Source organism: Tursiops truncatus, chromosome 11 (assembly GCF_011762595.2).
Source record: "Tursiops truncatus isolate mTurTru1 chromosome 11, mTurTru1.mat.Y, whole genome shotgun sequence".
NCBI classification, from domain to species: domain Eukaryota; kingdom Metazoa; phylum Chordata; class Mammalia; order Artiodactyla; family Delphinidae; genus Tursiops; species Tursiops truncatus.
In genome coordinates this window covers 47,713,187-47,818,694 of record NC_047044.1, presented here as the reverse complement: position 1 = coordinate 47,818,694, position 105,508 = coordinate 47,713,187, and the positions used below count along the sequence as shown (strand labels likewise).

The following is a 105,508-nucleotide window of genomic DNA, read 5'->3' as shown; positions in this document are numbered from 1 at the left end:
TCCAATTTGAATTTCAACTGGTGAAGTTTTGAAATTGAACTAAATGATCTTAAAGTTCAAGTGAAAGAAGAAATAACATTAAGGGACTTCCCTGTCCCTCCAGTGGTAAAGAATCCGCCTTCCAATGCAGCAAATGCGGGTTCGATCCCGGGTCAGGGAGCTAAGCTCCCACATAGCACAGGACTACTGAGCCTGCACACAACTAGAGAAGCCCTGCACACAACTAAGAGCCTGCCTGCCGTGACTGAGACCCAACACAGCCAAAAATAAATAAATATTTTTAAAAAAGAAATAACATTAATTAGTAGAGTAGAACTGAGTCCAGAAGTAGATTCTAGTATATAACATTAATATATGACAAAGTTGTATTTCAGTAAGAAAGAATGTTTCTTAGTAAATGCTGGCACAACTAGCTATCCATTTGAAGAAAATGAAAGTGCAACCCTTATATCGCACAAAAAGCAAATTCCAGATATATTAAATTTTTTTAATTAAATATAAAGTAAAACAAAAAGAAAGAAATCTAAGAGACTGGAAGTGTAGTCTAGAGATAGGGGAGACTTTCTTAGCCAATTTAAGAAACTAAAAAGCTATTTTTTAATTAAAATATTTTATATATTTATGGGACTTCCCTGGTGGTCGGTCCAGTGGTTAAGAATCCGTCTTGTAATGCAGGGGACGCCAGTTCGATCCCTGGTTGGGGAACTAAGATCCCACGTGCCAGGGGGCAACTAAGCCCGCACACCACAACTAGAGAGGAGCCCGTGCACCACAACAAAGAGCCCACGCACCACAACGAAAGATCCTGCATGCCGCAACTAAGACCTGAAGCAGCCAATAAATAAATATACTAAAAATATTTTATATATTTAAATTAAGATAATGAAATTAAAGAATTTATAGATTTAAAATTTGACAAAATATATTACAGAGTTCATGTGGGAAAATATAACAAAATATATAGGGTTAATATCTACAAAATACAAAATGTTCTTAAGAATTGAAACGAAACAATCCAAAAGAAAAATGGGCGAAAGATATTACTAGGCAGTTCCGAGGAGAGCAAATTCAAATGGCCCATAAACATTAAAAAAAAAATGCTGAAACTAACTTGTAGACAGAGAGATGCAAAACAATATACCAAAGAACCCAACACACGGGGAAAATTTGCAAAGAGATAACACTACAAGCCCAGAAGAGAGGTTAGAGGGCAAGAAAGGAGTCATATATTGCTGATGGAAATGTGCCTTGTAGAGCCTTTGGTAAGCAAAAATTTTAATTTGCTATCTGCCATTACCTATTGAAAGTCAAAGTAGGCTTATTTGACCCAGCTATATCCTACTCCTGATAGCTACACCAAAGAAATAAAAGTATATATATATATATATGTACTTTACTGCTACAGTGTAGTAGAAAAACAGAAATAGGGTGAATGACCATCAAAAGAATGATTAAATAAATTATGATGCATTCATAACATAGAATATTACGCAGCCATTAAAAATGAGTTTGAGGGGATTCCCTGGCAGTCCAGTGGTTGACTCGCTGCTCTCACTGCGGAAGGCCAGAATTCAATCCCTGGTCGGGAAACTAAGACCCTACAAGGCAAAAAAAAAGTTTGATATTTGTTTTTTTAATTAATTATTTATTTATTTTTGGCTGCGTTGGGTATTCGTTGCTGCGAGCAGGGGCTACTCTTTGTTGCGGTGCAAGGGCTTCTCATTGCACTGGCTTCTCTTGTTGCAGAGCACGGGCTCTAGGCACACGGGCTTCAGTAGTTGTGGCACACGGGCTCAGTAGTTGTGTCTTACAGGCTCTAGAGCACAGGCTCAGTAGTTGTGGCGCACAGGCTTAGTTGCTCCGTGGTATGTGGGATCTTCCCAGACGAGGGCTCGAACCCGTGTCCCCTGCACTGGCAGGCGATTGTTAACCGCTGTGCCACCAGGGCAGTCCAAGTTTGATTTTTAATGGTTGATTTAGAGGGATTTCTATGAGGTATTTAAAGTGAACAAAGCAAAATACATGGAAGGATTGTGTTACGTTTGTGTGTGTGTGTTACATGAGCCTGGGAAAGGTACTGAAAAATACATTCCAGGTTGTTAACATGGTTTTAGAGGAGGGGAGGGTTGAGGAAGTTAGAGTTAGGGGGATCTGAGTAGATAAGGGAAGAATAGCAAAAATACAGCTGTGGGAAAACAAAACAGGATCACAAAGGCATAGAGAATTCCTCATTGTCAGTGTCAAGTAAATAACAGTTTCTGGAATATAAATTTTAAAAGCTGTATGAATCTTATTGCTATATGTAAAATATGAATATCAACATATGGGGGATAATGTGCTATAACAAAAATAACTGTTCTAGCCGTAGTAATATGGATGACTTTTGAATTATTTCTTTTTCCCTAACATTCTTATGCTATATTTAAGTAAAAAATAATTTTTTAAAAAATTAAGTAATAACTTCATAGCTAAATCAGAAAAAAATAAGTCATCATTCAAAAAGCAAAAGGAGTTTAACTTTCTTCTGTTACCTGAAATTCAATCTTCTTACACAGCTGAAGAACTTCAGTTGATCTTGTGAAGGACAAAGAAGCAGAAGGACTCCCCTAGGATGGCAGGCAGTTTCCTGAAGATTAAACTCAATCTTTTAAAAATTGCAAATAGGAAGCCAGGACAGATTTCTAAGCACAGACGTACCTAATGCCCTTTCGCGGCACAGACTCCAGCGTCCTAACAAGTTTCAAGGGCAGTGTTCAAGACAGACGCAGGTTTTTCTTGGCATTATAGTGCACTGCCAATACTTACATTATATCATTTTATGCTTTTAAATGCTCTTCTATTTATAGAACCTGCATAGTTGGCTCTTATATGTCAATATGTTTGTAGCTCAAAATATCCTCAAAGTATTTACAAACTAAATATACTGCATTTTCAATCATTAAAATAACCCCTTGGGACTTCCCTGGCGGTCCAGTGGTTAAGACTCTGCACTCCCAATGCAGGGGACACAGGTTGGACCCCTGGTTGGGGAACTAAGATTCCGCATGCCGCACAACATGGCCAATAAATAAATAAATAAATGACCTCTTGAAAATTGTGTTGTTGTTAAAGAATAGATTTATAGCATACATTTTCATAGATGATCTAATTAGAAGATATTTACTTATAGAAAAAGATAACTGTACATATATGGGATCCATTCAAGTTTTTAAATTACTTGTTATATTGTTTCTCAAAAGGTTTTCATTTAGATAATGATGTGTTCGTTTTTGCTGTGTTCTTTTAACCCCTCCCTACCCTCTTCCAACTCACTGGGTATGCAGCATCTTTCTGACTGTCAGACACAGAGACCTGGACAATGACCTGCATTTGGTAAAGTGGACTGAAGGCTGAATGCCATTATCTGTGTTCTTAGCACCATAGAAGCCACCGCATGGATTCTTATGCAAACCCTAGAGAAGAGGAAAGACCCTCTGTGATGTGTGAGGTTGAATTTCCTGCCTTCAACCCACCAAACCAGGGAGGATGAGGGCTCAGTCAGAAGTAAGACCATTATAAGAAAAACAATTTTTAATGTGACTTTCCTTAGCCAGTCGAATTTATGGGGTAAGGTTCATGCTAGCTACCTTCTCTTCATATTAAAAGCTAAATAGAGTATAAATCATGCTATTTAGAGAAAAGAGAACAAAGCAATGCTGTCTCAAAGGCCCTAAGAAATCATTCATCAGGAATGCGAGTGCGTATTTGATTTACAGAATTTCTATGCCAAGCAGAGAAGTATGTGAAAACAGCAAAGCAAAATGCAGAAGCTGCAATAATAGTTTCGTTTAGCTGGAGCATGTCCTGTATCAACAGGGATTAACGATTTTAGTTTTTTGATCGCCCCCAAGATCATGTTCACTATTGATGACGCCTAAGATGTCTGTAAAGAGTCACTGCAATTGATTTATTTGTCCAGCAAACTTTTTGTCAGCAAATTCACTACCACCTTAAAAATGTCACTGACTGCTCTATGCTTTCAACACTAGAAGCACAAGCTGCAGTGAAAACTGTATTGAGCTCACCCTTACTGTCAGAATTCTAAGAAGCAATAACATATTTATGATTTCATGTTAAAAATCTCCCAGACATCACTGTTGAAATCACAATTTAGCAATAACAGAGTAACTTGAAATTATGAAGTTTTACATTTCACCATTCTGTTTTCCTCTTCACATTGAACAAAATTTGAAAGGATTAAGAGGAGAAGCTATAACATATAAATTATTCAAGAGTTCTTCCTGTTTTTAAGCTCCACAAGACTGAGATGACAGCTCTTTTGAAGTGGTAGAGAGTACTGTGAGGTATCTATATATGATAGAATATAATATAAATGAAAATAAATTCAGTCTGATTATATAAATGTAGATATTCTTATTAGAATATTTGTTGAGGAATTGAATGCAGTTGTATTGATTGGAAATGACCCACTCATTCAAAAAAATTTGAGCACCTACAAAGTGACAAAAGGTAGAGATGAATAAAACAGATATGGTCTGGGGCTTCCCTGGTGGCGCGGTGGTTGGGAGTCCGCCTGCCGATGCGGGGGGCGCGGGTTCGTTCCCTGGTCCGGGGGGATCCTGCGTGCCGCCGAGCGGCTGGGCCCGCGAGCCATGGCCGCTGGCCCTGCGCGGCCGGAGCCTGTGCTCCACAGCTGGAGAGGCCACAGCAGAGAGAGACCCGCGTAAAAAAAAAAACAAAACAAAAAAAAACAGATATGGTCCCTGCCTTCTTGGAGCTGAACAAAAGAGCAAACACATACTAAATATTTACTATACATGGTGCATTGTAATATTAGTCTATGTTTATTATTATAGACCAAACGCTGTTCTAAGTGATTTGTCTGTGTAAACTCATTTAATCCTCGCGATAAATTTCTCAGGTAAGTACTATCATTTATGTTATACAGAAACAGAGAGGTAGTTTGTTCAAGGCTCCACTGAGTAAGTAGAGGAGCCAGGATTCAACCCAAGGAGTCTGTGTTCTGTGCCACCTCTCAAATTGCTACATAATTATACTCCAATAAAGATGTAAAAATAAAAATTTGCTACATAAATAATATTTAATCACGAGTACAAACTTCTGAGGACAGTACTCTTATCTCAGTTTTGCAGAAGAGGAAACTGAAGTGTAAAGAGGTGAAATAACTCATCAAATATGAATGGACAAGACCCTACCCACCACACTACACTACACTACACTCTCTGCTTTACAGGCAAGATAGACACACAAGGGTCAACTAGGCTCCGTATTTAAACTTTGACCCCATTTGACCTCAAGGGAAAGCATTTTCCTTCAAACCAGATACTAACCCCACCCCACCCCCGGCAAAAAATGTCATATCGGAAAAGACATAATGTACTCAATCAATAGCTTCGTGCTATCACCACCACGACCACATCCTTTCCTAGACTCCTATCAATGTCTCAGGAAGTCCTTCCATTAGCATTTCTCCTATATGTGAGGTTCCGATAACACATCTGAATCTTCGAGGGCACACAAGGTTTACGCTCCACACTTAAATATTTTTTTACTCCCCTGATTCATGAGCTGCTTCTTCTTGAAATTTAACATTTTTTTCTATCTTTTTTGCTCCCTGATCTCTCCGGACCAAACTCATATCTTGCAGATTCCCCCTAAAATCCATTCGAAGCTCTGTTTTCCTTCCCATCACTGATGTATAACTGCTTTACAATATCACTGCTACTTATGCATGAAATGTGTGTCAGCATTTTATTCTGACTACCAAGATCTGATGCATCTTGAGCAGGAAGCCAAATTAAATAAAAAATAATTTTGGATTTATTTTGGTTTATAATTTGGTTTCTATGTTTAAGGCTAAAATATTTCCTTGCACAATAATGTGAAATGTACCTAATGCCACTGAACTGCACACGTGGAAATGGCTAAAATGGTAAATTTTATGTGATATATATGTCATCACAATTTTTTAAAATAAATAAAGAGCTGAAAGAGCTGGTCGACATCAAAAAGGAAAAGAAAAAGAATAAAACATTGCCAATCAAGCCCTGATATCAATTTACGAGATCTAACGGTTTTACCTCATAACAGGTTTTAAGTAAGAATATTTTAAGAAAATAATGGCCAGGGAATTCCCTGGAGGTCCATTGGTTGACTCCACAGGGACTTAAGATCTCACAAGCCACAGCACGACCAAAGGAAAAAAAAAAACGCCAAATTTTATTTGGTGACTATAATGGTGATCTAAAATATTTATGTATTCCAAGTTTGTGATCAATTATGTATATTTGAATAGGTAAGTTTACATGATTTTTTTTTTTTAATCAGCAAATGTCCTTTTCCCCAGTCAATATATCCCAGCTACAAGCACAGTGCCTGGTACATAATTGACACTTGATAATTATTTGTGAATGGTTGAATAAAGGATTCTTCAGGATTATAACCACTGAGCTACTTTATATGGAGAACAAAAGGAGACTTTGCAATTATATTTATATTTATCAATATAAAGTATTAGTTATTTTGAGATCTTTATATAAACAGGGAAAAATGCTTCTGCATCAGAGGTGAAAAATAAGGATTGGAATTAGTTCAATTCAATCTATGTTACTAATGTCTCTTTCTCTATGTCTTAAGTTTGATGTTGCAAAATGAACTGATAATTATTGTAAGAATAAGATAATTTTTGAACATGTATAATATGCCACACATTTAATGCCTGGTACTATTCTAAGGCTTTACACATATTAACTCACTAAATCCTCCTAACAACTTTATGATTTCATACTGTTATTACACCCAAAAAGAATAAACTGAGGCACACACTTGCACCCAAGGTCATGTAGCTGGTATGTGGTGGAGCTAGGATGTAACCCAAGTCAATCCAACTCTCAAGTCTGAGCTTTTGACCACTTTGCTCTATTGCTATTTTTGTATTTAGTCCTCACAATTACCCTAAGAGAATATTTTCATTTATAGAGGTGAGGTTTAGAATAGTTAAATAGCTGATAAACTGCAGAACTGAGATTTAAACCTGGGAAACCTGATTTCCAAGACTGCTCTTAACAGGCCAGGCAATATTGTCTCCTGAGCCAAGCTAGGTCTGAAAACTTACATGTGGTTTTGGTTCAGCCAAAAACTGGTATTTGTATTTAATTCATGATTCATGTTATTTACTATACTTTTGGCTTGTGATTCAATTTAGCTCAAGTCCATGACCTGAAGTAAATTACTTAATCTTACTGTAATTCTACTTCTTTAGATAAAAAGAATATTATGAAATTTTAATAGCATGTTTGTAATGTTTTGAGCTCAAAGAAGAAAACTGCTGTTTTAGAATTCGAACATGTTAAATTTCAGATACTCTGTATCCTCAAAGTGGACATGCCCAGTAAGCAATTGGATGTATGAGTCTGGAATACAAAAGCAAGATATGGGCTAGACCTATAGATTGGGAATCTGGGAGGAAAGAGTTGGTAGTTTAAAGCCTGAAGATACTGCAGAGTTGAAGAAAAGAGAGCTTAGGTCAGAATTCTGCAGAAAATGAATTAACATTTAAGGGAAAGGCAGATTTCAAAAGCCCACATAGGAGACTAGTCAAGAGAAGCCAGAGAAGACTTAAAAAAGTTCATGAGGAAAGTCATGAGACCTAGGACTGTGGCAGAGAAGAGAGTGGTCTGCAGTGTCAAATGCACCCAAGATGATGAGAGATGAAACACAAACTTTTACTGACAAAGAGAGCATTGGTGACCTTGTTTGGAGCAGTTTTCTTTTAGCAGTGAGGGTTGAAGTCAGACTGTGTTAAGTTGCATTGTCAGTGTAAATAGAGACAAAGTTTCCTCCTTCAAAATATTTGGCTAAATTAACAATGTTGCAGATGAAAAATATTTGATATGATTAAAATGTTCATACTGTTAAGTGAAAAAGCGTTTATAAAACAGTGTTATAGTCTGATCCCACTTGTTCCAGTTATCTATTGCTACATAACAAGCCACCCCAAAATGTAGTGGCATAAAACTGAAACAGAAAGGAAGGGGGCAGGGCACATTAAAAGAATGCCTAACCATTGAGGACAAGACATAAACTGGTTAGAACCAACTAGGTCCAAGATGGCAGAAGATTCAACTTCCAGTAGACCTCCAGTCTCATTATACACTCATTGTAATTGTAATACATTAGCATCTAAATGACACACCCACAGATGCCATGACAGTTTCCAGGCCTACCATAAAAGGCCAAAAAGTGGGCCGTGGCTCAGTTCCTGAAAATCCCCGTCCCTTCCCCAAAATAGTTGGAATAATCCTCCCACTTGTTAGCCTATGAAATTACTCAGTCATAAACCAACCACCCCATATTTCGGGGCTCACTCTCGCCTTTTGAGATGGACTGCATTCTGTCTATGGAATGTGTCTCTCTCTAAATAAATCCACTCCTTACCTATCACTTTGTCTCTCACTGAATTCTTTCTGTAACGAGACATAAAGACCCTGAGCTTCATTAAGTCCTGAGACCAGGTGTCGGATTTCAATTAAAAGTGGGTTCAAGGGCTTCCCTGGTGGCGCAGTGGTTGAGAGTCCGCCTGCCGATGCAGGGGACACGAGTTTGTGCCCCGGTCCAGGAGGATCCCACATGCTGCGGAGCGGCTGGGCCCGTGAGTCATGGCCGCTGGGCCTGCGCGTCCGGAGCCTGTGCTCCGCAACGGGAGAGGCCACAACAGTGAGAGGCCCGCATACCGGGAAAAAAAAAAAAAAAAAAAGTGGGTTCAAGTCCCAGTTTGAGTTCTGGCTGGGTTCGACTCCCATCCGAGTTGTGCGGTTTCAGTATGGTGTTTATGCCTACTAGTCGATTGTTTCAAAAGTGAACCCCAGTGCACTTTTTAACAAGTGTTCCGTCTTTGCATATGAACTGAACACTAAGCTAATCCTTTGCCCAAAGTTGCTCTTCACTTTTATTGTGTGCCTTAAGGTCAATCACTTCAAGTACATTACATGAATAAAACGCATTGGAATTCACTTGCCAGGGGACACATGGCAAGAACCTGAAACACTGGCTCATACTTTGAATAAACCTGCCTCTGGCACTGACAAAAACCATTAAGACCACATTTCATTTTCCATAAGAGAAAAGTGTTCTTCTGTACAAGAAAATTAGGATATGGGAAAAATGAGAGAGCACTAGGGTGAGACCCAAGTAGTGATTGGAGGAGGAGAAAATTAACATTTCGATGAGTGCTATGTGCAGTGCACATTTGACATCTCGGTTTTTTAAAAATTTTTTGCGGTACGTGGGCCTCTCACTGTTGTGGCCTCTCTCGTTGCAGCACATAGGCTCCGGACACGCAGGCTCAGCAGCCATGGCTCACGGGCCCAGCCACTCCACGGAATATGGGATCTTCCCGCACCGGGGCACGAACCTGTGTTCCTTGCATCGGTAGACAGACTCTCAACCACTGCGCCAGCAGGGAAGCTCTGACATTTTGTTTTAATCCTCCCAACAACTCTTCGATAAAGGCGTTACCTCTGTTCTACAGATGAGGAATCTGCAGCGCAGGGGTTTCGAGCCTAGATGGAGCCCAAAGCCACGTTTCTTCAAAACCCCACGTCGTCTCAGCAGAAATTAGCTATGAAGAAGCCTTCCTAGAATGACATTTCCCAGGATTAGAGTGGAATGTAAATGCCTAAGGCAAAACTTCGACTGATTCCTTCAGGGCCAGAACATTCTTTTTGCCTATCCTGCACTTTGCAATAGAGGGCAATACCAACATCTTTTATGCTTTTTTAAGACAGGTGATCCTTTTCTCCTTAATAGGGAAAAATACCAAGTAAAGAACAAATAGCTATTATGGAAAACAATTTCAAAAACTGTAGGGGGTTTACACTACAGTTCAAACAAGGTGAGTACAGTAAGAGAGAGACAGGGACCCCCGAGGTGTAGCGCAGAGACTGCACGTCAGAATTCCAGGTCCAGGCTGTTTCTGACAGAGAATACCAGGAAATGACTTCACATTTTTCTAGACTATCAATATACGTCAAGTATCCCAGCAGGATAATCCCGGCGCCTGGACCACGCCCATAAATGCCAGTCAAGCAAAGGGGCGGCCGCACAGCGAGGCGAAACGCTCCTTCCTGCCCCGCCCCCTGCCCCGCCCCGGTCCTGCCCCGCCCCGCCCAGTGACGTCAACCGCCGGCACACCTTTGCGCCTGCGCAGACCGGACAAGCAGCGGCAGGCCGAAGAAGTTGCGCATGCGCCGAATGGGAAGTTGTTCCTTCTCCTCTCCCGCCTCTCGCTTCTTTTTTCTACAGCGACTTAGCGAGGACGTGCTTCCGGGTCAAAGGGTTTGCTTCCGGAGAGCGGGAAGGCTGAAACGCGGTGGTTAAGCTGGGACTGAGTTTGCAAGGTTCTCGGTGGGAGAAGGCTATAGCCATGGACAGGTCAGTTCTGGTGGTGACGGCCGAGCCCGGACACTTGTCCCTCCAGGGTGTTGGAGGAACGAAACAGGTGAAACCCGACTCCCAGAGGAAGCCGACGAGGGCCCGGGTGCTGACCCTAGGACTCCTTTTCCGGGCTGGGGGGACTGCACCTTATGGGAGAAAGGCCGCTTGGGTCGGGAAGGGATACGGCTAATGATAATCTCCTGGTTCCCACGGCGGCTCTGCCATCTACTCACTTTCGCGCAACATTTTTCGCTCCTGGGTTGGGCGAGGTAGGAGGTGGCCCGGCATTCGAGATGCTGCGTGACCTGCCCTAGACCACAGAGCCAGTCAGTGATGGAACAGGGATCTCAGCCCAGACTTTCTGATGACAGGTTCCAGCACCAGATAGTTATTGTGTTCTTTCTATGACCCTGGCACTATGCCAGACATCTGCGTTAAAGATGAGTTATTCAAGGTTCTTGGTCTCGGGGGAATGTGTAGTGGAGGAGACAGCCGAGCAGTACGGAGTGATAAGTATTTTGTACTGCTCTGTGGGAAAAGAAATGGGGAGCAGTGAAGTCTCCCTGTCATGGGAGGTATCAGGAAGACCTCTCAAAGGAGAATACTTTCTAGTTGGTGTTTGAATAGTAGCAGTAGCCTACATTGAGTAACTTAAACGCTTTAAATATATTATTAGCTAATTTAATCTTTCTAACAATCCTGTGAGGATAGCTACTGTGATCCTCTTTTTACACCTAACATTGGGGCTAAAAAAGGTTAAGGAACTTGGTCAGTTAGGAAGCTAACAAATAGAAGAACCAAGTTGCCAACCTGGATCTGTGTGTCTCTAGACTCCAGGAGGCTGTTTGATGAGTAAGTATTCACCAGGTAGACCAAGGGGGCAAATGTAGGCCTCTGTAAAAGAAGCAACATGTACAAAGGTGTAAGGATACGAAAGCGTAGCCGAATGGTCACATGCAGTGTATGTTTGTATGGAGTGATGTTTTGGCTGAATATAAGGCTGGACTGGTAAGCTGGGGTCAGATTGTAAAAACCATGCTAGGAAATTTGGACTTGATTCTGTAGGCCAGAGATAGCTATCTGAAGATTTTCAAGTGGAGGAAATGCATATTAGATTCTTGTCTTAAGATACAGACCTCTTAATTCACACAATTTATTTTCTAGACTTTGGGCAGAGAATGACAAGGGCATTGTGACTACAGTAGTGCTGAGACAGGAGACACCCTTAGTGTAGTCTGGGGAGAAAAAACTTGAAGGATCATTTCTCTCCAATTTACTAGATTTCTTTTTTACTTAGCCTCCCAAGTCACCAGCTTAAATAGTGGTATCCATGGTTTGAAGTATTTTGGAAACTACAGAAGATCCTTTTAAGAGTTCCTGCAGTTTTAGGGACCTCAATCCAAAGAGGAAAGGTTTACCTTCATGAAGCAGTTATCTAAAACAGTGTTATAATATAGATTTAGATTCCACGTGTTAAAATAATTCCATAAGAGAAAATAACAAGTAAGTATTAGAAAGTCATAGAAGTCTTTGTGCAGGTAAAATGTGAGCAGGACTTTGAGGGATACGCAGGATTTGGAGCCATAGGGGCATTGGCAACAAAAATATCAAAGACTTGGCTACTGGGATGATCTGCATCTTGACTGACTTAGGATCCTTTGGTCCAATCATGATGATAAAATTTTTTTGCAAATGCTACATTCTCATTTCATTCACATGAGCTTGATTATGCCATTTTAGGAGTGGCTTTGAAGAGATGGCATCTCCTGTGATCCGGGAGGCAGAGGTGACTCGGACTGCACGAAAACAGAGTGCTCAAAAAAGAGTTTTAAGTATCCTTTGCATTTTAAGCATGATTATAAAAATTGCAACATGTTGGGAATCAGGATTATAGACTTTTCTTTTTATGAGAGATATTAAACACTAGCTATAATAATAAAATGCTGTGGACATTAGTTTTAGGTTTGTTTTTTTTAAACTTCCCAGATGTGTTATTTTGTAAGTATAATGCTGAAATTCAGTGAGATTCATGTTTCCCTGAAAATAAGGATGTTCCATTTTACTGCTAACCATCATACGGTGGTTAGCTTCTGCTGAGATTAGATTTTTTTTATTATTTGAAATCTGACTAACAACTTTTAGTTCAATGTGTAGTAACCTAAGACTGATAACTGAGAATTTGAAGGCGAGAGGGAATTATTTACTCTTTGCATAGAAAATGTGGTAGCCATAAGATACTTTGCCCTTGAAAAATGTATTCACATATTTTGTATAGTGTAAATATGGTTCATTCTATCTTTGCTGGTGTCTTTTCTACATGAAAAACTTTTCTTAACTTTTCCTGTAGTTCGGGCATCCCAAGATGAAATTTTTGCTAATACTACACCAAGAAACCAGGTTATCCCCCGAACTCCCAGTTCATTTAGACAACCTTGTAAGATTTTTTTTTTTTGCTTTTAAAGCATTTAATAATGATAACAATAATAGCAACTAATACCATAATATATATTATATTTTATAAATTATCTCTAATTAAGAACAAATAATAATGATTGCAGTTACTATTTGTTGAACTCTTACCATGTGTAAGTCACTGTTCTTTACATAAATGCATACTAACTATGACATAGGTATTATCTCTATTTTGCCAAGACTGAATGTGAGACTTAGAGAAGTTGATTAACCCAGATAACATAGCTAGGTAAGTATGTAAGTAATGGAACCAAAATTCGAACCATAATCTGCTTACTCCAGGGCCCATGTCCTCTATACTATAGTATGCTTTATAAAATTAGAATTTGGCAAATTCATGGACTCATTCGTGTTCCTTTTTTTATGCTCAGTTGTGCTATAATGAAAGCATCTCTGTTTGCAGTAAAGTTTTTCTTGGTGGGCTCGGTAGTACCAAAAATTCATGTTTAGAAAAATAAGTTGAATCTTCATATGATGGAAATGTTAATATTGAAAGTATTTATTTGGTTAGAATCTAAATAATTGAAAAGTGAAAATTATACTTTATTGTTTGTTTGCTTGTTTTCTTCCATGATCAAGGCTCACGCATTTCGAATTCTTTTTACTAACCTCTTCCTAGTAGTTACTCCAACAAACCGAAGCTTACTAAGGCAGCCAGATGTTTTCTGCATTCTTGGAACTGGAGGGAGGTCTCCTCGGCTTACACAGTCTTCAGGGTTCTTGGGAAATCTGTCTATGGTATGTAGAAAGATGGAGCTGAAATTTTCTTCCTTTTTATTAACGTAAGATATTTAGCTTAAAAGCTTTTAATGAGAATTGAAGTCTTATTTGTCATAAAGTAATTCGGTTATGTTAATTGAAATCAGGTTTTGATTAGAAAGACTTTCAGAAAACTGAGACCCTTAAGCATACTCATGTCATAGGTGGAAGCTGTGGCACCAGCGGCAGTTAGTTGCCTACAAAATGTGTTAATCTGACAGTTTGCTGATCAGAATAAATCAATTCCGATTGGTTGCTATTGGTATAAAAGCTGAGCCCAAGAAGCATAGAAGGGAAGGAAGCCAGGAGTAATCAATGAAGACTGTCATAAGGAAGGAGGACAAAGCATTAAAGGAAAGACGAGAAAATTTTGGGAGAAGTAGATGAGACACTCTTTATGAATCACTATGGTCCAATATTTATAATAGCAAAAGAAATGTCTTATAAACTGTGATACAGAATGACTTGACCTAGGTGCTTAAAATACCCTATAGAAAAAGAAAGAATTGTGTCTAACTGAGAAGAAGAAAATGGAAGACTTTTGTTGGAGTTGTAGACTATTATGGCCCATTTAGTTCCAAAAGATAAAAATGGCTCTTTATTTGGCTCTGTGCTTATTAAAAAGAGGTTTTGCATGTTAAAACTCTCCTTGTCTTAGAAGGTTAAATCCATCTTAGCAATGTTTATTACAGTCTTATGAATTTTTAGAGTGTTAATATCTAACAGTGATCTAGTCATTGAACAGTTTTACTTTGCTTATGAAACTGGTTTATTTTGACAATGTTTATTCTTATTCCTCTTAAAAACATGAGTGAATTGACTGCTTCTGTGTTTAAGCAAAAGAAAATGAGTTTTATTATTTACTGCTTCAGAACTGCAAGATTAATAGTAAAATTGTTACTCTTTTAAAGGCCAGGATAGAGTAAATATGTATTGATTATTACAAAATGTTTGGAAATTACTTTGTAGTCAAAGATATTGTCTTGATTTGTTTTGCCTATTTTATTTTATTTTTGAATATTTATTTATTTTCCTTATTGTTTTGGCTGTTTTGGGTCTTAATTGGGGCACACGGGATTTTTGTTGAGGCATGCAGGATCTTTTCGTTACGGCGTGTGGTCTCTTTGTTACAGCGTGCGGGTTTTCTCTCTCTAGGTGTGGCACACTGGTTTTCTCTCTCTAGTTGTGGTGCGTGGGCTCCAGGGTGCGTGGGCTCTGTAGTTGTGGCGTGCGGGCTGTCTAGTTGAGGTGCGAGAGCTCAGTAGTTGTGGTGCATGGGCTTAGTTGCCCTGTGGCATGTGGGATCTTAGCTCCCTGACCAGGGATTAAACCCACATCCCCTGCATTGGAAGGCAGATTCTTTACCACTGGACCACCAGGGAAGTCCCTGTTTTGCCAATTTTAATATCAGCTGTGAGAAGTGGTCTTAGATAGCCCTGAAGGAAGTACAGTTATTTGCTATGTTGATTTTACCATGTGTCTACCTGCCAAGATTTGGTTATGGACCAAAGTATTTTTCTGAATGCAGGATATCACTGCTGTGTAAGATTTTCAGTTTGATCTTTATAATAATGATGATTAGTATCCAGAAGGGAGTAAACTATCAATCAGTCTTCAGTAGCTGCAGCTAAGCTCTCCTCAGCCCATAGTTACTACCTCACTAATATATAGGGCCTCAGCACCCATCTTTAGCATTTTTCCTTGGGGAGACTGATTTAAAGGTACATTTTTATTGTTGCTCATGCCTAGATTTTAAGTAAATTTAAAAAAGCTTTTTATTACTATTTTTTAATATGTCCAAAAATACAATAGTAGAGTAAGCCTCCATGTATTTATTGCCCACCTTCAACAGTTATCAGCATACGGCTGACCTTGTTTCATCTATACCCACAAGCCTTTCTCCCACATTATAGTTCCCAGATTTCATACCATTTTATCCATAAATACTTCAGTAGGTATCTCTGAAACATAAGGATGCTTTCTTTAACGTAAGTACAATATTGTTAACACATCTAACCCCTCCCTACACACACACAGAGTAATTCCTTTATGATTTCAAATAGCCATTTTATGTGTACTTTTTCCATTACAATACGTATTTCATTAAGTGTTCATACTTCTTCAGTTGTGTCAATTTTTTTTTTTTTTTACGGTACGCGGGCCTCTCACAATTGTGGCCTCTCCTATTGCGGAGCGCAGGCTCCAGACGTGCAGGCTCAGCGGCCACGGCTCCTGGGCCCAGCCGCTCCGTGGCATGTGGGATCCCCCCCGGACCAGGGCACGAACCCGTGTCCCCTGCAACAGCAGGCAGACTCTCAACCACTGCGCCACCAGGGAAGCCCAGTTGTCGGTTTGCTCAAATCAGAATCCAAACAAGCTCAACACATTGCATTTGCTTGGTATGTCTCTTAAGTATTTTAATCTATAAGTTCCTCCATCATTCATTTTTTCTTTACCATTTATTTGTTGTAGAAACTGGATCATTCATCCTGTACTATTTCCCAAAATTAAAAAAATTGATTTGAACTAGTCCTAGAGCAATAGAACTAAAGCTGGTATTAGTTTACTTATTAATATCAGCTTAAATATTACAAAATGGAATCTTTATTGGCTTTTTTTTTAAAGTATGGAGTAGTACAAAGAAGAAAACTAAAAAGCTGGGACTGGGACTTCCCTGGTGGCGTAGTGGTTAAGAATCTGCCCGCCAATACAGGGGACATGGGTTTGATCCCTGGTTCCAGAAGATCCCACATGCTGTGGAGCAACTAAGTCCGTGCACCACAACTACTGAGCGTGTGCTCTAGAGCCCACAACGACTGAGCCCGCGAGCCACAACTACTGAGCCCGCATGCCACAACTACTGAAGGCCGTACGCCTAGAGTCTGTGCTCTGCAACAAGAGAAGCCACCACAATGAGAAGCCCGCACACCGCAACGAAGAGTAGCCCCCGCTCACCGCAACTACAGAAAGCCTGTGTGCAGCAAGGAAGACCCAGCGCAGCCAAAAATAAATAAATAAATAAATTTTAAAAAGAAGGAATATACTGCCTTTTTTAAAAAAAAAAACGCACCAGGACTTCCTTGGCGGTCCAGTGGTAAAGACTCCAAGCTCCCAGCGTAGGGGGTGCAGGTTCAATCCCTGGTTGGGGAACTAAGATCCCACATGCCTCATGGCATGGCCAAAAAAAAAAAGCCATGATTTCCTTAATAAAATGGCCCCATGGCTATCTTTTAAAAGTGAAAAACACATACCTATGGTCTTTAAAAGGTTTTAATAGTATTGAAGTCTTCATTCCCTCAGCAGCAATAACCACATTACTTTTCTGTATCTTCCTTTTATTTTTTCAGGTAACTAATCTGGATGACAGTAATTGGGCCGCTGCATTCTCATCACAGCGTGCAGGGCTCTTCACAAACACAGAGCTCCACAGTGTAACAGAAGATGTAACTCTCAGTGCTGTTATGTTACGGGAGGACGATCCTGGAGAAGCTGGTAAAACTTCGTTTGTAACACAGTAGCTTGTCGTTTTACTAAGATCAAGGAAATTATCTCCTATTCCTGAACATCATTAAAAAATATTTTTGGGGGCTTCCCTGGTGGCGCGGTGGTTGCGAGTCCGCCTGCCAATGCAGGGGACACGGGTTCGTTCCCCGTCCGGGAAGATCCCATATGCCGTGGAATGGCTGGGCCCGTGAGCCATGGCCGCTGAGCCTGCACGTCCGGAGCCTGTGCTCCGCAACGGGAGAAGCCGCGGCAGTGAGAGGCCCGCGTACCGCAAAAAAAAAAAAATTTTTTTTGTTAAGCCAACGAGTTATGGTAATGGCTACGACATTTGATGTAGCTCTAGGAGGTTGAGAACCTCACGTTAGTTCTCAGTTGGAGCGGCATTTTGCCGTTTAATCTTTCAGTATAAGTAGTAGCCTGTTAGGTTATTAGACTAGTCTCTAATATTTTTATTTCCATATTTGTGCTGTTGAAAGAGCTTCTCTTTTTCTTTTGGTTTAATTTTTATCTGACGTTGTTGACATGTTTTATTTGGCCTGGATGCTAGTGTTGTTTCTTCAAACAGTACCGTGACTATTCTAACTTTACGTTGGTTATCACCATTCCCTTTTGGAAAAAAATCTGCTTTTAGTGTCTCTGTACCTGCACATTATGACATAGGTTCTTCTTCATTTTATTATTATAAGCTAACATATATGAGTGCTAGTCAGTATGCTTACCACTGTATGAACACTAACTCCTTTCATGGTCCATTAAATAGATACAGTAACTGTTTCCATTTTCAGGGAAAGGAAACTGCTGCTTAAAAGGATTAAGTGACCTGTTTGAGCTCACCTGGCTAGGAAGTGATGGCACCAGGATTTGAAACTAAGCAATTTGATTCCAGAGCCCCTCTCTCTCTCTCTTTTTTTCCGAATAAATTTATTTATTTATTTATTTATTTATGGCTGTGTTGGGTCTTGGTTGCTGCGCACAGGTTTCTCTGGTCGCGTCGAGCAGGGGCTACTCTTCGTTGCAGTGCGCGGGCTTCTCATTGCGGTAGCTTCTCTTGTCGCGGAGCACGGGCTCGAGGCGTGCAGGCTTCAGTAGTTGCAGCACGCGGGCTCAGTAGTTGTGGCTTGTGGGCTCTAGAGCGCAGGCTCAGTCGTTGTGGCGCACGGGCTTAGTTGCTCTGCAGCATGTGGGATCTTCCGGACCAGGGCTCGAACCTGTGTCCCCTGCATTGGCAGGCATATTCTTAACCACTGCGTCACCAGGGAAGTCCCACAGCCCTTCTCTTAACTCTCTGGTGACCACTGCTTCTTTGTAGTATTTGCCAGTTATAAGTACTCAAATATTGAGTAACTCAAAAGTACTTTGTACTTTAATCTATAAAATATTTCATTTTTAGTGTGAACCATGGCTGAGGCCTTAAATATTATACAGTATTGTAGTAGAGTGTATGTATTTTCCCTGAGTAAAATATGTCATTTTAGTATCTATTGTAACTTTCTCAGCTACTTTGTTATGGTGTACTTAAAATATAATTCAGATGTTTCAAAATCTGGCTCATGGTTTTGTAGTAATGGTTAACAGATTACTGAATAGTACATTTTGGAATCTTTAAAGACTTGTAGGTAACAAAAGACAAAATAACTTGGACTACATCAAAATATGTGTCAAAAGAACAATCAATAGAGTGAAAAGGCAGCCCACAGAGTGGGAGAATATATTTGCAAATCATATATCTCATAAGAGATTAATATTCAGTATGTAGAAAGAACTCCTACAACTCAACAATAACAGAAAACAAACAACTCAGTTGAAAAATGGACAGAGGACTTGAATAGACATTTCTCCAAAGAAGATATAAAACTAGCCAATAGGGCTTCCCTGGTGGCACAGTGGTTACGAATCCGCCTGCCAAGGCAGAGGACATGGGTTCGAGCCCTGGTTGGGGAAGATCCCACATGCTGCGGACCAACTAAGCCCATGTGCCACAACAACTGAGCCTGCACTCTAGAGCCCACAAGCCACAACTGCTGAGCCTGCGTGCCACAACTACGGAAGCCCGCGCGCCTGGAGCCCGTGCTCCGCAACAAGAGAAGCCACCACAATGAGAAACCCGTGCATTGCAAGGAAGAGCAGCCCCCACTCGCCACAGCTAGAGAAAGCCCGCGTGCAACAAGGAAGACCCAACACAGCCAAAAATAAATTAAAAAAAAAAACCTAGCCAATAAGCACATGAAAATTTGCTCAACATCTGTAATGTTGCATTATTAAGTAATAATTTGCGTTAAGGAAATGCAAATCAAAACCACGAGACACCACCTGAACGCATTAGGATGGCTACTGTCAAAAAACCCCACAAAAACAGAAAAACCCCAAACAAACAGAAAATAACAAACGTTGTCAAGGATGTGGAGAAATTGGAGCTCTTGTACATTGTTGGTGGGAATGTAAAATGGTAAACAGTGGTGCTTCCTTAAAAAATTAAAAATAGAGTTACCATATGATTTAGCAATTCTGCCTCTTGGGTATATACCTAAATTCTGCCTTTTGGGTATATACCCAAAAGAAGTGAAAACAGGATTTTAAAGAGCTTTGTGTTCCCTTATTTGTAGCCCCATTATTCATAATGGCTAAAAGGTAGAAGCAACCCAAATGTCCATTGATGGATGAAGGATAAATAAAATGTGGTATATACTTACAGTGGCATATAATTCAGACACATGCTACAACGTGAATGTACTTTGAGGACATTATGCTAAATGAAATAAACCAGTGGCATAGGGACAAATACTGTATGATTCCACATATGTGAGGCACCTAGAGTAGTCAAACTCATAGACATAGAAAGTAGAATAATGGTTGCCAAGGTCTAGGGAAAGGGGAGAATGGGGAGTTATAGTTTTAGGATTTTTTTTTCTTTTTTTTTTTGAGGTGTAATTGACATAACATTCTGTAAGTTTAAGGTATACAACATATTGCTTTGATACACTTGCATATTATTAGTGTTAGCTGATACCTCCATTGTACTTTCACATCACATAATCATAATTTCTGTGGTGAGAACATTTAAGATCTAGTCTCCTAGCAACTTTCAACTAATACAGGTTTATTGATTATAGTCAATGCTGTGCATTAGATTTCCAGAATTTACTCATCTTCTAACTGCAAATTTGTACCCTTTAACCAACATCTCTCAATTCCCCCACTCTCTAGTCCCTGGAAACCACCATTCCACTCTCTGTTTCTATGAGTTTGGCTTTTTTAGATTTCCTCATGAGTGATATAGTACAGTATTTGTCTCTCTCTGTCAGATTTATCTTACTTAATGCCTTCAGGGTCTATCCAGGGTCTGTCCTGTCACAAATAGCAGGATCACTTTCTTTCTCATGGCTGAATAATATTCTGTTGTATATATATACCACTTCTTTATCCATTTATCCGGTGATGGACACTTAGGGTTTTTCCCTGTCTTGGCTGTTATGAATAATGCTGCAGTAAGTGTGGAAGTACAGATACCTTTTTGAAAGCCTGTTTTCATTTCCTTTGAATATATACCCGGAAGTGGTATTGCTGGATCATATGGTAGTTCTATTTTTAATTTTTTGAGGAACCTCCATACTGTTTTCCATAGTGGCTGAACCAGTTTACATTCTCATCAATAGTGCACAAAGGTTCCCTTTTCTCCACATCTTCACCAACACTTGTTATTTCTTGTGTTATTGATGATAGCCATTCTAACAGACGTGAGGTGATATCTCATTGTAGTTTTGATTTGTATTTCCCTGATGATTAGCGATGTTGAGCATCTTTTCAGGTACCTGTTGGCCATTTGTATGTCTTTTGAGGAATGTCTGTTCAGTTCCTCTGCCTATTTTTTTTGCTGTACGCGGGCCTCTCACTGTCGTGGCCTCTCCCGTTGCAGAGCACAGGCCCCGGACGCACAGGCTGAGCCGCCATGGCTCACAGGCCCAGCCGCTCCGCGGCATGTGGGATCTTCCTGGACCGGGGCACGAACCCGTGTCCCCTGCATCGGCAGACGGACTCTCAACCACTGCACCACCAGGGAAGCCCCTCCTCTGCCTATTTTTAAATCGGATTGTTTGTTTTTGAATTTTATGAATTCTTTATATATTTTGGAGATTAACTTCTTATCAGGTATATAGTTTGCAAATATTTTCTCTCATTCCATAGGTTGCCATTTCATTTTGTTGATTGTTTGTTTAGTTGTATAGAGCCTTTTAGTTTGATATAGTCCCACTTGTTGATTTTTTGCTTTCATTGCTTGTGCTTTTGGTATCTTATCCAAAAAGTATTGCCAAGACCAGTGTCAAGGAACTTTTTCCCTACTTTTTTTTTCTAGGAATTTTACAGTTTCAGGTCTTATTTAAGTTTTTAATTCATTTCAAGTTCATTTTTATGAGTGGTGTAAGATAGGGGTCTGAGTTTGTTTTTCTGCATGCGATTATCCAGTTTTTCCAGCACCATTTATTAAAGAAACTATCCTTTCCCCATTCAATATTCTTGGCTCCCTTGTCAAATATTAATTCACTATATATGTAGGAGTTTATTTCTGGACTCTCCATTCTTTTCCATTGGTTTATGTGTCTATTTTAATGCCAGTACTGTTTTGAATGCTATAGCTTTGTAGTGTAGTTTGAAATCAGGAAGTGTGATGCCTCCTGCTTAGTTTTTTTTCAGGATTGCCTTGGCTATCCTGAGTTTAGTTTTGCAAAATGCAGAGTTCTGTGGTCCCATGGTGGTGATGGTAGCACAGCACTGTGTATGTACTTACTGCTACTGAACTGTACGCTTAAAAATGGTTAAAATGGTAAATTTTGTTATGTATATTTTACCACAATTATATATTTTTAAAAATATAGCAGTTTAAAAAAAGGATTTGTAGCTATGTTTTTAAGTTTTTAAAACAAACAGAATTACCTAGAAGTATGTCATTTAACTCTTTCTGTTCCTTTTCTTTTTAATGTGTTCTAGCATCCATGAGTATGTTTTCTGATTTCCTGCAGTCTTTTTTGAAGCACTCTTCAACTACAGTTTTTGACCTTGTGGAAGAGTATGAAAACATTTGTAGTAGTCAGGTAAGTTAATTTCACTGCATTGCTGGTCAGACTTCAGTACTCTTTAAGTTTTTTTTGAACAGCATCAACTTGTGAATTTCTATACTATATTTAAGGAGGATGTCTTGGGGTGTAGTGACAAGTGTGGCATGGTTAGAAGGTCGGCCAGAGCAGCTCTGCTTTTTACACGTTGAGAGTCCATATAATATTTCTTTTAAGGACAAAAGGATTCTGCATCTTTGAAAAAGGAAAACCCAAAATATACAAAGAACTTAAAACTCTACAGTAAGAAAATGAACAATCTAACTGAGAAATGGACAAAACATGTAAACAGACACATCACCAGAGAAGATCTATAGATGGCAAATAAGTATGGGAAAAGATGCTTAACATCATATGTCAACACAACATTATAAATCAACTATACTCCAATATAAAATAAAAATTAAAAAAAACACATCATATATCATTAGGAAATAGCAAATTAAAACAACAAGATGCCACTATACACCTGTTAGAATGAACAAAATCCAAAACACTAACAAAACCAAATGGTGGCAAGGGTGTAGAACAAGAATTCTCATTCATTGCTGGTGGGAATGGAAAATGATACAGCCACTTTGGAAGACAGTGTCTCAGTTTCTTACAAAACTAAACATACTCTTACCATGTAACCTAACATTCATACTCTTTGGTATTTACCCAAAAGAGTTTAAAATATATGTCCACACAAAAGCCTGCACATGGATGTTTATAGCAGCTTTATTCATAATAGCCTAAATATGGAAGCAATCAAGATGTCCTTCAGTAAGTGAATGGGTAAATCAACTGTGGTTCATCCAGACAGTGGAATATTATACAGCCCTTAAAAGTAATGGGCTATCAAGCCATAAAGAGATGAGGATTAACCCGAAATGCATATCACTAAGTGAAAGAAGCCAATATGCAAAGGCTACATATGGTGTGATTGCAACTAGACGATATTCTGGAAAAGGGAAAACTTAGAATAAAAAGATCAGCAGTTGCCAGGGTTCAAAGGGCGGTAAGGATAGAAAGTGGAGCACGTGGTTTTTTATTGGAGTGATATTATTCTGTGTGATATTATTATGAGGGATACATGTCATTATACATTTGTCAAAACCCATAGAATGTACAACACCAAGAGTGAACCCTTGTGTAAACTATGGACTTTCAGTAGTAATGACATGTCAATGTAGCTTCAGTGACTGTAACAAACGTACCACTCTGGTACTGGATATTGATAGTGGGGGGTTAGGTTGTGTGTATTTGGGGGCAGAAAGTAATGGGAACTCGCTGTACTTCCTACTCAGTTTTGCTGTGAACCTAAAACTGCTTAAAAAATTAAGTCTCTTCTAAAGGAAAGGAAAGGACTTCAAGAAACTATTGCATTCAAGAATAATTGGAATAATAGTAATAGCCAATATTTTTTGAGCATTTAATATTAGTTCAATAATCAGTTTATGAATTGTTCCATTATAAAAGCAGTAGCTTCATTAAATAACAAAAACAATAATAATCACCTAGTGAATCACTGGAGTTAGGATTCCAATAGAGAATTTATTAAAGGAATGAGAAATACAGATAATACTTTTATTAAACACTGGCCTTAAGACAGAAGTAACATTATTTTGTGAATACTTTTTAAAGGGTGGGGAAACCTGTTGTTTTGGTAGTGATTCTTCATTTTCTGAATGAGACCAATCCTGTTTCTTAATTGCCCTTGATAAGGAGGTAATATTCATAACCTTTGAGAAAGGTTTCTTTTACCTTGGGTCCTTAAACCTCCTATTAAATAATTTGGTGTGTGTTTCTGTGAAGAACATCCATATCTTTCATTAGACTTCTGCAAAAAGTCCTCAAATGGTTAAGAACTACTGTTTTACAGCAAGGAGGGATTTTGGTTAAGGTTTGGTTAGAAATGACAATGTTTTGGTACCAGTCTTAGGAAAATATTTTTCTTGATTTTTTTATATGGTATAAATTTTTCAGATAAAACTTGAAGATACCTTATTTTTAATTTTCATTGCTGCTCTGTTGGTTCATGTTATGATTTTGTTGGGTGTAGGTTAGATTTAGCTTATCTTCTGGGTTGATGTACAAGGAGAAAAACGCACTCATGGCTGTTATTGTTGAATCTGAACTCTAGAGTCTGTTAAACATATATACTCACATAAACACACCTTACTTCAAATTAAGGCCATTTCTAGTGGGAATGTTATATTACACTCAATTTAAAAAAGACAATAGACAGGAAAAATTTATAATATAAATATGTACATATATAAAATATATATAAATAGTTTTAGCACTATGTACTTGAAGAATACAAAGTTGTGACTCAAAATTATAGAAAACCTTATTACATTTGTATTTTTAATTCAGGTGAATATACTGAGTAAAATAGTGAGCCGAGCAACACCTGGACTTCAAAAGTTTTCAAAAACAGCCAGTATGCTCTGGCTTCTTCAACAGGAGATGGTCACATGGAGGCTGCTGGCTTCTTTGTATAGGTAAAGTTGTGTAGGACTTCAAAGAGAAATAAACTGGCAGATTAACTTGGAAGTTAGAGTAAGATGTGTTTGGAAATAGGTTCTGCCATTTTGTGATACTTATCATCTCTAATGCCTTAGTTGTCAGAAGTGAGTTAACGAGGAAAGGGGAATATTAATCATAAAGCTGGTAGCTACCAAAAATTGGATACGTGTAAAGATTTAAGGAAAGTGCTAAAAATACGGCAATATTTAGAAGAGGATAGATTAAGAAAAAGAACTGACAGATATACTTTATGTAATGTAGAAGTTTGAGAGAAGTTAACCAAATTTTTCTTCTCTCAGATGCTCCTTGGTTTTGGCTCTCATTCTGTTACTTTCTCATCCTAATGAGAAAATCTTGAGAGAAAATTATATTTTTTCATTTGGGCCCTGTGAAAACATTATATTAAAAAGTTAGGTGTATGAATTAGCAGGTAGCCATTAAAGACTTTGCAGTTTGTCTCTTCAGTAAATATAATTTTTGTTCAGATGTCAGTATTAGATTCAGAAGGCATTTACTACTTGATTTTTGCTTTTAAAAGCATGTTGGCTAAGTTAATTGGAAACTCATTTGTTTATAGTGGATGGAATGCAGGTTTCTGCATGTATCTAGCTTAAAAAGGTGATTTCATTTACTCATATGAAATAAGGCTTTTTCATTTTGTGTTATTTTTCCCCAGAGACAGAATACAGTCTGCATTAGAAGATGAAAGTATGTTTGTAATTACTGTAAGTTTTATATTAAATTTTTTCCTTTATAAATGCTTAAAATTCAAATGTTTTTAGTAGTAGAATTTGATTTTTGATCCTCCATCTAGAGTTTCTTCATTTAAAAAATTTTACAAGTAAAGATACAATAATCAAAATTGATTTACATTATAGAGTAAAAGGTTAAAGTTCTCTTTTATCTCTCATACTGTTCAGTCTAACAATTTAGTACATATTCTACCAGACATTTTTCTCTGCATCTTTATACATATATACACATACAATTTTGTGGGGTTTTTTTTTTTTTTTTTTTTTTTTTTTTTTTGGTACGCGGGCCTCTCACTGTTGTGGCCTCTCCTGTTGTGGAGCACAGGCTCCAGACGCGCAGGCTCAGCGGCCATGGCTCACTGGCCCAGCCGCTTCACGGCATGTGGGATCTTCCCAGACCGGGGCACGAACCCGTGTCCCCTGCATCGGCAGGCGGACTCTCAACCACTGCGCCACCAGGGAAGCCCTGTGGGGTTTTTTTTTGAAGATCAAGTTGAGAATGTCATTTTGAAATGTTTAGTTAAACCTTGAGAAGGTCAACCACAGTGTTCTAGAGATGCCTTCCTTCAGACAAAGTATCCTCCAAGACAATGAAGGCTATGCCTCATTATCCTCGAAATCAAACATTGACCTCCTAGGTAATTTGAGGGAGTTGTCCCTCAGGCCATTCAGCAGAAGCCTTTTTTTAATGCAGTCTGGGTGAAATGTTGCAGGATTCAGTGACTTGGGTCCTAGTAAAGGTATTAGTCAAGTTGTTAAATTGTGCAAACTTCTCTGCAGTGCTAGAATATATTTTGTTCTCTCCTAGAGACTCCAAGCAGAGAGAAGATAGAGCCTGAAGGGAATGAGTCCCCCAGCTCTGTCTCAGTCTGTAAATGGTCTTTACATATTTTTCTTTTCCTCCCAGCAGACCCAGGGGAACTCAGCCATGTTGCCCCCCTTCAAAAGTCAGCACTTTCTACAGTTAATGTTTGAACAACACGGGTTTGAACTGTGTGGGTCCACTTAACACACAGATTTTTTTCACTAAATACATGCTGCAGTACTACATGATCTGCAGTTGGTTGAATCCTCAGGTACAGAACCTCGGTTACAGAGGAATGAGCAGTACAGAGAGCTAACTGTAAAGTTACATTTGGATTTTCGACTGTAAGGAGGATCAGTGCCCTAACCCTTGCATTGTTCAAGGGTCAGCCGTATTTCTTTCTTTTAAAGCAAAATAATTTTCAAGCACTGTAACTCCAACCTGTCAAAAGTCAAACCCACTTTTGTCTTTCAGTGGATGGCACCATAGCCAACTTTCCAAGGAACCCGAATGTTCCCTAAGGCAGCACTTCTCAAACTTTACTGTGCACATGAGTCACCTGGGGATCTTGTTAAAATACAGATTGTGATTCAGTAGGTCTGGGAAGGGGCCTAAGATTCTGCATTTTTTTTTTTTTTTTTTTTTTTGAGGTACGCGGGCCTCTCACTGTTGTGGCCTCTCCCGTTGCGGAGCACAGGCTCTAGACATGCAGGCTCAGTGGCCACGGCTCACGGGCCCAGACGCTCCGCGGCATGTGGGATCCTCCCGGACCGGGGCACGAACCCGCGTCCCCTGCATCGGCAGGCGGACTCTCAACCACTGCGCCACCAGGGAAGCCCAGATTCTGCATTTTTAAGAGGCTCGCAGGTGGTGCTGATGCTGTTGGTCTGTAAACCACACTCTGAGTAGCCAGGGTTTAGACCCTGCTCTCTGCCTCATCTCAAAATTTAGTCCATCATCAGATCTTGCTCACTTTAGCTCTTCTGTTCCAACTCTGACCTCTCATCTCTGTTCCTCTTGCCACCACTTAAGCCAAAGCCTTCATCATTTTTTGCAGGAATTATGGCAATAACTTCATCTAGTCTCCCTGCTCTATACATATATGTAGTTTTGGGTGGTGGTGGGGTTGGTTTGGTGTTTTTTTCTTTTTTACTGTATAGTATGATTTCATTTATACCTTATACTGAGAGTTTTTTATTATTCATCAATATTTCTTAGTTTTTTTCATGTCAATTTGTATACGTTTACCTTATTTTTTCATAGTATGCCAAAGTATAAATGTGCCATAATTTTTTTCAGACATTCTGCTGGACATATTTGTTTCCAGTATATTTGCTATAGTTATAATGCAATGAACATTCTTCACACTTACCTACATATTTGAGTATTTCCTATATTTCTGGAAGTGAATTGTTGGGACAAAGTTTGATAGAGTTTGTCATGTTGCCTTCCTAATGAAATGTACTAGTTTACACTCTCACAGTGTGTGAAAATGTTTACTCTGCCATCAATCATTTGATTTTGCCAGTTGGAAGGAAGGTACCTTGTTTTTTTTTTTTTTAATTAATTAATTAATTTTTGGTTGCATTGGGTCTTCGTTGCTGTGTGCAGGCTTTCTCTAGTTGCGATGAGCGGGAGCTACTCTTTGTTGCCGTGCGCGGGCTTCTCATTGCGGTGGCTTCTTTTGTTGTGGAGCACGGGCTCTAGGCGCGCGGGCTTCGGTAGTCATGGCACGTGGGCTCAGTAGTTGTGGCTCGTGGCCTCTAGAGCGCAGGCTCAATAGTTGTGGTGAACAGGCTCACAGGCCTAGCCGCTCCACAGCATGTGGGATCTTCCTAGACCAGGGTTTGAACCCATGTCCCCTGCATTGGAAGGCGGATTCTTAACCACTGCGCTACCAGGGAAGTCCTAAAGTTTTTAAATGTTAATTTCCTAATATGCCCCATGACTGCATCCTACCCTTTATTATGATTTGTTTCATTTTGTTTTGTATTTTATTTTTCCCAAAAACAACGTCTCTGGGGAAATAGAACTTAAAAATTTTAAGCATAACCAAGAATTAAAATATCAAGTAAGAGCAGCTGCACATTGATCTAGCAGTTTGAAACTTATAAAATTTTTTCAAAGGTGAATATACAGATTTGCTATGTTAAAATGGTTGTAGGTGGTTAAATATACTTATTTCAGATTCTCTTACCTTTCTGTTGAAATAATGTTCTTGAGGATCTTCTCTTTCTTTCCACCATTTTTTTTTTATAGGTTCTTAATGCCAGTGAAAAAGCAGTTGTGGAAGCATTATTTCAGAGAGATTCACTTGTCCGACAAAGTCAGGTATGACTAGAATTTTTACATTTTTTTGGTGAAATATGGAGAAAGGTAAATGACATAAAAGAAATGAAGTTTTTTTTTTTTTTTTTTTTGGTACGCGTGCCTCTCACTGTGGTACGCGGGCCTTTTTTTTTTTTTTTTGGTACGTGGTACGCAGTACGCGGTACGCGGGCCTTTCTTGTTGCGGAGCACAGGCTCCGGATGCGCAGGCTCAGTGGCCATGGCTCACGGGCCCAGCCGCTCCGCGGCATGTGGGATCTTCCCGGACCGGGGCATGAACACGCGTCCCCTGCATCGGCAGGCGGACTCTCAACCACTGCACCACCAGGGAAGCCCTGAAGTTTTTTAAGTCAAACTTTTTTCTTAATTTTTTTCTTTTTGATCTTTTAATTTATAATTAAAAAGAATTAAGAACCTTGTTTTTTATTTTCAAATAATAGCCCCACCATTTCCAGGAATAGCCTGTTAAAAACTGTATTATTCCTATAGAAAATACCTTTTGCCATAATATTTATACATCTTTAAAAAGTAAAAACAGTGATAGAAAAAATTGTTACTTGGTATTTTTGAATTAGAAAACTTTTTTTTTTAAATTAATGGTAGTAGTAATACTACTTCAAATAAAATACTTACAGATTTTATAGTTAATACTCTTTTTCCCCTCCTTTCCTAGCTGGTGGTAGATTGGTTGGAGAGCATTGCCAAAGATGAGATTGGAGATTTTTCGGATAATATTGAGTTTTATGCAAAGTCAGTATATTGGTAAGTCACTAAACTTTTATTGTTGAAGTCATTTAATGTTGGTTTTGTTTATTCATCTTTCAACAAATATTTATTCAGTTCTTACTGAACTCAGTCTGTGAGCAAAACAGATAAAAACTCTGCCTTTGTGGAATTTATAATTGTATAGGAGAGTTAGACAGCAAATAGATATATATCCTATTGGGTGCTAAGAGTTTTGAAAGAAAAATAAGAATCAGAGTTGATGGATAGAGGATGGTAATGGGAGTTACTTTAAGTAGAAGAGGTGACCAGGGAAGGCCTCTCTAAGGAAGTAACAGGTAATAAGAGTAAGAGGTTTTTAAGAAATAAAGGAGGCCAGACATGCAAAAATTTGAGGGACAAGTGTTCAGGGCAAGAACAGGAACTACAGAGACTCTAAGAAGGTAAAGTATTTGCACAAGGAGGCCAGTGTGAGCACAGCAAAGAAAAGAATGGTAGGAAATGAGATTGAAGAGAGCCAGCTCATATAGGACTTTTACAGGTAGCCCAGGTAAGGGTTTGGGACTTTATTTTAAATGTGATGGGAAACCTTGAGAATAAAAGAATGACATGGTCTGATTCAAGTTTTCAAACAATCACTTTGCCATATTTTCTTAATAATCATAATTGATTATCAGGAAAACAATTCTCCCATGTTTCTAGCTACTTGTATGTGTTTTTGTTTTTTAATTGCTTTTCCCTGCATCCTTCAGTGCTTCTAAATTATTGTAAGACCTTGAAACCAGAAAGCAAGTACCCCTAGGTTAAAGGGACAGTTTATTTCAAGACTTAAAGAAAAAGTTCAGTTTGCCTTTGAATTCAGTAACATTATATATGTATCAAGTCTATAAATCAATTGTTTTTTTCTCTGCTTAACTAGGAAATTAGTGCTACCAAATTTTTTTTTTTAATCTTAAATCTTGGTTAGTTGTGGTTTTTCTGAGAGAAAGAGAAATTTTCATTTTCAGAAAAAAAATTTTTTAAGTTAATATGTCCTGTTAAGGTTTTTACAAGTTTTTTATGAGTTAGTCTCCTTTTCTTGCCAGTCAATAGAAGAGAATAGAGAATCCTTTTAAAACAGAGCCACACTTCTGTGGTCATTTGGTTTTTAATGAGGCATCAAAGCAATCCAGTGGGGAAAGCAATGTCTTTTGAACAAACCGTGCAGGAAAAAACTGCATATCTATGTGAACAAAGCTTAGCCTTGATACCTCCCTCACACTGTACCCAACAGTTAATTCAAGATGGATCATAATCCCCAATGTATAAGCTAAAACTGTAAAGCTCTTAGAGGAAAACATAAGAGGACATTTTTGTGACTTGGCGAATAAGTGATTGTCACAGAAAGCAGTAATCAGGAGAAAGAGATTGATTTGACTTCATCAAAATTAAAACCTCATTAAAAGACATCATTGAGAAAAGGAATTGGTGGCAATCCGCAGACTGGAAGAAACGTAAAGAACCTGTAGTTCATAAAGAACTACAACTCAGTAGCAAGAAGACAGCCAGATTAAAAAGGACAAAGATTTGAACAGATTCCTCACAAAAGCAGATAGTTGAATGGCCAATAAGGCATGAAAAAATGCTCAACATCATTAGTCATCTGAGCGAAAATGCCCTTTTATATTAACGTTTTGCATGTTTTTTCTGAGTTTGTACTCTCTTTCCTTGACTTGATTTTTTTAAGTAGACCTATTAAAATTCCTCGTTTAAAAAAAAGTTGTACTTATTCTTTCAGGGAAAATACTCTGCATACCTTGAAACAGCGGCAGCTCTCTTCTTACATAGGAAGTGTCCGTCCTCTTGTCACTGAATTGGTAAGTGTTCTTTGAAATGGAAGTTGCCTTCAGAGTTAAGTGATTTTTATTCCTAAAGGCTGAGAATTTTTATTTTCTTGGATCCTTGTTTTAGTTTCCAGAAGGACTGCATATACTGTTTAACTCTAAAAATTACTAAGTTGCGTTTGAATTTGATGGCATATATTTGAACCCATCTGTGGCCTATAGATTGTAAATTGTAAAAGGAAGTATAGAAAGTGTTCTTGATTTGCCAGCATTAAAACAAATTAATTTGATTGTAAATTGTAAAAGGAAGTATAGAAAGTGTTCTTGATTTGCCAGCATTAAAACAAATTAATTTTGACTTTATAGCAAGGTTTGACTCTGCAGCTGTAAGGTGGTGACCTATGAAAGTTCTTTTATATAGAAAGCAGGGGAAAAAAATAAAGCTTTGTGAATTAGCTTGAGGTTAGAAGGGTCATTCTAGGATATGAGTTATAGGAGTAATAGTGGATTTGAAAAGAACGGGAGTCTAATTATTGTAGAAATGAAGGAACAGAACTTTGTGATAGGTGGAGGCATGTGAATTAAATGTTTATAGTGAAAAGTGAGAGAAGTAAGTAACAGTCGAAAAAATAGGTAAAATTCCATTTGGTAACAAAAGTGTGTTTTGATGAAAATTATTTGGAAACTACTGAAAGTTCTTGTAATAAATTGTAGCAAAATTACCCCTGTAGCAAGCAACTAAAAATCATTTACCCTTAACATCTGGAAAGTGGTGATTTCCTTTTGCCAGAAAGAAACTATTTGTTCCAAAATTGAATGATTATATCTGTCTGCAAAATATTTGTGAAACTAGCCAATTGACCTATTATGCCTTCCAGTTTTTGAATTGATAATCATATTACTCAGTAACATTTGGAATAAGAATTACTCCTCTTTTAAAGTTACATTAAAATAGCTTTTAATCTGAAATTCATCATGTAGATCAGGGGTCCCCAACCCCCAGGCTGTGGACTGGTACCGGTCCGCGGCCTGTTAGGAAGCGGGCCACGCAGCAGGAGGTGAGCGGAAGGTGAATGAGCGAAGTTACATCTGCCGCTCCCCGTCGCTCCCCATCTCCCCGTCGCTCCCCATCGCTCCCGTTATCGCCTGAACCATCCCCTTCCCCCCGCCACCCCCCCTGCCGTCTGTGGAAAAATTGTCTTCCACAAAACCGGTCCCTGATGCCAAAAAGGTTGGGGACCGCTGATGTAGATCATGTGTGCTCTTTGCCACAAAAATGAGGACACTATGTTATCCCCAGTGTTTTCTTTTTATTCTTGAAAGGTAGTTGGTAGGAATAACTGAGGGTGGAGGTATTTATTAGAAATCTGTTTTAAAATTTCTTTTGTTGGGTGTTGGTGTGCTTTGTATAGCATTAGTCCCATACTGGGCTCTCTTCTCGTATGTTCTCAGAAAGAACCAGCTAAGCACCTTCTAGTCACAGAGTGCATTGTGATTCCTGCAGTTTCTCCTCTGCTCACTCTCCATCTAGGCCTAATTCTGTTTAGGATTAACTGGGCCATGTAGTTGCTACAACAGGGTAAAGCTCAAGTCAGCTTGAATTATGAGTAGAATTTCTAGAGCTGCTGGGCTGGACTAGGGCTGTTTCCAGCTTGCCTGACTGAAGTATGCACCTTTGTGGACCAACAGAGTCTGTTTTGAATGGGCAACAGACAGCTATGTGGCTATCTGGGACACTTGTGACACTTTGTTCCCTTTGTTACTTAAGTAAATTCAGTGAATTTATTTCAGTATGTAATTCAGGAGACATTTATCATCTCTTGATGTTTACATTGTATGTGCATATAAAGAATTTATAGTTGATGATTTAATTAATTAATTAATTTTTGTAGGACCCTGATGCTCCCATAAGACAGAAGATGCCCCTTGATGATCTGGATAGAGAAGATGAAGTCAGATTACTTAAATATCTTTTCACTCTGATTCGTGCTGGAATGACAGAAGAGGTAAATGATGTATATACCCTGCTTGTCCAATATCAAAAAGTCACAGACTGTAAGTTGGAAAGGATCTTTGTGACCACTGAGTATGCCTCCTCAATGCAGTAATCTTTTTCACAGTATTTCTGGATCTAACTCCTGTTCCAACATTTCTGGTAATAAAGAACACATTGCTTCAGAAAGCAGTGCACTTCAGTTTGCACAACTCTGGTAGAAAATCCTTTGTAAGAAGTCAAACTTTGCCTTCCCATTAGTGTACTGCATACCCTAGGCATAGCCCCATTATTTCTAGTTTGGATTTTTTTTTTTAACAAATTCAATGAAGACTTTTTTTTTTTTTTTTAGTAAATTTATTTATGGCTGCGTTGGGTCTTCATTGCCGCACATGGGCTTTCTCTAGTTGTGGCGAGTAGGGGCTACTCTTCATTGCGGTGCGTGGGCTTCTCATTATAGTGGCTTCTCTTGTTGTGGAGCACGGGCTCTAGGCGTGCGGGCTCGGTAGTTGTGGTGCATGGGCTTAGTTGCTCCGCGGCATGTGGGATCTTCCTGGACCAGGGCTTAAACCCGTGTCGCCTTCATTGGCTGGCGGATTCCTAACCACTGCGCCATTAGGGAAGCCCCTATTTCTAGTTTGGATTTTTAAGAGTTAAGAATAAGTCTGACCCTAATTGCTCTTCAGGTTGATACTGTCTAGCATTTGAAGACTATGGTCCCCTCAAATTTCTTCCTTTTAACTTCACCTCTTTAATATGTAACCTCCTGGGCTTCCCTGGTGGCACAGTGGGTGGGAATCTGCCTGCCAATGCAGGGGACCTGGGTTTGATCCCTGGCCCGGGAAGATTCCCACATGCCGCGGAGCTGCAAAGCCCATGTGCCACAACTACTGAGCCTGTGCTCTGCAACGAGAAGCCACGACAATGAGAAGCCTGCGCACCACTCGCTGCAACTAGAGAAAGCCCGTGCATAGAACAAAGACCCAACACAGCCAAAAATAAAAACAAATAAATAAATAAATTTATTTAAAAAAAAAAGTAGGGGCTTCCCTGGTGGCACAGTGGTTGAGAGTCCGCCTGCCAATGCAGGGGACATGGGTTCCTGCCCCGGTCTGGGAAGATCCCACATGCCACGGAGCGGCTGGGCCCGTGAGCCATGGCTGCTGAGCCTGCGCGTCCGGAGCCTGTGCTCTGCAACAGGAGAGGCCACAACAGTGAGAGGCCCGCGTACCAAAAAAAAAAAAAAAAAAAAGTAACCTCCTTTGTGATAGTTAAGGTCTTGTGTGTAAGGTGTGAAGTATCTGATCAGACAGCTTACTGGATGGCTCTGTGGACTTTTTTTTTTTTTTTTTTTTTTTGCGGTACACGGGCCTCTCACTGTTGTGGCCTCTCCCGTTGCGGAGTACAGGTTCCAGACGCGCAGGCTCAGCAGCCATGGCTCACGAGCCTAGCCGCTCCGAGGCATGTGGGATCTTCCCGGACCGGGGCACGAACCCGTGTCCCCTGCATCAGCAGGCAGAGTCTCAACCACTGCGCCACCAGGGAAGCCCTCTGTGGACTTTTTAGATGAGGTAGTCTGATGCATAGGAGCTTCAAGCTTCAGATATTATGCTGTACCTGTTTTGCTGTACTCTTGGTAATGTTCTTTAGATAGAAATATGTTAGCTCAAAGTGTTGTTTGTTCTTCTGTGTTACAAACCACTAGCATATATTAAGTAATTTTTATAGTAGTAAGTGTTGGATTATTAAACATCATTCTTATTTTTTAATTAAGAAAAGAAGGGGGATTCCCTGGTGGTCCAGTAGTTAGGCCTCTGAGCTTTCACTGCTGAGGGTTTGGGTTCAATCTCTGACTGGGGAACTAAGATCCTGTAAGCCACGTGGGTGGCACGGCGCCCCCCCCCCCCAAAAAAAAGGAAAGAAAGAAAGAAAAGAAGTAACACGTACTCATTTGTTCAGAAAATATTTGAGTCCCAGCCACTCTGCCAGGTGATGTGCAGGATACTAGGAATCACAATGGCAAGTAAGGATGTATTTTTAAAAACAAAACAAAAATATCATCACATTATTGAAAGTCTTGAAAAATAAAAACTCTCAAGGTCCCACTACCTTTACATAATCACAGATAGTGGGGTTTTAAAATTTACTTACAAGCCTTTTTTTTGTACATCTTTTTTTTTCACTTTACACGAGCCTCTCACTGTTGTGGCCTCTCCCATTGCGGAGCACAGGCTCCGGACGCGCAGGCTCAGCGGCCATGGCTCATCGGCCCAGCCGCTCCGTGGCATGTGGGATCTTCCCGGACCGGGGCATGAACCCGCGTCCCCTGCATCGGCAGGCGGACTCTCAACCACTGCGCCACCAGGGAAGCCCAAGTCAATAGTTTTGGTATATTACAGTATTGATTTTTTCATTGTGATAAAAGATATATAACAAAATTTGTCATTTTAACCATTTTCAAGTGTAAATTTCAGTGACATTAATTAAATTCACAGTGTTGCGAAACCATCACCACTATGTTTCTAAAACTTTTTCATCACCCCAAGCAGAAACTCCATAACCATTATGCAGTAATTCCCCATTTCCCCTTTCTCTCAGCATTTGGTAACCTAATCTTTCTGTCTCTATGCATTTGCCTATTCTAGCTATTTCATGTAAGTGGAATCATACAATATTTGTTCTTTTGTGTCTGGCTAATTTCACTTAGAAAAATGTTTTTAAGGTTTTGCATTCAGATTTTGTTCTGCCTTTTTTAGGTAGCATATCAAATATTTTTAAAATATTTTTCCATGTTGCTACATAGCTTTCATAATTTTTAAAAGTCATAAATCCAAAATGATGTTTTGGGTATGATACTTTTTAACTGATTCAATTTTTTTTTAAATATTTATTTATTTATTTTTATTTATTTGGCTGTGCCGGATCTTAGTCATGGCATGCGGGATCTTCGTTGTGGCGTGTGAGATCTTTTAGTCGTGGCATGTGGGCTCTTAGTTGCAGCATGCGGGATCTAGTTCCCTGACCAGGGATCAAACCCTGGCCCCCTGCATTGCGAGCGTGGAGTCTTAACCATTGGACCACTAGGGAAGTCCCTTAACTGGTTGTATTAATCAGATTCTGTAGGTTCAAATGACAGAAGCCCAACTCAAATTACTTACAGGTCGGGGATTGATTGTCTCATGGAACAGAGAAGTATAGAGGGTTATATCTGGTTATAAAAGCAGGATTCGGGGACTTAGAAGATGTCATTAGGATACTGTCTCTCCCAGGCTCTTGACACTCCTCTCTGTGGCTTCATTCTCAAGAAGCCATTTGTGTCCGTGATGGCCGCCAACAGCTCCAGCCTTACATCCTCCTGCAAGCTAGCAACCCCAGCAAAAGGAGTGTCTCTCTTTCCCAATATCTCTGGCAAGGGTCCTGGGAGTGATTCTTGTTACATCACATGCCTAATCCTTGAGTTCAGAGATGGAATCATATGACCTATTCAAACCATATGAACTAAATGGGGAGAGATGGTTCCTAAAGAGATGATGGACCAACAAACATGTTTCTATCTCACTGGTATATCAAGCTCATCTGATTGGTCACATTTAACATGAAGAAATATCATCTTTATGGGCTGAATGAGCAATAGCACCCTGTCATTATAGAGACTAACAGTGTTTTTGTAATACTTTTACATAAATCAAGGGTCATCAGCCTCTTTAGCCCATTTGTCTCTAGCAGAATTACATGCCTGTGGGCACCGTGGGCACCTAGTGGTAAGCCCAGAATCAAAGAGCAAATGGATTATTAGGGAAAGAAAGAAAGGAAGGAAGGGAGGGATGGAGGGAGGGAGGGAGGGAGGGAGGCAGGAAGGCAGGCAGGCAGGCAGGCCCACGGGCGGGCAGAGGCCACAGAAAGACATGCATATGGCTGAAGTGAAACGCCATTACTGATTGTCTACACCATCCTTTGTCACATCTATGCCATAAGTTATCTGATCCTCATAAATTGCTTGTACTTTTCTATAAGGCACAAGTACTTCTTTAGTACTGCATTGGTTATATGACCAATCACTGTTTCTTGTTTCTAAAGGCACAACGACTCTGCAAACGCTGTGGTCAGGCATGGAGAGCTGCAACACTTGAAGGCTGGAAGCTCTATCATGACCCCAATGTTAACGGAGGTATTTTAATTGATTTTATTCTGAGAGTTAGCTCTAAATGGCAATTTTGTGAAGTATAGCTTTTGTTTTTAGAAATTGTTGAACTTAGGAGATCTCATTTTAAGCTATAAACTTTATTTCTTTTACTGTTTTATAGGAACAGAATTAGAACATGTTGAAGGGAATCCATATAGATGCATTTGGAAAATAAGTTGTTGGAGAATGGCAGAAGATGTAAGATATAATAAAATATTTACTGATACTGATTTTTACTCATAATTCACTGAAGGCCTGCTGAAGATGCTATGGAATGTTGAGAGTAGTTTAAGACTAAAGTTCCTGTTTTTGAAGAACTTCCAATCAAACTGAAGAACAGGGCAGGCTTTACGAATCAGAGTTATTCAGACACACTGAGTACTAAGAATTAAGCACTGAAATAAGGCAAAAATACAAAAAAAGGTAGCAGATGAAGTCACAGAATAAGCACTGGGCTGGCTTCCAAAGAGAATTGAACCGATCTTTTAAAAATTACTAGGATTTGAGTTGTTGGGCATGAAAAGCAGAGAAAGGAATTGTCGGTAGGATGCCTAGGTTGGGAAAAGTCAAGGGAAGGTAGGTTTACCAGGTTGGAGCAGAATCCTCACAAGAGGAAATATAGTCGGTTCTGTCATGACACCACCTATGCATTCCTAAAAATCACTACAGCATGACAAATTGTGGAGAAAATCCACAGGGCTTTTAGGGAAAATAGAATTAAGAGCACAGTACTTAAAAACCACCAGTGACACATAAAAAGTTAAAAACTTAATAAAAATAGCACAGTGTCACACTGTTAAATAAACACATAAATACTGCAACAAATATGGCAGTTTACCTTGAAAAAGAACTGGAGTTTGCTTGTGGAATGAGGTGTCAGAGGGTTACAGCTTGTGAGTTATTGAGAGGTGATAGAAGGAGGTTATCTGAAATGAAACAAAATTGTAACAGTTGATGTGGATGGATTTAGCTTATCATACACCTGGAGAGCCCAGGGAGCTGGTAGATGTTTGAGGAGTGTCAGTTTTGTGTATTTCCAAGTGGCTTGGTTCATTTAGGTGTTTTCAGTATTCAGCTAATGTTTCTTGTGCACAAAATTGTGCATAAGGAAATGGGAAGTTTATATTATGTTCAAATCATTCCTTGATAAATCAATTGCATTGGAACAAATTCACATTTTCAAAACAAGCATTGTAGCAGAACTGACTGTAATGAGAAGATGACTGAAAAACGTAAATTAAGAGCAGGCAGTGGTGGTCCTCAAGTGCTGCTCTAAGGAATGGGAACTTTGTACCATAGATAGTGGTGAGCCATCAAAACCTTGAGGGCACATGACAGCAGTGCTTTAAGAAAATTAGCATGGCAGTGGAAAATAGGCTTAAAATTGAATGAACTAAAGACTGAGAAACTAGTTAGGAGGCTGTCAGAGTTATTCAGACACTAAGTAATAAGGGCCTGCCCTGGGTTAATATGGAGAGTACAAAAGAACAGAACAAAAATGGTCAGGACCAGAAACTGGAAACAACGCAGAGGAGGACTCAGTTGTATAGTGAGAGTCTCTGAAGTCTCTTGTTTGGATGATGAGAAAACAGGAATGTCATTAATAGAATCCAGAAGTAAAATGGGATAATTTGATGAACATAATTAATTCTACTTAGGAATTTGATGCAAACTGATGCATGACAGGCTCCGAGTGTGCCTTGTTTGGATGTTGTTCTTAGGTCACTGTCAGGTAGTATTAGGTATTTAGAAACTTCATAGGGGAAAACACCTATACAGAGTCTATCTGGAATAAAATTTGCGTATAATAAATAATCAAAGCATCCATTAGATTTGAATCTGCTTTCACTCTGTATTTGAAATTTAGATATTTGACTTTTCAGGAAGATTTCAGCATTGGCTATATCAAACTAAGGGGTCCTTCCTTCTTATTCCCCTACTAGATCTTTTACTAAAGTTTAGAAACTGTCAGGTGAGTAAATAAGTTCATTTTAGAAGACACTGCAGATTTCCAGATTATGAAAAAGTTGACATACTAAGAAAAACAGTTCAATTTTATTTATATTCATTATATTTCAGGAGCTTTTTAATAGATATGAGAGAGCAATTTATGCAGCTTTAAGTGGGAATCTCAAGCAGGTATGCGATTTATTTTAATAATTCTTTTTTTTCTATGGAATGAAATTATATACAATATATGTCATATATGTAACCATATATAATAATCGTATAAGCTTAAGCTACTAAGAATAGCAATGATAGCGATAATCATGAAATAGAATAGTAACTTGAGGTACTTAGTTTGATGTATCTCATACACCAGATGATGTTTTATTTATTTATTTATTTATTTTAATCTTACTTTTTTTTTTAATTAATTAATTTATTTGGCTTCACTGGGTCTTAGCTGTGGCACGAGGGATCTTCTTTGCCGCATATGGGATCTTTAGTTGCGGCATGCAAACTCTAAGTTGCAGCTTGTGGGATCTATGGAGTTCCCTGATCAGGGATCAAACCTGAGGCCCCTGCATTGGGAGCGTGGAGTCTTAGCCACTGGACCACTAGGGAAGTCCCCCAAATGATGGTCTGATACATGAAATCAAATTTCAGTTTCTAAGAATTGTAAATTTAATTCCAATACACATTTATTGATGACTTATGGTTTCCATAGCTTTATCCAGAAGTGTTCCACAAAGGCACAATGACTGAATTGTCTCACACATGTGTGTGTGCTGCTCACAACTCCTACTACCCCCTACATTTTACAGCGGTTTTGAGGAATGTTACCATAACACTGAAACACCATCTTATATCAGCATGGAAAATTGATGCTATTGTGTGCTCATCATGGAAAAAATCATAATAGTTCAGACTTCTTAGAAGATGTGGTTTGAGGGACTTCCCTGGCGGTCCATTGGTTAAGACTCTGAGCTTCCATTTCAGGGGGCACGGGTTCAATCCCTGCTTGGGGAACTAATATCCCTCACCTCATGCTGTGCAGTGCAGCCAAAAAAAAAAAGGAGATGTGGTTTGAGGGGTGGAGAGAGGAGGTTATTTTGGTATGATATTTTATAATACACAATGTCTTATGTCATTATAGTGACTTTACAGTCCATATAAGTGGCTGTAACTGCTTTTCCTTTCTTTTTTGTTGGCTATGTCTGCATGTTTCTGTTTTGGAATGGGGTAAAGCTGCTTCCTGTCTGTGACACCTGGGAAGACACAGTGTGGGCCTACTTTCGGGTGATGGTGGACAGTCTGGTAGAACAGGAGATCCGGACATCAGTAATAACTCTAGATGAAACTGAAGAACTCCCTAGAGAATATTTGGAGGCAAAGTGAGTCAGTTGGTTTGTTTTTCATCATGAGGATTTGTAGTATTCTCTGAAGTTTCATTTTGTAGTCTTTGTTCATATTATTTATTAGCGTTGTTTTATCCCTTTCCTTGTTCTTTCTTTCAAAGTTGGACTTTAGAAAAGGTTTTTGAAGAACTTCAAGCTACTGATAAAAAGGTAAATATTAATATTTTAGGATAACTGGAATACGAAACTAAATGTTACATTGTGCACTGTAGCTGAAAGGCACAAAAGTATGTGAAATCTTGTTATATTCTCTTTTCGTTTCCTCACCTCTTATTCATATAAGAGATATTCTTTAAAAAGAAAAAACTTAACTGCATATTTAAATGATACATCATTTCTGTTTATTTGGTTTAGGATTTGTTTCATCTAAATATATGGTATGCATGTAAGCTAATTTATTCCTTTCTTTTTGAAAAATTAAAATATATAATGGCAAATTAGCAAGACTTTTTTCCTAGATCTCAAAATAATCCAGTATTTTTTAAAGTAATATTCTTTTTTGGGGGGGGGTATGCAGGCCTCTCACCACTGTGGCCTCTCCTGTTGCGGAGCACAGGCTCCGGACGCGCAGGCCCAGCGGCCATGGCTCACGGGCCCAGCCGCTCCGCGGCATGTGGGATCCTCCCGGACCGGGGCATGAAACCCGTGTCCCCTGCATCGGCAGGCGGGCTCCCAACCACTGCGCCACCAGGGAAGCCCTAAAGTAATGTTCTTAAAAATTTTTTTAGATAACCAAAGTATGTACTTGAAACAAAATAGTCTAAAGATGTATAAGTAAGGCCTTTATAAAACTTCCTCCCAACCTCTTTATGGTTATTCTCATTCACTGAGATGATAAAACATTGATATGTATCCTACATATCCTTCTCCATAATCTTACAAATATATGTAGATAATGTAGATATTCCAGTATAGGATTTTGGTTTTTGAGGTTGTTTTTCACATCATTCTACCTACATTAGTCTATCGCTTTTTTCCCCCCCATTTAATGATACTGTCTTTGAGTTAGTGGATATAGATTTAACAGCCTAACTTATTATTTTTAATAGGTATATAATGTTCTATAGAATGATGTATCCTTTTTTTTAATCATTCCCCTTTTGGTGATATTTAGGTTGCTTCTAGCACTGCAATGAACATTCTTATTTATTTATTCTTATTTTTTTATGCTTATCTACTAGTCCTGTTTCTTTACAAGTTTCCTGAAAGCAGGAATATTGGGTTAAAGGGTATATGTATATTAAGTTAATTTCCTTGTTGTAGCAATTAATTCATACTCCTACAAGTAATTTATTAATGTGGCCATTTCCCTGCATTCTCACTAGTCCCAGATATCACAGTTTTTTTTATTTTTTGCTAATCCATCAGATTAGCTGGGAAATAGAAACTCACTGTTCTTCTCATATTTCCCTGTCTATTCATAAGGCTGAGCAAATTTTCCTGTTTATTGACCATTTTTTAATTTCCTATTTAGAGCTTTCACCTATTTTTCTGTTGGATTTTATTTTTTCCTTATTATTGTATAAGAGTTCTTTGTATAGTAAAAAAAAAATGTAGTGCTTTCTCTAGCAAGTGTTTTTTTGCCAGTCTGTTGTTTTGGAGATTCCAGTGAATGAAAATAAAACAAGAAAGTCAAGGAATAGATACAAATTTAGAAACGGGGGAGCATTTACATATGATGAGAGTGTAAATCTAGAAACTCAAGATGCAGTAAGTTACTAGAATTAATAAGAGAATTTTTAAAGTATCTAAATTCAACACAGAGTTATGAAAAAAATCATATCCTTTTTGTAATTGTTACAGCTAGTTAGAAAAGGATTTAGCTCCCTGCAAAAGTCCCATTTAAATTATTGACCAAAACTATAAGATACCCAGGAATAAAATTAACCAAGGGTTTGAGGACCTTCATAAAAAGCTATAGAATCCTATTGAAAGACACAAATAAATAGATATACCACATTCCTGGATGAGGTGATTTGATATAAATCTCAGCCATTCCAAAATTAACATTGAAACCTAATGCTTTGGGGCATTATTTCTGAACAGAAAATTTCCAAGTAGAAGAATAAGTGAGAATGGCGAGAAAAGAACAATAATTAATAGGGTATTTGCCTTCCTCAATAATAAAACAATATAAAGATACAATAAAACAGTATCGAATTGTCACAGGAATAAATAGATCATCGGGATATGAAAATCCATATTAGATCCAAATATATATGAGAACTTAATAGTTGTAGATGACAGAGATGACGTTTCCTTTCAGAGGAAGAGGGATGGTTTATTTACATACATGGTATGGACATAATTGACTTTCCATCTGGAAGAGAACAAAGCTAGATCTCTGCTTCATGCCATGTATTAAAATCAGTTCCAGAGGGAGCAAACATTTGAATGTAAAAAAGAAAAAATATTGGAAGAAAATTTAGACAAATAAAAATCAAAATATATTTGACCAAAAATATATGAATTATTTGCTTCAGAAAAATATCCAACAGCAGGTTACTTGTAAATTTTGTCTGCTCTGTGCCTAATCACTATTTTGATTGGTTTTGTTACTTTTGGTGCCATTTGCAGAAGAGAATACCCAAAGAATGCTTTCAAGAACCACTTTATGTTGAAGGAAATCTTACAGTTTATTTTGATTTGGTCACATGTGCCCTTCTTTTCTGGTTCACCATGGACTGCCAAGGAAAACTATAGTAAAATATAAAAAATAAAAGTTTCTTAACATTCACAGAGATTAAATTGTTTTATCGCAATTCTCTGCTTTCAAAGATAACGTTGAGCCTTGAGTATATATTTCCAAGGGCAGTATCTTTCTCATGTTTTACTTTATTTTGGTCTCCTAAGACCCTTCATCTCCAGCTTTTTCTTTGTATATGTTCCTTCAAAAGTTGACATTTTTAGCTTACCAATGAGTACATACTGCAGAATGACCATAGTAGATTTATGGAAAATGTAAAAACTTTTTCAGAGAGTTCTGGAAGAGAATCAAGAACATTATCATATAGTTCAAAAATTCCTTATCCTGGGAGACATTGATGGTAAGATATATTTTATTTCACCTTGTATGAGTTCTTTGTTTTCTTTAGTAATTTTGTAAAAAGTTATCAAAACAGTGCATATGACTTACCACATTTTGTCATCTCTATAAATATCAACATATCTGAATGCAACTATTTACTTAATTTTTAGAAAATAAAGTTTGAATTTAATCCAGAGTCTGTTTTATATGATGGTTCTTAACAATGAGATAGTGAACTGGTAGTGGTATAGGAATACAGTAAATGTCCTTGGATAGTGTTTATATCTCTTCTTTTGATTTTTATCCCTATTGTTACATCTTTGCTTTGATTGCTTATAGGTCTGATGGATGAATTTAGCAAATGGCTTTCCAAAAGCAGAAACAATCTACCTGGACACCTCCTTCGCTTCATGACTCACCTCATTTTGTTTTTCCGCACTCTGGGACTACAGACCAAAGTAAATAAAAATGAGCTGTATACCCTTCTCTGCAAGATTGATGCTTTATACACCTATTGTCAGGAAAACATGCTACTTTTTGGTTGTTGTTTTCTGGAAATGGTGACCATAGTCTCATATGGTCACTCGATGATAATTCACTGCAGGTTACTTGTTAGGGTTCTAATCTGTGGCTGCAGAATGCTGGTGGTTACCTGGATTTTGGACAATTTATAACTTTAATCCTCATCAGTACCCAACTCTAAATCAACCAGCTAAGGTAACTGAGCCAGACTAAGTTCTCTGAGATCTTAAACCTTTGTTTTCTTTTTTCTTTTTCTTCTGTCCTAAATGGTAACACTTTGGTCAGAGTACATGTAGAAGGCAGAATGATGCAGTAGTTGAAAGCTTGGGTTTTGGAGTAAGAATCCTGGATTCATATTCTTACTCAGCAGCTTCTAGCTGTGTAATTCTGGGTAAATCTCCTTAGGTCTTAGTTTCTTCCTCTGTAAAATGTGAACAATAATAGTAACTACCCACAAAGAGTTAGGGTAAGGCAATACATGAACTTTGCTAAGCACTTAGTTATTGCATGTAGTTATTGCTCAGTGGTAAGTATTAAAAGTCATTAAATCATAGCGGAATTTTTATTAGATATATTGCTGGTACACATAAGCAGTTGTATTTATAATTTAATAATTATATCTTATTTCCTATTAAGGAAGAAGTTTCCATTGAGGTTTTAAAGACATACATACAGGTAAACTTTGAGAAACCACAATTATATATATTTTTTTACCATTTTAATGAAAACAAAAATCAGAATGATAATATTTTAATATCTAGTGGCAGGAGAGTCATCAAAATCCATAAAGTTCTTTTAATTGTCATAAATACTTTCTTTTGGAATTTAAAATTCTGTTTAGCAGCACAAATCTATATCTGTATGAATCTCTCCTAAATATATTTGAAATTTTGAAGTGAACTTTTTAAAAAGCACTGTTGATCCTAGAACTTGTTTAATTATTGACATACTTTGATCCTTTTTTGTTTTTTAGCTTTTAATAAATGAGAAACATACAAATCTCATAGCATTTTATACCTGTCATTTGCCTCAAGACCTCGCTGTTGCCCAGTATGCATTATTTTTGGAAGGTGTTACAGAATTTGAACAGCGCCACCATTGCCTGGAGCTGGCTAAAGAAGCAGGTAAAAATGGTTGAGAACATCTACTGGGCTTTGTAGGCAGATTATCATTTTGGCTTTAGTAACATTTAGCCTTCTAGTTTTAAATCCTATTTCTCTTACGAGGTGAAAAGGAATGAGGTTTTCAGTGAAATTCTGTTTTAGGAATGAAATAACCTATACTGTAACTTGTGTGAAATATCTTTTAATTTTGGCATTTTCTTTTATAATGTCTTTCATATTTTACATATTTTTAAAGAAGTGTTATCCCAAATTTACCACATCATTGTGACTGTTTAGAGGATATTAGTGTGAACGATTAATTCTTGTTTTTGTTTCTTCAAAAAATTCTTTAGATTTGGATATTGCAACTATAACAAAAACCGTAGTTGAGAATATTCGGAAGAAAGATAATGGTGAATTCAGTCATCATGACCTGGCCCCAGCCCTAGATACTGGCACTACTGAGGTAACATGAGGGGAAGAGAGAGGTGTGTTATATAACTCCTGAAAATCCCTCATGTTATGCTTTTGTGAACTTCTACCTTAAAATACTCTGGCTTCTTTCTTTTTTAAAGAATTTTTCTTTGTTAGCCAAGTTATAAGAATTGGCAGCAAACTTAAGGTCTTGTGTAAGGAATTGCTTAACAGTAGTATTATGTTAAGGGAAGTTTCTTTAATGGAAAAAACCTGAGCATTGGGTTTTTGCTCATCAGATTATTCTAGATACTTGATCAGTCACTTTTTTTGTTTTTTGGCTGAGTCGGGTCTTAGTTGCGGCACTCGGGATCTTTTCATTGTGGCATCTTTTCGTTGTGGCGGGTGGGCTCTTCGTTTTGGTACGTGGGCTTCTCTCTAGTTGTGACATGTGGGTTTTCTCCCTCTGTTTATGCCGTGTGGGCTCCAGAGTGCATGGGCTCTGTAGTCTGCGGCACACGGGCTCTCTCATTGAGACACGTGGGCTTAGTTGCTCTGCAGCATGTGGGATCTTAGTTTCCTGCATTGGAAGGTGGATTCTTTACCACTGGATCACCAGGGAAGTCCCGATCAATCAGTAACTTTTATGTAGCTTACTTATTCCTATTTTCAGAAAAGAATAGAAAGTTTTATCTAGGAAAGAAAAAAATTTTAGAGTAGCACTTAAAGGAATTACATGATTAAGTTGGTGGGACATCACATATATAATTCCAGATTCACAGTCCAGTAAGTTTTTTCTATAATTTAATAGAGACCTATTAAATGTGAAAATAAACTAAGAAAAGCTATTTTCTTTCATTATTTTGTATAACCTGAGGGAAAATATTCACTAGAAGTACAGACATAAGCTGGTTCTACTAATTTGTAGAATATCGTAGAAAAAACACAGTTGACATTTCTTTTTTCCAATTAAATGAATAGGAGGACCGTTTAAAAATCGATGTAATTGACTGGTTGGTATTTGACCCATCACAGAGGGCGGAAGCACTAAAACAAGGCAATGCCATAATGAGGAAATTCTTGGGTATGCTGTATTTTTATTTTTTATTTTTTTTAAGTTTTTGTTCTGTTCTAGAACTTTGTTGTTTGTTTTTCCAACCCTTCCAGTAGGGTAACGTACAAAACAGCCACTGTTACGGCTGGTATTGTGAAACAAAACATATTTAATAGTGACTTTTCATATCCTACTCAATTTTGCATATAATCTCAAGGCTTTGAAAAAATTGAATTGCCTTTTTTTAAGACACAGAAAAGTATGTAAAAGTAATTGCATTTAATGAATGCTTTTGTGACTGTTACATTGAGATAAGGAAAAGCCCAGCCATTAAGTAGAGAGATCACCCAGACCTTTAACAGAAGTACCTTGAGACATGAAATGGTTACAGGTAGCTGTGAAAGTTGCAAACCAATAATTTGATTCCTTTAGAAACCATTACACGGAAATCCATGTGTATTGAAAAACTGTATATCTTTTTCACAGCATCAAAAAAGCACGAAGCTGCAAAAGAAGTATTTGTGAAAATTCCTCAGGATTCAATAGCAGAAATCTATAACCAGTGGGAGGAACAAGGAATGGAGAGCCCACTTCCTGCTGAAGATGATAACGCTATCCGAGAACACTTGTGCATTAGAGCTTACTTGGTGAGATTGTAAAAACCACAAAACCTTTCTTTATGATGACTTTCCTGATTCACTCTCAGACCTTGAACTGTTTTTCCAGAAGTGGTGATTGACTCATTATCTTAGCTCCCTTGCGACTGTGGGACTGACTGATCCATAAGAACTTTGAAGACAAGACCTGGTCTTCATTTGCATGAGCCTCTAATCAGTGCTAACCAACTAAGAACGTTTCACATGGTAGATAGTGTGTGTGATGTCTGAAATGTATGTTTTCTTAAGATTCTTTGAATGCTTCTCTCAACTTTAACATTTCTGCTTTTGGCAATAACTGAAAAAAGCAAGATATTCTGTATTGTGACTAAACAACATACTCATTCAAAATTCATTCAACAAATAGTGAAGTGATTGGCTAGGTTCTAGGACTAATTCTGGATGTCTTTCTATCCTTGCCCTCTAGAAGCTAATAGGCTCGTCAAGAAGACAGACAAGTAAATATGTGAACATCACAAACAGAACACTTATTCACCATGATTTTTTTTTGTATAAAAAAGAAATATTAAACGATTTTACTTCTTGCTACTGAAAAATTATTTCTAAGAATCAAATTTTTAAAAACTTTGTTGAACATATGTGAACAGTTTTTTGTTTTGTATTTCTCTTTTATTTTTCATTTTAGGAAGCCCATGAAACCTTTAATGAGTGGTTTAAGCATATGAATTCAGCTCCACAAAAACCTACTTTGACACCTCAAGCAACTTTTACTGAGAAAGTGGCTCATGAACACAAAGAAAAGAAATATGAAGTAAGTTGAATGTAGATGAGACATGTCTATTGCATCTCAAAAATACATGTCATATATTTAAAGAGATCATTTTTTCAGCAGTTATATTCCTGTTATAACAAGTGATCTTCCTTACTACTGTTCTACTTTGAAAAAAAGCCATCCCTTTAGTTACTTTTCTGTAGATAATTAACCAAACATGAAACATACCTTCAGGTGACAATAGTGCTCATTTACATGGTTAACATTTTAGCGTTTTATTGAACTGCAATCCGTCGATGTTTGTTTTTATATTTGGCTTACTGAATGTCAACTCTTTAGAATGATGTTCCATATATGTATATTCCTGTCTGTACTTTACAGATACATTATAGTCTGTTATATATCTGCCTTATGTTTGTTTTTCAGATGGATTATGGTATTTGGAAAGGGCATTTGGATGCCCTAACTGCTGATGTGAAGGAGAAAATGTACAATGTCTTGTTGTTTGTTGATGGAGGGTGGATGGTGGATGTTAGAGAGGTAAGCTGTGTGCATTGTTTATAGCTAAAAGCAAAAATAATGTCTTTTTTTAAAAGTTTTTTGAATAGGAGCAGCTACAGATCCTATATAACCTTTGTACGTATAACTAAACATCCCATAATTTAACCTGAAATACTAGTTAGGGAATATAGGAATGTTTGACTCTTGGGTAAACTATTTTTCCGTATTTAATATGTTCACTTAGGATAGTAAAATCTGATTTTTAAAAAAATATTTATTTATGTATTTGATTGTGCTGGTTCTTAGTTGCAGCAGGTGGGCTCCTTAGTTGCAGCCAGTGGGCTCCTTAGTTGTGGCATTTGAACTCCTAGTTGCAGCATGCATGGGGGATCTAGTTCCCTGACCAGGAATCGAACCCAGGCCCCCTGTATTGGGAGCGTGGAGTCTTAACCACTGTGCCACCAGGGAAGTCCCAAATCTAATTTTTTAAAGTTCTGGACCTAAAAATTAATTATATATGTATTCAACTCAATTTATGGATATGAAGATAAGTCTAGTAGAATGAGTAAGACATATATAAAGCAGTGGTTCTCACCTCTGAGCTGTCCATTTAAATGATCTGGAGAACTTTTAAAAAATACTGGTTTGGTTCCACTAGTGGTTACCACTAGTGGGGAGTGGGGAGGGAGGGGCAACATAGGGGTTGTGGAGGGGGAGGTAGGAACTGTTGGGTGTAAGATAGGCTACAAGGACATACTGTACAGTATGGGGAATATAGCCAGTATTTTGTAATATCTGTAAATGGAATGTTGCCTTTAAAAATTGTATTAAAAAAAAAACTTTTAAAGAGTCCTGAAAAGACATGACAGTTAAATGTAGTATGTGATCCTAAACTGGCTCCTGCATTGGAGGAAGAAAGATGCTATAAAGGAGAGTGTTGAGTCAGTGATGTTAAGGTATTACGTCACTGTTAAATTTCCTGACATCGTTAACTGCATTGTGCTTATATTAGAGAAACTTCTCTTTATTAGGAAGTAAACACTGAAGTATTTAGAGGTGAGGGAACATGATTATGCAGCTTGCCCTCAAAGGGTTAAAAAAATGTGTATTTATAGATACACATACAGATGCAAATCATAAAGCAAACAGGGCAAAGACTGAACAAAGGGTGAGGGTATTGAGATATTCTTTGTACTATTGTTGTAATTTAGTTTGTTTGAAATGATTTTCAAATAAAATATCTTTTTAAATACTAAAAAAAAATACCGGGTTCCACTTCCAGAGATTCTGGGTTAATTGATCTGAGATAGGGCTGGCTGGCTTTTTTTTTTTTTGGCGGTACATGGGCCTCTCACTACTGTGGCCTCTCCCGTTGTGGAGCACAGGCTCCAGATGTGCAGGCCCAGCGGCCACGGCCCACAGGCCCAGCTGCTCCACGGCATGTGGGATCCTCCCGGACCGGGGCACGAACCCGCGTCGCCCGCATCGGCGGGCGGACTCTCAACCGCTGCGCCACCAGGGAAGCCCTATCTGGAGAGCTTTAATGTGTAGCCTGGGTTGAGAAACCAGTTACAGAAGTAATAAATACCATAAGAAAAGCACAGATGAAGCATTTTGTGAGCTTAGGAAAAGAAAAGGTTCCTTCTACCTGGAAGAGATCTGGACAGAATGCTTGAAAGGTGTAGCATTTGACTGAATCTTGAACGAACTGGGTAAATTTGGATGAGCTGAGGTGGGAGAAAAGAAGGATGCTGCAGGTAATAATGGTGTGAGGGAAAGGCATTGAGGCTTGCTCATGGGGCATGACAGAAACATGGAGTAACTCAGTTTTACCTCTGCAGACCTGATGATCTGTCCAAGGATTGTAAATGCTGGATTCTTGGATATTAGGTATATTATTTTGAACAGAAAAATCACAGGAGTATGTTTGGTATCTTCCCTTCTGCATTCCCTGAATCTTAGTATAGTCACTCCTTTTTCACACTTGATCTTAGCCAAAAGGTTGAGAAGCGATCATCACTCCTTTTTTATTGTTTGTTTTGTTTTGGTTTTTGCTACTACATTTTTCTAGTTCCTCTGGCTTCCCTTTTTGACCAGAAGCAAAAACATTAGGGACAGGAGACTAGATTTGAGCCCCTATTTGCTACTATTCCTGATACAGTAACTCTGCTGACTTCATAAATAGTTTTGAACCTTTAGTAGGTTCCTTGGGTTTTCTCTTCTATTTCATGCTGCTGCTCACGAAGATAAAATTTTAGTGTTGCAAAATGCTAATTAAATGGTATTTAAGGTTTGAAAAGACTTGATGCCTTATTTATACATAAATCTTTGTTATTCTAAGTATTAATTAATCTTAGATTAGGGACTTCCCTGGTGGTGCAGTGGTTAAGACTCCAAGCTCCCAATGCAGGGGCCCTGGGTTCGATCCCTGGTCAGGGAACTAGATCCCACATGCATGCCACAACGAAGAGTTCGCATGCCACAACTAAGGAGCCTGCCTGCTGCAACTAAGACCCGGAGCAACCAAATAAATAAATTTTAAAAAAAGATAGTGAAAGTCACAAAACAGACACTCTGGAGTGTTTTAAAAATAGAGTAGGAGTGGAAGGCTATGAATGATACCATTTTGTTTTACCAAACATTTAAAAATCAATATTCAGTCTCAATCATGTCTTCAAATCTAATCCAAACAAGAAGAGATTTCTTGAACAATCAAATGATAAATAATGATATTTTGAGTTGAGTTTAGCTTAATACTCTTACATACTCAGCAAAGCAGGAAATTATTCAGGGCTTCTGATAGCACTTATATCACTTGTATAAAAATTAGGAAATGGTATCCATTCTCTTACACAGATAGATTCCATGCCAAGTGCACATGACCTGTAGACTGGAGCATGGATTAGATTTCAGCCCCCACTCACTCACCTGGCTAGCACCATGTGCAAGGCACAGCTGTTCAACAAAGCCCTGGCCTTGTATGCTGACTCTTACATCTGTACCTCACTTTTTACATAACTGCAGAACGGGCCCATTCGTGTTGGAGGCTGGTGGCACACAGGGATGGCAGGGGGAATGGAGGAGGCAGCTCATCTTTACCTACTTTTCGCCACCTCTGCCTCAACCACATTCTAGTTGAAGCCTCAACTGTCTTTCCCTTGCTTCCACTCTTCCTTACGCAGTCCCTTCCTCATAGAGATCAGCTAGTAATCCTTTTAAAATCAAAGAGGTATGACTCTCCTACTCAGACCCTTCTGATGGCTTCTCGGTACACTTTGAATAAAACCCAGAGTTCTTTTCTTGACCTACAAGATCACACATCCGCTGGCCCTGACTGCCTCCCCAGTCTTGTATCCTACTGCTCTCCCCTCACTTTGCTCTAGCCTTCTGGCCTCTTTGCTGTTCTTCTGCCTAGAGTGCTCTTTTCCCCCAGATATCTGCATGGATGGCTTCCTTCCTTCAGCAGTCTGCTCCAGCGTCATCTCTCTTTAGAGACCCTGCCCCACCCCCAAACCCCCTATCCTAAATAGTACATATGCATATATGCACATATATGTACATAAACACATCAACACATATCAGTTAATGAGCTTTTCTCACATATAAAGCACTACATGTCCCTGATGGAAAGAATCTTTCTGTTTTATATATTTACAGAATTTTTCAAATTTTTCAAATTTACAGGATTTTTTATTCAGATGAGAAAAATATCATAGGTTGTAGCAGAGCAATTTATTCCCTTTTCCTTGTGGCAAATTGCTGGGCCCATCAGGCATGATTCTGGTTGGTTGATGGTTGATAGCAGCCAACCGACTGGTATGGAAATCGCCTATAGTCAGCAGAAGAGATCACACCCTGATATTTGGCAGCAACAGGATTTCGGAGAGGCAGGTGCCAGAATCCATCCTATGAAACGAGGTTATCAGTAAGCAGGTGGAAAGGAGTCTAGGGGCCAGGGGTACTTTGCTTCTTTAGCATAGGGGGAAAGAGTACATTGGAGCACAAATGGAGTGACCCAGAAAGAAGCAGTCTTCTTATTCTTACTAGGCCCCTAGTAGGATTCACTAATATGAATTATGAGTAAGACCTTGAGGTGTTTTAAATCCACCTCCAAAGGTAGTAAGTTCCTATTTGAGAAAATAAATGAAGGTGCTTTCCCTTTTAAAGCTAAGAACATACAAAGCATGCGTTTTAATATTTGCTTCTATGTATCTATATCTCAAAACAGGACAAAAAGGTTGACACTAATTTTTCATATGTGTGGAAACCTGACCTATGTCAGATTTAGTACAATTATTCCTTGGTATAATTTCCGGATTACATTCTGTTGCTTCACACCTCCACTTACATCTACCTTTGAAAATGTTTTAGCAATTTAATATTATAGTCTCTCACATGAAGAGATTTTTAGTGATTAATATTGTCATAAGGAAAAAATTTTTAATTAATTAGGTGTCTTATTAGGCTTTTCAAAGGACCAGTTGGTATTTTTGCTTGTCCTGTTTTCTGTTTTGTTTTACACTATGAGTCCTATGGATTTCCTCCTAATTTTTAAGATTATTTCAGAAATTTTATTGTGGTTGGGTACCTTTTTATTTTAATTATTTTAGTTTTCAATTTTTTATAAGAAAATGTAGTGGGCATGAAAGGTCTGTTCTCGGGCTTCCCTGGTGGCGCAGTGGTTGAGCGTCCGCCTCCCGATGCAGGGGACACGGGTTCGTGCCCCGGTCCAGGAAGATCCCACTTGCCGCGGAGCGGCTGGGCCCGTGAGCCATGGCCGCTGAGCCTGCGCGTCCGGAGGCTGTGCTGCACAATGGGAGAGACCACAACAGTGAGAGGCCCGCGTACCGCAAAAAAAAAAAAAAAAAAAAAAAAGTCTGTTCTTTTTTCTGCACTCTTAGTACCAAAAAAATTTTTAGAAAGACCCCTGTATACTTATAAAGAAATGCTCACTGTTTTCTCTACAGTGTTATCCTCATGTATCTGTTAGTTCTGTCCCATGCAAATCTTAAGATTCTTTTTTTTTTTTTTTTTTTTTTTTTTTTTTTTTTTTTTTTGCGGTACGCGGGCCTCTCACTGTTTTGGCCTCTCCCGTTGCGGAGCAACAGGCTCCGGACGCGCAGGCTCAGCGGCCATGGCTCACGGGCCCAGCCGCTCCGCGGCACGTGGCATCTTCCCGGACCGGGGCACGAACCTGTGCCCCCTGCATCGGCAGGCGGACTCTCAACCACTGCACCACCAGGGAAGCCCCCCAGATTCTTTTAATTTTTCTATTTTTAATAAATTATACAAAGACATCATAAATTCATTCTCTCTTTAAAGAAACAAAATATGTGCAATGAAGTTGTCCTCCCTGTGCACCTCTCCCCTCATCCTGATGCTTCTTCCCAGCAGGAATCACTGCTGGTGGTATGAAGAGCCCTCTCAGTCCTCCTGGTATCTGTGTTTCCTTCTGTATATATCCAGGGCAATGGTTATTATTTTCTGTTCTGATTTTTGCTCTAGTCTCTGTTTTACCTTTTATGCATGTTTTTATTTAAAACATAGTAAGTACAAATTCAGAAGCATTCTGTTTTCATTTTCAGACTTCTGACTCCTCTGAAGATACCATGATAGAAACCCTGCCTTGTTTTATTTTTAGTTAGCATGATAAGCTTTACAGAAACACTTTAGCTTTTACCTGTTGCTTTTTGGTTTGATTCATTGACTTTTTTGTAAGGGTATTTAGCTTAAAGTTGTTAGAATGACTACTTGATGTCTGTCTGTAGGATGCTGAGGAAGACCATGAAAGAACATATCAAATGGTTTTACTGAGAAAGCTTTGTCTGCCAATGTTGTGTTTTCTGCTTCACACCATATTGCATAGTACCGGTCAGTATCAGGAATGCCTGCAGTTAGCGGATATGGTATCCTCTGAGCGCCACAAGCTGTATCTGGTAAGTTCTAGAGCATTTGCACTTTTAAATTTTAGTGATTTGATAACCTCTGTAATAATATTTAGGTTTGTGAGATGTGTTTATATTCTTTAGATGTTCTTAGACTTTCTTAAAGTAGGGATCCAGTTTTAATGTTTGTGCTTTTTTATCCAAAATATGTATACATTTCTAAGCAGTTTGAAGTATATAGACTGGTCCAGAGAAGTAGCTTTGAAGTCCTGGGCTATCCTAATATACTGGCCTCTGGCTACATAAACCTTAAAGAGGAATTTCTTCTTGCATTAAGCTAATCAGGTTGATTAGGTGACTGTAAATTCACACTCTTTTTTGTTCTCATTCTTAACATTTTTCTCTTTTTTAAAAATCAGGTGTTTTCTAAGGAAGAACTAAGGAAATTGCTACAGAAGTTAAGAGAATCCTCTCTAATGCTCCTAGACCAGGGACTTGATCCATTAGGATATGAAATTCAGTCATAATTCGTCTGCTGTTTGTAATCTCAATAATTTCCATGATAAATGGAAGTTTTTCTGTAAAATATATATATTTGTAATTACTGGGTTTTTTCTTTTGCCTTATGGGGAAAATGTTTATGAAATTTAGGCATTTAATTTTGTACTTTTAAGAATATTATGGTGACACTTTGAAAATTTAAGGTATTATATAATTCCCTGTGTTTATTAATAAAACTATATAAAAACTAAAATTTTCTGTTCATATGAATTCCAGGAACGTCCCTCTATTATGTAATAAGAAATTAAATTTCCTGTTATCCTTTTTCCCTGTGATCATAAGTACTCTGAAATCTTAAAGAGGATGGAAAGTAGATACATGTTTAAGCCAGGTATATAAGTCCTCATCATAAAATATGGTGTTTTTAAAATATTACAGTTAATTAGATGAACATAGCAAGAATGTTTTCTAAAATAATATTATGCTATTTTCTTTATTTTGATGACGTTTCTAGTTTATTAACTCTCATTCAGCAAACCTGCTCTAAAATAAGTTGGAGCATGTACAGACTTAGAATAGTATCTGGCACACAGCAAGCAGTGAATAAATTGGGGAATACACAGTGAGTCAGATCTCATCTAGCCCTTCCAGTAGGGGAAATACAATAAATATATTTTTAAATGCCATTTTAAAATACAAGTAATCCAAGCAGGGAGAAACTATTTCCAGCTAAGAGGTTTCTGAGGAAGTAGCATTTGAGCTGGGGTCTGGGTAATGCACTGAATTTGCAAAGACAGAGATACAAGCACAAGAAGGGTGGGGCACTACAGATTAGGAAATCAGTATAAGCAAGGCCTACAAATGGTAAATGCATGTTTATGAATCAGCATTTATGTTGAATTGACTAGAGTGTAGGACTTATAAATGAGAGATGACCAAAAGAGAGAATGTGACTCTAAGAGAAAACATGATGTAAATGGATTATAAACCTGAATATTAATGCTGAAACCATAAAACCTTTAAGAAAAATAGAGAATATCTTTGGGACCCAAGGGTAGGTAAAGATTTCCTATACAAGAGACAGAAAGCAATTACCATAAAGGAAAAAATTGATTACTTAGACCATCAAAATATAAAACTCTGCTCTTCAAAGACATTAAGAAAATAAGTAAGCCACAGACTGGGAGAAAATATTTGCAGAAGGATAACTGACTAAAAAAACTCGTGTCCAGCATATATAAAGAACTCTTATGCTTTTTTCCTTGAGCTTGCAGTCTTAGCTGCGATGCGTTTCTTGGGCGCCGCGTTCCTGTTCCTGGCACTCAGCGCCTCTGCCCTGGCCAAGCCGGTGCATTTCAAGGACTGCGGTTCTGGGGTCGGAGTTATAAAGGAGGTGAATGTGAATCCATACTCCACCCAGCCCTGCCAACTGCACAAAGGACAGTCTTACAGTGTCAATGTCACGTTCACCAGTAGCACTCAGTCTCAAAGTAGCAAAGCCATGGTGCGTGGCATTGTGATGGGTTTCGCCATTCCCTTTCCTATTCCTGAGCTTGACGGTTGTAAGAGTGGAATCAGCTGCCCCATTGAAAAAGACAAGACCTATAGCTACTTGAATAAACTACCTGTGAAGAGTGAATACCCCTCTGTAAAACTGGTGGTGGAGTGGGAACTTACGGATGACAACGACCAACGTCTCTTCTGCTGGCAAATCCCAGTACAGATTGAAAGCTAGAGCTATTTGATGCCAATATGTCCGTCTGGGGGGTGAGAGAGCACGGGTGGAGGGAGAGGAGGAGAGATCAAGTCTAAACTGAATCAGTGCCATAAGATGAAAGGAATTTCTAGACTGCCGTTCTAGCCTCAACCTCCAAAAGCATCTAAGACCCTATTTCCTGAGAGCTCAGAACTGTCGCCCCTGTATTATCCTTTGTAAAAGGGTTGAAGGAAGGAAGAGAAAGTGAGACTGTAGGGATTGATTTGTCTTCAGGGGGAGTTGTTTGTTTGTTTTGGTTTGGTTTTTGCTTTTGGAATAAGGAGGGTCTAACCAGACATGATCCAAATGAGGCTGCTTGGGGGATATTGGATAACTTGCCCTAGGGTTACTAGCCCTTGCAGCAAAGCACGGGTTCCAAACCACATCCACCTAGCTGGGATATTACATCTGCAAGTTCCTCATCTCCACGTGCCTCGTTGAGTTCAGTGCATCTGGCCAATGAGCTTCCTCACATCCAGCTCCGCTGCTTCACTGGCCATGACTTGCTCTGCAGTGGTGTCCAGCGTGGTAGTGGAGGGGAAGTATTCTACAACAGAAATTCTCTGCAGTTAGCTCATGTCTCCTTTACTATCTTAGGTGGTTTTCATTAAATGCATCACTTGATTAGCAAAAAAAAATAATAATAAAAAGGCCAAAAAAAATTTAAAGAGTGGACAAAATAGTACAACAGATGATTCTTGAAGACACACCTAACCATGTGCCTGTGAAAAGTGCTCAAGTCAATGGTGAATGCAAATTAAAACCATGAGATACCACTATACATCCATCAGAATGGCTAAAATCAAAGACTAACAACCAAATGTTTGGGAGGATGTGGAGCAACTGTGACTGGGACATATTGCTGGGGAATGTAAAATGGTACAATCTTTGGGGAAAGTTTTGACTATTTCTGTTCTTGTGGATAACTATTTTATTATTGACCTTTTCAAATATTATAAACAACAATCTACCATTTAACCCAGGAATTTCACTCAAATGCATAATGTTTAGAATAAGTAAAGTGATGTGACAACAGATGAAATAAATTGAAAATATGGTAGAATACCATATACAACTCTGACCAAGTATATTAGAACATCTAAGTAAAATGGACACTTCTAGGACGATGAAAAACCAAACATTGATTCAAAAAAAAAAAAATCTGAATAGTTTACTAACCATGATGAGTATATGAGGGTTCATCATACTGTCTACTCTTCTCTATGTTTTAATTTTTAAAATAAAATGTCTAAAAATATGGTTTCAAGAAGTAATGCTTTCCCCTGTTTGGCGAGGGCTAAAATTTGCTCAGCACCAAGAATACCTAGCAAGTCTACTCAACCGACACAGAAAATACCAAACAAGAAAGGGGTCGCAGATTGGCGCAGCCAGGTTTAGGTAACCCAGGAGATAGTGGACCAAGGACGCAGCTCTCCGCACCCAGAGCTCAACGCGCCTGCGCAGGTAGAGGCCGCTTCCTGAACTGTTCAAGGGCGGAAGCGCGGGCTCCCCGAGTCACGTGGCCGAGGGCGGAAGGGGGCGGGGCGCGCGGGACGTGCTGCCGCGTAGTCGCCGGCTGAATGGGCGGTGGCAGAGCATGTGTGATCCGCTGAGGCTGCAGCTTGCCAGGGACCCAGTGGTTGCATGCCTCTCCCCGGCCGGACCGTAAAGCCAGGGGCTGCGAGGACGCGGCGGCGGAGGAGGAGGCAAAGGGCAGCTGGAGGTAGGCCGGGCGCCTCTTTCCGAGGGTGAAGGGCCCCGGCTCCGCGGGGGTCATGGCAGCGCTGGCCGATAGAGTACGAGGCAGAGGGCGCATCGCCGCCGGGCTCCTGCTCAACCTACTGGTGTCCATCTGCATCGTGTTCCTCAACAAATGGATCTATGTCCACTACGGCTTCCCCAACATGAGCCTGACCCTGGTGCACTTCGTGGTAACTTGGCTGGGCTTGTACGTCTGCCAGAAACTGGACATGTTTGCCCCCAAAAGTCTGCCGCCTTCCAAGCTTCTCCTCCTGGCCCTCAGCTTCTGTGGCTTCGTGGTCTTCACCAACTTATCTCTGCAGAACAACACCATAGGCACCTATCAGCTGGCCAAGGCCATGACCACGCCGGTGATCATAGTCATCCAGACCTTCTGCTATAAGAAAACCTTCTCCACCAAAATACAGCTCACGCTGGTGAGTAGCTTCAGCTGGGCGAGGCGCACCTCTTAACAACCCACCTCCTGGACAGTCTTTCTCCCTGGGAAATTTGAATGGTTAACCTTGCACCACGCTCTTTCCCGTGATCTGGAAATCCACTCGAGTCCTTTGTGAGCAAGTGAACTTCAGGCTTATTTGGGGAAGGTGAAAAAAAGCCATCTTGGCGCTCTGTTGGGCTTTTAGCCCGGTAGAGTGTGCTTGTGTGAGTTTTAATAACTACTGTTTGATGGAAATCCTTAAATGCTATGATCGGTAAGAAAAGAAAGCTGTGTTGGGTGATGCAAATCTGTATGGGATTAAGTGCAAAAGCTCAAACTGAAAAACGTTTATGATAAACGTAAAATGTTAAGTCTCAGGATATGTTTGCGGCGACATACTGCAGAGGCTTCAGCGTCTTTAAATAAGACTAAAATAATTTTAGCATTTCATAACTTACAGCATTTAAAATCTTAATGCTTTTGTTATATATTTATATATTGTTTAGACACTGGTTTTGGGGTCCATTTACTACTATATGCACGCATGTGGTATTTTCTTGCAAAGTGCAATGCATCGACTCATTTTACCCAGAATTTTACTTTAAATAGAATTAAATGTGAGCGTAAATATAGAATTATCATATTTCATTTTGAAGAAATAGGATTATCAGTCCGTTTTTATTCAAATGGAAAAAATATTTATAAAGGTTCATTGTTTCCTAATGATGTTTTTATGATTAACCTTTCAAGACACTGTGAAAGGAATACTAATTTTATGTCTCATAAATTTAATCTGAACAACGTTTACCTCTTTTTCTTTACAGATTCCTATAACTGTAGGTGTAATCCTAAATTCTTATTACGATGTGAAGTTTAATTTCCTTGGAACGGTGTTTGCTGCTCTTGGTGTTTTAGTTACATCCCTTTATCAAGTGGTTGGTAATTTTTTTTTTCTTTATGTGCCCTTTTTAGCAGATTTCATAAATTTTGAAGCTGTGCCCCAAGGTTTAGACAATACAGTATAGAGACAATAGACTGTTGGGAAGAAAGCGTAATTGCATAAATTGTCTGACTCAAGGTGAAGAGAAGAAAGGAGACAGAGAAACTTGGGTGTATGATGCTCACCAAGTACCTCCCTACCTGTTTGTAAGTGTATATTACCCATGCTTAACAGTCTGAGTTTGGGGTGATGGTATATTATTTTCTGGGATATCTTTACAAAATGAATAGTAAGACTTTTTACTTGAGGATTGAGTCCATTGGTTGTATTTACCATTTACTCTTTAATTATGACATTACTGTGAAGGAGTGAGTACAGGTGCAAAAATTTGAACAGGAAAGGAAAATTTGAGATTTGTAAATCTTTGCCTCAGAAGATATGCTGCTGTTACAGCTCATATATTCTAATCATTTTTCTCCGTCAATATTTTATAGCAATGGGTATTTCACTTCTTGCACTAGCGCAGTGACTTGCCTGTAACAGCCATTTATTTGACATTTGTTCATGGATTCACTTACTTCATTACCATAAAATCTCAACAAGTATTTTTGTTTGTTTCTTATATATTGGAGGAAAGAATAGTGAATGACGAAGGGTACAGTGAAACAGTGTTTTCTCTGTACTGAAAACCTTGGACTGGAAATTGTGGTTTCCAGTGCCTGCGTATGGGGAATCAGAGCCAAAATGTGTGACCAGTTTTACTTTTTTCACAAACGTCCACTGGTTATAAACTAAGGCATTCTTGTTATGAATGTTAGGAGTTTAATAATACAGCTTTAGCATCTTAAATTTTCTAGTACTGGTCATTTCAGAAACATTGTTATGTGAAAATTCTGGGGTTGAAAACATTTCTTAGTGGCAGAGAAGCAGTTTAAATGAAAGAGAGCAGTGACATGAGAGGGTGGGGCACCTGCTCAATCTTGTCACTTGGCCTCAAGATATTCTGTCTTTTACTGCAGAGAGAAATCAGAGGAAGCTCAGGTTTGTGCTTTAAGAAAATTGCATTTGGGCATACTTCAGTGAGTTTAAAGTTAAATTTTTTAATTAGATACAGTCAGTGAACATTCCTATTTCTCTTTTTTGTTAAATGGACTTTATTTTTGACCCAGTATGGATTATTTATTAGATATAGCAAGAAATTTCATTTGTTGAACGTTAGAATTTCTTGTATTCCTTACACATCACTTCAATTCAGAGTACTCACTGCCCATGCCAATATGACCGTTTTTGTTCACACAAGTTTCAAAATTGCTATAGGGTGGAATCAAAGGATTCTGTATCTCTCAGGTGGATATCTGAAATGAGATTGACCAAGGAATGATTATAGACTAAGTCATGGGCAGAGTTTTTGATTATCAGTAAATGGTAAAAGTACTGGTACAGAATAGGTGTATTCCCTCCCAAAATTCATTTTAAGGAAAGTTGTATTTTCCCATTGTAACCTGGTATAATTCCTAAGTTATTTCTTCTTATACTGCTAGGGCATTAAAAGGAATTAAGAGATGAGTGACCAACTATTAGTTTTAGTGGTAGAAAGATGGTTGACTCCTTCATTCATTCAAAAGACATTTCTTCTGCTTTATGCTCAACCTTGATACAAAGATAAAGGGCAGCTATAATCCAGCATTGCAGAAACACATGGAGACAGCTGATAACAAGTGGTATAGCTCAGAGTATGAGGAAAGTTCTGAGGAGCACCAGGGAAGAAGGGGTAGTTCTGCACAAGGGCGGTAGTGAGGTAAGATTTTATGGGAAGGTTAACAATTTAAATTGAAGAATGCTCAGGAATTCGCTTAGCAAAGAAATAGAGCAGAGGTCTTTCTTTGCAGTGATGTGTGAAGGTACAGAGCATTTTTGGAGAACTTGATTTGTTTGGTGGGACTGGACTGTAGTTGCGTGGTGGAAAGACAAGGCTGAGGGGTGGGTGAGACCAGATGGCAGAGTTTTGAGTGTTATGCTGAGGAAGTGTGCCCTTTATCCTGCAGGTACCAGGAGAGGAGTTCAGATGGGCAGTGACTTGATCACTCCCTGTGTTTTAGAAACTTCATTCTGGTGGCAGTGAAGGATGAATAAGAGGGACGACAGGGTGACAGGCAGAGCAGTCAGGAAGTGCTCCATGGTTTAAGGGGAAGACAGGAAGGGCCTGAACAAGGACAGTGGTACTGGACGTGGAAAGGAAAGAATAGACTTCAGAGACCTTTTGGAGAAAGAATTAGTAGGACCTGACTGGATGTGAGAATGAGGAAAATAAGGAGTCTGATCCTTGGAGGAGATTATATCATTAATTATCGGACCAACACAGGAGGAGCTAATTTGGAGAAGGAATTAATCCGCTTAATCGTAAACAAGCTCCTTCAGGTGATATAACTGAAGATGGCTAGTTAGCTGTTTGTTGAAGGTGGGACTTAAAGGATGCTCAGGGAAGGAGGTCAGAGCTGTAGATGTCAGCGGATAGTAAAAGATCAGTGAGGGAGATAAAAGAGGAAAGCCAGACATCTCCCTTACAGGTAGTCAGTGAAGGAACAGGTGAGCGAGGAAGCAGCGCGAACCAGCAGTCAAGTTCTTCCTAGAGAAATCTGCAGGTTCTGCAGAGGGCTGCGGCCGGAAGGGGACCCAGGGCAGTCCTTCGATGTGGCCACTGGAGGTGAAGGTGCCCTTTTGGGGAGCAGTTTCACGAGAGGGTTGGTGGGCAGAAGCCAGGCTGCACGGCAGTGAGGGCAGGTGGTGGCCTGAGAGTCACCACCATTCCAGGCTGTCTGTCCTGTGTCAGAGACACACAGCTGCCCAGAGAGGCTGCCCAACACAGGGCTGTGCACATCCCCTCTGCATTCATTTTTGCTTGCTGCGGTGTCCCAAGCAAAAGAATCAATTCTCTGTCCTTCATGTTCACAGCAGACTCTCATTAAGGCTGACAGGAGTATGCTTCAGATTTCTCGCTCTTCTATTTTTGTCTTGGTGAATTTCTATAGACTTAGAGTTTATGTAACAGGATACCCGGACCTACAGGAAAGAGGATTATGTAGGAGCAGTTATTCAAAAGCCTGGCTGTTCCTGCCAGATCTTATTCAGACAGTCCTATCAAGCTTTCTTTAAAGCCTCCTTTTCAGTTATATTTGTGAAGCATTTTGAGAACTGATGGGATTTGAGGCTTTGGGGTGTTGGTTCTACCGAAGGATAGTCTTTTAAAGTTTGTGATTATCTAGTTTATTGAGGAGTATAGGTGTGGGATTACCCACCAAAACGTCAGCCATAAAGAGGAAAGTTCCTTCTACCATCGATTGGGTTTTCTGAAGTGAATGAAAAGACCTCACATACCTTTTTAGCCACACATATTGGCAGCCACCTGGGATAACTGAGGTTTCTGTCAATCTGTAATTAGAGTCCGCCCTGCCCCCCAGTCTTCGTTTTGGGGGCCATTTTTAGAAAGAAATGAAGTCTGACACTGCATCTGTATTCCTGCTTATCCTGCTTATAAATATTATCCTGCTTAGAAATTTCCATTCCTGCCTAATTTTCCCAAGATCGCTGATGCCTGTGGGCCCCGGTATGCATTGACTTTCCCCATCTACTCGGATCAGGAGGGAAGAGAGGATTTTTTTTCTCCTTTATAATTGAGAAGAAAATAGATTATCAGACATTGAATTTATAAAGCTCCTTTCATCCAGGGAGCTTAATATAATATACATATATATTATTGATCTTTGAAATCTTATAGACTCATTAGGCATTTCCTCTTCCCCCCGCCCTGCCTCACATTCCCACGTTTGTGGCTAGAGTTGCATCTTTTGTTTGTTGAGTGATGCTGTTTTTTTCTGCCTAACTCGTTCTCTCTCCTAATTTTCAGTGGGTAGGAGCCAAACAGCATGAATTGCAAGTAAACTCGATGCAGCTGCTGTACTACCAGGCCCCGATGTCATCTGCCATGTTGCTGGTCGCCGTGCCCTTCTTTGAGCCGGTGTTCGCAGAAGGAGGAATATTTGGTCCCTGGTCAGTCTCTGCTTTGGTGAGTTATAATTGTTTTGGTGTCTAAGAAACAAGATAATAATAATTTCTCCATTATTAATGCAATTTTTAGTTTTCAGAGCACTAGCTCAGATCCATTCTCATATTTAGTCTTTATAATCACCCTTCAAGGGAGGCAAGGTAAGGGTTATTCATTAGATGAAGAAACTGAGGCACAGAAAGATTGAGGGACTTGCTTAGGGTTAAATTGCCAGTCAGTGGCCAAACCAGGACTAGAATTCAGGTCTTCTGATGTCTGGTTACTGTGCTGAGCCTGCCAGGCTATTGCCCACCAATACTTTGGGCATTTTTTTTGTTTCTTAAATAATGAAAATATAACTTTGTTGATTTTCTTGTAATAGTATGAGTAGTACATGCTCATTGTATGCATTTTTGAACATACATAAAATTATAAAGTGAAGGTCTCCCCAAATCCTGCCACACTAAGATAAACACCTTTACCATTTTGGTGATGATCATTTCATGGATCTCTTTCATATACACAGACACACGCATGTGTGTGTATGTTTAGTTTCATATGTATGTAACCGTATTATATATGCTGGGTTTTGGGGAGGTTTTTTTTTTTTTTTTTTTTTCGGTACACGGGCCTTTCACTGTTGTGGCCTCTCCCGTTGCGGAGCACAGGCTCCGGACGCGCAGGCTTAGCGGCCATGGCCCACGGGCCCAGCCGCTCTGCGGCATGTGGGATCTTCCTGGACCGGGGCACGAACCCGTGTCCCCTGCATCGGCAGGCGAACTCTCAACCACTGCGCCACCAGGGAAGCCCTTTGGGAGGTTTTTTTGTGGCTGCGCCGCATGGCATGTGGGATGCTAGTTCCCCTACCAGGTATCGAACCCGTGCCCCCTGCAGTGGAAGCGTGGAGTCCTAACCACTGGACTGCCAGGGAATTCCCTATATATGCAGCTTTTATCATGGATTCCTTTTCCTCAGCCCTCCTACCCATACACACATCAACATCCCATTACCTCACCCCTGTCCCTTGAAATAAGTCATGTTAACATTCTAGTGTTTGTTCTTCCATGTTTTTCTCCGTGCTGTGCATACCCACATGTAAACACATACAACATACATAGGCACACATGCACGTATGTACACATAAATTGCACATTGGTTTTTTTACAGAAGTGGGATCATATTACACATGATTTTCTGTATCTTGCTTTTCTCACTTAACAATGTCCCATGAAAATCCCTTCAAATCATTCTTTCAGTACTTGTATAATAGTTCCAGTTCTTAACCACTATGAACAGTATTACAGTAAACATCCTTGTACATGTGTCCTCATGAACTGGTACTTTTTATTCTATGGGATAGAGTCCTAGAGTGGAATTGCCAGATCAAAGGGACCTGTACTTTGGGGACATTTTTTTAATAAAGTTAGAAAGTATAATCCCCCTATTTAGGAAAGGAACTCCTGCTTCCCATACTTTTAACACAGTCAGTGGGAACATCTTTTTTGCTGGTGGTGTTGATTTATCAACCTTGCATAGCCCTTACTCTGCTCCAGGCACTATTCTAAGCTCTTTGCAAATATTAACTTATTTGATCCTCATAACAACTTTATTAGGTGTTTACTGATGAGGGAACTGAGAGACAAAGCGTTAAGTAACTGACTCAAGGTCCACAGCAGAGCCAGACTTTGAATCCATGCATTCCAGATCCAAAGTCCACATTCTTAACCACCCTGCGAGGCTGCCTGTGAGCAGAATGATAGTTGTTTCGAATTCATATACTTTAGCATTTGCGCTTTTTTCCCAAGGTAGAAATCAGTGGACCATCTCTCAGGTAATATCTCCTCTTACTTTTACAAAAGTTACCCATCTTGGTCATCTTGCCTATCAACCACTGCAGCTTGAGCACCTTAGACTAGGAGGGGAGAGGCTTTATGTGACTGGCCCTCTGACAGATTTGAAAATGAGGACCTCAGCAGAAAGGCCATAAAAAAGGTCAAAGAAACAAGAACATAGCCAGTCTGAGGCCATTGAATAAGGGAAAGTCACCTGCATTCCTTCTTGTCCCTAGAGGGCATCATTGCCTCAAAGTAGAGCATGTAATTGTGTGTTTAATGATGTCCCAGGTCATCAAGAAATAGGCATGTGACATTCTGTGAACTCAATAAAATTAACAAGGACACATTTCTAGAAACAGTTTTTAAAATCTTTAAGGAGCAAGTTTCTCTTAGTTGAAAATTTAATGGAACTCACTGTTGTAAAACAAGTAAGGTGTTACTATTTCTACCTAAATAGGCTGCAAATCCAATTGGCCTGGGCTTCTGACTGCACTGGTTTAAAAACAGAAAACCCACATGGGACAGAAAGAATCTTCAAATATGACATTTTCTTTGGAATTTAAACTTCTTACTAATTCAAATTGTAACTAACATTTTCTCTAGATTCTCTTATTTCAGAAATAGAAAATGTTTTTGTAACTTTTACAATGAGATTGTGGGATACGTGTGGACAGAATGTTGTGTGTGTCTACAGTGGTACAGCTGCTTTGGTTCCCCGCCTCAGCCAAGTCGGTTAACTCGCCATCCCATGCACACACCTGGGCTTTCACGCCTCCATGCTTTGACCCATACTGTTTCCTGCCCCTGTTATTTCTTTCTCTAATCAAAACATGCATTTGAAATCCAAAGACTGTTCTTGCTATCGCAGCCAAGAAGGACATCTCCTGTCTAGCGTCCTACAGAACCTATCGTCTGTTTGCCTATTAACGAGGTAGACCTCAGGACTCATTTTCTTTTCTTGCCTGAGCTGTTCATCTTGTATTGCACTCTCTCTTTCATGTGGTTAAGAGGTAGCATGGCAGAGCAGGTTAGGAGCAGGGACTCCAGTACCTTGGCCCTTCTTACTGGCTGTGTGTCTTAGGCAAGTTGCTTTACCTCTCTGTGCTCTGTTTTTCTTGTCTGTAAAAAGGGAAGATATTTTACTCCCTCATGGCTGTTTGCAATGATTAAATGAGTTAATATATGTAAAATATTTAGAACAATTCTTGGTGCGTAATAAGTACTATATCAGTATAAGCTATGATTATCAAGATTTTTATCATGTGCTCAAGCAGTTTCTAAGATCTTTGAGGGCAGGAACCCACTGTGTTCCTTACAAGGCCTGGCCTAGTTTTATAGATACCTGATGAATGCCTACTGATTGAATTTAAATAAGAATAAATATAAACAATTCAATGGAAAAAAGATCTGGAAGGATATATACCAACGTATTAATAGTGGTGAGTGGTTGAGATTTAAAGAATTCCTTATGAGTTCTCTTCACAAGGAAAAAATCTTTTTTTCTATTTATTTTTCTATTATTTAATTTTGGATTCACATGAGATGATGGATGTTCTCTAAACTTGCTGTGGTAATCATTTCATAATGTGTGTAAATTAAATCATGATGCTGTACACCTTAAACTTACGCAGTGCTGTATGTCAATTATATCTCAATAAAACTAGAAGGAAAAAAAGAATTCTTTATATTCTTGCTCATCTTTATTGTCTGGTTTTTCTGTAATGAATATATATTACTTTTATAATAAGAAATTATTACAAAATAATCTTTCTTTGGATAGATAAGAAAAATGAATCTGGAGATTTACATTCAGAGGCAGGATATTGGTGGAGAATTTCCCATTGCATTTTGTAGACAGAATTACATTTGTGAATACTACTCATTCTGCTCTTTAACCCTCAGTTCTTGCTGTCTCCCAACTTGATTCTCTCTTTTTAAAAATCTTGTTTTTAATGGTTGATAGAAGTGCCTGATGAAGTGTGTTTTCACTTGATGATTGCAATGATTGCAGCTGCTTTGCATTAATGATTCTTCTGGTTTATTTGTAGCTGATGGTCCTGCTCTCTGGAGTAATAGCTTTCATGGTGAACTTATCGATTTATTGGATCATTGGGAACACTTCACCAGTCACGTATCCTTTTCCTAACAACTTACAAATGTGTAGTCTTTTATATTCTCCAAAACTCTGTCACATTGATTTCCTTATTTGAGTCTCACACTTTCTATTGCATGGCCTAAACTGAGTAGAATGAGTTATTTTTAGTCTCTTACTAGAGTCTGTGGAAATTTAAAGAACTGTGAACTGGGGAAATGGGTTAGCTTTCTGTATGATAAATGCTTTTGAATTTTCTTTAAGGAATAGGTGACCTTTTCCCTTATCAGAATTAACATAGAGCACCATTCCTTGTGCATAGTGGGGTTAAATAAATATTTGTTGACTGAATAATGGGGTGGATACTTATGTTTTCCATCACTTTTCAGTTCTCGATAGTTCGATAATAATAAAGTAAAGGTGTGGTTAATCCAAATAACAGAAAATAATTTCAGACCAGTTGCTCTGACTTTTGAGCTTGTTTTTGTACTTGTCTCGCTACGGGTGTGCCTGCTTTTCTCAATGTTACTTCAAATCAGGAAGTGGAGTCATGACTTGAATGTCTGAATCAAACTCAACTGCCCATTTTTAACATTTTGCTTTTAATGAGTGAACACCGAGATGTCAACAAAGTAAAAAAGCAGCATATTTGCTCACTATCAGTAAATAACAGTGATAATAATGATAATTTTTTTTAAAAAACAATACCTGGGGACTCCCCTGGTGGCGCATTGGTTATGACTCTGCTCCCGATGCAGGGGGCCCGGGTTCCATCCTTGGTCCAGGAACTAGGTCCCACATGCCACAACTAAGAGTTTGCATGCCACAACTAAGGAGCCCACATGCCGCAACTAAGGAGCCGGCGCAACCAAATAAATAAATAATTTAAAAAAAATTTATTTATTTAGGGCTTCCCTGGTGGCGCAGTGGTTGAGAGTCCGCCTGCCAATGCAGGGGACATGGGTTTGTGCCCCTGTCTGGGAAGATCCCACATGCCGTGGAGCGGCTGGGCCCATGAGCCATGGCCGCTGAGCCTGTGCGTCCGGAGCCTGTGCAAAAAAAAAAAAAAATTCATTTATTTAGTTAGTTATTTTTGGCTGCGTTGGGTCTTTGTTGCTGTACACGGGCTTTCTTTTTTCCAGTTGCGGCGAGCGGGGGCTCCTCTTCCTTGCAGTGCCCAGGCCTCTCATTGCGATGGCTTCTCTTGTTGCGGAGCACGGGCTCTAGGCGTGCGGGCTTCATTAGTTGTGGCACGTGGGCTCAGTAGTTGTGGCTCACGGACTCTAGAGCGCAGGCTCAGTAGTTGTGGCGCATGGGCTTAGTTGCTCTGCGGCATGTGGGATATTCCCAGACCAGGGCTCGAACCCATGTCCCCTGCATTGGCAGGCGGATTCTTAACCACTGCACCACCAGGGAAGCCCAATAAATATTTTTTAAAAATTAAAAAATAAACAACACTTAATAAATGTTTATTTTGTGTCAGGCACTGTTCCAAACATCTTGTGTGTATTAAGCATTTAGTTTTTACAGCAGCTCGAAGAGATAAATTCTATCATTTTATTCTACAGAAGAGGAAATAGAGGCACAGAGAGGTTGCATAACTTACTTGGAGTTACCCAGCTGAGAAGTGTGGTGTCCAGATTTGAGCCCAGGTAGTCTAGCCCCAGGATTTATGCACCATGCTGCTGGGTCAAGGCATCCAAGTATGCGCCCTGATTAAGAGCATCCATTCATTCAGTCAACAAATACTTATTGAATGCCCCCTATAAACTGTTCTTTGACTTAATAAATATTCACATACTGAATATCTGCTGTCTGTCAGGCACTGGAGATATAGTAGTGAACCGAAGAGACAAAAACCTTTGCTCTCACAGGCTTAAATTCTGGGGAGGAAGACAGGCTATAAACAAGAAAAATAAGAAATGGGCATATACAGGGCTAGATTGTGTTAAGTGATAAGGAGAAAAAGGTTAAGCAGGAAAGGGGATGTGAAATGTTGGGGACAGGGTTGCAGTTTTACGGAGGGTAGTTGGGAAGGCCTCAGCAAGACGGGTACTTTTGAGGAAAGACCTGAAGGAAGTGAGGTTGCTCTGTGCAGAGCAGGGTGGGTAGCGTTCCAGGCAGAGGGGACAGCAGGTGAGAGGCTGGAAGGAACAAGAAGCCTGTGTGGCTGGAGCGGGAAGAACAAAGGATGGGTTCTTTGTCCCTGAAGAGTAACAGGGGGCCTGACTGAGCAGAACTTTCACACGAGGACTCCTACACCAAGTGAGAGGGGACGGCGTTGGAGTTTTGAGCAGAGAAATGCCATGATTTTCTGTCTGTTCTGATAGGATCCTTCTGGGCTACTGTGTTGAGAACAGACCCGGGGTGGGGGGGACTTTTCAACTTCAGTGCTATTGGCCTTTTTGGTCCAGTGGACAGGCCTGTCCCGTCCACTGGAGCATGTTTAGCAGCATCTCTGGCCTCTACCCACTAGACGCCAGTAGCATCCCTTTCCCCAATTATGAAAACCAAAACTGTGTCCAGACCTTGCCCAGGTGACAAAATCACCCCTGGTTGGGAAAACCACTGTACTGAAAGTGGCAAGAGAAGAAGAGAAACCATCAGGAAGCCATGGCGGTTTGGTACCAGGACAGTCGCAGTGGATATAGCGAGAAGTGATTGGGTTCTGGATATATGTTCAAGTAGAGCCAGCAGGTTTTATTGGCAGACTGGATGTGGAGAATGAGAGAGGAAAGATGGTTGCCACCCGGTTTGGGCCTGAGCACCTGGCAGGGTGGAGTTGCCATGGACTGAAATAGGACAGCCCCCAGGAGGCTTGGGGGTGGGGAGGAAGACCAAGTGCTCAGTTTTGGGTAAAAAGAATCTGAGTTCAAGGTCGAGGTCTCTGTTGGAGGTATTCCGGAGAGAGTCAGTAGTGTGTAGATGTGGTTTGAAGCAGTGAGCCTGGCTGAGATTACCAAGCAAACAAGTGGAAGAAAAAGAGGTGCCCAAAGACCGAGTCCTGGGTCACCTTGGTGTTTAGAGTTTGGAGAGATGACAGGAGCCAGGCAGAAGGGGCAGAGAAGGAGTGATCAAGGTGGAAGGAAGGAGGACAGGGTGTAGAAGCCAAGTGAGGAGGAAGAGGAGTCAGCTGTGCCCAAGGCCGCTGACAGGTCAAGCTTGAGGAATGCTGGAAAGGGATGGAGGAAGGGGTGTGTTGAGGTGGAGGTTTTGACGAGAACTTCAGCGTGTCCAGGTGGAAGCTGACCGGAGCAGAGTGGAGAATTAGAGAGAGGAATTGGAGATGTCGGGTATAGATTGCACCTGTTTTGTTCTGTGTTATTTTTCTAATTTACAAAAGGATTCACTGAAGCATTTCTTTAAATTTGCCTTTCCTCTCATGTAAATATTGTTAACAGATCATGAGCACTTCAAAGCGAGGCTGAGGAGTAAGGAAATGCTGAAGTGCGGGAGCCGGTTCACTCGTAATTGAAAATGAAGCCTGCTTTATTATGGTTATAATTAACGTCCTCGGGAAGGTCCTCCATCCCGCAGGAAAATTACCCTTCTTGGGTCGGGCCAGCACAGGTACCCTGGTGACTCAGCCCGTGCTCTCCTGCTCGGAAGCAACTTCCAAGCTGCTTAGTTGGGCTCAGAACAGAGGAGGGAGCCTGGGCTTTGATCGGACAGGTCCAGGTGTGCCAGCCCAGCCCCGCCGCTGCCTGTGGGCCTGCGAGACTTGTAGATCTCGGGCCTCACTCATATCACTTATGAAACGGGGGTTGTGGTACCTACAGAGTTGGGTGAGTGCTTGAGAGAATGTGTCCAGCACCTGGCAGGTGTTTATTATGCGCAAGTGCTGCTGTTGACAGCTGACCCATAGGGTGCTTCCTGGGTGCTCAAAGCCTCGCGTATATTAGCTTAGTTAATCCTCACGATGATGCTGAGGTACAGAGTGGTAGCTCTTCCTAGTACTGTGTTTGGGAAGAGTAGATGGGTACATGTCAGACGTCTGAAAAATAATAAAGTACTAATCCATATATAAAAAACTATTTAAAATACAGGAAGAGAATAATTTATAAAGGAGCCATTTGTGTGTCTTTAGTTTGTCTTTTAAATGAACAGTGATTTGGAAACACCCTAATCCAGCAGCAAGTTACTGGCAGTCTGCTCATCTCAAACATGGACTTTGGAGTTAAATAGACCCATCTATGTTTGGCCTCTGGCTGTGCTGCTTACTAACTCTGTGATCTAAGTTACTTAAAATCTTCAAGCCTCTACAGTTGTCGATGGGAGGAGTGATACCACAGTGGAGGGAAATGTGATGCTTAAATAAAATGGTGTTATATATGCACCTGGCGTAGTGCCTGGCATGTATTGGTGCTCAGTGGTGTTCCATCCCCTGTCCCCGATTCCCTCTTAAACTTAAGCGCGCTGGCTGTGTTGACCTTGTGTCAGCCATCTGGCACCTTTCACGTCTCACCTTATTTGCCAAGGGAAGTTTAGAAATGGTGCCATGAAACAGCATCACAAATTGCTCTACAAAAGACCTTCTCGACCTTCTCTGTACCTTGTTCTGAATCCCTTCCCCACCCTTGTACTGCAGCCCCTTTTCTCTTCTTTGCAGAGGTCAACAAGGAGAGTTGAGGCAGTCTCCTGTCACTGATTACTTGCTAAAACCTACCTGAAGAAGCTAGGATCAAGCCAGCACTTCACTGAAGTTCCTGTTCTTTAGATGGGGTGGGAGGCGGGGCGATGGGGGCAGGGGTGGGGCCGCCGTTTAGTCTGCGTTTCGTGCACTTCTCTCCAGGCACAGGAAGCTTTTGCTTCGTGGGGTGTGTGTGTGTGTGTGTGTGTGTTTGTGTGAATATAACACCTGGCTTGTTCTTTTTTATCCTTATCCAAAAACCTCAGCTATAACATGTTTGGACACTTCAAGTTCTGCATTACTTTATTTGGGGGATATGTTTTATTTAAGGATCCATTGTCCATTAATCAGGGTCTTGGCATGTTATGTACACTATTTGGCATTCTTGCCTATACCCATATTAAACTCAGTGAACAGGAAGGAAGTAAGAGTAAATTGATGCAACGTCCTTAATTAGGTTTTCATAGAGAAAAGAAAGTCGCCTGAAGATAAAAAAAAAAGTATTAAGTGTGCAAGTTACTTTCAAAGATGAAACAAAAATTATATTGCAAAATACATTAAATGATGGTTTGAAAGAAGTTAAGCAAAGGAAATTTTATTCATAAATATGACTTTCTTGGGACTTACCTGGTGGTCCAGTGGTTGGGACTCCATGCTTCCACTGCCAAGGGTGCAGGTTTGATCCCTGGTCAGGGAACTAAGATCACACAAGCCGTGTGGCACAGCCAAAAATTTTAAAAAATTTTAAGTAAAAATAAAATAAATATGACTTTCTCTTTTACAGTACCTTTTTTAAAAAACGTAATTCTCTAAAACATGGCTCATGCTTCCTTTCAAAGATGATTCTGTGAAGTACACAGAATGTTTGGTTATATCAAATGAAGTACATGAAATTAAAGTTCTGTAATGGTGACAAAGGAATTCAGATCACTGTACTACAAACGTGTAGTGGTTTTTAAGGAAGGGCACGTAGGACTCCCCTACTTGCTCTTAGGTGGTCCCCAATGTGAGCCCAGTTATAATTTAGGCCAAAGTATTCAAGTCAGAATTTAAAGCTAGCATTTCTATTGATATTTTCGTTGTTTTAGTATAACTTCCTGCTTTTTTCATTTATAGATATGAAATAACATTTCTAGAAAGCAAAGTGTAGTAAAGGGGACCATAAGCCAAAATCCGGTTCTAAAAGTACCATTTCTCTAGTAGCAAATTGATGTAAGAAGTTAGATGTTATCAAAAAAACTACAGTTTCTGTAGGTATTTTCTTGTTTTGAGCTCTCGGTGGACTCTAGAAACTATACATGAAGTTAGAAAACAAAATAGCTCCATGTTTAAATGGCTCAAAGAAAGGACTACGGGAGGAATTGAGCAGGTTTCTTCTTATCCTGGTGACTGTTCTTCTGGCCTCTGAGCATTTCGTGTTGGTAATTTCTTAAGACTACCTTGTCATTCCCTACCCGCCACGTGTGAGGCATCCGCGGAGCTTTCTTTGGCACTGAAGCATTTGGAGTGAACTATGTCAGCCTTTCTAAGGGGGCTGAGGAAAATCCTTGAGCAGCAAGTCAAGGCAAATGTACTCAAAGACTAAGCAGAAGCTTGATGAAGATACGAGGAAAGATTTGAGAGAGAAGTAGAGAAACAGTCAATATTTAACGAGTTCCATGAGTTTTTTAAAGGGATAATTAAAAAAAATGTTATGGGGGGAATACATGATACTTAAGGAAATAATTGTGCCACCTATTTAATTGCAAAATCTACTTCTGCCTTCCAACTTTTGACATTTGAGAATTCAAAGCAGTTGTTGATAACCTCTCACCATAAATTGACTGAAACAGGTAATCCCTCTTGTAATAAATAATTCTTTTTCTAAACATTGTTTAGAAACTTCAGGTGAGAACACAACACTTAGGAGGACAAAGAGCCACGTGTATAAAATATGCCGTTTAGGATTATTTTTTTCCTGGCCTGTTTGAAGTGAAAAGCCTCACTGAAAATCTTATTTTGACAGAATTTCAATGTATCAGTCAATCTGTTGTGTGATTTTTATGTGTGGTTTTCTGTTTTTGTTTTAAATACATTTGGTTCTTCTCTGTTTCCAAAGATACATTTTATTGTGCTAAGAAATACAAAGCAGATTGTCTTGCCAGATGGACCTCAGGAGTTATGTTTGTCTAAGAAATGTTCTCTGTGTATGTTTAAATTAACATATAATTATTTCCCCAAAGCTGGAGAAAAGTATTTCAGAGGATTATGCGACTTCTGTGCACTAACAGCTGAGTCGAGTTGTGCCATGTACAAATTCTTCTTAACTGTAAATACAACTTGGGGAGGGGATTTATAATAAATGTTGGGGGAGAGTTATAGTAAATGACTGATGTCAATAAGAATGCAAGGAAGGTTGGAACAAGACAGCATGGGAGGGTACGTATTTATAAGTGAATAAAATATGTACTCCTGGAACTAGAGTCTGATAAACAGTTTTTGCCCTGAAGACCATCTTCCCATTGAAAAGGAAATTCCTGGGGGAAAAATGTACCAGACCATAAGGACCAACCATAGAGACAAACCAGAAATGCAGTGCTATGGAAGAAAGCATGCTGGCTGTCCTTTTGTTACGGATGTAACTGCATTTGTTTTTTATTGTATGTTCGATGACTGGACTTCAGCTGTTATCTGTTATAAATAAAGAGAACCTGATGTTTTTACTTTCAAGTCGCATGTTAGGACCGGCAGAAGAAGGATGGCATCTGTGTATATGCAGGGGTAACAGTGGCCTGTCCAGCCCCCAAATATGCAGCATCTAATGAAACAAAATCCTCATCTCCCTTTTAAAATAACATAAAGGAGAAATCTTTTTCTATGAAATGAAGCAAGCTTTTTCCTGTTGCATTTTTAAAAATACTTTTTAAATCTTGCTAGTTTCAAATCAGTGGTCATCTTTTCTAAAAAAATCTACTTAAAAGCGACAGCACTAATCGACACTCCACATTGACCCCATCGGTGAGTAGTTGTTGGGTGAATGAATATGCAGAATGGCCAAAGGAGAAAGTCTGATTAAACGAATGAAGACCAGATTTATTAGATAGATTCTGTTTTGCATTTCTGTTTCCAAACTTGAACTGGATTATACTTGCTAACATCAGGAATACAATGATCATTTCATTCATTCAACAAGTTTTATTGAACATATATTTTGTGCCAAATACTGTGCTAGACACTGTGCAAAGACACTCCTGTGTCCCCTGTGATCTTAAGAAACATTGGTCTAGCAGAAAAGATAGACATTAATTAAATTAAAATGTGAGTTTATTAGTACAAACTCAAATAGTAAAAGGAACGTGGTTCTCTGGAGCATGTAACAAAAGAATCTGGCCTAGGATTGGCTGTCAGCAAAGGCGTCCACGAGGAAAGAACAACTCAACTGAAATCTGATGGGCATATAGAAGTTAGCTAAGCAAAGAGGGGGATTGCATTCTGATAAAAGGGAATAGCACATACAAAGGCCCATTGGTTGGAGAAGTTTATGATGAGTTTAAAGAACTGCAAAAAGGATGGAGCATAGCGGCTACATTTAGGGAAGGAGAGATGTGGTATGACACGAGACTGGAAAGGAAGGCCAGGCTCGGACCATAGAATACCTTGTAGACATTGCTAGGCATCCAGTAAGAGCAAGAAGAGAGTGTTCTGAACGTCATCACGGTCGACCCGTTTGTTTTGAAACAGTTGGAAGAGAACCAGAGAGATGCTAGGAGACGTGATAGCTTGAAGGGGTGGTGGTGAGATGACGAAGCGGGTAGATCAACAGGATTTAGTAGACGGGATCAAGTAGACTTGAGATGGATTGGAAATGGAGGGCATGGGAGGGGATGAAGTCAAGAATCACACGTGTTTGATTTGGGCAGCTCGATAGAGGATGGTGCCACTCTCAGGTAGGAAACGTGAGAAGACGGTTGGGGTGGGGAGGGTGGAGCCCGAGTTCCTACGTAGCCATCTCGATTTTGAGGCATCTTTGAGAAATCCAATTATTAATCAAGTAATCAAATACACAAGTCTAGAAGTCAGGAGTGTTTTCTTTTTAATTGAGGTATAGTTGATTTACAATATTAGTTTCAGGTTTACAGCTTGGTGATTCAGTATTTTTACAGATTATATTCCATTAAAAGTTATTACAAGGTTATAGCTATAATTCCCTGTGCTATACAATATACCCTTGTTGCTTGTCTATTTTATACATAGTAGTTTCTTTCTTTTAATCCCATACCCCTAAGGAGCTCCTCCCCGCTTCCCTCTCCCCACTGGTAAACACTAGTTTGTTTTCTATATCCGTGAGTCTGTTTCTGTTTTGCTATATACATTCTTTTTTTTTCTGACTTATTTCACTAAGCATAATATTCTCTAGGTCCATCCACATTGCTACAAATGGCAGAATTTCATTCTTTTTTATGGCTGAGTAATATTCCATTTTCTGTATGTCTCTGTGTGTGTGTGTTTGTGTGTGTGTGTGTGTGTGTGTGTGTGTGTACACACACGCACCACATCTTTATCCATTCATCTGTTGATGGACACTTAGGTTGCTTCCATATCTTGGCTACTGTAAATAGTACTACTATGAACATTGGGATTTGTGGATCTTTTCAAATTAGAGTTTTCATTTTTTTCTGGATATGTACCCAGGCGTGGAATTGCTGGATCCTATGGGAGTTCTATTTTTAGTTTTTTGAGGAACCATACTGTTTTCTATAATGGCTGCACCAACTTACAGTCCCATCAACAGTGCACAAGTGTTCCCTTTTCTTCACACCCTCACCAATACTTGTTATTTGTAGACTTTTCAATGATGGTTATTCTGACAGGTGTGAGGTGATATCTCATTGTTGTTTTGATTTGCGTCTCTCTAATAATTAGCAATATTGAACATCTTTTCATGTGCCTATTAGCCATCTGTATGTCTTCTTGGGGACAGGAGAGTTTTGGTTGCAGTGGAGATAAACGGGTAGTTACTGGAGTATGCCTGATGAGGACGAAAGCATAGACCAGGATGAGCTTACCTAGGAAGACAGTATAATGCAAAAAGTCTACAACTGAGCCTTCAGGAACTCCAGCATTTACTGGCAGTGGTAGGTAATTCTGCAAAGGAAACTGAAAAGGAAGAGTCAAAGAGGTAGGAGGAAAACAAGGATGATGATATAATGGGAGAGAGGATGGCCAAAGGTGACAGTTTTGTTGAGAGGTCAGGGTAGACATGCACAGAAAAATAACCACTGTATTTATTGACAGTTTACTGTGGACCTTAGTAAGGCTGTTTCAGTGGCGTGATGGAGGCAAAAAGTGGGTTGGAGAAAGCTGAGTGGTCAGTGTGTGAGAGTTAAGGAAATGGATCCCAGGGTATAGACAATTCTGTTGCTATTGCAGAACTGCAATATTTCAAGCAATATTGAATGTTGCTTGACATGAATGGGGGCTTTTTGTGTGTGAGTCTACGACTTTTTTCATAATGCTAATTTATTATTATAGGATTAAAATTGTAAAGCACCAAATATCCCTGCGTAACCCTGGAGGAAGTGCACATACTTCTGTAACAGTGATGATCTTTTACTCTGAAAAGGAGTTTTGTTTTTGGCTCCTGAATATACTTGAAATGTGGGTTGCTATTAATAAAATCAACAGTTAACTTTTGCGAACCACCAGCATACTTTGAAAAAAACAATCTTGCAAGCCCACTAACGGGTGATTAGTTACGCATTTTCTTGTCTCTGTCACTGCTGAGGTTAACAGAAAGAAGCCTGCCAAGAGAAAGGCCAGTCTGTTTGGGAGCAGGGCTGGCTTAGACATCAGGATCGTGGCTTCCAGTCCAGACTCTGCCTTTTTGACCCGGGTGGCCTTTGGCTTTGGGCAACTCCCTTGCCTCTTAGGTCTCAGTTTGTTCATTTATAAAATGAGGGTTTGGATCCAAGTGATTTCCAAGGGACCCTCCATCTTCAAAATCCCCTGATTCTGCTTTTTCAGATTAGAATTGTAATTTCTCATTCACTTACATTGAGAGCATATTAGATTAAATTAATGAGAAAGGTTTTGTTTGGTCCTTATGTGAACTGTTTTCTTGTTCATATGCACTTCATTACTCATATATTGTTTTTTAAAAGTCTATGCAAAACATTAATTTTCATATTTGTTGTATTAGAAGACATGGTTTCATTTGATTTATCCAGTCTGCTTTACACTTCACATGAAATCACTAGGAGGTGAATTATTGCCAATTCAACTGATTATTTATGGGTATTTGGAGGATGTTTTTTGCTATACTGTTTTTAATTTGGCAAACAGCACATCGCCCAAAGCATAGTAATTCACATTTTTCTATTTAACTAAAAATATCTCATAAATACTAGGTATACCACAAGAACAAGCCTGCATATTTATTTAACCAACCAGGACTACGCCTTTTTTAAAAAGAACTTTATCGGAATTCCCTGGCAGTCTAGTGGTTAGGACTCCATGCTTCCACTGCAGGGGACACGGGTTCGATCCCTGGTCAGGGAACAAAAACGGGAATAGGTATTTGGTTAGGAAATACCAATACCACAATTACCACACAGCACGGTCAAAAAAAATTTTTTTAATAAATAAATAGGACTTTATTTTTTAAGAGCAGTTTTAGATTCATATTCACTTCTAAATTTTGAATTTTTTTGTTACCTACATGAGATTATTTTCCCTTTTAAAATCAAACGGTCTGTATCAACCAAATGTCTTCATTTTTTTCCTGTTTGTTCTTACACTCCCTGCAAAAAGTCAGTTTCCTGTTTTCTCAATTCCTGTTTTCTCAGTTTAAAATTAGAGACAGCAGTTCCGTGCAGGAGAGTGATGGGTGGGCCTTAACCCAAGAGATGGGAGGCTCGAAATCAGCTAGTCTGTTGAGATCTCCTGGGATATCCAGAACTGCAGTTTACCACAGGAATGAGCAGACTCTCCAGGTTTTTCTCTGCCTGGAGTTTGGAAGCAAGACTAACCTTGGGACTGGAGTTCTTAGAGAATTATGGAGTGACGCCTTGGCCATATTTGTTAGAAACAGAATGCTTTATACAATTTACCAAAACATTATATGGAGAAAAATAGGCAAAAATGCTATGGAAGACACAGTTGGTTTCCTAACCAAATACCTATCCCTGTTTTTGTTCACCTACCCTCTAGAGGCTAGACATGCTAAATTCTCTTATTACCATGTTGCCACATCCACAGAACGTGGATATCTAGAATTGTGCTGATTGGTAAAGGAGCGGTGAAGGAACCTGATCCAGAAGTGCTGAGCTGCTTAAGCAATGTCATCAGCTGCCTATCTCCAGTCTTCTTATTCTAGATGGAAATAAACCCTGATTTGTTTAAGCCACTTTTAATTGATACTTGCAGCTAAAAGTATGCCAGTGAACTTTTGAGGGTAAAAAGGGGTAAAAATGGAGGACTTGATCTATCCGATAGATTTTACAATCCAGGAAGCAATAAGTAAACGTTAACTGGTTAAAAGTGAATATAGGCTAGTGGCTAGCCTGACGCCAGCCATCCTTGCATTCCATAGAGCACCAAACCCCAGCGAGTGAGGTGGATGGAAGAGAGGGAATGATCTGATGGACCTGGGGACTCACGAATGGGGTCCAAACATGGGGCTATTGCTGGCTTGGGGTGAGTGAACCAGTTCCAACCAGGAACAAACTTTCCAACCAAGTGGGAGGTGGCCTACCTTGCCCTCCACCATCCTCTTTGTGTTCCCTGACTGTGGTCATCCCCAATTACCCAATGCTCCCCCTGCCCCAGCAACCTTACACCTCTTCAGTCACTACCTCATCCCCACTACTTCCCGCAGTTCTTCAAGTTGAGTTGGTGGATGAAGGAAGCAGTATCACCAATGACTACAAGGTCATGCCTAGGTCTTGGAGCCAGGCATCAATTTGAAGGTTCTACAGATATTCAATAAGAGGACCTAGGAAAAACTCACTCTGATAATGGTCCAGGACCTCCATAAAACCATAGGAAGAGGGAGCTTCACTAGAGGGTCTCCCAGTGCCCACACACAGGGCTATGGACATTGGTGAGAACCTCTGTGCTGAAAGGAAATGTCTGCTTATTATCGCAGAATGATTGTCATGGAGAATTCAGCCAAACAGAGGACCATTCTTCTGTAATCAAAGAACATCTTGAGGACATGCAGCGCTTGTACTCAAACACCATTCCTCACAGGGGTGTCAAGCCTGCGAATTTCTTACACCTCGAAAAAGCTCAATGCTGTTCTGAAACTCAGGGATTTTGCCAAGGAAACTATGAGCTAAAACTTCTGTCCACTTTTCCCCTGACACAGCACTGTGTGGCTCTGGAGAAGTATGGCCTCTCATCATGGGTTCTTGAATGTTGTCATGTTTATCTCCATTCTAACCCAACCTTGGTCTCCCCCTTTTTCCCGGCGTGAAGATGCACATCCAAGTGGGACAGTCTGAATTTCCCTGCCCTAAGGGGTCAGAGAAATCAGGAAGTCAAGATGAACATCTAGAACCTGCTAGAAAGGAAGTTCACTCAAAGAATGACCATCGCAGGGTTTATGAACTACTCCTGGATCATGCGGGCCATAAAAGTCCTCTAGGCCAGTGCCATTCAAGGGATGGTCTGTGGACCAGTGCCAGCCCATGAGCAGTTTGTTACCTGTTCAAACAAAGTAAGTACAGAAATTGAGAATAAGTGTTGAGAAACTTCTATAGCAGTTTGGTACTGCTATGATAGCCAGGCATTTGATTTTGTCTTTTACAAAAGTATCACTCTGCAATGGACTGAAAGTAAAAAGCTGGTCTTCAAACAGTTCGTGCAGGATTGCCTCCACCCATGTGGGGAGAATACGAAGGAGATGGCCGGAGTTTGGGCCATGAGGTGAGTTGGTTATGAGGAGCTTTGTGATTAAAGCCTGGCCTCCTCTCGGTTACTTGGCTTACCGCAGGTCTTCTCTTAGGGGCTTTGAATTCCCAGACCTCCCCTGCCCACTAGAGTCTTGGAGTTTAGTGGAGGGACAAGAAGAGCATGTGTGGTGGAAAGTTTGGAGCATCTCATACACAACTCATTAGTCTGATGACCTCTTCAGCATCTCCGCCGGGCAGTCCAATAGATATCTCAAACCGACACACCCGAAACCAGACTGATCTTCCCCCACCCCAAACCCACTCCTCCTGCAACATTCCCTTACCGTTTGCTCGGATGAAAAATCTCAGTCATTCTTGACATTTCTCTTTTTCTTACCTTCTTGCCCAGTCTGGCAGGCTGGTTGGCTCTACCTTCCCAACAGATCCAGAATCCAACCTCTTCATCCGTTTCCACTTATATTGCAATGGCCTCCTAAAGGATCTCCCCACTTTTACCCTAACTCTCCACAGTTCACAATACAGCAGCCAGAGAGGTCCTGTCGTGTCACCCCTTTGCTTGAAACCCAGCAGTGATGCCCCCATTTTACTCAAAAATCCAAATCCAAGGAGTGGCCTCAGGGCTATGTAGCGTATGACCTCATCTCCTCTCACCCTTCAGCCCCTCCTCTGCCCCCCGCCATTGGCCCTCACGCTCTGTCCCTGCACGCTGCAGGCGTGCTCACAGCTTGGGGTGTTTGCTCCAGCTCTGCCTGGGAAGCTCTTTCTTTGTTGTCTGTGTGGCTAACTCACTTCCTTCTAGTCTTTCCTCAAAACCTCACGTTTTCCATGAGGCCTGCCTCACCCTCACTCCCAGCAATGTGGACTCTCCTTACCCTGCCCTATACTTTTTTCTTTTTTCCATAGAACTTGTAACTTTATACTGTACCATTTTAACATAGTCATATATTTATGGTTTACTGTCCGTCCCCACACCAGAGTGTAAGCTTCACAAAGATAGGGATCTGTTTTATTCATTGATATATACAAATGCAGGCACTTAAATACTTGACAGATGAATGAATGCATTTCCCTACAGCAGCTTTTATTAATTCCCTGAAGAATTCCCCCTAAACCTCAATGTTACTTTAGAGGAAGGAAAGCGGAGAGAGAGAGAGAGAAGGAGGAATAAAAGAGCTATCCCTAAAATCCAAGGTTGAATTATCCACTAAAAACTACAGGAGCTGCCTGTGCTCTGCCTCACCCTCCCGGTCTCCCTGTCTTTCATTGCTCCTGTATTCCATTCTCCCATTCAGGAAGGGCCAGAAACGCAGAGGTGACAGGTGAAGGATGAGGACTCATCATCCTTTGACAAACTTCTGGACTTCACGTAGGCAAAGCAGGAGAGTGCATGAGGGGCTAAATCTATTTCTCCACTTTCAAAAAGTACATGTGTGCCAGAAGTTACTGGGTTTTTTTCCATCAGAGCAGGAGTTTGGAACAAGGCATCCAGATCCTCCCTTGCATCTCTTCAACAGAAAGTTGGAGAAGAGGGGGGAAAAAAAAGCAAAGAAAAAGTGTAACAGAGAGAAAGCAATCATGAACAACATAACAAGCAATAATAAAATTAAAAGGATAATCGAGATTTTTAACACACCTCTATCAGAAGCGGATAGAGCAAGTGGCCTGAGAATAAAGTTGTCTAATAGGTTTCATGAGGACCCTTTTCTCAACAAGCAGAGGACACACATTCTTTTCAAGTGCTTGTGGAACCTTTACCTTTAACAGTAAAGATTAACAGAGATGGTATTATAAATGGTTGGTAGGTTGAAGAGTTTTTTGTTTTGTGTGCATTTATTAAAATAATAAAAACAGGGAATTCCCTGGCGGCCCAGTGGTTCAATCCCTGGTCAGGGAACCAAGATCCCACAAGCCGTGTTGCATGGCCTAAAAATAAATAAACAAACAAAAACAAACAAACAATTTAAGCCATCTTTTATTGTTTTGGGATACTTAATGCTGAGAATGGACTAGAATCTTTTTTTATATATTTATTTTATTTATTTGGTTGCCCCAGGTCTTAGTTGCGGCTCACAGGCTCCTTAGTTGCGGCATGTGGGCTCGTTAGTTGTTGGCAGGCAGGCTCCGTAGTTGCACTCGTGGGCTCCTTAGTTGTGCCGTGTGAACTCTTAGTTGTGGCATGCATGTGGAATCTAGTTACCTAACCAGGGATCTAGTTCCCTAACCAGGCCCCCTGCATTGGGAGCACAGTCTTTTTTTTTTTTTTTTTACATCTTTATTGGAGTATAATTGCTTTACAATGATGTGTTAGCTTTCTGCTTTATAACAAAGTGATTCAGTTATACATATACATATGTTCCCATATCTCTTCCCTCTTGCGTCTCCCTCCCTCCCACCCTCCCTATCCCACCCCTCCAGGCGATCACAAAGCACCGAGCTGATCTCCCTGTGCTATGCGGCTGCTTCCCACTAGCTATCTACCTTACGTTTGGTAGTGTATATCTGTCCATGCCTCTCTCTCGCTTTGTCACAGCTCACCCTTCCCCCTCCCCATATCCTCAAGTCCATTCTCTAGTAGGTCTGTGTCTTTATTCCTGTCTTGCCGCTAGGTTCTTCATGACATTTTTTTTCCTTAAATTCCATATTTATGTGTTAGCATACGGTATTTGTCTTTCTCTTTCTGACTTACTTCACTCTGTATGACAGACTAGATCTATCTACCTCATTACAAATAGCTCAATTTCGTTTCTTTTTGTGGCTGAGTAATATTCCATTGTATATATGTGCCACATCTTCTTTATCCATTCATCTGTCGATGGACACTTAGTTTGCTTCCATGTCCTGGCTATTGTAAATAGAGCTGCAATGAACATTGTGGTACATGACTCTTTTTGAATTATGGTTTTCTCAGGGTATATGCCCAGTAGTGGGATTGCTGAGTCATATGGTAGTTCTATTGGTAGTTTTTTAAGGAACCTCCATACTGTTCTCCACAGTGGCTGTACCAATTCCCATTCCCACCAGCAGTGCAAGAGTGTTCCCTTTTCTCCACACCCTCTCCAGCATTTATTGTTTCTAGATTTTTTGATGATGGCCATTCTGACTGGTGTGAGATGATATCTCATTGTAGTTTTGATTTGCATTTCTCTAATGATTAATGATGTTGAGCATTCTTTCATGTGTTTGTTGGCAACCTGTATATCTTCTTTGGAGAAATGTCTATTTAGGTCTTCTGCCCATTTTTGGATTGGGTTGTTTGTTTTTCTGTTATTGAGCTGCATGAGCTGTTTATAAATTTTGGAGATTAATCCTTTGTCAGTTGCTTCATTTGCAAATATTTTCTCCCATTCTGAGGGTTGTCTTTTGGTCTTGTTTATGGTTTCCTTTGCTGTGCAAAAGCTTTTAAGTTTCATTAGGGCCCATTTGTTTATTTTTTTTTATTTCCATTTTCTAGGAGGTGGGTCAAAAAGGATCTTGCTGTGATTTATGTCATAGAGTGTTCTGCCTATGTTTTCCTCTAAGAGTTTGAGAGTTTCTGGCCTTACATTTAGGTCTTTCATCCATTTTGAGCTTATTTTTGTGTATGGTGTTAGGGAGTGATCTAATCTCATACTTTTACATGTACCTGTCCAGTTTTCCCAGCACCACTTATTGAAGAGGCTGTCCTTTCTCCACTGTACATTCCTGCCTCCTTTATCAAAGATAAGGTGACCATGTGTGCGTGGGTTTATATCGGAAGCACAGAGTCTTAACCACTGTGCCACCAGGGAAGTCCCCCTGGACTGGAATCTTGAATGATCAGATTTCAAGGTACAGGTGTTGAACCAGGTGATCTCGTGGCTTCAAGGAGGCTTTGGAAGTCACTACAGGTGAGATTAGAAGTCTTAGGAGTGGACTCTCTGACCCAAGATATGTGTCTGGAACCAGAAAAGATGTAAGCAAAGCATGAGGAAAACAGCTCAGGAGGAGGGAAATGGTGAAGCCATTCTCAGAACTTCTCAGGAAGATTAAAAGAATGAATACATACATACATACATGTGATTAATAAATAAATAGGGGTTGCTGCTAAACATGGAGTGACCAAGAGGGACATTTTGGGCCACTTCTCTGGCCCCAATTTCTAATATTATTCCTAATGTGGAACAGCTGGTTGTCCTAGATCTGTTACTCCTTCTATTTAAATTAGTTCTAAAATTTTATTTTAAAATCTCAATGCATAATTTCTAAAATTTTAAATAAAATTAAAAATGTTCCATATGCTTTTCCGGGAGCCTTCTTTTCTAATTGGAAGAGTTTTCTCCATGACACTTGAGGTTGAAGGAATGCAGTTTGCTGCCCTCAGCCTATGAAAATGAGACTTGTTTTCTCCAGCATCTGCCTCATAGGGCACTGATTCAGGCTCAACAACCTCAGACTCTGGGCTAACCCAGAATGCATGCACAGTCACAACATGGACGACGGGAGAAAGTCTTGTTTAAACTCTGGTTGTGGCCAGTGTCTTTGGGGAAGAAAAATGCAAGTTGAGTTTATTAAGAGGATTATTTTTAAAAGTTTAAGGTTTGTGATTGCACTCTAAATGTAAGTCACTTTTTAAAAAATTCACTTTTATTGGAGTATAGTTGATTTACAACGTTGTGTTAGTTTCTGCTGTACAGCAAAGCGAATCAGTTATACATCTACTTAAGTCACTTTTGGAATGAATACAACGATGTATGTGACACAGGGATGAAAAATTAATTGTCATTCTTATTGTGAATCTGACGAAGTGTTCATAATTAGGGATACCTGTGGTATTGACACTTGCCCATTAATTCAGGATGTTCTCGTATTGAGAATTCTCTGGGCAAGCAAGGATTCTCTATTAAAGGAAGAAAAGCAAGATCCTTTAAAGTAGTATTAGTGTGAGTAGAATCTCATTTTGCTGGATAAAACCATTACAGTTACAGTTATAAGAGGATTGTCTGAACATTTTGGCGTGTAGCCCGTAACCGCTCTGCTTTGCTAATAATAAGCAATACTGCTTGCAGAAATGTTTCTTTAACTAATGCATTTCCTAAGTGGTTTCCTGTTGACTTCTCTTTTTCTTCCTTGCCCCTAGCTTCGAATATTCAGCAAACCTCAATCCTGACCTCTACTCTTTCTTTATTCTCTTAGAAGCTCCTTGAGAGGGGCTTCCCTGGTGGCTCAGTGGTTAAGCATCCGCCTGCCAATGCAGGGGACATGGGTTCGAGCCCTGGTCTGGGAAGACCCCACATGCCACGGAGCAACTAAGCCCCTGCGCCACAACTACTGAGCCTGTGCCTTAGAACCCGCGAGCCACAACTACTGAAGCCCGCATGCCTAGAGCCTGTGCTCCGCGACAAGAGAAGCCACCGCAATGAGAAGCCCGCGCACCGCAACAAAGAGTAGCCCCCGCTCGCCACAACTAGAGAAAGCCCGCATGCAGCAACCAAGACCCAACACAGACAAAAATAAAAGAATTTAGAAATAAATTTAAAAAAACAAAAAGGAAGCTCCTTGAGAGCAGAAAACTTGTCTGTCAGCCAGTGGGTAAACCAGTGTCAGATACTTATTAGACATTATCTTTCACTATCAGTTCTAAGCTGGTAATTCTCAAAAACCACATCTTTAGTTCCGTGTTCCTGTCCATGATATATTGTTGTTCTTTCCACTGAAAATTATGTCCATGAAAAAAGCACTTTACTCCAGCTCATAACTCAATCAGGAGTGAGTTCTTCCTGAAAATAACCAATGTACATACTTCAGTGTACAGCCAGAGTGTTTTATGTGTACTTCCCATTTTATCATACAGAATCCTGAAAAGTCACGTACTCAAGGGTAATGACTAAATAAAATAAATAATTTTGACTGCTTCTTCGAGGACATTCTTAAGTGACTTGTAAGTGAAACTGGCTTTTTTTTTTCCTGTGAGTACACGGAGGTGAAGAAGAATATAATGACTGCTAGTAAAGCTGGTGCCGCGGCCTTGACTTCATGCCAAGGGGCCAACAGTTTTACCCACCATTGCCTTTGCACCATCAGGGCAGAAGTCAACACGGTGAAAAAGCAAAGGAAGTCTTACTATTATTATGAAGAGACTTTTGACCTTACAAGACCCTTCCAGGGGGTCCATGGACCATACTTTGAGAACCACTGCCCGAGGCCTTCAGGATGTCATGGCAAACAAGACAACAACATCACTGCCCCTGTGGAGCTTAAGTTCCAGTGATGGAAGACGATCGACAAGTAGAGAAGTAAACGGGTGACTTCAGAGCATGATCGACTCTGTGAAGAGCATAAACAAGGAGAATGTAGGGGACTTCCCTGGCGGTCCAGTGGTTAGGACTCTGCGCTTCCACTGCAGGGGAGCACGGGTTCGATCCCTTGTTGGGAAACTAAGATCCCGCATGCTGTGCAGTACAGCCAAATTAAAAAAAAAAAAAAGGAGAATGTGATAGTCTCGAGGGATAGAGGAGGGGCTGCTTTTAAGAAGGCCCCTCTGAGGAGGTGACATCTGAGCCCAGAACTCAAGGATGAAAGGGGGTCTGCCATGCACAAGACTGGGGAAGAGGTTTCTAAGATGATACAGCAAGGGCCAAAGTTCTGAGGCAGGAAAGAGCTTAGCATTTGAGAGAGACAAGAAAGAAGGCAGTCAGGACTGGATAACAGCACTATTTTCTATGGCCCTTAAAATTCCTTTAGGGGGGATTCCCATGTTATTTTCATAAACAATAATAACAGTATATGTATTAACTTATTTAATCCTTGCAGTAATCCTGTTATCCCCATTCTATAGATGAGGAAACTGAGGCATGCAGAGAATGGGAGAGTTGGTGTCAGAGCTAGAACACCAGGCAGTATGGCCATGGAACCTATACTTGTAATCTTTAGAGCCTCTTTTTTAGAAAACAATCACTCAATAGGTAAAACTTTCTTGTTAGTGCACATAAATGCATAGTGTGTGTGTGTGTGTGTGTGTGTGTGTGTGTGTGTGTGTGTGTGTGTAGTATATCTGATGTATCCCTCTTTACTTTGGGTCTGGAGAACTAGAAGTTATCAAGTCACAGACAGGAATCTATCATTTGAGGAAGGAACAGTAGCCATCAGCTCAGTGAAAGGAGTTTCTCTGAACAATTCTCCTAAAAATTTCTCTCTCGGACTTCCCCGATGACGCAGTGGTTAAGAATCCTCCTGCCAATGCAGAGGACACGGGTTCGAGCCCTGGTCCGGGAAGATCCCACATGCCGCGGAGCAACTAAGCCCATGCACCACAACTACTGAGCCTCCACTCTAGAGCCTGCGAGCCACAATTACCGAGCCCGCGTGCCTAGAGAGCCCGTGCTCCGCGACAAGAGAAGCCACCGCAATGAGAAGCCCGCACACCGCAAAAGAGCAGCCCCTGCTCACCGCAACTAGAGAGAGCCGGTGCCCAGCAACAAAGTCCCAACGCAGCCAAAAATAAATTTATTAAAAAAATTTTTTTCTCTCTCAATGTGAGCAGTCCGAGATACATTGATTCTTTATGAAGCTTTTGTTTTATTCTAAATGCGATATAAACAAAGAGCAGTGAGCTTTGAAGCTGAGCAGTCTACTCAGCACAAGTTCCTCTGTGCAGATTGGTTGTTGAGTGACTAGTCTAACCTCCGTGGTGGTCTGATAGGGAGGTTACAAAAGGATGGTGTCCTACTGCCAAATCTATGCAGAGAAGCAGGAAGGTTGTAATTCCCTTCCTAGGAGCAAACCTGGCCTGAGATACCCCTCCACTCCCTCACCTCCACCCCAGCCCTCAGTAAGGGGACCTAACTGTCAGCTTTGATGGGAGAGGGCAACCTTCCTGGAAACAAGGGCAGTGAGACCACCCATGGCACATTCTTGAGATGTTGGTGCTGACCCGTGGCATCTCTCTAATCCTCTCTTTGTGGAATCTTCTCTGCTTTGCTTCTTCTCAGTTCATCGCCACCCCAATCTGCAGGCACTGGGCGAAGGGTGGAACCTGGCTCCAAAAGTCGCTGTCACTTGAAATCAGACTTACTCCCTGGTTGTGGGCACTCTGTCCTCTGGATTGCAACAGAACCGTGTTTCTTATAAGAGGCCAACCCCAGTCCAGGGTTTCACCATCTGTACCTTAGCCTGAATAGTAGACTCTGGCTTCAACTCACCAAGGAGCCCTGCTCTGGGCTTCTGGAAATTATGTGACTAAATCAAGGTGTGACACTGTGCCTAGTCTCTCCTGACAATAAAGAAAATACAACATGTGCTTGATTAATTTTCTACCTCTGACTTTTGTAATATGTAGACTATAAGCTCCACGAGGGCAAGGTCTTGTCTGTTTCTGCTCACTTTTGTACCCCCAGCCCTGGCACAATGCCTGGCACGCCCTGTTCATTGATTATTCATTTAATGACTGAATGACTAAATGAGTGGTTTCACCGGACACATGGAAATAGACATTTGAATGTAGTAGAAAATTTATTCATCCACTTGGTCTTTTATTCACTATTCCACAAATATTTATTGAGCACTGATTATGGCAGACACTCTGTTAGATGCTAGGAATGCAAAATCCATGGGTGAAGCAATCCAACCAAGGGGACTTTCCCAACTAGGCAGACTCAAAGAAATCGTCCTTTATTCAGTGGGTAGCGTGAGTCAAGAGTCCTTTGCATGCAGCACACTGTGCAGAGCTGTCAATCTAAAGGCCAGAGAACATAGCCCTATGCAAAATACTAAACTGTGTGCAGTGACACATATATGAAGAAGAAAATATTAACATGTCCCCAAATGCTGCAGCTCTCTGAGTAATCAAGTGATCATTACTCATGGTGTCTGTCAGAGTTTCTTTCTGTCTCCTGCAAAGCTCTCCCCACCCTCTGCTTAGACAGCTTCCCCTAATGCAGATCTCAGGAAGGCTGTGTCTACATCTACATCCAGATGCCCCTCTGTTAGTCTCTCTTTTAAGAACCCATTTCTTTTCCTTCCAAATCTTCATCCCAATTTGCAATTATATATTTACTTGTTTGTTTCTAGCCTTTCTCCTTCACTGCCCTGCAAGCTCCAAAAAGGTAGGGACTTTGTATGTTTTGATCAGGCTGTCTTTCAGACATCTTGCACTGTATAAATATTTGTTTTAAAAAAATGAGTTAAGGACCACAGCCAAATTCCTGCTTCAAATATTTTGATGCCTGGCTGAGAGGGCTGCAGTGGCAATGCAAGAGACTCCTGACACAGCTGGTCATGGTCGCTTTCCTTTCCACATTATTGCTAAATGGCTATGCCGGACACAGTTCTGATCTAGATCCTACTTTCCTTTTTATTTTTTTAACCTTATTTATTTATTTTTAATTGTGATAAGGACTCTACTTTTTTTTAAATTGGTGTTTAAATTTTAAGGGACTTGTTTCCACAATTGAAGTCATATTGGCTTTACTGAAATTTTAGAAATAAATGTTTTTAAACATCCACTGATGTAGAAACGTATCACAAATCAAGTAGATGGATACCATGGAAGATGACATAAGTGGAGCCATTTAAAATAGATCTGGAGCAGGTATTCCAGAGGAACTGCCTTGCATGTCCTGTTTTTCTGACTTCTGAACTGGACCAAACTGCCAACAATCCAAGAAGTCAGCAAAGAAACGAGAATATTCTGCCGAAAGGACCAGGACATATCAATGGACTTTGACCTAGAGACCACCAGCTTTTCCTCATCTTTTACCAATGAACACTTCACCTGATCGATTACCTCATCTTACACCAACGAACTCCTCTTAAAAAACAACTTACCTCATCTTCCTCTCTTTTCCCCATAAAAACCCTGAGCCCTTCTCCAGCAATCAAGACCCTATTTGGGTTTCTGTCTAAATCTGGGTACCCCAAATTGCAATTCTTTGATCCCGAATAGACGCTTTGCCTCTTGAACTGGATTCCTATTTCTTTAGGTTTACAATACTCTTTCTTTATAAATTTTATCGGAGTGTAGTTGATTTACAAGGTTGTGTTAGTTTCAGTTGTACAGCAAAGTGATTCAGTTCTACACATACATATCTTCATTCTTTTTCAGATTCTTTTCCCACATAGGTCATTACAGAGTACTGAGCAGAGTTCCCTGTGCTATGCAGTGGGTCCTCGTGGGTTATGTGTCTTGTATATAGTAGTGTGCGTGTGTTCATCCCCAGCTCCTGATTTATCACCCCACAACGTTTTCCCCTTTGGTAACCGTTAAGTTTGTTTTCTGTGTCTGTGAGTCTGTTTCTGTTTTGTAAATAAGTTCATTTGTATCTTTTTTAAAAAAATTAGATTCCACATATGAGTGGTATCATATGATGTATGTCTTTCTCTGTCTGACTTACTTCACTTAGTATGATCATCTCTAGGTCCATCCCTGTTGCTGTAAATGGCATCATTTCATTCTTGTTTCATGGCTGAGTAATATTCCATTGTATACGGATATATGTACCACATCTTTATCCATTCATCTGTTGATGGACACTTAGGTTGCTTCCATGTCTTGGCTATTGTAAATAGTGCTGCAAGGAACATTGTGGTGCATATATCTTTTCGAATTATGGTTTTCTCTGGATACATGTCCAGGAGTGGGCTTGCTACTATTTTTAGTTTTTTAAGGAACCTCCATTCTGTTCTCCATAGTGGTTGTACCAATTTACATTACCAACAACAGTGCAGGAGGGTTCCATTTTCTCCACACCCTCTCCAGCACTTATTGTTTGGAAAGTTTTCAGTGATGGAATACTCTGTTAAATAGATATCCATTGGTCTATCTTGTATTTTGTTTTTTTTGTTTTGGGTTTTTTTTTAACTTGCTTTTATTTTTTATTTTTATTGAGATATAATTGACATATAAAACTGTGTCAGTTTAAGGTACAACATGTGATTTGATACATATATTGCAGTATGATTGCCACCATAGCATTAGCTAATACCTCCATCACCTCACATAATCATCATTTCTTTTTCGTGGTGAGAACATTTATGATCCAGTCTCTTAGCAGCTTTGAAATATATACTACAATATTGTTAACTATAATCACAGTGCTGTGCATTAGATCCCCGGAACCTACTCATCTTCTAACTGCAGGTTTTTACCCTTTGACCAACATCTCCCTAATCCCCCTACCCCAGCCCTACTTTAAAAAATAGTCAGAAATGTACTTTTTGAAATTACTCTATCAATTTTTGTTCCTATTTTTATTTATTTTTTTATTTATTTAATTTTGGCTACGTTGGGTCTTCGTTGTTGTGCGCGAGCTTTCTCTAGTTGCGGCGAGCAGGGGCTTCTCTTCTTTGTGGTGCGCTGGCTTCTCATTGTGGTGGCTTCTCTTGTTGCCAAGCACGGGCTCTAGGCGCACGGGCTTCAGTAGTTGTGGCTCATGGGCTTAGTTGCTCCGCGGCATGTGGGATCTTCCCAGACCAGGGATCGAACCTGTGTCCCCTGCACTGGCAGGCAGATTCTTAACTACTGTGCCACCAGCGAAGTCCCTGTTCCTATTTTTGTGTGACGTATTAATTTTATGTCTCTAAATAACTTAAAAGTGATGAGGACACTTTAAGTAAGGTGATGAAAGATAGAAAACAGCCTGACCAAGATTTTTAAAAGAAATGACAGCCTCTAAGGTCGAAAACAAAACCACGGTTAGATTGTAGCATTTTCTGGTAGTTAGAGGGAGCCATTGCTACCGTTGGTTTTCTAAACCTTAAACTTATTTATAGAGAAACTTCCTCTTCTGTCATCTTAAAACTAAAGCCTCTTCAAAGTTTTAAAGTTTAGTTCAGTGAATTCCCTTAAAGGGGGAAAATCCTAAGAGGAAGAAAGAAATAAAGTAAGTAGTCAACTGATTTCTTTTTCAACGTTCAGAAATGCTGCTTATTAGAATTTGAATTCATTCTCAGACTTTTCAAAGAGATTTGAAGGGCCCTGCTGTGTTTATTAACAACACAACGACCAGTTAGAAAACTAGGGAGGGAACCGTTGAAAAGGAAGGAATGACTAACGTCAGAGGGTCAGAGCCCTAGAATCCTGATGATTTAGCAAGTCTCAACATGTGGATTTTCCCTTTAAAGAAACATTCTGTGCTGATTTCTCATTTTGGCTCCAGTAATTACTCCTCAGCCTGTAATTATGCTTGCTCTTTCATTTCCTCCTCTAATGATAAAGGAAGCTGTAGTTGCTCAATGTTTGAACCGAAAACATCAGACAGGGCAACTACACAAGAAAGTGGGCAAGTACAAGCAGGGCACATGGTGGCAGGAGTCAGGCCCTCTCATGTCTCCATCATTTTCCTTTCTCACTTTTGCTCTTTTTGTCTCCATTTCCTATCGTATTACATTTTTGTCTTAACCTTTTCCATCTTTTTTCCTTCTAAGACACCTCTGCCTTAAACCCACAAGTTAAAGCGCACTTCTGCTTCGACTCAGGAATTTTTTTTTTTTTTTTTTCTCTTGGCCGGTCGAGTGGCATGTGGGATCTTAGTTCCTTGACCAGGGATTGAACCCACGCCCCCTGCATTGGAAGCATGGAGTCTTAACCACTGGACCGCCAGGGAAGTCCCATCAACTCAGGAATTTTAATACAAACAAACAAGACTCCAGCAATCATTGTAATATAATGTAAAGTGAATTCCTTTTTCTATAAACACCATACAAGTTTTTTTAACTGATGAAAATAGTTCTGAAATGAAAAGGTAAATGGAAATTTTCAACATATAAAATTGGCAAACATTTTGTTTTCATTTTCACAGAGACCTAGAACTCCATATCTTTCCAAATTTACTAATCAAGGGTATGGGAAAACAAGTACCCTCTTATAGCGCTCATAAAACTGTAAATTGACATAGCCTTTCTTTGGCCCAAAGAATCCACTTGCAGGAAGTTAAGATGTGCACAAGGATTTTTGTCTAGGGAAGTTTATCACAGAACTATTGATAATAGCAAAAAACTGGAAAGCACCTAAATGTCCAACGGTTCTTGGTCCGCTAATCTGTGTGATTCCCCAGTCTTCTGGGAAGGCCTGGAGTTTTTAACTTTGTACTTGACACATGAACCTAAGCTGAATGAGTGGGACCCTGGAGGTCCATGGTCCTCTCCAGTTAAGGACTGCTAGTCTTCTCTCATTTCTGAGTGCAGATAGCTTGGTTTCCCCACTGTGTTCAATCTGCTGCTTAGAACTTCAACTACTTGCAATTGCAGTTCCCTCTACCTTCCACTCTGGTTAAATACAAGAACTGTGGTGGTTTTTGTTTTTTTAATTGTATTCCCCAGAGCGTAGCACCGTGGTTAATGGGTACTTAGTTAATTTTTATTGTATGAGTGAGTAAATGAATGAGGTATTTGCCGTCTGCCTTGAATGTGATGAGCTCTACTTCAATCTGCAGGCCTGTATTCTACTGCAGAAAGAAATCATTTACACGGTAATACTAGGGGGGGAAACGACTATGAGTCATAGCATTTCAGCTGTTAACCTAGCCAAACAACAGTGATGGTTTTAGCCATCCATTCATTCAAAAAATGTACTGAGTATTTTCTATATACCAGGCACTATGCAAGCACTGGAGATAAAACCACAGAATTAGAATTCCAGAAAACTGTATGGCTTGACCTGTTTAAACTACACGATTAAAGTCTCTTAAAGGACTGATTTGTACAACAGAGTATCAATTTTTCAGTTCAGAAAGATAGATTTACTCATTTCTTCTTTATGGGCATCCCCTCCTTTTGCATCAAGGTACCTATGAAACTGGATAAGCTAGTTGAAAGTTTAATGGGCATATAATCAGAGAGAAAGGAGTAGACTAATGTAGAAAGCTATTTCTTTCAAACTATGGAAAGGCCTGGAAAATTTTATGTATTTCTCTAGTGAATTGATCAAATTCTTACTATTTGTTTCTCCTTTTTATATGCTTCCTGTATATAAATGTAACCCTCCTTTACTATATAGAGTTGGCCTTCCGTATTCACAGGTTCTGCATCCGGGGATTCAACCAACCTCAGATGGAAAATATTCGGGGAAAAAAATTCCAGAAAGTTCCAAGCAGCAAAACTTGAATTTGCCGTGCCCTGGCAACTTTTTACATAGCAATCAGATTGTATGTACAACTGTTTACACATAGTTGATATTGTATTAAGTATTACAAGTAATATAGAGATGATTTAAAGTTATGTGGGAGGATGCACATAGATAATATGCAAATACAGAATTTTATATAAGGGACTTGAGCATCCATGGAATTTGGTGTGGGGCTGTCCTGGAACCCATCCCCCGTGGATTCCAAGGGACAACTGTATTATTCCAGAGAGGCTCTGAAATAACTAAGTTACTATTCTCATTTTAAGGATACATCCTGCTCTCTTAAATAAGTCTGGTGTATTTGCCTAGTTTCAGCAGTCGACATGTAAGCCTTTTCATAGTGTGGGTTATGCCTGCAGATGGCTATTTCACCCAAGTTAGAGTGGTATGTACAATAAAGATGGAGTCAGTTTCAGTGGGGAAGTTCTAACAACTCAGTAAATGGCTTTGGGACAGTTGATCATTTGTTTTGCTAAAGTTAGGTTCTCTACCTAACACCATTCATGAAAATAAATTCTAGAGGGACTAAAGACCCAAATGTAAAGAAACAAAACCGTAAATATATCAGAAGAAAACGTAGGAGAATATGTTTATGGCTGGGAAGCTAGAAGTCGTTTTAAACTAGGCCCTAAATGCAAAAGACGTAAAGGAATAAATTGATATGTTTGAGTGCATCAAGACGGATAAAGTTGAACAGCATGTAAAAGTTCTCTACTACAAAAGGCATCATAAGCCTTCAATAATATGTCCAATATGTTTAAGTGTAGTTCAGAGACAAGCAACAGATTAGGAGATAATATTTGCCATACATATAATGCAGAAAAGATTAGTTTTTAGATCCATAAGACACACCTACAAAAATGGAAAACTCAAATAAACCAATGGGAACATGGAAAAAAATCATAGGATAAGTTATTTATAGAAAAATAAATACAATTGGCCAACAGACATATAAAAAGAAGCTGAATGTCACCAATTATCAAAACAATTTGATTATATTTAGAATATTGAGATAATTTTCAACCATTATACTGTCAAAAATTAAAGCCATTAATAAAACGGGTTGACATGGGTGTGAAAAGACATACATACACACTGCTAATGGGAATATAAAACTGACAGAGCCATGTTGCACAGGGAAATTTGGCAATATTGAATAAAATAAAAATATACATATGCTGTGAGCCAGCCATTCCAGATATTAGTCTCTACTTTTGAAAAACACTGGCACTTGTGCACAAGAAAACATGTACAAGCATGTCCATTGCAGAGTTCCTCATAGGGAGAAACAGGAAACACTGAATCATGAATAGAAGAATGGCTTATAATGTGTACACTCAAACTGTGTATGTGGTGGTTTGAGTTAAAGAGTATGGTAGGTCTGCGCCAACCTGGATAGCTCTCCACAGCATGCAGTTGGGTAAAAAAGCAAGTTACAGATATATTTCTATGAGGGACGGGAGTGTGGGTGGGACTTGACGGGGATTTGATCTTATCTATAATGATGCCCCCTTTTTTAACAAAGATAATTTGTGTATTACTTATTTTAATTTTATTTTTCAAAATTTAGTCTGTTTTCTGATTAATAACTGCTGTAGATGAAATATGTATACTCCCTTCAAACACTTAGAGATGCTGCATAAAACAAAATTTAAATACATATAAATATAAATTTAAATACACACAAGTACATATATAGCATAACTTGAAATCAAGAAAGAGATGTTTTCTTTTGTACCAGAAATAAACAGGGAGCCCCCAAATCTAAGCAGTGAGTAAGTGATAAAGCCAAGGGGCTCACAGAGCAAGGGAATAGGGTTAGACTTTATTAGTAGGGTTGGGGCTATAAGCTCTAGATTGTGGCATCAGAAACTAACAGACTGTGGAATAACCAGGTGGTCAAAGGACATCAGCCAGCTGGAAAGCAACAGATGTGAGCAGAATTGACAGAACAACACGTGCCAGGACCACCTCCACTCCCACTCCAATACTAGAATACCAACTTAGAAAAGCAAGGGATGAGGGAGATCTAAAAGAAAGATGAGCATTTCTATTTATGTACCTACCTACCTATTTATTTTTTAAAACCAGACTATTTATTGCATGACTAATCATTGAAATTCTTAGGATAAACTGTTAAATACCACAAGCTCCTATGAACATTTCTATTTAAAAGAGACTGGACAACGCAGCAACATGGATGGAACTAGAGATTATCGTATTAAGTGAAGTAAGTCAGACAAAGACAAATATCATATGATATCGCTTATATGTGGAATCTAAAAAATATATATATATAAATGAACTTATATACAAAACAGAAATAGACCCACAGACATAGAAAACAAACTTACGGTTACCAAAGGGGAAATGGGGGAGGATAAATGAGGAGTTTGGGATTACACACTACTATATATAAAAGAGATAAGGAACAAGGACCTACTGTATAGCACAGGGAACCATACTCAATATTTTGTAATAACCTATAAGGGAAAAGAATATGAAAAAAAGATATATATGTATGTGTAACTGAATTACTTTTGCTGCACACCTGAAACTAACACAACATTGTAAATCAACTATACTTCAAGAATAAAAAAAATAATTATGACTTACCTTTAAAAATAGTAAAATAAAAGAGACTGGACACTGTTCAAATGATTTAAATAACCAGATTTAAATAATATTGGACATTTAATTAATTTTCCTATTAAATTCCAAGTACAGCCTCAGAAATAATTGTAGGCAAAATTAAAGTGTTATTTTTTATTTGCCTGTCTGAGCTGGGGTGAGTTAAATTTTCAACCTCATTAGTTATATAATAATCCATTGCAATATTGTTTACAGATCTATTTCCCTCATCCTTTCAGTGCCGTCTATGGTCACAGCCAATTAGAGCTGGTAAGGCAGTTGTCCTGTTTGCTCCAGCCAATGAGAGTAAGTGTACTATGCTGCCAAGACTCTCAGCCAATGAGTATCCTGAGCTATCCTCTGTTGAGCATGTACTGCAAGGTGGGTCATTCGTGCTTTTTTGGTTTAACTTTCTGCTGTTTATTTTGGGTTCTAGGGAACAGTTTGACCCAAAATGTCTGACATAATCTGTGTAAGTGATAGTGTTGGCTCACAATCAAGAAACAGAAAATATCATGGCATTAAAAAAAAAGAAGCCCACAAGTGTTAGGGTGACCTGAATTAGGAGCTAGACAAATAGAAGTTGGCTTCCCCTTCTAGGTTTGGCCACATGAGGAAAAACTTGAAGGTCCATGTGCCTATGAGGCAGTTCCTCTTCATGGAGAAGGCACAGTGTCTTTTTAACCACTTTGAGCATCAACAGTGGAATCATCTGGAGCCAGTTGTAGATGCTAGACAACAGCAAACACCTCAGCAACCAGCAACAGTTTAAAGTGAGTAGTCAAGCAGAGACTGCTGACCTCCAGGGCAGGAATTCTCTGACCCACTCAAGGCATCCACTGAGCATGGCAACCAGCACCCCAACTTGCCCTGGGAGGATGATTTTAATGCCATCAAGGACTACTTCACAGTCCTGCAAGGCAGTACTACTTTCGTGAGATTTTAATTTGAAATCCGTGTGGACCTGTCATTCAAAGACACTTATCTCTGCCTAAGCCAGATTTTTCAGTTCTGAGTTGTACCATAATTTTTCACTCAATACAAAATACAGTAGTCATAATTCTGAGTGGTAAGTCTCGGAAACTAACTATATTAGTTTGCTATGGCTGTCTTAGCAAAGTGCCACAAATTAGATGGTCTCAGCACAACAGAAATTTATTGTCTCAGGGTTCTGGAGGCCAGATCTGAAATCAAGTTGTCAGCAGGGCCATGATTATGTTACATCGCATGGCAAAAGGGAGATTGTCTGGGTTGGCCAATTCTAATCATAGGAGCCTTTTTTTTTTTAAATTTTATTTTATTTTTGGCTGCGTTGGGTTGCTGTGCGTGGGCTTTCTCTAGTTGCGGCGAGTGGGGGCTACTCTTTGTTGTGGTGCTCAGGTTTCTCACTGCAGTGGCTTCTCTTGTTGCCGAGCACAGGCTCTAGGCGCGCGGTCTTCAGTAGTTGCGGCACGTGGGCTCAGTAGTTGTGGCTCGTGGGTTCTAGAGCGCAGGCTCAGTAGTTGTGGTGCATGAGCTTAGTTGCTCCGCGGCATGTGGCATCTTCCTGGACCAGGGATTGAACCCATGTCCCCTGCATTGGCAGGCAGATTCTTAACCACTGTGCCACCAGGGAAGTCCCATAGGGGCCTGTAAGCTCAGAGTTTTCTCTGGCTGGTAGCAGAGGGGTGAGTCAGAGATTCAAAGTACAGGCATACCTTGGAAACATGGTGGGTTCAGTTCCAGAGCACTGCAGAAAAGTGAATATTGCATTAAAATGAGTCGCATAAATGTTTTAGTTTTCCACTGAGTATAAACATTATGTTTACACTATACTGTAGAGTATTGTGTGCAGTAGCATTATGTCTAAAAAATCAATGTACAAACCTTAATTTAAAAATACTTTATTCCTAAAAACTGCTAACCATCATGTAAGACTTAAGTGACTTGTAGTCTTTTTGCTGGTGGAGGGTCTTGACTCGATGTTGATGGCTGCTGACGGGTAAGGTTGCTGAAGGTTAGGATGGCTGTGGCAGTTTCTTAAAATACGCCCACAGTGAGGTTTACCACATTGCTGACTCTTCTCTTCATGAACGATTTCTCTGCAGCACACAATGCTGTTTGATAGCATTTTCTAAATCCTTTGTTGTCATTTCAATGATCTTCACAGCATCTTCATTCCATCTCAAGAAACCACTCTCTGTTGATCCGTAAGAAGCAACTCCTCATCTGTTCAAGTTTTAGCATGAGACTGCAGCAATGCAGTCACATCTTCGGGCTCCCACTTCTAATTCCAGTTCTCTTGCTTTTTCCACCACATCTGCAGTTACTTCTTCCACTGAAGTCTTGAACCCCTCAAGGTCATCCATGAGAGCTGGAATCAACTTCTTTCAAACTCCTGTTAATTTTGGTATTTTGACCTTATCTCATGAATCATGAATGTTCTTAATGGCATCTAGAATGGCGAATTCTTTCCAAAAGATTTTCAATTGGCTTTGCCCAGATTCATTGTGAGGAATCACTATCTATAGCAGCTAAAGCCTTATGAAATGTAGTTCTTAAATAATAAGACTTGAAAGTCAAAATGACTCCTTGATCCATGGACTGCAGAATGGATGTTGGGTTAGCAGGCATGAAAACAACATGAATCTCCTTGTACATCTCCATCAGAGCTCTTCGGTGATGAAGTGCATTGTCAGTGAGTGATAATGTTTGGAAAGGAATCTTTTTTTCTGAGCAGCAGGTCTCAGCAGTGGGCTTAAAATATTCAGTAAACCGTGTTGTAAACAAATGTGCTGTCATCCAGGCACTGTTGTTCCATTTATAGAGCACAGGCAGAGTAGATTTAGCATAATTCTGAAGGGCCCCAGGATTTTCAGAATGGTAAATAAGCACTGGCTTCAAGTCACCAGCTGCATTAACTCCTAGCAAGAGATTCAGCCTGTCCTTTGAAGCTCTGAAGCCAGGCATTGACTTCTCCTCTTTAGCTATGAAAGTCCTAGATGGCATCTTCTTCCAATAGAAGGCTGTTTCATCTGTACTGAAAATCTGTTGTTTAGTGTAGCCACTTTCATTAATGATCTTAGTTAGATCTTCTAGATAACTTGTTGCAGCATCTACATCAGCACTTGCTGCTTCACCTTGCACTTTGATGTTATGGAGACAGCTTCTTTCCTTTAACCTCAGGAACCAACCTCTGCCAGCCTCAGACTTTTCTCCTGCAACTTCTTTACCTCTCTCAGCCTTCATAGAATTGAAGAGGGTTAGGGCTTTGCTCTGGATTAGTCTTTGGCTTAAGGGAATATTGTGGCCTGGTTTGATCTTCTATCTAGACCACTACAACTTTCTTCATATCAGCAATAAGGCTGTTTTGCTTTCTTATTGTTTGTGTGTTCACTGGAGTAGCACTTTTAATTTCCTTCGAGAACTTTTACTTTGCATTCACAACGTGGCTAACTGATTGGTGCAAGAGGTCTAGCTTTTGGCCTGTCTTGGCTTTTGACACGCCTTCCTCACTAATCTTAATCTTAGCATTTGATTTAAAGTGAGAGATGTGTGACTCTTCCTTTCATTTGAACACTTAGAGGCCATCGTAGGGTTATTAATTGCCCTAATTACAATACTGTTGTGTCCCAGGAAATAGGGAGGCCCAAGGAGAGGGAGAGAGAAAGGAGGATGGCTGGTTGGTGGAGAAGTCAAAACACACACAACATTTATCGATTAAGTTTGCCTTCTTATATGGGTGCGGTTCGTGGCGCCCCAAAACAATGACAATATTAACATCAAAGATTACTGATCACAGGTCACCATAACATATATAATAATAATGAAAAAGTTTGAAATAGTGCCAGAATTACCAAAACATGACACCCAGACATGAAGTGAGCAAATGCTGTGGGAAAAATGGTGCTGATAGACTTGCTCAATGCAGGATTGCCACAAACCTTTGATTTGTAACCAAAAAAAAGGCAACATCTGTGAAATGCAATAAAGCAAAGCACAATAAAATGAGATATGCCCCTATAAGTGCGACTCAAAATACTGTTGCTGCCTTTAAGATGAAGGGAGCCATGTGTCAAGGAATGCAGGCAGCCTCCAGGAAGCAAGAGTGGCCCCCACTATCAGCAAGGAAAAGGGGGCCGCGGTTCTATAATCAACACAATCTGAATATGGGCCCAACTCTGAATGAACTAGAAAGCAGGTTCTTTTCTAGAGCCTCCAGATGAGAGCTCAAGCTGGCCAATCTTGAGTTCGACTTTGTGAGACCTGGAGCACAGAAACCCAGCTGAGTTCACTTGGACTTCTGATACATAGATCTGAGAGCTAATACACTTGTGTTACTTTAAGCCACTCTGTTTGTGGTGATTTGTTACACAGCAATAGAGAACCACTACATTACTCCTTTGGTATTGGGTTGGGAAGGTGGAAGGAGGGGAAAATGACTGCCCTTGAAGTTTGTTTCCCTTATATGAGTTGTACATAATCATGGTTCCTTTATATGAACAATCCCAGCTAAATGATGGAGACATTTCTGTCCCCTTTCTGTTGGTTGTCCTGGATTCCTGTTTAATACCAGTTGGCATCACATCAGTTCCCTCCATGTGGCAGGTGTCCAAAAGCTAGTTCTCCAAAGGGGTCCTATGGCTTGGTCCTGGCGGGAAGTTGGACAGGGGGGATCTGAACGAAGTTCAATTTCTTTTGCCCCAACTGAGCACATTCCACCATACATATCCTACAGTCTTTTGCTGCCAGGGTTCTATTACAAGGCTGTGTCCATCTTAGGGGCTACCAGTAAAACTCCTAACATCCCTGCCATCTTCTTAGGGACCACTGACCTGTGAGAAACTCCTTCAAACTTTCCACAGCAAGGCAGAGGATGCTACTCAAACTCACTATGTCTCTTCTGCCAGTTGAGTGGTTCATCAACTTCCAGACAAGATATGATCACAAGTTTCAGATTTAGTTGGGGGTATGGGATGTTATAAACTCTCTGTTCCTCCAAAAGGTGACCTCTTTTTCATGATCCTCCCTTTAAACTCTCAATGGTAAAGGTTATCAAACTGGCTGAACCTGTATTGCCCCTGTGGGAACCAGAGTCTCAAGTCAGAACTGGGCCTAATTTGAACTTAGTCTTGGAGAACTGAGTAACTATTCTCAACAGGACAATATCCCCACTGAAATCCTCTAAGGACTGTAGCCTCTGGTAACCTCTGAGGACAGGATATCAGTTATGCTCCATATTATCCTGTTGCACAATTCTTGTTACAAATTTAATTCATCAGTGTCTTTAAAAAAGAGACAAAAAGCCCTAAGTAACTAATAACTAAGTAGAGTTTATCTGAGTAAATACAAGCATGATTCAATATTATCAGTTCTATCACTATAATCTTACCATATTAACAGATTAAGGAGAAAAACACTTGATCATCTCCAGATGCATAAAGAAGTATTTGATAAAACTGAACACTTATTCATATATTTTAAAAATTAAAAGACCTGTGAATAGAAGGAAAGTTTTATAGTGTAATAAAGGGCAACTACCTAAAACTTACAGCAAACATCAAACTTTAAAAGCATTTTTTATTGAAGTCCAGCATAAGACAAGGATGCCCACTATCATTGCTACTATTCCCTGAAGTAATAATTTTTATAATGATTTTAAGACAAGAAAATAAGGGAATTCCCTGGCGGTCCAGGGGTTAGGACTCCGTGCTTTCACTGCCCAGGGCCCAGGTTTGATCCCTGGTCGGGGAACTAAGATCTGCAAGCCATGCAGCCTGGCAAAACAAAAAACAACTGCATATATATATATATATATATATATATATATAATATACACACACACACACATATATATACATAAGAAAGGAAGAGACAAATTGATGATTTTTACAGATGGGATTATTATTTACATAGAAAATTCAAAAGCATCTACTGAAAAGCTAGTTATATTTATAAAACAAAATGCAGCAGTGTTGCTGGCTCTAAGATCAAAATACAAAAATCAATAATTGTCCCATATGTCAAAAATAACCAACTAGAAATAAAACAGAAAAAAGATATAATTTATAATAGCAATAAAAATTATAAATTACCTCAGAAAAAATAGCCAAAGATACTAGAGACCTAGGGAGAAAATGATAAAACATTATTAAAGGATGTAAAATGGAGACCTGAAAAGAAAGGAACAATACGATATGTTCTCATTTGGGAAGAATCCAAACTGAAAAGATGTCAATTTAATCTATTAATCCAATGCAATTTGAATCAAAATCCCAGTAAGATTCTTTTTTATGAATTAGACAAACTGATTCTAAAAGTGACATTCAAGAAGAGCCAAAACAATAGTGAAAAAGATAAGGACAGCTTTCCCTGTTAGATATTGAAACTTACCATAAAGATTAATACCCTATGGGCCAGCAATTCCTTTTATGTGTATGTATATATGGTCTATTGTGCTTACTGTTTATAGAGTCAATGTATAAAAACGTGGACTCAGTAGATAAACATCAAGTTGATAATTATGATTGTCTCAAGAGAGGGAGGGGAATGGGATTAGGAATGAGAATAGGGGAATTTCAACTTTTTTTATGTTCCCTTTTTTAAATCTATCCAAAGCAGAAATGACAAATGTGTATTATAGGCAGTGGTTACATTGGATATTAATTGTTTTGTGAATATTTCTACATCCTTGAATCTTGCCAAAATAAACAAAAAGTTAGTTGATTAATTCTCCAAATAGAAATAAAAACCCTGTATTTATAGCCACATTTGCTAGGTTTTTGCTTTTTTTTTTTTTTTTTTTACTTTACATCTTCATTGGAGTATAATTGCTTTACAATGGTGTGTTAGTTTCTGCTTTATAACAAAGTGAATCAGTTATACATATACATATGTTCCCATCTCTTCCCTCTTGCGTCTCCCTCCCTCCGAGCCTCCCTATCCCACCCTTCTAGGTGGTCACAAAGCACAGAGCTGATCTCCCTGTGCTATGCGGCTGCTTCCCACTAGCTATTTATTTTTCGTTTGGTAGTGTATATATGTCCATGCCACTCTCTCGCTTTGTCACAGCTTACCCTTCCCCCTCCCCATATCCTCAAGTCCATTCTCTAGTAGGTCTGTGTCTTTTGGGTTTTTGCTTTTTAAATGACACTATCTCCAGATGTCTGCAAATACATGAGGAATTTGAACTAATTCTGTAATTTTAGATGGTCTCATAAATATTGCAAAACTTTTAGCATTCTAAACATTGTTTCTGAGATAAATCTTGTTTAT

The 105,508-nt window shown here is 39.6% G+C and overlaps 2 protein-coding genes and 1 pseudogene across 9 annotated transcripts; all 3 read left to right on the top strand.

The window, feature by feature from the left end:
- Positions 1 to 10,305: 10,305 nt before the first annotated feature.
- NUP107 (nucleoporin 107) lies at positions 10,306 to 55,662 on the top strand. 4 transcript variants are annotated; one of them, XM_019918572.3, is made up of 28 exons: positions 10,306 to 10,452; positions 12,196 to 12,287; positions 12,803 to 12,889; positions 13,550 to 13,665; positions 17,034 to 17,178; positions 22,174 to 22,277; positions 24,660 to 24,787; positions 25,489 to 25,537; positions 28,629 to 28,700; positions 29,371 to 29,459; positions 31,198 to 31,276; positions 33,136 to 33,249; positions 37,314 to 37,404; positions 37,541 to 37,617; positions 39,499 to 39,558; positions 40,612 to 40,757; positions 40,883 to 40,931; positions 43,759 to 43,828; positions 44,149 to 44,267; positions 44,968 to 45,006; positions 45,305 to 45,455; positions 45,788 to 45,900; positions 46,830 to 46,932; positions 47,389 to 47,549; positions 48,205 to 48,330; positions 48,718 to 48,831; positions 54,561 to 54,728; positions 55,097 to 55,662. In XM_019918572.3, exons 1-28 carry the CDS (start codon positions 10,445 to 10,447, stop codon positions 55,202 to 55,204), a joined length of 2,778 nt encoding a protein of 925 aa, XP_019774131.2. In that variant the 5' UTR covers positions 10,306 to 10,444; the 3' UTR covers positions 55,205 to 55,662. The 4 variants fall into 4 exon arrangements, with proteins under 4 accessions (XP_019774131.2, XP_019774130.2, XP_019774132.2 ...); XM_019918571.3 differs by having other exon boundaries at positions 10,307 to 10,452; positions 13,547 to 13,665; XM_019918573.3 differs by having other exon boundaries at positions 10,375 to 10,519; positions 13,547 to 13,665.
- Positions 55,663 to 56,411: 749 nt separating this feature from the next.
- On the top strand, positions 56,412 to 58,131 carry LOC101321510 (NPC intracellular cholesterol transporter 2 pseudogene; annotated as a pseudogene).
- Positions 58,132 to 58,496: 365 nt separating this feature from the next.
- SLC35E3 (solute carrier family 35 member E3) lies at positions 58,497 to 89,802 on the top strand. 5 transcript variants are annotated; one of them, XM_004319486.4, is made up of 5 exons: positions 58,500 to 59,111; positions 59,938 to 60,048; positions 63,958 to 64,116; positions 67,979 to 68,061; positions 72,919 to 75,361. In XM_004319486.4, the coding sequence occupies exons 1-5, from the start codon at positions 58,710 to 58,712 to the stop codon at positions 73,103 to 73,105; spliced, it is 942 nt and encodes a 313-aa protein (XP_004319534.1). In that variant the 5' UTR covers positions 58,500 to 58,709; the 3' UTR covers positions 73,106 to 75,361. The 5 variants fall into 5 exon arrangements, with proteins under 5 accessions (XP_073644505.1, XP_073644507.1, XP_073644506.1 ...); XM_073788404.1 differs by lacking the exons at positions 67,979 to 68,061; positions 72,919 to 75,361 and adding an exon at positions 89,493 to 89,802 and having other exon boundaries at positions 58,497 to 59,111; XM_073788406.1 differs by lacking the exons at positions 67,979 to 68,061; positions 72,919 to 75,361 and adding an exon at positions 88,720 to 89,474 and having other exon boundaries at positions 58,497 to 59,111.
- The last annotated feature ends 15,706 nt before the right edge of the window (positions 89,803 to 105,508 follow it).

Bases quoted from the DNA above. Each gene is read 5' to 3' on its own strand.
- NUP107 (XM_019918571.3), top strand. The intron at 12,288-12,802 runs GTATCCTTTGCA...CTTTTCCTGTAG, and splicing joins TGCTCAAAAAAGAGTTTTAA to TTCGGGCATCCCAAGATGAA. The intron at 24,788-25,488 runs GTAAAGTTGTGT...ATTTTTCCCCAG, and splicing joins CTGCTGGCTTCTTTGTATAG to AGACAGAATACAGTCTGCAT.
- SLC35E3 (XM_004319486.4), top strand. From the start codon at position 58,710: ATGGCAGCGCTGGCCGATAGAGTACGAGGCAGAGGGCGCATCGCCGCC. The intron at 64,117-67,978 runs GTGAGTTATAAT...GTTTATTTGTAG, and splicing joins CCTGGTCAGTCTCTGCTTTG to CTGATGGTCCTGCTCTCTGG. The intron at 68,062-72,918 runs GTATCCTTTTCC...CAAAAACCTCAG, and splicing joins GGGAACACTTCACCAGTCAC to CTATAACATGTTTGGACACT.